Source organism: Lissotriton vulgaris, chromosome 11 (assembly GCF_964263255.1).
Source record: "Lissotriton vulgaris chromosome 11, aLisVul1.2, whole genome shotgun sequence".
NCBI classification, from domain to species: Eukaryota; Metazoa; Chordata; class Amphibia; order Caudata; family Salamandridae; genus Lissotriton; species Lissotriton vulgaris.
In genome coordinates, this window is record NC_141699.1 from 482142416 (window position 1) to 482282891 (window position 140476).

Genomic DNA, 140476 nt, shown 5'->3' on the forward strand with positions numbered 1-140476 from the left:
ATCAATCACTGCACATTTCTACCCTCTTTTCCCTATATTACGGCGGTGGCAACGGGCCCTTGAGTGTACTCAGAAAGAGTCCAAAAGCCTAAACAAGACACGCTTCATAGAAAAAAATTACTCTTTTCGTGACTTGTCTAGATCATGCAGGACAGGTCCAGACTACAAACCCTTCCGAGCCACCTGCTCTCTAAAACACTTCCTGGGTGTGGAAATTGTCTCAATGTTTACATCTAGTTTGAGTTTTTGCCGTTTAACTCTGTGACTTGTTGAGTATTGAGTAACGAGAAGTGAACATTTACTTAACTAAATCAAATGGTGTTCATGCAAAATCTCAAGATGCTGCAAGCAGGATTCGAACCTACGTGGGGAAACCCCATTAGATTTCAAGGCCAACGCCTTAACCACTCGGCCATCACAGCTGAGTGAGTATGATGTCACTGTTTTCGTACACGAGCCATGCGCTGCTCACGTCAGGCCGAGACCTAAAAAATAAAGTAACGGAAGGACGGGGCACGTACCAGCAGTGCCCTGTTGTCCTCACTTATTTCGCATGCTTTCATACACTTAATAAAAATAGCAACACGCTTCGCACAAAGTGAGTGACAGGGCACAGATGAGCGGTAATCAATCACTGCACATTTCTACCCTCTTTTCCCTATATTACGGCGGTGGCAACGGGCCCTTAAGTGTACTCAGAAAGAGTCCAAAAGCCTAAACAAGACACGCTTCATAGAAAAAAATTACTCTTTTCGTGACTTGTCTAGATCATGCAGGACAGGTCCAGACTACAAACCCTTCCGAGCCACCTGCTCTCTAAAACACTTCCTGGGTGTGGAAATTGTCTCAATGTTTACATCTAGTTTGAGTTTTTGCCGTTTAACTCTGTGACTTGTTGAGGATTGTGTAACGAGAAGTGAACATTTACTTAACTAAATCAAATGGTGTTCATGCAAAATCTCAAGATGCTGCAAACAGGATTCGAACCTACATGGGGAAACCCCATTAGATTTCAAGGCCAACGCCTTAACCACTCGGCCATCACAGCTGAGTGAGTATGATGTCACTGTTTTCGTACACGAGCCATGCGCTGCTCACGTCAGGCCGAGACCTAAAAAATAAAGTAACGGAAGGACGGGGCACGTACCAGCAGTGCCCTGTTGTCCTCACTTATTTCGCATGCTTTCATACACTTAATAAAAATAGCAACACGCTTCGCACAAAGTGAGTGACAGGGCACAGATGAGCGGTAATCAATCACTGCACATTTCTACCCTCTTTTCCCTATATTACGGCGGTGGCAACGGGCCCTTAAGTGTACTCAGAAAGAGTCCAAATGCCTAAACAAGACACGCTTCATAGAAAAAAATTACTCTTTTCGTGACTTGTCTAGATCATGAAGGACAGGTCCAGACTACAAACCCTTCCGAGCCACCTGCTCTCTAAAACACTTCCTGGGTGTGGAAATTGTCTCAATGTTTACATCTAGTTTGAGTTTTTGCCGTTTAACTCTGTGACTTGTTGAGGATTGCGTAACGAGAAGTGAACATTTACTTAACTAAATCAAATGGTGTTCATGCAAAATCTCAAGATGCTGCAAGCAGGATTCGAACCTACATGGGGAAACCCCATTAGATTTCAAGGCCAACGTCTTAACCACTCGGCCATCACAGCTGAGTGAGTATGATGTCACTGTTTTCGTACACGAGCCATGCGCTGCTCACGTCAGGCCGAGACCTAAAAAATAAAGTAACGGAAGGACGGGGCACGTACCAGCAGTGCCCTGTTGTCCTCACTTATTTCGCATGCTTTCATACACTTAATAAAAATAGCAACACGCTTCGCACAAAGTGAGTGACAGGCCACAGATGAGCGGTAATCAATCACTGCATATTTCTACCCACTTTTCCCTATATTACGGCGGTGTACTCAGAAAGAGTCCAAAAGCCTAAACAAGACAAGCTTCATAAATAAAATTCCTCTTTTCGTGACTTGTCTAGATCGGGCAGGAAAGGTCCAGACTACCAACCCTTCCGAGCCACCTGTTGTCTAAAACACTTCCTGGGTGTGGAAATTGTCTCAATGTTTGCATCAAGTTTGAGCTTTTGCCGTTTAACTGTGTGACTTGATGAGGATACACAGAGGCATACACTTCTGACAAATAGGGACTCACCTCCTCTTGTCAGGGCAAGGGGATCACACACTTAGACAACCCCTGCTCACCCCCTCGGTAGCTTGGCAAAGCAGATAGGCTTATCTTAGAGGCAGTGCGTGAAGCATTTATGACCACATACAGTAATAAAGTGAAGACACTACAAATGGACACAACACTGTAGTATTATAAAAATACGAATGTTTATATAAGGCTTAGCACAAGACCAAATAACGAATAATAGTTTAAGCGTAGTTTCTTCTTAGCACAAAGACTTTAGTAACAAAGCAAATCTTCTTCTTTAAATCACAGTTCTTGGCAACAATGTAACCCACACGGGAGTCACACGACGTTGAGGCAAAGTTAATCCAAAGGTTCGGCGTCGACCGCGAGGAGCGCTACGTCGAGCCAGGAGTCACACGGACCTCCCACAACACAGTACCTTGGAAAAGCGAGGCACACGATGATCAGCGGCGTCGAGATGTCCGGCATCGCATCTTGGGCGTCGAACAGGCCTCGGAGTCGGGGCGATCTGCAGCGGGGTCGACAGATGTCAGGCAGGAGCAGCGCTCATGAGGCGAAGCAGGATATGGCGTCGTCGTCGATGTCGATGATGGTGTTGCAAGAGTGAGCAGCGCTCACGGCATCGAGAGGGCTCGGGTCGAGGCATCGGCAGCGGCTTCGCTACTAGTGTCGATTGGGCCCAGCGGCCGGCGTCGAAGATGCGGGACACGGGAGCTGCACTCACGATGTCGAACTGGTTTCGGCGACGTCCGTCGGCGTCGAGATTGCTGGATGTCTTCAGAGGTGCTGGACTTTCAGGTTCCAGCAACAAGCACATTTAGCAAATGGTGAAGTCCTTTAGCCCTGTGACTTCAACAGGAGGCTGGCACTCTTCCAGCCCTTGGAGATTTCCTCAGCAAAGTTCGAGAGTACGCACTCAGTTCCTCTCTCCTGGTTCCTATTGCAAAAATAAAGAAGTGACTGCAGGATTCCCCCCAGCAAACAGCACTCTGGCAGAAGGGGTAGGCAAGTCCTTAGATCAGCAGGCTTCTTGTCCTTGGTTAGGGTTCCTTGTCAGAATTGATCTAAAGTCTTGGTTCAGGGGTCCTTCTCTTATACCCCTTTTTGGCTTTGATCCCTTTGTCCATGCAGGGGAACTCCCCTCATTCCGGGTTTGTTGTGGGTGTAGCCAGGCAGAGGCACCTGTTTGGCAGAAGTGTATGCCTCTGCCAACTAGAGACCGTCAAGTCTAACATTGGTGGCAGCGGTGGGATTTGAACTTTGCATTTATGACCCATGTGCATTGATTAGTGTGCGCTACATAGTGAAAGCAGACCATAGCGCAGCCACAATCTATTTTTTGGATAGGAATTTCTATTTTTTGTTCACCGCTTTTCTGAAGCTTGTTTGACCACTGCCAGTTTTGATCATGAGTGATGCCGGAACCACTACCCCTGTTATTGTGGAGGAGTTTAATAGAGCAAAGATAAACGACTACAGAAAAAGCAGCTGCAGCGCTTTTGCAGGCAGTTGAAAGTTCCGACAACAGGCCTCACATTGAAGGAAGAATTTCTCAAAGCATTGAAGGCCTGGTTAGCGGCCAGAGATCCCGCTGATGCGGTGGTGGTACCGCCAGTGGAAGGGGAGGAGGAGGTGCCGAATAACTGTTTTCCAGAGCTGCGCCAGCACCTTATTGATAGCAAGATATCTAACCCTAGAAAACTTGCTGAGGAGGCGGACCGCTGGCTCTGTACCAGGGTCCACAAGGGTCCAGTGGGAGACTCAGCCAAAGGTGGGCAGGGTCCCCAGCAGAAGAGTGGGGGGACATGGGTAAACAGAAGGAGTCCCAGAAAGGCCCCCAAAGTAATCCCCAAGGGAACCATGGGAAGGGTTCCCAGCCTCCCCTGCGAAGAAGTCAGAGGCCCCGACAGGTAAACCTGTTCGTATGGGCCCAATGACCTGCTATGTTTGTAAGCAGGTGGGACATCGTTTTTACGATCCCCAGTGTCCCATGAGGGACTCTAGTGCACCACCACGTGCACCCCCCGTCAGTTGGCGAGTGTGGCCCTGGGAGGGGAGGAGATGGTTGCCCCTGGTGGGAGGGGTACCGCAGAGATGTGCCTGGTCTCACTCGGAGACATGGAAATGGTCCCTCCACCGCCTCTGCCTAGTAACACTAATAAATATAGGCAGTGGGTGACCATTAATGGCCATAGAGTGGAAGCTCTCAGAGACACCGGAGCGAGTGTGACAGCTGTCAAGTGTCACTTGGTGTCCATAGAGCAGGTGGTTCCCCACACATTCTACCCTGTGATAGCTGCCGACAACTCCCAGAAACAGTGTGAGGTAGCTCAGGTTTCCTTTGAATGGGGGGGAGTTTCAGGTACTCTTCAAGTTGCTGTAAGGCCCGCCATGCCTGTTGATTGTCTCCTGGGCAATGATTTGGAAGACTCCCCTTGGGCTAAGGTGAAGCGAGCGACACATTCGAAAATGTTGGGTATGCCAGAGTGGGTGTGTGCGACCACTCGATCGATGACAGTGAGTAAGGGTGTTGATGGGGTCCCGGAGCCTGAAAGTATGGCCCAGGACCCAGCTGTAAAGAGAAATGACAGGAGGTGCGGGAAACCAGCCCCCCACCGTTCCCGTGGTCCACAAGGAGACAGACCCTGAGGGGGATGCCCTGGAGTCCACAGGGGAACAAGTTGCTGAGCTGGGAGACCTGCCCGAGCTGACCCACTGGCAGCAGGATGGTGGTCCCTCCAGGGAATAATTTTGTGCAGAACAGAAAGTGTGCCCTTCTCTTGTGGGTATGAGGCAGCAGGCCTCAGCCCAAACCACAGGTGATCAGTCAGGATCACATTTTGTCTACTGGGAGAGCGACCTCCTGTATAGCGAGCCTAAGGCTGCTGAGCCTGGGTCAGCCCATGTGCTGGTGGTACCCCAGCGCTTCAGAGCCTTCCTACTGGGTTTGGCTCATGACGTTCCGTTAGCTGGACATCTGGGGCAGGACAAGACCTATGACAGGCTTGTCACCCATTTTATTGGCCTCAGTGCTATTTTCAAACCCAGAGTCCAAAAACCATACACCCAAACGGATGCGTTATCAAACCCCGAGTTCAGGGATACCAAACTCGACATTGCACCATGCTCCCCTAGCCAGCTAGGATCATACCATTAATAATCCCGGCAGCCCATTCTAACTAATGGAGAGCATGCGACCTTACGATAGTGAAGTACGAATATGGCAGTAGTTCACTATTAGGACTTGCCAACTTCGTCAGGCTTGTCCTACCTTATACTTACAATGCACCCTGCCCTCGGGCCTACCATAGGGGTAACTAACATGAAGTTAAGGGAAGGTTTGGGGGACAGGCAAGTAGACGTACTTGCGCAGTCCGCATGACAGTACCAGACTGCACGTAGGTCTAGCAATGGCAGACCTTTAGACATACTTTTATTAGGCCGCTCGTGTGGGTGGCACAACACGTGCTGCAAGCCCACTAGCAGCATTTGTATTTACAAGCCCCGGCACTCCTCGTGCACTAGACTAGGGACTGATAGTAAACCAAATAAGCCAAACATGGAATTCAATCAATACAGTAATTTAACATAGGGAGCACTTGCACTGCGGCACTGATTAGCAGTGGCACAGTGCCCAAAGCGATATACCAGCAAAAACTTCGTAAACAGAGGAGGCAAACAGAAAGAAAATGGAGGAGAGACTCAGGCCAATAATGTCAGGTCTAACACTTAACTAAACCAAATGGTGTTCATCTCATGACGCTGCAAGCAGAATTCGAACCTACGCAGGGAAACACCATTGGATTTCAAGTCCAACGCCTTAACAATTCGGCCATCGCAGCTGCTTAGGCATGATGACACTGTTGTCGTATACGAGCCATGCCCTGCTCACGTCAGGCCGACACCTAAAAAATCAAGTAACTGAAGGATGGGGCACGTACCAGCAGTGCCCTGTTGTCCTCACTTATTTTGCATGCTTTCATACAATTAATAAAAATAGCAACACGCATCACTCAAAGTGAGTGACAGGGCACAGATGAGCGGTAATCAATCACAGCGCATTTCTACCCTCTTTTCCCTATATTACGGTGCTGGGACCAGGCCCTTAAGTGTACTCAGAAAGAGTCCAAAAGCCTAAAAAAGACACGCTACATAAAAAATTACTCTTGGAGCTTCGCATGCAACCGTGATGGCTGCGTGAGCACAGGGCTCCCGGTACTTCGCCACCTCTGGCACTTATCCTGACTATTATCCTAATTTATGACGGCGGGTCATTGAAGATGCAATGCAGCTGATATAACCACTGTTTCCAGAAATTGATTTGGACCCCGGGAACCGATTTTGCGTAACTCTGAACTTCTGCGGGCTGCTCCACGGAACTGCCCCAGGCTCGAGTCAACGGCCTGCCCGGGCAATAATTGAACAACATCGGCCAGCCTGAATCTACTCTCTGCCCGGGTCTTAGCTTTCAGTTTCGCTTTTGGCCTCGTACCCTCCCCAACATCGGTTTCGCTTCTGCCACTCAGGGTCTGCTCCACTTCGCAACGTTGCTCTCGTGCCGTGAGTGACAGTCACTGTTCATTGTACGGCGAGTGGTAACCTGCTCCTCTAGCGAACCCCCTTGGGTGAGTTCAACGCAGCTATTTTAACCAGGTCTCAAGGTCCCCTCAGGGGCGCAGCTTCCAAGATGGCCGGCAAATCTGAGATCGAGAGGCGAAAGACCAAGACTGGCCAACATGGGGGTACCATACAATCGAACGTTATGGACAGGTACACCCAGCCTAATGGATCCCCCGGTGGGGCGAGTAAGCCACTGGGAGATACGGGAGACAATTCAACGGCGGGAGAGGATTTGTCTCTACGTGATGTCATGGGCGTCATTACTGGCATGAAGACCTCTATTGGCCAACAATACGAGACTCTGGCCCAAAAACTTGACACCGTCGCGATCGACGTCAATCTGATCAGGGCTGATCTAGCTAAGACTAATGAAAAAGTAAAGTCCTTGGATGTGAAGACCTCCAGCCTCACGACGGATGTCTCTGATCTACAAACGGAGGTCCGTAATCTGCGGTCCTCAGCCGATTTCTTTTCTCGCCGACTGGAGGATTTCGAAAGTCGCGCAAGACGAAATAACGTTCGTATTGTGGGTGTCCCAGAAAAAACAGATAGCCCAACCGTTGATCTCCTTGTGGAGGACCTCATAGTAAACCACTGTGCACCTAAAGGCCTGAGCAACTTCTTTGCAGTGGAGCGGGCACACAGGGTGCCGGGAGGTAAACCTAAGCCGGGTGCTGCCCCGCGGCCCATAACCGCCAGGATTTTCAACTTCCGCGACAGAGACGCTTTCCTGCCGGCGTCGCGCTCCGGTGGCCCCACGAAATTCGAAAACACCACGGTGAACTTTTATCCGGACTTCACCCAGCTTGTGCAGACACAAAGGATGGGGTTCCAGGGGGTGAAGAGACGATTGAGAGACAGGGCCATGGAATACGCAATGCTTGTTCCAGCGCGGCTACGTGTGGAGTATGGAGAACGGACGTTCTTTTTTGATCATCCCGAGGCTTTAAGTGACTGGCTGGACACGCTGCCCAGGCAGCAGGAACACTCTGAACATTCTGGAGGAGCTGAAGGTGGTCCGATGGAGCGGGAATGAGAAACGGACTTGGTTCACAGGACTGCATATAGACTTTCCAGCTGTGGTTTGATGATTCTTAAACTTGCTTTGCTAGAGGTGGTTACCCAGGGGTGGCGGGGGGGGGGTGAGTCTTTTCCTCCTCTGGGGTTTCTTTTCGTAGACTAGTTATATGTTAGGGCGACAGGCACACTGCAAGTTGTGGTGGCTTTTGAGTGTAACGCAGGGGTGCAGGGTGGTGGGTCTGGATTTGGGAGTTTGTTGGGGGGTGGAGGAGGCGAAGTTGTTTATGTTTGGTTCATTTTAAGGCAATGTATTGATGGACTTCTGGACTTGGTTGTCGCGTTTGTTGTGGGGAGGGTGCAGCAACTATCTCAGGGATGGGGATAGGGGATTGAAACTATTGTGCTGGAATGTTAATGGGTTGGGGGACAGGATAAAACATAGTGTGGTGTTACAACTGTTAAGACGTCTCTCCCCTGATATTGTGCTGCTGCGGGAGACACACTTGATAGGTAACACATGCCATGCTATAAATCGGTGGGGCTACTGCCTACTGGCGCATTCAGGATTCACTATGGGCTCTAGGGGTGTGGGTATCCTGGTTAGGGGTTCCCTCCCTCTGGAGGTTGATAACGTCCTCCTGGATGATAGGGGGCGATACGCCGCGATTATTGGAAGATGGGAGGTGAAGGCTATCACCCTGCTTTCTGTTTATGTCCCGCCTGGCCTCCAGACCACGACCTTTGCTGACTTTGGGAGAGTGATTCTGGGGTTCCCGGCAGGCATCCTGGTGGTGGGTGGTGATTCTAATTCGGTAGTGTCCGGAAACAGAGACCGCTACCCCCCCAGGGAACTTGTGAGGTCCCGGTTCTGGCTGGGTGGCTTCCTGGATACTCTGGGATTAATAGGCTGTTGGAGATTACTGCACCCGGGGCAGTTGCAATACATGTTTCACTCTGGTGCTCATGGTAGGCTCTCGAGACTTGATTACATACTGATGCCTACCGCACAGGCCTCCTCTATCAGGGAGATCAGACACCAAGCGCAGGGTGTTTCAGATCACTCTCCTTTATGATGGCTTGTCCTGGGAACAAGGCTCGGAACTGAGGGCCGGGTAGCCCCGATTAAACCTTGGTATCTCCGCGACCCTAAGATCCGTGCCGAGTTGGTCAAATTATTGGATCAATACTTCCTGGAAAATTAGGGGTCTGTGTCATCTCCTGTCTCACTATGGGAAGCCTTCAAGACTGTTATCCATGGCCAGGCACTGTCACTAATCAGTAGCGCTAAGAAGCGTAAGCATGAGGCAGTGGTCCGACTTCAGACTGAAATAACTGACTTAGAAAGGGAATTGGAAGGTGGTGTCGCCCAGGACAAGCTCCACCTCCTTAGTCTTAAACAATATGATTATAGAGCATGGGTGACGGATGCCGCTAAGGTGATGAGCAGAGAGCAGCAAGGACGTCTGTATGATGTTGGTGATAAGGCGGGAAAGTTGATAGCTTGGCTAGACAAGAAGGAGAGGGCTAGTCGCGTGGTTCCCTTAATTGAGAGAGTGGATGGGGTGAAAGTAACTGACCCTACTGAGATCGTTGAGTGTTTTTCGGAATATTTCCAAACTGTATACTCCCCTGTATCAGACAGGCCTGAGCAGGACTCACATTTGCTTCTACGAGATATTGCACTGCCCAGCTTATCGGAATTAGATAGGGAATTGATGGACGCTACGCTTTCCGTTGAGGAGGTGGCGATTGCTGTGCGCTCCGTGCGGTCGGGGAAAGCCATGGGCCCTAACGGACTCCCCATTGAGCTCTACAAGTTGTGCCCGGATAAAATAGCACCATATCATCGATCGATGTTTTTGGAGTCGTTAGAAGCAGGCTTCCTCCCTTCTGATCAACGACTTGCATCGATTGTCATTATCCATAAGGAGGGGAGGGCGGCGACGTGACGTGCGCTGGCCATCTTGGCCTCTTTGGACACCACGCTGGCGTTCGATACGCTAGAATTGGCGTACCTTTGGGCAGCCCTTGCTACGTTTGGTTTTGGCCCTGTATTTATTGGTTGGGTGAAATTATTGTATGAGAAACCATTGGCCCAGGTGGTCGTGAATGGTCGAGTCTCTGGCCCGTTTACCCTCGGAAGAGGCATGCGCCAGGGATGCCTGTTGTCTACTCTTCTTTTTGCCCTTGCTTTGGAACCCTTGGCAGCCTGGCTGAGGTGGGAGCCATCGATGAAGGGTATACGATGGACCCCGGACTTCGAGGATCGAGTGTCACTCTATGCCGATGACATCCTGCTATATCTTACGTCGCCCCGGAAGTCGCTGATAGTATTATTTGATGTGTTGAATTCCTTTGGGAAAAATTCCGGCCTTGTAATTAACTGGTCCAAGTCCTGTGTGTATGTCCTTTTGGGTGATTCTCCTCTCTTTCCACGTGGGTGCCCTATACAGGTGGTGCAGGCGGGGTTTAAAAACTTGGGGGTCTTCATCGCCTTGGATCCATTGGTCCGCTATCAACGTAACTTGCTACCCCCGCTTCAACGCTTAAGGTTCGATGTTGAGGCATGGCGCAAACTTCCGTTGTCCCCTCTTGGATGAGCGGCATTGTTCAAGATGATGTCATTTCCCCGGTTCCTATATGCATTACAGAATACATTAGATACTATCCCAGAAAGCTACTTTCGAGAGGTGGAAAGTCTGCAGAGACAATTGATATGGGACAGGCGATCTCGTATTGCCCTTGCCAAATTGACACTCCCGTGGTACGACGGTGGAATCGCACTCCCGGATATTAGGCCCTATTATTGGGCCTCCCAGCTGGAACGATTAATCATGGCATGTACGGTCCCGCATCGAACCCATCATTTGAAATGGACAAGTGGCAGTTGCCTGGTGGGTACTACAACAGGGTGCTCTATACAAAATCGGCCGGGAAGGGGCTCACGGGTCCAACCAAGATAGCGGTGCAAGTATGGTATCGTGCAAATGCTGCCATGGGATGGAAGGATAGACTGACACGTGCGACTCCACTTTACGCATCCGAGTAACTGGGCTCCCTGTGGAAGACGAAAGGCTTCGACAGGTGGGATGTGATTGGCATATGCAGGGTGAATTATGTATGGATCAAGGACAGGGTCAAGACTTTTGAGGAGTTGAAGGTGGAATATGAATTGTGTGACAAAGAGTTTTTCTGGTATGCGCAGATTCGGCACGCACTGCTGTCGGTATTTCCGTCGGGTACACCTATCCTGGAGGCATCCCCCCTTGAAGATGGGATACTGGATGGGTATGTCCCCGACAGTACGATCTCTCTAATTTACAAAAAACTAATAAATAATAGGGTTGACCTCCTACAGTGTCTCAGAGATGCCTGGACCAGCGATGGTCTGGAGTTTGATGACGTGGACTGGCAGTCGGCTGTATCCTCACCTAAGGAGGTTGCAATTCCGGCTGGCCTTCGAATCGTGCAGCTCAAAATACTTCACTGGATTTATGTGACTGGTCCTCGCCTGGTCAGCATGGGATACTCCTTGGACGGGACGTGGAGGATTAGATGCAGCTCTTTGGGCACTTTTCTCCACATACTCTGGGAGTGCCCGGTGGTAGTGCATTTCTGGATTGGAGTGCATGAAGTTATGAAAGAGGTCACGGGTGTTGCGTTGTTGCCTGAAGCTAGGAGATGCCTGTTTGAATGTTTGGGAGCCGACTGACTACAATGTGACACAGAAGCAGTGGGCGACCCTCTGGAATATGATTGCCAAGTGAGATATAGCGCAATTGTGGGGATCCCAGCAGAGACCCACTGTTCTGGCATGAAAGGAAAACATGGATTGGTGTATGTTTAGAGAGAAGACGGTATACATGGCTCGTGGCAAGCCTCGTAAATGGGGGAAAGTCTGGGGCCAGTGGAACTCCTACCGAGGTGAAATATGGACACCTCCCTTCACACAAGCAGAGTCCCCCTCGCCTTCCCCATGACCCGACATTCCTACTGCTAATTCAGCTAATTGTACCCTCTGACACCCAATCCCTCTTGCTTCCCCCATCCCGTACTGTTGTTGATTGTTTTAAAAATGTATGCTTTCCTCCCTCGCAGGACGCGCCACCATTTCAATGATTGTGTTGCCTTGTTTTTTCTTATTGTTCATGTTTTAAATTCAATAAAAAGAAATATAAAAAACAAAAAGACACGCTTTGTAGGAGGGTGGATACCTGACTATGGTTGCCCCCAACTTTTTGCCTGGTGTTTTGCTGGTTTTCCGACTTAGTTGACCTGGGGCCCTGCCAATCAGGACCCCAGGCCTACTGCTCTCTCTCTAAAATGGATTCCATGTACCTTAGGTACATTTCCAATTGGTACTGGGCCGCCTTATCAGACCCTGTAACTCAGGGCATAGGTGTACCCAGGGCCTACCAGGGGTTGAAGCATGTATTATGCCACCCCTGGATGGCCATCTAAATCTGACACAACTGGCTGCACGACAGCTGGGGCAAGGTGGTGTAATCACCCTTTGCTTTAGATATAATATACCTATATCTAACCCTAAAATGGACACACAGATTCCTATCAGTCACTCCTATGGCAGGCCTTGACAATCCTGAAGGCAGAGTGCTTGGAATCGTGTGAGATGGTGCTCTGGCATGAGCTGAGCCTGTTTGCAGCTTGCGGAACCAAGTCCTAATAGCTGTTCCATGATAACGCATACCATATACGCTTAAGTGCATTATAATCCTCGCGGTTAAATGCTATCTTTGGTATCGCTTTATCAAAACATGTCGAGTAAGGTGTCATACGAATTGGAATACTAACCCCTCGCCAATTCTGGCGACGGGGTTAGCATTCCACCCTTCTAGAGGGACACGACATGTATGTAACTGTGAACCCCCGGTTAAAGTTAAATCAAGCCTCAGTCTCACAAAATGGATGCTGCCACCACAGACACGAGTCTGACCCCCTGCAGCTGGGAGTCCTTCCAGCGAGGGGAGCTTGGACAAAGGGTTTCCTGACAGGGGCGGTGCTAGCACCATCCCAGACAGGGTTTTGTGTATCCTGGATAGGCAGGGCTTTACAGGAAGGTGACTGCAAGTGGCACCCCGGTGCTCACTACGCATCTGCTGGCTAGAACCAGTTCCAGGGGCACACCAACCCCTGGCCTGGGGAAAATCCAGCATGGGAGAGGGGTGTAACCACCCCCCTTCCTGGTCCCACCCCTAGGGCAGGACCTAGTTGCGTACCCACCCCTTTCTTTAGGATAAAGGCAGGAGTGGGGACCCTTCCAAATTAGATCATCTTTGAATCAAGAAACTACTTTCCACGAAAGGAACTCTCAATTCTTCTCAAGATTTCTCCCTTGTGACTAAGGAGTAGTCACCCTGCATCCGCAGGCACCATCTAAGAACTCTGCGGTTTGCTGCACGTCCTTCCTCAGGAATCCGACCGACCAGCACAACGAGACCCGGCTTCCCTGGCCCCTCTGACCTCTACCTACCTCTACAGCTAAGCTGAGAACCGTAGGTGAGACGAGACCTCGAGGGACCGGCCATCATCAGAACTGCATGACTTCTATCCAGCCCGACCGCCGAGGGATCCTCTGGTGAGTGCTTTGGGGTCCGAGAAGCCCCGACCCTGAGCAGCTCCAGCACCGAAGTCCAGCCCCCCAGCATCTCCATGATCTGCGTGGGGCCCTTCTGCTTTTTGGCTGCTCACCGCGTTGTCTGGCTACTAGCCCGCTGGCTTGTGGCCTTCCCGATGACGCCCGACGACATCACCACTGCTGGTCTGGTTGCTCCCGACTGGCCCTTGCTCCCTTCCAAAAGAGGAGCACCCCGGACCCTCCTGTTCCACTCCAGACGCCATTTTAGGTCCACCGCGTGGGCTTGAATTTGCCAAGACTTGTTGCCCCAATCCTGGGTCCAGCGACGTCGACAGCATCAACCATCGTGGGACAGCTCGCACCTCCATCCTGGTCGCCGACAACGCCTCCTGGTCCGTGAGACTGCAGAGCCCAGCGTCGCCCACTCACCTGGTCGAGGTGACTACCATCCGGTGCCCTCCTGGTGCCATCTGATCAATGGCTAGTGGTTAAGAACTTGGTCCCCTCTGCTTTCAGGTGTCATCCATCTTCGATCCAGGCTTGGATCACTTCGAACTATCTTCACTGGTCGCCTGCCAGCAACTCTTTCTTCATGCTCCAGGTTCGTCAACGAGCATTCCCGACGTCTTTTCAGACCTATGCAGCTGCAGCCCCTGGGCTAGGTAACTTCGGCATTTTGGTGCCCCAGCATAGCCTCACTATCCAAGGGTCCAGCGTCATTGTCGTTTTCGACCTACCTTATCGGGTTCGCCCGAGAACACTAACTTTGCTTTTACTAGCTCCCATAGACTTTGTCCCGCATCCCGCGTGAGAGTGCACACTCTGCACCCGAGTCCCCTAGGCCTCCTTAGTAATCTGAAGGTTCAGTAACGTAGTCCTAGCGATTTCAAAGCCTATTAGTCCAGTACTTACCTGCTAGTAATTTCGCATTCCACTTTTGAAGTATATGGTTTTTCGTGCCCCTCGGGCATCTGTGTAAATTGTGCAACTTAAAGTATTTGCGTAAGAGTTTTGTTGTGTGCTTAGTACCCTGTCCTCATAAAGAGTACAGGGCTGTTGTGATCTAAATAAATACACTGTTTATTTTCATAACACTTGTGTGGTGTCCTTTCACTTGGTGTTCAAGGGGTATATGTGATGGTATAACAGCTGGCTTAACACGCCCTCTAGAGTTTAGCCCGAAGACTGCTCGTATCCACGCTACTAGGATAGCTGTTCTATAAGGTGGACTTACAACCAATCACCATAAGGGTTGTTTGGACTGATACATAGTGATCACTAGAATAGTGAGCACTGCATATCAGGCCAACTTCTCACACGCTTCATAAAAACAAAATTACTCTTTTCGTGACTTGTCTAGATCAGGCAGGACAGGCCCAGACTACGAACCCTTCCGAGCCACCAGCTCTCTAAAACACTTCCTGGTTGTGGAAATTGTCTCAATGTTTGCATCTAGTTTGAGTTTTTGCCGTTGAACTCTGTGACTTGATGAGGATTGCGTAACAAGGAGCAGACATTTAGTTGTCCAAACCAAATGGTGTAGATGCAAAATCTCATGACGCTGCAAGCAGGATTCAAACTTACGCAGGGAAACCATATCGGATTTCAAGTCCAACGCCTTAACCACTCGGCCATCACAGCTCCATGAGTATGATGTCACTGTTGTCGTATACGAGCCATGCACTGCTCACGTTAGACCGAGACCTAAAAAATTAAAGTAACTGCAGGACGGGGCACGTACGAGCAGTGCCCTCTTTCCCCCACTTATTTTTCATGCTTTCATACAATTAATAAAAAAAGCAAAACGCATTACTCAAAGTGAGTGACAGGGCACAGATGAGCGGTAATCAATCACTGCACATTTCTACCCTCTTTTCCCTATATTACGGTGGTGGCAACGGGCGCTTAAGTGTACTCAGAAAGAGTCCAAAAGCCTAAACAAGACACGCTTCATAAAAAAATTACTCTTTTCGTAACTTGTGTAGATCAGGCAAGACAGGTCCAGACTACAAACCCTTCCAAGCCACCGCTCTCTAAAACACTTCTTGGGTGTGGAAATTGTTTCAATGCTTACATCTAGTTTGAGTTTTTGCCATTTAACTCTGTGACTTGATGAGGATTGCACAACGAGAAGTGAATATTTACTTAACTAAACCAAATGGTATTCATGCAAAAACTCATGACACTGAAAGCAGGATTCGAACCTACTGGGGGAAACCCCTTCGGATTTCAAGTCTAACGCCTTAACCACTCTGCAATCGCAGCTCCGTGTGTATGATATCATTGTTGTCGTATATGAGCCATGCGCTGCACACGTCAGGCCGAGACCTAAAAATTAAAGTACCGGCAGGACGGGGCACGTACCATCAGTGCCCTGTTTCCACCACTTATTTTGCATGCTTTCATACAATTAATAAAAATAGCAACACGCATCACTCAAAGTGAGTGACAGGGCACAGATGAGTGGTAATCAATCACTGCGCATTTCTACCCTCTTTTACCTATAGTACAGCACTGGGACCGGGCCCTTAAGTGTACTCAGAAAGAGTCCAAAAGCCTAGACACGCTACATAAAAAAAATTCTCTTTTCGTGACTCGTCAAGATCAGGCAGGACAGGTCCGGACTACAAACCCTTCCCTGCCACCTGCTCTCTAAAACACTTACTGGGTGTGGAAGTTGTCTCAATGTTTACATCTAGTTTGAGTTTTTGCCGTTTAACTCTGTGACTTGATGAGGATTGCGTAACGAGAAGTGAACATTTACTCAACTAAACCAAATGGTGTTCATGCAAAATCTTATGACGCTGCAAGCAGGATTTGAACCTACGTGGGGAAACCCCATTGGCTTTTAAAATACAACGCCTTAACCAGTCGGCCATCGCAGCTCCATGAGCATGATGTCACTGTTGTCGTATACGAGCCAAGCGCTGCTCACGTAAGGCCGAGACCTAAAAATGAAGGTTACGGCAGGACGGGGCACGTACCAGCAGTGCCCTGTTTCCCCCAGTTATTTTGCATGCTTTCATACAATTAATAAAAATAGCAACACGCATCACTCAAAGTGAGTGACAGGGCACAGATGAGCGGTAATCAATAACTGCGCATTTCTACCCTCTTTTCCCTATATTACGGAGCTGGGACCGGGCCCTTAAGTGTACTCAGAAAGAGTCCAAAAGCCTAAACAAGACACGCTACATAAAAATATTACTCTTTTCGTGACTCTTCAAGATCAGGCAGGACAGGTCCAGAATACAAGCCCTTCCCAGCCAACTGCTCTCCAAAACACTTCCAGAGTGTGGGAATTGTCTTAATGTATACATTTAGTTTGAGTTTTTGCCGTTTAACTCTGTGACTTGATAAGGATTGCGTAGTGAGAAGTGAACATTTCCTTAACTAAACCAAATGGTGTTCATGTAAAATCACACAACGCTGCAAGCAGAATTCGAACCTGCGCAGGGAAACCCTATTGGATTTCGAGTCCAAAGCCTTAACCACTCGGCCATCGCAGCTCCGTGAGCTTGATGTCACTGTTGTCGTATACGAGCCATGCGCTGCTCACGTCAGGCCGAGACCTAAAAAATAAAGTAACGGAAGGACGGGGCACGTACCAGCAGTGCCCTGTTGTCCTCACTTATTTCGCATGCTTTCATACAATTAATAAATATAGCAACACGCATCACTCAAAGTGAGTGACAGGGCACAGATGAGTGGTAATCAATCACTGCACATTTCTACCCTCTTTTCCCTATATTACGCCAGTGGCAACGGGCCCTTAAGCGTACTCAGAAAGAGTCCAAAAGCCTAAACAATACACACTTCATAAAAAAAAATTACTCTTTTCGTGACTTGTCTAGATCAGGCAGGACAGGTCCAGACAATGAACCCTTCCGAGCCACCTGCTCTCTAAAACACTTCCTGGGTGTGGAAATTGTCTCAATGTTTACATCTAGTTTGAGTTTTTGCCGTTTAACTCTGTGACTTGATGAGGATTGCGTAGCGAGAAGTGAACATTTACTTAACTAAACCAAAGGGTGTTCATGCAAAATCTCATGACGCTGCAAGCAGGATTTGAACCTACGTGGGGAAACCCCATTGGATTTTAAAATCCAACGCCTTAACCAGTCGGCCATCGCAGCACCGTGAGCATGATGTCACGTTGTCGTATACGAGCCAAGCGCTGCTCACATCAGGCCGAGACCTAAAAATTAAGGTAACGGCAGGACAGGGCACGTACCAGCAGTGCCCTGTTTCCCCCAGTTATTTTGCATGCTTTCATACAATTAATAAAAATAGCAACACGTATCACTCAAAGTGAGTGACAGGGCACAGATGAGCGGTAATCAATAACTGCGCATTTCTACCCTCTTTTCCCTATATTACGGAGATGGGACCGGGCCCTTAAGTGTACTCAGAAAGAGTCCAAAAGCCTAAACAAGACAGGCTACAGAAAAAAATTACTCTTTTCGTTACTCTTAAAGATCAGGCAGGACAGGTCCGGAATACGAACCCTTCCCAGCCAACTGCTCTCCAAAACACTTCCAGAGTGTGGGAATTGTCTAAATGTATGCATTTAGTTTGAGTTTTTGCCGTTTAACTCTGTGACTTGATAAGGATTGCATAACGAGAAGTGAACATTTCCTTAACAAAACCAAATGGTGTTCATGTAAAATCACACAACGCTGCAAGCAGAATTCGAACCTACGCAGGGAAACACTATTGGATTTCAAGACCAACGCCTTACCCACTCGGCCATCGCAGCTCCGTGAGCATGGTGTCACTGTTGTTGTATAGGAGCCAAGTGCTGCTCACGTCAGGCCGAGACCTAAAAATTAAAGTAACTGCAGGACGGGGCACGTACCAGCAGTGCCCTGTTGTCCTCACTTATTTCACATGCTTTCATACAATTAATAAATATAGCAACACGCATCACTCAAAGTGAGTGACAGGGCACAGATGAGCGGTAATCAATCACTGCACATTTCTACCCTCTTTTCCCTATATTACGCTGGTGGCAACGGGCCCTTAAGCGTACTCAGAAAGAGTCCAACAGCCTAAACAATACACGCTTCATAAAAAAAATTACTCTTTTCATGACTTGACTAGATCAGGCAGGACAGGTCCAGACAACAAACCCTTCCGAGCCACCTGCTCTCTAAAACACTTCAGGGGTGTGAAAATTGTTTCAATGTTTACATTTAGTTTGAGTTTTTGCTGTTTAACTCTGTGAATTGATGAGGATTGCGTAACGAGAAGTGAACATTTACTTAACTAATCCAAATGGTGTTCATGCAAAAACTCTTGACGCTGCAAGCAGGATTCAAACCTACGTGGGAAAACACCATTAGATTTCAAGTCCAACGCCTTAACCACTCGGCCATCGCAGCTCCTTGTGTATAATGTCACTGTTGTCGTATACGAGCCATGCGCTGCTCACGTCAGGCCGAGACCTAAAAATTAAAGTAATGGCAGGTTGGGGCACGTACCAGCAGTGCCCTGTTTCCCCCACATATTTTGCATACTTTCATACAATTAACAAAAATAGCAACACGCCTCACTGAAAGTGAGTGACAGGGCACAGATGAGCGGTAATCAATCACTGCGCATTTCTACCCTCTTTTCCTTATATTACGGCGCTGGGAACGGGCCCTTAAGTGTACTCGCAAAGAGTCCAAAAGCCTAAACAAGACATGCTACATAAAAAAATTCTGTTTTCGTGACTCGTCAAGATCAGGCAGGACAGGTCCGGACTACGACCCCTTCCCTGCCACCTGCTCTCTAAAACACTTCCTGAGTGTGGGAATTGTCTTAATGTTTACATTTAGTTTGAGTTTTTGCTACTTAACTCTGTGACTTGATGAGGATTGTGTAACGAGAAGTGAACATTTCCTTAACTAAACCAAATGGTGTTCATGCAAAATCACACAACGCTGCAAGCAGGATTCGAACCTAAGCAGGGGAACCACATTGGATTTCCAGTCCAACAACTTAACCATTCGGCCATCGCAGCTCCATGAGTATGATGTCACTGTTGTCGTATACGAGCCATGCGCTGCTCAAGTCAGGCGGAGACTTAAAAAATAAAGTAACGGAAGGACGGGGCAGGTACCAGCAGTGCCTCGTTCCCTCACTTATTTTGCATGCTTTCATACACTTAATAAAAATAGCAACACGCATCACACAAAAATAGTGACGGGGCACAGATGAGCGTTAATCAATAACTGCATATTTCTACCCACTTTTCCCTACATTACGGCAGTGGGAACGGGCCCTTAAGTGTACTCAGAAAGAGTCCAAGAGCCTAAACAAGACAAGCTTAATAAAAAAATTCCACTTTTCATGACTTGTCTGGATCAGGCAGGACAGGTCCAGACTACGAACCCTTCCGAGACTCCTGCTCTCTAAAACACTTCCAGGGTGTGGAAATTGTCTCAATGTTTACATCTAGTTTGAGTTTCTGCCGTTGAATTCTGTGACTTGATGAGGATTGCGTAACAAGAAGTGAACATTTACTTAACGAAGCCAAATGGTGTTCATGCAAAATCTCATGACACTGCAAGCAGGATTTGAACATACGCAGGGAAACCCCATCGGATTTCAAGTCCAATGCCTTAACCACTCGGCCATCCCAGCTCTGTGAGTATGATGTCACTGTTGTCGTATACGAGCCATACGCTGCTCACGTCAGGCCGAGACCTAAAAATTGAAGTAACGGCAAGACGGGGCACATACCAGCAGTGCCCTGTATCCCCCACTTATTTTGAATGCTTTCATTCAATTAATAAAAATAGCAACACGCATCACTCAAAGTGAGTGACAGGGCACAGATGAGCGGTAATCAATCACTGCGCATTTCTACCCTCTTTTCCCTGTATTACGGCGGTAGCAACGGGCCCTAAAGTGTACTCAGAAAAAGTCCAAAAGCCTAAACAAGACACGCTTCCTAAAATTTTTTACTCTTTTCATGACTTGTCTAGATCAGGCAGGAAAGGTCCAGACTACGAACCCTTCCGAGCCACCTGCTCTCTAAAACACTTCCTGGGTGTGGAAATTATCTCAATGTTTACATCTAGTTTGAGATTTTGCCGTTTAACTCTGTGACTTGATGAGGATTGGGTAACGAGAAGTGAACTTTTCCTTAACTAAACCAAATGGTGTTCATGGAAAATCTCATGGCGCTGCAAGAAAGTTTAGAACCTACCCGGGGAAACCCCAATGGATTTCAAGTCCAACGCCTTAACCACTCGGCCATCGCAGCTGCGTGAGTATGATATGACTAATGTCGTATACGAGTCATGCGCTGCTCACGTTAGGCCGAGAATCAAAAAATAAAGTAACGGAAGAACGGGGCACGTACCAGCAGTGCCCTGTTGTCCTCACTTATTTCGCATGCTTTCATACAATTAATAAAAATAGCAACACGCATCACTCAAAGTGAGTGACAGGGCACAGTTGAGCGGTAATCAATCACTGCACATTTCTACACTCTTTTCCCTATATTACAGCGGTGGCAACGGGCCCATAAGTGTACTCAGAAAGAGTCCAAAAGCCTAAACAAGACACGCTTCATTCAAAAAAAGTTACTCTTTTGATGACTTGTCTAGATCATGCAGGACAGGTCCAGACAACAAACCCTTCCGAGCCACCTGCTCTCTAAAACACTTCCTGGGTGTGGAAATATTTTCAATGTTTACATCTAGTTTGAGTTTTTGCCGTTTAAATCTGTGACTTGATGAGGATTGCGTAACGAGAAGTGAACATTTCCTTAACTAAACCAAATGGTGTTCATGCAAAATCTCATGACGCTGCAAGAAAGTTTCAAACCTATGCGGGGAAACCCCATTGGATTTCAAGTCCAACGCCTTAACCACTCGGCCATCGCAGCTGCGTAAGTATGATATCACTATTGTCGTATACTAGCCATGCGCTGCTCAAGTTAGGCCGAGACCTAAAAAATAAAGTAACGGAAGGACGGGGCACGTACCAGCAGTGCCCTGATGTCCTCCCTTATTTTGCATGCTTTCATACAAATAATAAAAATAGCAACACGCATCACTCAAAGTGAGTGACAGGGCACAGTTGAGCGGTAATCAATCACTGCACATTTCTTCCCTCTTTTCCCTATATTACAGCGGTGGCAACGGGCCCTTAAGTGTACTCAGAAAGAGTCCAAAAGCCTTAACAAGACACGCTTCATTCAAAAAAAATTACTCTTTTCATGACTTGTCTAGATCAGGCAGGACAGATCCAGACAACAAACCCTTCGGAGCCATCTGCTCTCTAAAACACTTCCGGGTGTGGAAATTGTTTCAATGTTTACATCTAGTTTGAGTTTTTGCTGTTTAACTCTGTGACTTGATAAGGATTGCGTAACGAGAAGTGAACATTTACTTAACTAAACCAAATGGTGTTCATGCAAAAACTCATGACGCTGCAAGCAGGATTCGAGGCTACGTGGGGAAACACCATTGGATTTCAAGTCCTACGCCTTAACCACTCGGCCATCGCAGCTCCGTGTGTATAATATCACTGTTGTCGTACACGAGCCATGCGCTGCTCACGTCAGGCCGAGACCTAAAAATTAAAGTAATGGCAGGATGGGGCACGTACCAGCAGTGCCCTGTTTCCCCCACATATTTTGCATACTTTCATACAATTAACAAAAATAGCGACACGCCTCACTCAAAGTGAGTGACAGGGCACAGATGAGCGGTAATCAATCACTGTGGATTTCTACCCTCTTTTCCTTATATTACGGCGCTGGGACCGGGCCCTTAAGTGTACTCGGAAAGAGTCCAAATGCCTAAACAAGACATGCTACATAAAAAAAATCTGTTTTCGTGACTCGTCAAGATCAGGCAGGACAGGTCCGGACTACGAACCCTTCCCTGCCACCTGCTCTCTAAAACACTTCCTGAGTGTGGAAATTATCTCAATGTTTACATCTAGTTTGAGTTTTTGCCGTTTAACTCTGTGACTTGATGAGGATTGCGTAACGAGAAGTGAACATTTCCTTAACTAAACCAAATGGGGTTCATGCAAAATGTCATGATGCTGCAAGAAGGATTCGAACCTACGTGGGGAAACCCAATTGGATTTCAAGTCCAACGCTTTAACCACTCAGCCATCGCAGCTGGGGGAGTTTGATGTCACTTTTGTCGTATACGAGTAATGGGCTGCTCACGTCAGGCTGAGACCTAAAAAATAAAGTAACGGAAGGACGGGCATGTACCAGCAGTGCCCTGTTGTCCTCACTTATTTCGCATGCTTTTATACAAATATTAAAAATGGCAACACACATCACTCAAAGTGAGTGACAGGGCACAGTTGAGCGGTAATCAATCACTGCACATTTCTACCCTCTTTTCCCTATATTACGGCGGTGGCAACGGGCCCTTAAGTGTACTCAGAGAGAGTCCAAAAGCCTAAACAAGACACGCTTCATAAAAAAAAATTACTCTTTTCGTAACTTGTCTAGATCAGGCAGGATAAGTCCGGACAACAAACTCTTCCGAACCACCTGCTCTCTAAAACTCTTCCTAAGTGTGGAAATTGTCTCAATGTTTACATCTAGTTTGAGTTTTTGCCGTTTAACTCTGTGACTTGATGAGGTTTGAGTAACGAGAAGTGAACATTTACTTAACTAAATCAAATGGTGTTCATCCAAAATCTCATGACGCTGGAAACAGGATTCGAACCTAAGCAGGGAAACCCCATTGGATTTCAAGTCCAACGCCTTAACCACTCGGCCATCGCAGCAGCGTGAGTATGAAATCACTGTTGTCATATACGAGCCATGCGCTGCTCACGTCAGGCCGAGACCTAAAAAATAAAGTAACGGCAGGACGGGGCACGTACCAGCAGTGCCCTGTTGTCCTCACTTATTTTGCATGCTTTCATACAATTAATAAAAATAGCAACATGCATCACTCAAAGTGAGTGACAGGGCACAGATGAGCGGTAATCAATCACTGCACATTTCTACCCTCTTTTCCCTATATTACGGCGGTGGCAATGGGCCCTTAAGTGTACGCAGAAAGAGTCCAAAAGCATAAATAAGACACGCTTCATAAAAAAAATAATTCCTCTTTTCGTGACTTGTCTAGATCAGGCAGGACAGGTCCAGACTACGAACCCTTCCGAGCCACCTGCTCCCTAAAACACTTCCTGGGTGTGGAAATTGTCTCAATGTTTACATCTAGTTTGAGTTTTTGCCGTTTAACTCTGTGACTTGATGAGGATTGCGTAAAGAGAAGTGAACATTTCCTTAACTAAACCAAATGGTGTTCATGCAAAAGCACACTATGCTGCAAGCAGGATTTGAACCTGCGCAGGGGAACCCCATTGGATTTCAAGTACAACACCTTAACCACTCGGCCATCGCAGCACTATCAGTATGATGTCACTGTTGTCGTATACGAGCCATGTGCTGCTCACGTCAGACCGAGATCTAAAAAATAAAGTAACGGAAGGACGGGGGAGGTACCATCAGTGCCCTGTTGCCCTCACTTATTTTGCATGCTTTCATACAATTAATAAAATAGCAACATGCATCACACAAATAGAGTGACAGGGCACAGATGAGCGGTAATCAATCACTGCATATTTCTACCCACTTTTCCCTATATTACGGCGGTGGCAACGGGCCCTTAAGTGTACTCAGAAAGAGTCCAAAAGCCTAAACTAGACATGCTTCATAAAAAAAATAATTACTCTTTTCCTGACTTGTCTAGATCATGCAGGACAGGTCTAGACTATGAACCCTTCCGAGCCACCTGCTCTCTAAAACACTTCCTGGGTGTGGAAATTGTTTCAATGTTTACATCTAGTTTGAGTTTTTGTCATTTAACTCTGTGACTTGATGAGGATTGCGTAACGAGAAGTGAACATTTACTTAACTAAACCAAATGGTATTCATGACGCTGCAAGCAGGATTTGAAACTACTCGGGGAAACCCCATTGTGTGAGAAGTTGGCCTGATATGTGGTGTTTCCAATTCTGGAACCACCTTGTATCAGTCCAAACAATCCCTTATGGTGTCTGGTTGTAAGTCAACCTTATTAGACAAGCTATCCTAGGGGTAGCATGGACTAAGCAGCCTTAAAGTCTTAACTTAAGAGGTCGTGTTAAGAGAGCTGTTTTACCACATACAATAATGTAATATCAAATGAAAGGACACCACACAAGTATATATTATAAAAATATATGTGTTTATTTCTAAATTAATCCCCAGTACTCTTTATGAGCAAAGGGGCACAAGCGTTAAATCAAAAACACAGTATAACATACAAAGTAGCACAATTATGGATGAGGGCGGGTGGCCACTCAAACCATATATTAAAAAAAGTGGTATAAGAGATACCAATCGAACAGTGGTTAGGCCTAGGGCCTAGGGAATAGCTGGGAGCAGTCAGGACTAGCAATGCTGAAGTCGGGAAAAGCCCGCGGGATTCGGAGGCAGCACGTAAAGTGCGGCTTGCACCAATGCAATGTCAATGGTGCGTAAAAGTTACACAAAGTTAGTTTAAAGGTACTTCCGCTGAACCTAGAGGAACAAAACTTAAGATACAGATCCTAGAGGTGTGTACCAACGTGGGCACACCAGGGTTGCAATGTTACCTCACCCACAGGAAGTGGGTGCACAGGGTCGAAGTGGCGTCGGGTTTTGACACGCAGGCTCTTGGTGCTTGGAGCGGACGATACTGCAGGCGATGGGAAGCAGAAGTGTCCGGTGTGATCCAAGGGTGGATCGAAGTCGAGATGAATCTGAAAGCAGAGGGGACAGAGTCTGGGTCACTCAGCAGTGACCAGGGTGGAACCAGGACGGGACCAGGCAATGTCGGGCGCAATCAGATGGTTGTCGAGGAGCTTCTCTCCACTGTCACGTGGACTCTGGGGCATCTGCGACGTCCAGGAGCAGGTCACGATCTGTCCCACACAGTCTCTTGCCGTCAGCGCCTTCGGCTTCAAGATTGCAGCAAACAGCACTTGGCAAAAGCAATCCACGCGGAACCGGGAGATTGCTTCTCACTCAGACCAGGAGGGTCAGAGTGGGGGCTCCTTTTCACAGGAGCTGGTGCAAATCTGGAGCAACCAGAAAAGCAAGTCGGTTTAAGGTGTTTTTTTGGCACAGGGGCCACAAGCCAGCTGGCAAGTGACCGGGCCAACGCGTTGAGCCAACACGAGCAGAAGGGCCCCACGCAGCACTCGTCGAGTGTGGAGGGGGTAGCTTTGGTGCAAGTGTAGCTCAGGGTGGGGGCTTCTCAAACCTTGGTGTACAGCTTCGAGGGTCATTCGTGGGCTGCACGGTCAGAATCTCGTGGCCTTTTCAAGATGGCGTGCCCCACGCTTCGGTCGCCTCCACGGGTCTCAGCTCTGCAGGTACTGTGGATCGGGTTGGAGGAAGGCAGGCAAGCTTGATCTCGTCGATCTCCGTCACTCGAGTTCTGGCGGGAACTGCAACAAAGCAAGGGTCGAGGTGCTGGATGGTACCTGTTAGCACAGGGTGGTCACTCCTTGACCACAAGGGAGATTCTTCAGTCTTCTACGTTGAGTAGGATGTCGAAGGGTCCAGAGTTTCGTTTCTTATGTTTCTTCAGGATAATCTGAGTTGCATTGGCACTGCTCCCACTCTTATTCGAATCTGATGGGCTGGACATCCTGCTAGGTCCCCTCCTATGGGTGGGACCCAGGAAAGGGGTGGATACACCCCTTTCCTTTGATCCAGGCCGTGCTGGGACTGGGGCTGGTGTGCCCCAGAACCGGCTTGGCCGGATTATGCAAGGGGCAGCCTTGTGCTCCCCAGGCAGTGTCTGGTTTCTTTGAAACCTCCCTGCTACAATCCACTATCTCCTGTCTGGGGTGGTGTAACACCGCCCTGCGACAGGAAACCCTTTGTCCAGGCCACCATTTGCTGAGTTTCGGTCAGCAGCAGGAGGCCAGACCCGTGTCTGTGGCAGAGGCATCCATTTTGTGGATCTGAGGCTCTTTTAAAATCAACCGCGTTTCAGCAAAGCAACATGTCTTCTCTAGAAGGGTGGAATGCTACCGCCGTCGCCAGAACTGGCGAGGGGGTAGTATTCCAATTCGTATGACACCTTACACGACATGTTTTGATAAAGCCAAACCAAAGTTGCTATATAACCACGAGGATTATAAGGCACTTAATAGTATATGGTATGGCATTATCCCGGATCAGCTTAGAGAGTTGTTCCCGACAGCTGCAGACAGGCTCAGCTCATGCCAGAGCTCCATCTCACATTAAACCATGCACTCTGCCTCCAGGATTGATAAGGCCTTTCATAGGAGTGACTCACAGGTTTATATGTGTCTAGATATAGGTTTAGATATAGGTATACTATATCTAAGCAAGGGGTGATTACACCCATTTGCCCCAGCTGAGTGATCAGCCAGTTGTGTCAATTTTGGATAGCCAGCCAAGGGTGGCAAAAGATATGCTGCAGCCACTGGTAGGCCTTGGGTGGCACCCTTGCCCTGGGCACCTATAGTGCATTATACAAGGGCTGATAAGGTGACCCAAGCCAAATTAGTTATGCACCTAGGGTACATGGAATCCATTTTACAGAAAGAGCAGATAGCCGGGGGACCTGATTAGCAGGGAACCAGGCCAACTAAGTCGAAAACCAGCAAAACACAAGCAAAAAATCTGGGGTAACCATAGTCAGGTAGCCACCTTCCTACACAACCCCCCGCCCCCCAAACGAAAGGAGATAAGGCTATCCTTGGCCAGGTAAGCCTATATTGCCTGAGTGGCAATATAAGGAAGTACCTGCACTAGCATGGGTACCCCCTGTCTCATGGTCCACTAAGCAGTCCCTCACCCTAGGGGTATTAGAGGGTCTCCACCATAGGGAATCACTACCTTGGGTGTGTTTATGCAAAGTTAAAGGCTGGTTTGGATATGGAGTATTGAAGTAAGGCTCCACTAATTTTGGGCTCAACTTCCTCCAATTATCTTCCATGTGTGCCCTGCTTTCTTCAACTGAGTTATACCGAGCTCTCAGGGTCAACCTCTGGCTACCTAAGGCTGGAGGCTGGGTCCCTCTGTTTGGCTTGCTGGAGGGACAGTTCAGGTTTGGGCCCTTTGGGTCCCAGGTTTGGCTGTGCCCAACAGAATCCATCTGTGGGAGGTCCCTAACTACTTTTAAGGGGGCTCCCTGAGGAGTTTTTAAAGTTCTCACCTTACTAGGGCTACTAGTTTTGGTGCCTCTAATCTGTTGATGGGGGTGCTTTATTTGACAGGGGGCCCTCTGGGTCTCACTGTCCTTCTTGTCCTCTGCAGCCCTGGGCTGACTAAGGCAAGGTAGAGAGGGGCAGGTTACCTGCTCCAGACTGGATCCCACCTGAGAAGGGTCCACTGCCATCAGAGGCTCTGTCAGGCCAGGCCTAACAACCTCTGGGGAAGTTCCTTCATCAGGGGTAAGATCAGTTCCCTGAGGACGCTGATCCTGTCCTACTGTCTGGTGAGGGGGAGATTTCTCCTCCTCCTCCATGCTCTCAGTTTGGGTGGAGTGATCCATCATTTCAGGCTTCACAACACACATATCTGTTTGAGTTTGGGCTGTGGCCATCACAGCCCCACCAACCTTTTCAGGAGGAGACTCAGTTTGGGTTTCTGCTGTTATCATAACAGCTGTGCTGTTCTGTTTTGGAAGAGCTTCTGCTAAAGATGGGGCAGAGAGTTGCTCAGCCCTACCAACCTTTTCAGGAAGGACATCTTGGGTTGGGGCTATAGCCAGTACAGCCCCCCTAACCTTTCCATTTGAGTTTACCATTCTAGAATGGATTTCCTGTTCAACCTCAGCCCAGGCTGAGATTTCTAAATCATTACCCAGTAGGCAGTCTACAGGCAAGTCTGGTGACACTGCCACTCTCTTTGGGCCAGTGACACCTCCCCAGCTGAGACTTACTTATGCCATGGGATGATTTGTTTGGATACCATCAATGTTTGTTACCTGGTATGTGGCACCTGGTAAAAGTTGCTTAGAGGGGACTATACAGTCAGCCACCATGGTGATGCTAGCCCCTGTGTCTCTAAAGGCTTCAAATTTCAAACCATTGATGATGGGTTCTTGTCTATATTTGCACAAGGTATTTGGGCAAACAGAGAAGTTGGCAAACCCCATGCCAGTCTCATGAACAAGATCATTGGGTGATGGGGACCTGGATAGGCCAGGGTCCACCTGGGCTCCAAAAGTAAACCCACCCAGATTCCTGGGTGTTCTCCCACTTCCTGGGGGATTACTGCTGACAGTAACAGGAGGTGTTGAAGCTGGCTTTGGAGGTATATTCTCTTTATTGCCATTCTTGGGACAACAGCTGTCTCTTTTGTAATGCCCAACCTGTTTACAGGCATGACAATAAGGCTTTTTCTCAGTTGAAGAAGTGTCTTGGGACCCATCCCCATTCTTGGAGTTTTAGGGCCCTGGGGAAGTCTTTTCTTTACTTTTATCCCCACCCTTATCTTGAGGCTTGGTAGACTCCTTCTTCTGGTTACTGTCCTGATTCTTAGGCCTAATCCTGGTTCTGACCCATTTATCTGCCCTCTTTCCCAATTCTTGGGGAGAGGTCAAATCTGAGTCCACCAGGTGCCAGTGTAAGAGCTGGTTCTGACAATTACTTAGGATCTGCTCCCTCATAATCAAATTATACAATCCTGTGAAGTCATGTACTTTGCTGCCATTTAGCCAACCCTCCAGAGCCTTAGTTGCACAATCAACACAATCAGTCCAGTCCTGTGTCTGTGTCTTCTGGGTGTCTCTGAACTTCAACCTGTATTGCTCAGTGGTTAAGCCAAACCCATCTATTAGAACACTCTTCGGGACTTTGTAATTGTTGGCATCCTCATGTCTGACAGTGAGGAGCCTATCTCTCCCTTTCTCTGAAAAGGAGTACCATAAGATTGCTGCCCACTGTTCCTCAGGAACCTGCTGTACCATGCAGGCTCTCTCCAGAGCAGTCATCCATTTGTGGATGTCATCCCCTTCCTTGTAGGGGGGCACAATCTTTGTCAGGTTTCTACTATCATAGGACCTGGGTTACTTTTTAGGAATATTGCTGCCACCAGTGGAATCTAATTAAGCATGAGCGAATTTTGCGGATCTCGCGTTCGCGAATTTTGCGGATTTGCGGATTCGCAATCCGCAAAATCCGCGAATTCCCGCGAATTTGCGGATTTTTATTTTTTTTGTGTTCGCCCGTGTTTCTGCCAGTTCGCGAGGGTTTTGTACACTTTCGCAAATTGCGAACTTACCTGTCGGGTCGCAAGTTTCGCGAACTTGTTGTTTCTACGTGTCCAGCCTGTTTGGGACACTCTTCTTCATCACTGCCACTCTCTGTCACCACTGCCACTCTCTGACTACTCATGCCACCCTCTGGCCCACCCATGCCACCCTTTGTCTCATCACCACACCCTCTGGTTGTCCAGTGTACATTATTTTCGGCAAAGCAAAGCACACCTTCCCTGCCTCAAGTGACCTGAATTAATTTGGGGCTGATTAATGTGTCACAGAATATTTTTTTAGCTGGCACCTGCTTCCTTAGTGCGCCCTGATTAGTGATCTTTTGCACTTGCTAAGTGCTTTCATTGTTGCAAAATTAGTTACAACACCTGCCCTGCCCCAACTGACAATAATGAATTAGGGGCTGATTAATGGATTTTAACTTCCAGCCTGGCTCCTGCTTGTCTCCCTTAGCTGTAATTCAGGACCTTTGTGGCATATGTGTAACTATTCTGAGGTTCAGAGCAGGGTCACATAATAGTTTCAACTGGCAACTGAACTCTGGAGGGGCCCCTCAGGAAGCACTACAGGAAATGGCTACTAATGATGAGCCTGAACTTTTGAACCTGGTAAGTAGTTACTTTCAGTTTTGCTAAGATCGTATTTCTGCAAATTTGCACTTATTCGCGGGGCGCGAACTCACGCGAACTCACGCGAACTCACGCGAACAGTGCGAGCAGTGCGAGCAAAATCCGCTGCTCGCGGATTTGCGGATTTTGCGGGAGATTCGCAAATCTCGCGGATTGCGGATTTCCCGAAAATCCGCAAAATCCGCGAGCGGAACGGATTTTCCGCCCATGCCTAAATCTAATCCACACATTTTTCTTTCTCTTGCTAAAGCAAGTTTAGCTTGAGCCAAGGCTATCTCTTCCCTCTCTATCTGGAGTTGGACAGCCCTCATCCTGGCCCTATGCTCTTTCCTCTGGGGGAAGTCATTCCCCTTTGAGATTCTCTTGAGACACTAGAAACATGAGAGTCCCCTGATGGAGATCTCACCCTTCTGTTGCCTGGGAGAATTAGGTTATGGGATCTGGGGAGGTGCTGGCCCTCTCCATTCCCTAGTAGGTCCAAGTTGGTTTGGCTAAGCCTCCCCACTGGGACCTGGTTACCCCTCTGACTCTGAGCAGGCTCATCTACCTCTGAGCCTTCTTCCTCCTCTTCCTCCTCTCCTTCTTCCTCTTCTGGAGTTATCTCATGCTCAAGGGGGTTCACTCCATTTCCAAAATCTAAGGGAGCCTGACTCGCCTTATCTAAGTCATCCTTTTCCAGGATGGCTATCAGGGAAGGAATGATAGGTCCTCTGCCCTTCTTTAGCCCTCTTGCAGTGCACAAGGCACACAAGTCTTTGTGGCTAAGGTTGTCATATCTGGAAGTTGCCTTGGTAAGGTCAACTGCTACAGGAGCAGAGCCTGAGGCTCCACCTGCATCAGACATGACTACTAGTAAGGTGTAAGTGGTGCACTTACCTACACTAAGTGTTTTCCTACTGTACCTTGCTAGTGAGTTGTAGTCAGGGTGTGCTAATCCCTTTAATCTACAATTACTAAGTTCAGTAGAACTTAATACGCTAAGCTTTTGATTTATATGTACCTAAGGTACTTGATGTGATCTTTCAATTTGATAAAAGATTGCAATGGTAAAACAACAGCAAGCTCAAATCCGCACCGCTGCGCACCAATGTGAGAAGTTGGCCTGATATGTGGTGTTTCCAATTCTGGAACCACCTTGTATCAGTCCAAACAATCCCTTATGGTGTCTGGTTGTAAGTCAACCTTATTAGACAAGCTATCCTAGGGCTAGCATGGACTAAGCAGCCTTAAAGGCTTAACTTAAGAGGTCGTGTTCAGCGAGCTGTTTTACAACATACAATCCTGTAATATCAAATGAAAGGACACCACACAAGTATATATTATAAAAATATATGTGTTTATTTCTAAATTAATCCCCAGTACTCTTTATGAGCAAAGGGGCACAAGCGTTAAATCAAAAGCACAGTATAACATACAAAGTAGCACAATTATGGATGAGGGCGGGTGGCCACTCAAACCATATATTAAAAAAGTGGTATAAGAGATACCAATCGTACAGTGGTTAGGCCTAGGGCCTAGGGAATCACTGGGAGCAGTCAGGACTAGCAATGCTGAAGTCGGGAAAAGCCCGCGGGATTCGGGTGCAGCACGTAAAGTGCGGCTTGCACCAATGCAATGTCAATGGTGCGTAAAAGTTACACAAAGTTAGTTTAAAGATAGTTCCGCTGAACCTAGAGGAACAAAACGTAGGATACAGACCCTAGAGGTGTGTACCAACGTGGGCACACCGGCGTTGCAATGTTACCTCACCCACAGGAAGTGGGTGCACAGGGTCGAAGTGGCGTCGGGTTTTGACACGCAGGCTCTTGGTGCTTGGAGCTGAAGATGCTGCAGGCGATGGGAAGCAGAAGTGTCCGGTGTGATCCAAGGGTGGATCGAAGTCGAGATGAATCTGAAAGCAGAGGGGAGAGAGTCTGGGTCACTCAGCAGTGACCAGGGTGGAACCAGGACGGAACCAGGCAATGTCCGGTGCAATCAGATGGTGTTCGAGGAGCTTCTCTCCACTGTCACATGGGCTCTGGGGCATATGTGACGTCCAGGAGCAGGTCACGATATGTCCCACGCAGGCTCTCGCCGTCAGCGCCGTCGGCTTCAAGATTGCAGCAAACAGCACTTGGCAAAAGCAATCCACGCGGAACCGGGAGATTGCTTCTCACTCAGACCAGGAGGGTCAGAGCGGGGGCTCCTTTTCACAGGAGCTGGTGCAAATCTGGAGCAACCAGAAAAGCAAGTCGGTTTAAGGTTTTCGTCAGCACAGGGGCCACAAGCCAGCTGGCAAGTGACCGGGCCAGCGCATTGAGCCAACACGAGCAGAAGGGCCCCACGCAGCACTCGTCGAGTGTGGAGGGGGTAGCTTTGGTGCAAGTGTAGCTCAGGGTGGGGGCTTCTCAAACCCTGGTGTACAGCTTCGAGGGTCACTCGTGGGCTACACGGTCAGCATCTCGTGGCCTTTTCAAGATGGCGTGCCCCACGCTTCCGGTCGCCTCCACGGGTCTCAGCACTGTAGGGACTGTGGATCGGGCTGGAGGAAGGCAGGCAAGCTTGATCTCGTCGATCTCTGTCACTCGAGTTCCGGCGGGAACTGCAACAAAGCAAGGGTCGAGGTGCTGGATGGTACCTGTTTGCACAGGGTGGTCACTCCTTGACCACAAGGGAGATTCTTCAGTCTTCTACGTTGAGTAGGATGTCGAAGGGTCCAGAGTTTCATTTCTTATTTTTCTTCAGGATAATCTGAGTTGCATTGGCACTGCTCCCTCTCTTATTCGAATCTGGTGGGCTGGACATCCTGCTAGGTCCCCTCCTATGGGTGGGACCCAGGAAGGGGGTGGATACACCCCTTTCCTTTGATCCAGGCCGCGCTGGGACTGGGGCTGGTGTGCCCCAGAACCGGTTTGGCCGGATTATGCAAGGGGCAGCCTTGTGCTCCCCAGGCAGTGTCTGGTTTCTTTGAAACCTCCCTGCTACAATCCACTATCTCATGTCTGGGGTAGTGTATCACCGCCCTGCGACAGGAAACCCTTTGTCCAGGCCACCATTTACTGAGTTTCGGTCAGCAGCAGGAGCCGTGTCTGTGGCAGAGGCATCCATTTTGTGGATCTGAGGCTCTTTTAAAATCAACCGCGTTTCAGCAAAGCAACATGTCTTATCCCTCTAGAAGGGTGGAATGCTACCCCCGTCGCCAGAACTGGCGAGGGGGTAGTATTCCAATTCGTATGACACCTTACACGACATGTTTTGATAAAGCCAAACCAAAGTTGCTAAATAACCGCGAGGATTATAAGGCACTTAATAGTATATGGTATGGCATTATCCCGGATCAGCTTAGGGAGTTGTTTCCGACAGCTGCAGACAGGCTCAGCTCATGCCAGAGCTCCATCTCACATTAAACCACGCACTCTGCCTCCAGGATTGATAAGTCCTTCCATAGGAGTGACTCACAGGTTTATATGTTTCCAGATATAGGTTTAGATATAGGTATACTATATCTAAGCAAGGGGTGATTACACCCACTTGCCCCAGCTGAGTGATCAGCCAGTTGTGTCAATTTTGGATAGCCAGCCAGGGGTGGCAAAAGATATGCTGCAGCCCCTGGTAGGCCTTGGGTGGCACCTATGCCCTGGGCACCTATAGTGCATTATACAGGGGCTGATAAGGTGACCCAAGCCAATTTAGTTATGCCCCTAGGGTACATGGAGTCCATTTTACAGAAAGAGCAGATAGCCTGGGGCCCTGTTTAGCAGGGAACCAGGCCAACTAAGTCAAAAACCAGCTAAACACAGGCAAAACATCTGGGGTAACCATAGTCAGGTAGCCACCTTCCTACACATTGGATTTCAAGTCTAACGCCTTAACCACTCGGTCATCGCAGCTCTGTGTCTATGATATCACTGTTGTCGTATATGATCCATGCGCTGCTCACATCAGGCCGAGACCTAAAAATTAAAGTAACGTCAGGACGGGGCACGTACCAGCAGTGCCCTGTTTCCCCCATTTATTTTGCATGCTTTCATCCAATTAATAAAAATAGCAACACGCATCACTCAAAGTGAGTGACAGGACACAGATGAGCGGTAATTAATCACTGCGCATGTCTACCCTCTTTTACCCATATTACAGCACTGGGACCGGGTCCTTAAGTGTACTCAGAAAGAATCCAAAACCCTAAACAAGACACGCTACATAAAAACAATTCTCTTTTCGTGACTCGTCAAGATCAGGCAGGACAGGTCCCGACTACGAACCCTTCCCTGTCACCTGCTCTCTAAAACATTTCCTAAGTTTGGGAACTGTCTTAATGTTTACATTTAGTTTGAGTTTTTGCTATTTAACTCTGGGACTTGATGAGAATTGCGTAACGAGAAGTGTGAACATTTCCTTAACTAAACCAAATGGTGTCGCGACTGGATCTGGGTGCTCTATGGGGCGCCCCGAGCCAGGGTGCGCCTGGGATCGGCCCGCTCCGACGAATGGTCATTGTGGAGAGGCACCCCCCCCCTCTTATTTGCTCTTGCAATTGAGCCCCTGGCCGTTTCTGCCCGCAAGGAGTTACACGACTGGGGCATAGTAGTGGGGGACACTACCAATGTCATCTCCCTATACGCTGATGATGCGCTCTTCTATCTGACTTTCCCGGTGGAGGCTCTACCCGCTTTGCTGCGGCTCTTAGACCGCTTTGATGCAGCCTCTGGACTGCGTATGAATGTCAACAAGTCTCTGGTGTTCCCACTGACTGATGCTGTCCCTGACCCGGATGCGGATTCCCACTATTTGGGCCTCCGATGTAAACGGCTGGCATTCCGGTACTTGGGTATTCAGGTGGCTGCCTCTGACGAGACTCTCCTGACCTACAATATCGACAAAATTCTCGGGGCCCTCAGTAAATCTATTGCCTTTTGGAACACACGCCCTCTCTCTCTCATGGGGCGACTGGCAGTTGCCAAAATGGTGATGCTCCCTAGAGTCCTCTATGTGCTGCAAAACACTTTATGCCCGCTGCCACCCCGAGTGCTCCGCACGCTGAACTCACTCCTCACCTCCCTACTTTGGGCGGGTGGGCGCAGTAGGGTCGCGTTACATACTGTAACGAGGTGTTGGGATGAAGGCGGCCTTGAGGCCCCGAAGTTTGACCTGTATTACTATGCGGCACAGCTTCTCCCGGCCGCCAGGTGGTTTGCTGAAGACGAGAACTGGGAGCTGGCATTATTGGCTGGCGTGGCTAAGGATAAGGGCCTACAGGAGGCCTTCATGCAGGGTCGAGGCGCTGATGACACTCTGCCCTATGTGGTGAGGCATACGGCTAACATTTGGCAGCGGTTCGTCGAGAAGGTTCTGCGGCGCGCGCCGCTCCACAGGGAGCTCCCAATTTTGATAATGGCCCGATACTCAAACTGGAGGCAAATATGTCCTTTTCGTGAGTGGCGCCTGGGCGGTTGCGAGACCCTCGCGGATCTCTACCCGGACGACTCCTTTGTGTCCTTTGAGAGAGCTGTGGACTCCTTTGACCTCGGTGAGGGCCAATACCTACACTACGGAAGTCTTAGAGATGTGGCCAGGAAAACATGGCCCCAATTCCCAGAGGCACCCCAGCTCACTAATACCCTTGACATCATTTTATCCTGTGGGAGAGGTAAGCGCCTGATCTCCCTCCTTTACTCTGCCATGCACAGGGACTCGATTCCCCCGTTGGCGCCGGCCTGGGTGGCTTGGGAGGCAGACCTGGGGATAGAGTTGGATCCTGCCCAGAGAAAGCGGATTGGACTGTTGACGCGCAAAGTATCTTGCAATGCGCGTTTCAAACGTATACACTTTATTTTGTCCACCGCACTTACATGACACCCGTTTCCCTCCATCGTATATCATCAGATAGACATCATAATTGCCCTAGATGTGGGATGAAGAGGGCGGGGTTCGTACACTTAGCGTGGGAATGTCCCTTGGTCCACGATTTTTGGCGCAGGGTGGTGGTATACATTGCCCGTGCCACGCATCTTAGGTTGCAGCTGGACCCACTTCAATGTCTGCTGGCGAAAAAGAAAGGTCTATCTTATAAATTGCTGCAACTTCTACTGGTTCTGGCAAGGAGACGGGTGGCCATTACCTCGATGGGCCAGAGGGCGCCTGAAATTTCACATTGGTTATGGGATGCCAAGGAATGGACCTTAGCAGCGGAGACACACATGCAGCGTACTCGCAGGGACGGGAAGCTCCAGGATGACTTACTCGCCTGGAGAACTATGTGTATGGAGGGGATTGAGGAGGATAATTCGGACACCACCAGCGCTGAGTTGTTTTCCTCTGCGTCCTCGGAGTCTGGCGATGGGGGGGGGGGAGTCTGAGGCGGGGTGTGGGGAAGCGGTGTAGAGGTCCGCTGTGGTCACGCTGATATTCCTTGATAGATATGTCTGTATTTAGCTGTGATTCCCATTAGGCCACCCTACATTGTGATGACCGCAACCTGGCTGGCCCTTGCATGCGTCTCCTCCTATATTCGGATTAGCACTAGAAATGCCATTTATGGGGTACTTAGTTACTGTTAAACCGTTATATAGTGTAGAACTGCAACATAAGAAAACTGGCGTAGACATTGATAATGTTTTATTGATACTTGGAGCACAAATGCAATTTTCCCTACTCATATATATGTTTACTTCTGCGCCGCCATGCCTCCGGGATGTGGGCCGTATTTGGCTGTGTATTGACTTTGGGACTATCTGTTCCTGCTGCTTACGTATCAACTGGGTTGATGACTGTATACTTTGTGCCTTTTTACTATCTTCGCCGCAATAAAAATATAAAAAAAAAAAAAACTAAACCAAATGGTGTTCATGCAAAATCACACTACGCTGCAAGCAGGATTCAAACCTGCGCAGGGAAACTCTAATTGATTTTGAGTACAATGCCTTAACCACTCAGCCATCGCAGCTCCATCAGTATGCTGTCACTGTTGTCGTATACGAGCCATGCACTACTCACGTCAGGCCGAGACCTAAAAAATAAAATAACGGAAGGACGGGGCAGGTACCAGCAGTGCCCTGTTGCCCTCACTTATTTTGCATGCTTTCATACAATTAATAAAATAGCAACTGTTCGTTAACATCCTCCAGAGAGCTTTTTAAAATTGTAGACTCCCTTTGCTCTCTTCAGGTTCCTGATCCAGTAGTTGCTTCCCAGGAGCTATGTGATGACATATCGAACTTTTTTTATAAAAAGATAGACGATATTTACATAGCCCTAAAGACGCAGAGGAATTTACTCAGTTCGGAGGATTCTGTGCTAATCACACGACTGGAGGCCTGGAATGTAGACTCCCCTCAGTCCCTTGAATACTTCCCGGCTCTTACGCTAGAAGATCTCAATAGCCTGTTGGATAAAACTAAATCTTCATCTCCCCTTGACCCTCTGCCCCTCAAGGTACTTAAAAACTGCAGAGAGATCATTCTTCCCCCGATGCTTGAGGTAATGAATGGAGCATTGGAACAGGGCATTTTTCCATCACTTTGGAAGAGAGCCATCGTAAAGCCGCTTCTGAAAAAGACCACCTTAGACCCTGGAGTGCTGAAAAATTTTAGACCCATCTCTCTGCTCCCAGCCCCTGCTAAGATGTTGGAGACCCACTTGAACTTCCATCTTTCGAACTTCCTCGACGCCTCTGGCTTCTTGGATGGGTCCCAACATGGCTTTACAAAGCTACATAGCACGGAGTCTGCCTTGACAAAAGTCATGGATAACATCCGCAGAAAAGTAGATTTGGGTCTCACCACCGTACTGGTGCTGCTTGATCTTTCAGCAGCTTTCGACACCCTGTCTCCCCTGACTTTAACATCTAGGTTAAGGGAGGCAGGGGTAGTCGGACCAGCGCTCAGTCTCCTGAGCTCCTTCTTACAACATCGAGAGCAACGTGTCATGCTAGGTGAATACCTCTCCCCTGCCAAGTCCTTGCAATGTGGGGTGCCACAGGGGTCGGCATTGAGTCCGACCCTGTTCAACATCTACGTGGCCCCCCTTGCAAGACTTGTAAGATCTCAGGGGATGGAGGTAGTGTCGTATGCGGACGACACGCAGATTATGGTATCCCTGACCCACTCTGTCAGTGAAACTGCTTCTAACTTTAGGGCCTGCATGCAACTTGTTGCAGAGTGGATGGTCTCCAACTCCCTAAAGTTGAACGGGGACAAGACAGAGGTCCTGGTCTTTGGCAAGGACCAGGACATATGGTCAGATGACTGGTGGCCCCCTTCTTTAGGCAGCTGCCCCATACCTACCAAATCTGCTAGAAACCTAGGTGTCATCTTTGACACCCAGCTCTCCATGGACCTACAGGTGAATAGAACGGTGGCGACCTGTTGGGGTGTCATCAAGACCCTAAAAAGGATTGTGCACTATCTGTCCCCACAGGCGCGGAAACAGGTGGTGATTGCCCTTGTTGGTTCAAGGCTCGACTACTGTAATTCAGTGTACGCCGGGGCCAACAAGGGCTTGCTCCAGCGTCTACAGGTTATACAGAACGCTGCAGCGCGGTTTGCCCTCGCTTTGCCCTGGTTGTCATCTATGACCTTAGCGAGGAAGAACCTCCACTGGCTCCCCATTCCGTCAAGGATCACTTTCAAACTTCTTTGCCTTACATATAAGGCTCTAACTGCAGGCTCGGCTGATGCTCTTGGTTCATTACTTACCAGATATGTTCCGAGCAGATGTTTATGATCCAGCGAGCAACACCAACTGGTAATCCCCAGAGCCAAGAAGGCTAGATGGGGGTCCAAAGCTTTCTCCATATTGGCACCCCTGATGTGGAATTCACTCCCCCTGGAAATCAAACGACTTCCTTCCCTTGACCTCTTTAGGAAGTCTTTGAAAACTTGGCTCTTTATTAAGGCATACCAGTAGGCTCTGTTTCTGTCTGCTAACAGCTTTATATTTTGGTGTAGGCGCCTTGACGCCCACTGGGCATAGCTGCGCGTTATAAATAATATTTCATTCATTCATTCATTCACATGCATCACACAAATAGATTGACAGGGCACAGATGAGCGGTAATCAATCACTGCATATTTCTACCCACTTTTCCCTGTATTACGGCGGTGGCAACGGGCCCTTAAGTGTACTCAGAAAGAATCAAAAGCCTAAACAAGACACGCTACATAAAAAAAGTCTCTTTTCGTGACTCGTCAAGATCAGGCAGGACAGGTCCAGACTACAATCCCTTCCGAGCCACCTGCTCTATAAAATACTTCCTGAGTGTGGGAATTGTCTTAATGATTACATTTAGTTTGAGTTTTTGCTATTTAACTCTGTGACTTGATGAGGATTGCGTAACGAGAAGTGAACATTTCCTTAACTAAACCAAATGGTGTTCATGCAAGATCACACTACTCTGCAAGCAGGATTCGAACCTGCGCAGGGAAACCCCATTGGATTTCGAGTCAATGCCTTATCCAATTAGCTATCGCAGCTGCATGAGCATGATGTCACTGTTGTCGTATACGAGCCATGCTCTGCTCACATCAGGCCGTGACCAAAAAAATGAAGTAACGGAAGGACGGGGCACGGACCAGCAGTGCCCTGTTGTCCTCACTTATTTTGCATGCTTTTATACAATTAATAAAAATAGCAACACTCATCACTCAAAGTGAGTGAAAGGGCACAGATGAGCAGTAATCAATCACTGCATATTTCTACCCACTTTTCCCTATATTACGGCGGTGGCAACGGGCCCTTAAGTGTACTCAGAAAGAGTCAGAAAGCCTAAACTAGACACGCTTCATAAAAAAACATTCCTCTTTTAGTGACTTGTCTAGATCAGGCAGGACAGGTCCAGACTACGGTCCCTTCCGAGCCACCAGCTCTCTAAAACACTTCCTGGGTGTGGAAATTGTCTCAATGTTTACATCTAGTTTGAGTTTTTGCAATTTACTCTGTGACTTGATGAGGATTGCGTAACGAGAAGTGAACATTTACTTAACTAAATCAAATGGTGTTCATGCAAAATATCACGACACTGTAAGCAGGATTCAAACTTACGCAGTGAAACCCCATTGCATTTCAAGTCCAACGCCTTAACCACTCACCCATCACAGTTGCGTGAGTATGATATCACTGTTGACATATACGAGCCATGCGCTGCTCACATCAGGCCGAGACCTAAAAAATAAAGTAACGGAAGGACAGGGCACGTACCAGCAGTGCCCTTTTGTCCTCACTTATTTTGCATGCTTTCATACAATTAATAAAAATAGCAACACGCATCACTCAAAGTGAGTGACAGGGCACAGATGAGCGGTAATCGATCACTGCGCATTTCTACCCTCTTTTCTCTATATTACAGCGCTGGGACCGGGCCCTTGAGTGTACTCAGAAAGAATCCAAAAGCCTTAACAAGACACGCTACACAAAAAAAATTCTCTTTTCGTGACTCGTCAAGATCAGGCAGGACAGGTCCGGACTACGAACCCTTCCCTGCCACCTACTCTCTAAAACACTTCCTGAGTTTGGGAATTGTCTTAATGTTTACATTCAGTTTGAGTTTTTGCTATTTAACTCTGTGACTTGATGAGGATTGCGTAACGAGAAGGGAACATTTCCTTAACTAAACCAAATGGTGTTCATGCAAAATCACACTACGCTGCAAGCAGGATTCGAACCTGCGCAGGGAAACCCCATTGGATTTCGAGTCCAACGCCTTAACCACTCGGCCATGGCAGCTCCGTCAGTATGATGTCACTGTTGTCATATACGAGCCATGCGCTGCTCACGTCAGGCCGAGACCTAAAAAATAAAGTAACGGAAGGACGGGGCAGCTACCAGCAGTGCCCTGTTGCCCTCACTTATTTTTCATGCTTTCATACAATTAATAAAATAGCAACATGCATCACAAAAATAGAGTGACAGGGGACAGATGAGCAGTAATCAATCACTGCATATTTCTCCCCACTTTTCCCTACATTAAGGCGGTGGCAACGGGCCCTTAAGTGTACTCAGAAAGAGTCCAAAAGCCTAAACTAGACACGCTTCATAAAAAAACGTCCTCTTTTCGTGACTTGTCTAGATCAGGCAGGACAGGTCCAGACTACGGTCCCTTCCGAGCCACCAGCTCTCTAAAACACTTCCTGGGTGTGGAAATTGTCTCAATGTTTACATCTAGTTTGAGTTTTTGCAATTTAACTCTGTGACTTGATGAGGATTGCATTACGAGAAGTGAACATTTACTTAACTAAATCAAATGGTGTTCATGCAAAATCTCATGACACTGCAAGCAGGATTCAAACCTACACAGGGAAACCCCATTGGATTTGTAGTCCAACGCCTTAACCACTCGGCCATCACAGTTGCGTGAGTATGTAAATGTAAATGTACAGGAATTTCTATAGCGCAAATCACCAACTGGTCTCTAAGCGCTTGCTTAGGGAACCCGTCCTGGTATTCGCCTGTGACATAACCCCAGCAGGGTATCCGCAAGGTGAAAGCCAGGCATCCTGCCGCGAGGGGCCGTTGTGGAGATTAAGCAAGCTATTGCCCAGGAGTGTGAACCCGTGAATGGAGTAGGCACTGGAGCGAGAATTGTTGAGTCCATGGACATTTTAGGACTCAAGACCCACCAAGCCTGGAATTGAACCCTGGTCCCGGGCTGACCTCTGCTTCCAGATCTGGCTCCTCTAACCAGTGAGCCACACTTCTCAACCGTAGGATAGGGAAAAGATGGTAGAAATGCGCAGTGATTGATTACCGCTCATCTGTGCCCTGTCACTCACTTTGAGTGATGCGTGTTGCTATTTTTATTAATTGTATGAAAGCATGCGAAATAAGTGAGGACAACACAGCACTGCTGGTACATGCCCCGTCCTTCCGTTACTTTATTTTTGAGTATGATATCACTGTTGTCGTATATGAGCCATGCGCTGCTAAAGTCAGGCGAAGACCTAAAAAATAAAATAACGGAAGGACGAGGCACGCAAAAGCAGTGCCCTGTTGCCCTCACTTATTTTGCATGCTTTCATACAATAATAAATATAGCAACACGCATCACTCAAAGTGAGTGGTAGGGCACAGATGAGCGGTAATCAATCACTGCACATTCCTACCCTCTTTTCCCTATATTACGGCGGTGGCAACGGGCCATTAAGTGTACTCAGAAAGAGTCCAAAAGCCTAAAGAAGACACGCTTCATGAAAAAACAATTCTCTTTTCGTGACTTGTCTAGATCATGCAGGACAGGTCCAGACTACGAACTCTTCCGAGCCACCTGCTCTCTTAAACAATTCCTGGGTGTGGAAATTGTCTCAATGTTTGCATCTAGTTTGAATTTTTGCCATTTAACGCTGTAACTTGATGAGGATTCCGTAACGAGAAGTGAACATTTACTTAACTAAATCAAACGGTGTTCATGCAAAATATCATGACGCTGCAAGCAGGATTCGAACCTACGCTGGGAAACCCCATTGGATTTCAAGTCCAACGCCTTAACCACTCAGCCATCGCAGCACCATGAGTATGATGTCTCTGTTGTCGTATAGGAGCCATACGCTGCTCACGTCAGGCCGAGACCTAAAAATTAAAGTAACGGCAGGACAGGGCACGTACCAGCAGTGCCCTGTTTCCCCCACTTATTTTGCATGCTTTCATACAATTAATAAAAATAGCAACACGCATCACTCAAAGTGAGTGACAGGACACAGATGAGCGGTAATCAATCACTGCGCATGTCTACCCTCTTTTCCCCATATTACAGCACTGGGACCGGGCCCTAAAGTGTACTCAGAAAGAATCCAAAAGCCTAAACAAGACACGCTACATAAAAAAATTCTCTTTTCGTGACTCGTCAAGATCAGGCAGGACAGGTCCGGACTACGAACCCTTCCCTGCCACCTGCTCTCTAAAACACTTCCTGAGTTTGGGAATTGTCTTAATGTTTACATTCAGTTTGAGTTTTTGGTATTTAACTCTGTGACTTGATGAGGATTGCGTAACGAGAAGGGAACATTTCCTTAACTAAACCAAATGGTGTTCATGCCAAATCACACTACACTGCAAGCAGGATTCGAACCTGCGCATGGAAACCCCATAGGATTTCAAGTCCACCGCCTTAACCACTCGGCCATCACAGCTCCGTCAGTATGATGTCACTGTTGTCATATACCAGCCAAGCGCTGCTCACGTCAGGCCGAGACCTAAAAAATAAAGTAACGGAAGGACTGGGCAGGTACCAGCAGTGCCCTGTTGCCCTCAATTATTTTGCATGCTTTCATACAAATAATAAAATAGCAACATGCATCACACAAATAGAGTGAGAGGGGAAAGATGAGCAGTAATCAAGCACTGCATATTTCTACCCACTTTTCCCTGTATTACGGCGGTGGCAACGGTCCCTTAAGTGTACTCAGAAAGAGTCCAAAAGCCTAAACTAGACACGCTTCATAAAACAAATTCCTCTTTTCGTGACTTGTCTAGATCAGGCAGGACAGGTCCGGATTACGAACCCTTCCCTGCCACCTGCTCTCTAAAACACTTCCTGAGTTTGGGAATTGACTTAATGTTTACATTTAGTTTGAGTTTTTGCTATTTAACTCTGTGACTTGATGAGGATTGCGTAACGAGAAGGGAACATTTCCTTAACTAAACCAAATGGTGTTCATGCAAAATCACACTACGCTGCAAGCAGGATTCGAACCTGTGCAGGGAAACCCCATTGGATTTCAAGTACAACGCCTTAACCACTCGGCCATCACAGCTTCGTCAGTATGATGTCACTGTTTTCATATACCAGCCAAGCACTGCTCACGTCAGGCCGAGACCTAAAAAATAAAGTAACGGAAGTACGGGGCAGGTACCAGCAGTGCCCTGTTGCCCTCACTTATTTTGCATGCTTTCATACAATTAATAAAATAGCAACATGCATCACAGAAATAGAGTGACAGGGGAAAGATGAGCAGTAATCAATCACTGCATATTTCTACCCACTTTTCCCTGTATTACGGCGGTGGCAACGGTCCCTTAAGTGTACTCAGAAAGAGTCCAAAAGCCTAAACTAGACACGCTTCATAAAAAAAATTCCTCTTTTCGTGACTTGTCTAGATCAGGCAGGACAGGTCCGGACTACGAACCCTTCCATGCCACCTGCTCTCTAAAACACTTCCTGAGTTTGGGAATTGTCTTAATGTTTACATTTAGTTTGAGTTTTTGCTATTTAAGTCTGTGACTTGATGAGGATTGCGTAACGAGAAGGGAACATTTCCTTAACTAAACCAAATGGTGTTCATGTAAAATCACACTACGCTGCAAGCAGGATTCGAACCGGCGCGGGGAAACCCCATTGGATTTCAAGTCTAACGCCTTAACCACTCGGCCATCACAGCTCCGTCAGTATAATGTCACTGTTGTCTTATACGAGCCATGCGCTACTCACGTCAGGCCGAGACCTAAAAAATAAAGCAACGGAAGGACGGGGCACGTACCAGCAGTGCCCTGTTGTCCTCACTTATTTCGCATGCTTTCATACAATTAATAAAAAAGCAACACGCATCACTCAAACTGAGTGACAGGGCACAGATGAGCCATGGGCCCTGAAGTGTACTCACAAAGAGTCCAAAAACCTAAACCAGGCACGCTTCATAAAAAAAAATTACTCTTTTTGTGACTTGTCTAGATCAGGCAGGACGGGAAACGTACCAGCAGTGCCCTGTTTCCCCCACTTATTTTGCATGCTTTCATACAATTAATAAAAATAGCAACACGCATCACTCAAAGTGAGTGACAGGGCACAGATGAGCGGTAATCAATCACTGCGCATTTATACCCTCTTTTCTCACGACGCTCCAAGCAGGATTTGAACCTACGCGGAGAAACCCATTGGATTTCAAGTCCAATGCCTTAACCACTCAGCCATCACAGTTGCGTGAGTATGATATTACTGTTGTCATATACGAGCCATGCGCTGCTCACGTCAGTCCGAGACTTAAAAAATAAAGTAACGGAAGGACGGGGCACGTACCAGCTGTGCCCTGTTGTCCTCACTTATTTCGCATGCTTTCATACAATTAATAAAAATAGCAACACGCATCACTCAAAGTGAGTGACAGGGCACAGAGGAGCGGTAATGAATCACTAAGCATTTCTACCCTCTTTTCCCTATATTACGGCGATGGCAACGAGCCCTTAAGTGTACTCAGAAAGAGACCAAAAGCCTAAACTAGACACGCTTCAAAAAATAAATTCCTCTTTTCGTGACTTGTCTAGATCAAGCAGGACCGGTCCAGACTACGAACCCTTCTGAGCCACCAGCTCTCTAAAACACTTCCTGGGTGTGGAAATTGTCTCAATGTTTACATCTAGTTTGAGTTTTTGCCATTTAACTCTGTGACTTGATGAGGATTGTGTAACGAGAAGTGAACATTTACTTAACTAGATCAAATGGTGTTCATGCAAAATCTCATGACGCTGCAAGCAGAATTCGAACCTACGCAGGGAAAACCCATTGGATTTCAAGTCCAACGCCTTAACCACTCGGCCATCACAGTTGCGTGAGTATGATAACACTGTTGTCGTATACGAGCAATGCGCTGCTCACGTCAGGCCGAGACCTCAAAAATAAAGTAACGGAAGAACGGGGCACGTACCAGCAGTGCCGTGTTGTCCTCACTTATTTGGCATGCTTTCATACAATTAATAAAAATAGCAACACGCATCACTCAAAGTGAGTGACAGGGCACAGATGAGCGGTAATCAATCACTGCGCATTTCTACCCTCTTTTCCCTATATTACGGCGGTGGCAACGGGCCCTTAAGTGTACGCAGAAAGAGTCCAAAAGCCTAAACAAGACACGCTTCATAAAAAAATTCCTCTTTTCGTGACTTGTCTGGATCAGCCAGGACAGGTCCAGACTACGGTCCCATCCGAGCCACCAGCTCCCTAAAACACTTCCTGGGTGTGGAAATTGGCTCAATGTTTACATCTAGTTTGAGTTTTTGCAATTTAACTCTGTGACTTGATGAGGATTGCATAACGAGAAGTGAACATTTACTTAACTAAATCAAATGGTGTTCATGCAAAATATCATGATGCTGCAAGCAGGATTCGAACCTACGCAGGGAAACCCCATTGGATTTAAAATCCAACGCCTTAACCACTAGGCCATCACAGTTGCATGAATATGATATCACTGTTGTCATATACAAGCCATGCGCTGCTCACGTCAGGCCGAGACCTAAAAAATAAAGTAACGGAAGGACGGGGCAAGTACCAGCTGTGCCCTGTTGTCCTCACTTATTTCACATGCTTTCATACAATTAATAAAAATAGCAACACGCATCACTCAAAGTGAGTGACAGGGCACAGATGAGCGGTAATCAATCACTGCACATTTCTACCCTCTTTTCCCTATAATACGGCGGTGGCAACGGGCCCTTAAGTGTACGCAGAAAGAGTCCAAAAGCCTAAACAAGACACGCTTCATAAAAAAAATATTTACTCTTTTCGTGACTTGTCTAGATCATGCAGGACAGGTACAGACTACGAACCCTTCCGAGCCACCTGCTCTCTAAAACACTTCCTGGGTGTGGAAATTGTCTCAATGTTTACATCTAGTTTGAGTTTCTGCCGTTTAACTCTGTGACTTGTTGAGGATTGCGTACGAGAAGTGAACATTTACTTAACTAAATCAAATGGTGTTCATGCAAAATCTCATGACGCTGCAAGCAGGATTCGAACCTACACGGGGAAAACCTATTGGATTTTAAGTCAATCACCCTAACCACTCGGCCATCGCGGCTTCCTGAGTATGATGTCACTGTTGTCATATACGAGCCATACGCAGCTCACATCAGGCCGAGACCTAAAAATAAAGTAACAGCAGGATGGGGCACATACCAGCAGTGCCCTGTATCCCCCACTTATTTTGAATGCTTTCATACAATTAATAAAAATAGCAACACGCATCACTCAAAGTGAGTGACAGGGCACAGATGAGCCATGGGCCCTTAAGTGTACTCACAAAGAGTCCAAAAACCTAAACCAGGCACGCTTCATAAAAAAAAATTACTCTTTTTGTGACTTGTCTAGATCAGGCAGGACGGGAAACGTACCAGCAGTGCCCTGTTTCCCCCACTTATTTTGCATGCTTTCATACAATTAATAAAAATAGCAACACGCATCACTCAAAGTGAGTGACAGGGCATAGATGAGCGGTAATCAATCACTGCGCATTTATACCCTCTTTTCTCACGACGCTCCAAGCAGGATTTGAACCTACGCGGAGAAACCCATTGGATTTCAAGTCCAATGCCTTAACCACTCAGCCATCACAGTTGTGTGAGTATGATATTACTGTTGTCATATACGAGCCATGCGCTGCTCACGTCAGTCCGAGACTTAAAAAATAAAGTAACGGAAGGACGGGGCACGTACCAGCTGTGCCCTGTTGTCCTCACTTATTTCGCATGCTTTCATACAATTAATAAAAATAGCAACACGCATCACTCAAAGTGAGTGACAGGGCACAGAGGAGCGGTAATGAATCACTAAGCATTTCTACCCTCTTTTCCCTATATTACGGCGATGGCAACGAGCCCTTAAGTGTACTCAGAAAGAGACCAAAAGCCTAAACTAGACACGCTTCAAAAAATAAATTCCTCTTTTCGTGACTTGTCTAGATCAAGCAGGACCGGTCCAGACTACGAACCCTTCTGAGCCACCAGCTCTCTAAAACACTTCCTGGGTGTGGAAATTGTCTCAATGTTTACATCTAGTTTGAGTTTTTGCCATTTAACTCTGTGACTTGATGAGGATTGTGTAACGAGAAGTGAACATTTACTTAACTAGATCAAATGGTGTTCATGCAAAATCTCATGACGCTGCAAGCAGAATTCGAACCTACGCAGGGAAAACCCATTGGATTTCAAGTCCAACGCCTTAACCACTCGGCCATCACAGTTGCGTGAGTATGATAACACTGTTGTCGTATACGAGCAATGCGCTGCTCACGTCAGGCCGAGACCTCAAAAATAAAGTAACGGAAGAACGGGGCACGTACCAGCAGTGCCGTGTTGTCCTCACTTATTTGGCATGCTTTCATACAATTAATAAAAATAGCAACACGCATCACTCAAAGTGAGTGACAGGGCACAGATGAGCGGTAATCAATCACTGCGCATTTCTACCCTCTTTTCCCTATATTACGGCGGTGGCAACGGGCCCTTAAGTGTACGCAGAAAGAGTCCAAAAGCCTAAACAAGACACGCTTCATAAAAAAATTCCTCTTTTCGTGACTTGTCTGGATCAGCCAGGACAGGTCCAGACTACGGTCCCATCCGAGCCACCAGCTCCCTAAAACACTTCCTGGGTGTGGAAATTGGCTCAATGTTTACATCTAGTTTGAGTTTTTGCAATTTAACTCTGTGACTTGATGAGGATTGCATAACGAGAAGTGAACATTTACTTAACTAAATCAAATGGTGTTCATGCAAAATATCATCATGCTGCAAGCAGGATTCGAACCTACGCAGGGAAACCCCATTGGATTTAAAATCCAACGCCTTAACCACTAGGCCATTACAGTTGCATGAATATGATATCACTGTTGTCATATACAAGCCATGCGCTGCTCACGTCAGGCCGAGACCTAAAAAATAAAGTAACGGAAGGACGGGGCAAGTACCAGCTGTGCCCTGTTGTCCTCACTTATTTCACATGCTTTCATACAATTAATAAAAATAGCAACACGCATCACTCAAAGTGAGTGACAGGGCACAGATGAGCGGTAATCAATCACTGCACATTTCTACCCTCTTTTCCCTATAATACGGCGGTGGCAACGGGCCCTTAAGTGTACGCAGAAAGAGTCCAAAACCCTAAACAAGACACGCTTCATAAAAAAAATATTTACTCTTTTCGTGACTTGTCTAGATCATGCAGGACAGGTACAGACTACGAACCCTTCCGAGCCACCTGCTCTCTAAAACACTTCCTGGGTGTGGAAATTGTCTCAATGTTTACATCTAGTTTGAGTTTCTGCCGTTTAACTCTGTGACTTGTTGAGGATTGCATACGAGAAGTGAACATTTACTTAACTAAATCAAATGGTGTTCATGCAAAATCTCATGACGCTGCAAGCAGGATTCGAACCTACACGGGGAAAACCTATTGGATTTTAAGTCAATCACCCTAACCACTCGGCCATCGCGGCTTCCTGAGTATGATGTCACTGTTGTCATATACGAGCCATACGCTGCTCACATCAGGCCGAGACCTAAAAATAAAGTAACAGCAGGATGGGGCACATACCAGCAGTGCCCTGTATCCCCCACTTATTTTGAATGCTTTCATACAATTAATAAAAATAGCAACACGCATCACTCAAAGTGAGTGACAGGGCACAGATGAGCGGTAATCAATCACTGCGCATTTGTACCCTCTTTTCCCTATATTACGGCGGTGGCAACGGGCCCTTAAGTGTACTCAGAAAGAGTCCATAATCCTAAACAAGACACGCTTCATAAAAAAATTTACTCTTTTTAAGACTTGTCTACATCAGGCAGGACAGGTCCAGACTACGAACCATTTCGAGCCACCTGCTCTCTAAAACACTTCCTGGGTGGCGAAATTGTCTCAATGTTTACATTTAGTTTGAATTTTTGCTATTTAACTCTGTGACTTGATGAGCATTGCGTAACGAGAAGGGAACATTTCCTTTACTAAACCAAACAGTGTTCATGCAAAATCACACTACGCTGCAAGCAGGATTCGAACCTGCGCAGGGAAACCCCATTGGATTTCGAGTCCAACGCCTTAACCACTCGGCCATCGGAACTCCGTCAGTATGATGTCACTGTTGTCGTATACGAGCCATGTGCTGCTCACGTCAGGCTGAGACCTAAAGAACAAGTTACTTACCTTCGGTAACGATATATCTGTAAGAAACAGTAGTAAGTATTAGATTCCTTACCTTAGAATATCCCCAGGCGTCAGACTGGATCCGGAAATTTTTGTGTAGCAATACCCCTGCGCGTCATTAGGCGTCATCTCCGGCTCCGCGTCCGTCATCGGCGTCGCCTGCGCCGGAATGACGTCGTCGGAGTACTTAGACGCCGCCCATGCGCGCTGACGTCAGTTCTTAGCCCCAGCTTTTCCGCGCCAGATACGCAGAGCAATGCTAGAACCAACACTGGTGCCAGAAACTAGGGCCTTGAAAGGGGAATAATCTTAACCCTAGGTATCAGTTCGCAGAACGGGGAGGATGGGTTGGGCGGTAAGGAATCTAATACTAACTACTGTTTCTTACAGATATATCGTTACCGAAGGTAAGTAACTTGTTCATCTGAAAGAAACACGTTAGTATTAGATTCCTTACCTTAGAATAGATACCCCAGCAATACCAGCCCCGGTGGTGGGTCTGCAAACCAATACTCACACCAGAAAGTCCTGGAGGACGGAACGGCCAAAGAAGCCATCCCTCCGGACCTGACTGTCCAGGCAGTAGTGCCTCGCAAAGGTGTGCAGCGAGGCCCACGTAGCCACCTGGCAAATGTCCTGCAGGGGGACTCCCCGGCCCAGGGCAGTAGTAGCCGCCGTGGCCCGAGTGGAAAGGGCCCTCAGCCCAACTGGAGGCTCCTTCCTAGCCTAGGAGTAGCACGCCTTGATGCATAAGACGACCCACAGAGAGATGGCCCGTTTATGCACCGCCCGTCCCTTCTTCGCACCCACGTAACCAACAAAGAGTTGGTCGTCCACCCGGAACTGGCGTGTGCGATCCACATAGAATGAAAGCGCACCTTTTGGGTCCAAACGATGGAGCCGCTCTTCATCCTTTGAGGGATGCGGAGGCGGAAAGAAGGAGGGCAGGGTGATGGACTGCCCGATGAGGAAAGCAGAGACTACCTTGGGCAGGAAAGATGGTTTGGTACGCAACACCACTTTGTCCTGATGTACAGACAGGAAGGGAGGTTTGCAAGATAGAGCCTGGAGCTCACTCACCCTTCTGGCAGAGGTGATGGCCACCAGGAAAGCTGTCTTCAAGGTGAGAAGACGGAGAGGACAAGAGTGAAGTGGCTCAAAGGGAGCGCACATCAGGAAAGTAAGAACTAGGTTCAAGTCCCACTGAGGCATCACAAAAGGGACAGGTGGAAACATGTGCGTGATGCCCTTCAGAAAATGAGTTACTACAGGGGACTTGAACAAAGAAGGTTGATCAGGCAGCCTTAGGAATGCCGAAAGGGCAGAAAGGTAGCCCTTGAGAGTACCCAGAGCAGAGCCCTGCTGGGCAAGAGAAAGAAGGAAGAGAAGAACTTCAGAAAGAGGGGCAGAAAGGGGATCCACAGCCTTTGCTGTGCACCATGCCACAAATTTGTTCCACCGGCAGGCGTATACCGACTTAGTGGAGGGACGCCTGGCTGCCAGAATAACATTACAAACTTCAGGAGGCAAGTCAAATGGCCTCAACTGCTGCCGCTCAATCTCCAAGCATGGAGGTGGAGACTGGACAGGTTCGGGTGGAGGACCGTCCCCTGCTGCTGCGACAGAAGGTCCTCCTGAAGAGGCAGACGGATCGGGGGACCGACTGACATGTTGAGTAGCTCGGGATACCAGAACCTTCGAGCCCAGTCCGTAGCCACAAGGATGACCTGGGCCCGGTCGCGCCAGATCTTCTTCAGCACTTTGGGCAGAAGTGGTATAGGCGGTAAGGCGTATAACAGACCGCAACTCCACTCGCGACGAAATGCGTCGCCGAGCGAGTGCCGCCTTGGAAATTCCAACGCGCAGAACTGATGACATTGCGCATTCTCTTCGGTGGCGAATAGATCTAACCAGGGCTCTCCCCACCGCAGAAAGATGCCATGCGCCACGTCCGAGTTCAGTGCCATTCGTGATCCATCGAGCACCGTCGGCTGAGCTTGTCCGCCCTGGCGTTCAGAGAACCCTCCAGGTGGTGAACCACCAAGGTCACGCCCTGATGTTCCAGCCACTGCCAGAGCCTCTTGACAGAGGGTCCAGGACCCCACACCGCCCTGTTTGTTGCCGTACCACATGGCGGTGGTGTTGTCTGTGAACACCTGCACCTCACTCCCCCGGACAGAGGGGAGGAATGCCTTCAGTGCTAGACGAATCGCCCTCAGCGCCAGAAGATTGATATGGAGCTGGGACTCCGCCGGAGACCAGAGGCCTCTGATCTCCACCTCTCCCATGTGGCCTCCCCAGTCCTGGAGGGACGGGTCCGTCACAACTATGTGCTCTGGTTGGGGAGGGGAGAGGGATCTGCCGTTGACCCAATCGCGGTCCGTGAGCCACCACTGCAACTGTCTCACAGCGCCCTCCGAGATCAGGACATGGTCGGACAGGTTGCCTTGATGATGGGCCCACTGAAACTTCAGGTCCCACTGCAGAGCCCGCATCCGCCACCGGGCGTGATGCACAAGAAGGATGCAGGAAGCCATCAGCCCCAGGAGCCGCAGCGTCAACCTGACCGAAACCCGGGATAACGGCTGGAAGATGGGAATCAAAGCCTGAATATCCCGGACTCGCTGCTCGGGAGGATAAACCCGAAACTGCGCCGAGTCCAGAACTGCTCCGATGAAGAGGAGCTTTTAGGAGGGGCACAGGTTTGATTTCGGCACGTTGATGGAAAACCCCAGCAGGTGCAGGAGATCTGCCGTAATCCGGAGGTGGTTGACGACTGTTTGGGGCGAGCCAGCCTTCAACAACCAGTCGTCGAGGTAGGGGGAAGACTGAAACCCCCAACCTGCGCAGATGAGCTGCGACCACCGCCATCACTTTCGTGAACACCCGTGGGGCGCTGGTAACACCAAAGGGGAGCACAGTGAACTGAAAATGCTCGTGGCCTACCGTGAACCGCAGGTAACGTCGGTGGGCCGGCAGGACGGGGAAGTGAAAGTAGGCGTCCTGCAAGTCCAACGCCACCATCCAGTCTTGCGGGTCTAGGGCAGCCAAGACTTGAACTAAAGTCAACATTTTGAACTTCTCCTTCGGGAGGAAGCCATTGACGCTCCGTAGGTCCAAGATAGGGCGTAGGCCCCCTTTGCCCTTCTTGGGTACCAGAAAATAGTGGGAGTAGCAACCACACCCTACTTCTGGCCCAGGAACGCGCTTGATGGCCCCCTTGGCCAAGAGGTCCATAACTTCCTCCTGCAGAAGGTGCAAGTGGTCCCCCGACACGCGGTGGTACTGCAGTGGCATGGCTGGAGGTGTCGACTCGAAGGGGAGGGAGTAGCCCCTTCGGACGATTTGCCGCACCCACCTGTCCGATGTGACTGTGCGCCAGTGGAAGAGGTGATGGCGGACCCTACCCCCCACTGGCATCACATGGGCCTGAAAACTCGGACTAGGACGGTTTTGAAGCGGGTGCTGAAGGAGCGGGTCCGGACTGGCCTCGCCCTGGACCCCGACCGCCTCCCCGGCGGTTCCCACATCCGCCAATCACGCTGGACATTCTGCTGCGGCGCGTGGCTGACGGTCCGTGTGGGGGCGCCCCTTCCTTTGCCACGAAAGGAGCGAAAGGCACCCATTTGCTGGCGCAGGCCGAGAGGCCCTAGGACTTGGCCGTAGCCCTGGAGTCCTTAAAGTGCTCAAGCGCGTGGTCTGCCTGGTCGCCAAACAGGCGACGGCCATCAAACGGCATGTCCAGAAGTGTGGCCTGGACATCGGCCGAAAAATTGGTGCACCGTAGCCAGGCGTGGCGTCTGACCGCCACTGTCGTGGCCATCGCTCTGCCTAGCGTATCGGTGGTATCCAGTCTGCACCGGATAGAGTACTGTGCCGCATCTCGACCCTCCGCTAGGGCTTGGGCGAGTTTAGTCCTGACCTCCTCAGGGCATTGTGGCAGCACGTCCGCAACCGTGTCCCACAGGGTGTGGGTGTAGCAGCCCAAGAGGCATGCGGTGTTGACTGACCGCAGTCCCAGACTAAGGGACGAGAACACTTTCTTGCCAAATTGTTCAAACCTCTTGGATTCCCTGTCGGGAGGGGCCGACGGGAACGTGGTCTGGGAGTTAGAGGCCTGGATAACCAGGTTCTCGGGGGTTGGATGGGTCGACAGGAAGCTTGGGTCACCCGAAGCCGGGCGGTAGAGTCTGGCCACGTTCCTGTCCACAGGCTGTCCTGAGGCGGGCTTGGACCAGGTGCCCAGCAGAACGTCACATAAGGCCTCATTGAACGGCAGCAGAGGCTCAACCGAGCTTGACTGTGGTTTGAGGACCTCGGTGAGGAGATTAGAACTCACGGCCGCTGAGGGGAGCGTAAGGTTTAAGGCCTTAGCCGCCCGCATCAGAACTATGCTATAGGCTGCCCCCTCCTCTATAGCCACGGTTGGAGGGGAGACAAAACCAGTGTCCGGAGAGAGTTCCAGGCCGCTAGCTTCCCCAAGCTCCTCTGTCCAGTCCGCTTGGTCCTGACACTCCCGTGCCAGAGGGTCCTCAGACCCCTCCCAGTCCTCTTCGTCACCCAATGCCTGGTAGCCAGGATCAACAATTGGGTCCCGTTCATTAAAGTAGAATGTACCCAAAGCCGTCTCGTACGGCGCCCAACGGGGCCGTGTCGATGGCTGAACGGGATTGACAGAAGAACTGGGGCCGGCGTCAGCCGAAGTCGGCGCCGGTCGTGACACCTTTAGGGGCGGCGCCGGTGAGGTCGTAAGGTCGACCGGCGTCGACCCGGATCCGGAGCCGGATCCAGCCGGGGCCTGAGGCGCCGGGATCAAAGCCGCCGGCGGCGCCGAGGCCGAAGCCGTCTGCGGCGTCGGTGCCGAAGCACGCGACCGGCCAGGCCCCGGAGGCGGACCCACTGGGCACGAAGGCGCCGTGGGGTCCGGTGGAGAAGAGAGCGACCTCATGGCCATGAGGTACCGCTCGATCTCCTCTAGCGTCGCACCCTGTTCAGGGACCCGAAGGTGTGGGGCAGGATGCGGCGCAAGCGACTGCTGCGGAGCCGCGTGGGTGGTGCCACTCAAAACCCAAGGCACGTCGGGTGAGCGTCGGGGGCGGTCGGAGGAGCGATGACGCCGCTCTGACCTCTCATGCTTCTTACCTGAGGAGGAACCAGAAGACCGATGCCGACTTCCGGAGCTGCGGGGGCTCCGTCCCCACGACCGATCCCCCGACCTCCCATGGGACCAGGACCTCGAATGGCGCGGGGCCGACTGCCGGAGCTCGAGCCGCTTGCAGGACCGCTCCCACCTAGCATTCGACATCAGAGCTCGACAGTCGGAACAGGAACGGTCGTCGTGGTCGAGGCCTAGGCACTGCAGACACCGGCGATGGGGGTCGGTACTCGACATCAGTCGACTACTCTTCGAGCAGGGTTTGAACCCGGGCATCCCTACTGGCACCTGAAGAGTCGCAAACGACTCGAAGAGATCAAAAATGATCAAAAAAGTTTTAGTCAAAAAGTGACTGAGGGGTAGAGCTTCTCCGTATCTGCGCTAGCTGGAGCGGAAAAGAAGAAGAACTGACGTCAGCACGCATGGGCGGCGTCTAAGTACTCCGACGGCGTCATTCCGGCGCAGACGACGCCGACGGACGACGCCTAACGACGCGCAGGGGTATTGCTACGCAAAAATTTCCGGATCCAGTCTGACGCCTGGGGATATTCTGAGGTAAGGAATCTAATACTAACGTGTTTCTTTCAGATAAATAAAGTAACGGAATGACGGGACAGGTACCAGCAGTGCCCTGTTGCCCTCACTTATTTTGCATGCTTTCATACAATTAATAAAATAGCAACATGCATCACATAAATAGAGTGACAGGGCACAGATGAGCGGTAATCAATCACTGCATATTTCTACCCACTTTTCCCTATATTACGGCGGTGGCAACGGGCCCTTAAGTGTACTCAGAAAGAGTCCACAAGCCTTAACTAGACACGCTTCATAAAAAAAATTCCTCTTTTCGTGACTTGTTCAGATCAGGCAGGACAGGTCCAGACTACGAACCCTTCCGAGCCACCAGCTCTCTAAAACACTTCCTGGGTGTGGAAATTTTTTCAATGTTTACATCTAGTTTGAGTGTTTGCCATTTAACTCTGTGACTTGATGAGGATTGCGTAACGAGAAGTGAACATTTACTTAACTAAACCAAATGGTATTCATGCAAAAACGCATGACGCTGCAAGCAGGATTCAAAACTACTCTGGGAAATCCCATTTGATTTCAAGTCCAACACCTTAACCACTCGGCCATCGAAGCTCCGTGTATATGATATCACTGTTGTCGTATATGAGTCATGCGCTGCTTACGTCAGGCCGAGACCTAAAAATTAAAGTAACGGCAGGACAGGGCACGTACCAGCAGCGCCCTGTTTCCCCCACTTATTTTGCATGCTTTCATACAATTAATAAAAATAGCAACATGCATCACTCAAAGTGAGTGGCAGGACACAGATGAGCGGTAATCAATCACTGCGCATGTCTACCCTCTTTTCCCCATATTACAGCACTGGGACCGGGTCCTTAAGTGTACTCAGAAAGAATCCAAAAGCCTAAACAAGACAAGCTACATAAAAAAAATTCTCTTTTCGTGACTCGTCAATATCAGGCAGGACAGGTCCGGACTACGAACCCTTCCCTGCCACCTGCTCTCTAAAACACTTCCTGAGTTTGGGAATTGTCTTAATGTTTACATTTAGTTTGAGTTTTTGCTATTTAACTCTGTGACTTGATGAGGATTGCGTAACGAGAAGTGAACATTTTCTTAACTAAACCAAATGGTGTTCATGCAAAATCACACTACGCTGCAAGCAGGATTCGAATCTGCGCAGGGAAACCCAATTGGATTTTGAGTCCAATGCCTTAACCACTCAGCCATCACAGCTCCCTTAGTATACTGCCACTGTTGTCATATACGAGCCATGCACTGCTCACGTCAGGCTGTGACCTAAAAAATAAAGTAACGGAAGGATGGGGCAGGTACCAGCAGTGCCCTGTTGCCCTCACTTATTTTGCATGCTTTCATACAATTAATAAAATAGCAACATGCATCACACAAATAGAGTGACAGGGCACAGATGAGCGGTAATCAATCACTGCATATTTCTACCCTCTTTTCCCTATATTACGGCGGTGGCAACGGGCCCTTAAGTGTACTCAGTAAGAATCCAAAAGCCTAAACAAGGCACGCTTCATAAAAAAAATTACTCTTTTTGTGACTTGTCAAGATCAGGCAGGACAGGTCCGGACTACGAACCTTTCCCTGCCACCTGCTCTCTAAAGCACTTCCTGAGTGTGGGAATTGTATTAATGTTGACATTTAGTTTGAGTTTTTGCTATTTAACTCTGTGACTTGATGAGGATTGCGTTACGAGAAGTGAACATTTCCTTACCTAAACCAAATGGTGTTCATGCAAAATCACACTACGCTGCAAGCAGGATTCAAACCTGTGCAGGGAAACCCCATTGGATTTCGAGTCCAACGCCTTAACCACTTGGCCATCGCAGCTCCATCAGTATGATGTCACTGTTGTCGTATACGAGCCATGCGCTGCTCACGTCAGGCCGAGACCTAAACAATAAAGTAACGGAAGGACGGGGCAGGTACCAGCAGTGCCCTGTTGTCCTCACTTACTTTGCATGGTTTCATACAATTAATAAAAATAGCAACACGCATCATTCAAAGTGAGTGAAAGGGCACAGATGAGCGGTAATCAATCACTGCATATTTCTACCCACTTTTCCCTATATTACGGCGGTTGTAACGGGCCCTTAAGTGTACTAAGAAAGAGTCCAAAAGCCTAAACAAGACATGCTTCATGAAAAAAAAGTACTCTTTTCATGACTTGTCTAGATCAGGCAAGGACAGGTCCAGAATACGAACCCTTCCGAGCCACATGCTCTCTAAAACACTTCGAGGGTGTGATAATTGTCTCAATGTTTACATCTAGTTTGAGTTTTTGCCATTTAACTCAGTGACTTGATGAGGATTGCGTAACGAGAAGTGAACATTTACTTAAGTAAATCAAATGGTGTTCATGCAAAATCTCATGACGCTGCAAGCAGGATTCGAATCTACACAGGGAAACCACATTGGATTTCAAGTCCAACGCTTTAACCACTCGGCCATCACAGTTGCGTGAGTATGATGTCACTGTTGTCGTATACGAGCCATATGCTGCTCACGTCAGGCCGAGACCTAAAAATTAAAGTAACGGCAGGACGGGGCACGTACCAGCAGTGCCCTGTATCCCCCACTTATTTTGAATGCTTTCATACAATTAATAAAAATAGCAACCCGCCTCACTCAAAGTGAGTGACAGGGCACAGATGAGCGGTAATCAAACACTGCGCATTTCTAGCATCTTTTCTCTATATTACGGCGGTGGCAACGGGCCCTTAAGTGTACTCAGAAAGAGTCCAAAAGCTTAAACAAGACACGCTTCATAAAAAAGTACTCTTTTCATGACTTGTCTAGATCAGGCAGTACAGGGACAGACTACGAACCCTTCTAGCCACCTGCTCTCTAAAACACTTCCTGGGCGTGGAAATTGTCTCAATGTTTACATATAGTTTGAGTTTTTGCCATTTAACTCTGTCACTTGATGAGGATTGCGTAACGAGAAGTGAACATTTACTTAACTAAACCAAATGGTGTTCATGCAAAATCTCATGACGCTGCAAGCAGGATTCGAACCTACGTGGGGAAACCCCATTGGATTTCATGTCCAATGCCTTCACCACTCGGCCATCGCAGCTGCGTGAGTATGATGTCACTGTTGTCATATACAAGCCATGCGCTACTCACGTCAGGCCGAGAGCTAAAAAATAAAGTAACGGAAGGACGGGGCACATACCAGCAGTGCCCTGTTGTCCTCACTTATTTCTCATGCTTTCATACAATTAATAAAAATAGCAACACGCATCACTCAAAGTGAGTGACAGGGCACAGATGAGCGGTAATCAATCACTGCGCATTTCTACCCTCTTTTCCCTATATTACGGTGGTGGCAACGGGCCCTTAAGAGTACTCAGAAAGAGTCCATAGGCCTATTTATTTATTTATTTATTTATTTATGGCATTTATAGAGCGCTCTGTAACCCTGCGGGCATCCTGGCGCTTAGTTATATGGCTACAGCTTTATGGGGGGGCAGGAGCATGGACAGGAGAAGGGGCTGGGAGAATTTATTTATGGTGATGAGTTTTGGGAGAGTTTTTTGGAAAAAGCCAGGTTTTTACTTTTTTCCGAAAGGTCAGAAGGTCATTGATTTTTCTGATGTCGATGGGGAGGTTGTTCCAAAGATGGGCTGCAGCAATGCTGAAAGCTCATCCCCCGCAGGTTGCTTTCTTGATCCTAGGGACACTAATGAAGTGTAGGGATGAGGATCGGAGGGACCGGGTGGGCTCGTACCACTTGAATTTGTTCTGGAGTGGTCGTGGACCTAGTCCATGAACTGCCCTGAAGACGATACATAGGGATTTAAAGCAGATCCTTTGGTGTATGGGCAGCCAATGTAGGTCAGCCAGGGCAAGGGTGGTAGAGGATCTTCGCTCACAGGAAAGTGCCAGTTTGACTGCAGCTGCCTGGACACTCTGGAGTCTGGTTATGAGATAGGCAGGGGATTCCAGCAGGTGAGCATTGCAGTAATCCAGGCGGCTGAGGATAGTGCTCCTGACTATGTCGGCTCTGGTCTGTGGGGGCAGAAGAGGTAGCAGCCTGCGGAGTCCTCTCAGTAGGGCGAAACAGCAGCTGACCTGCTTGTTGACGTTTGTCTCAAGGCTTAGTTTGTTGTTGATAGTGACTCCGAGATTTTTGACTGAGCTCACAGGGGTGGGAGAATCCCCTATCGACTGAGGCCAAAAGTCTGGTGGAAGATTTTGGGGGATTTTTCCTACCGTACAGTGCAATATTTCAGTTTTCTCACTGTTTAATTTTAGTGAGTTCTGATTGAGCCAAAGAGACATTTCCAGCATACAAGTGTGGAAGGTTTCCAGGGAGCTTGCTCGGGTACCGTCAAGCGAGATTATCAGCTGGGTATCATCTGCGTAGTTTGTCACGCTGATGCCATGGCTTTTAATGATCCGCATCAGGGGTTGCATGTATATATTAAAAAGTATGGGACTGATAGCAGACCCCTGCGGGACCCGTGCGGGACTTTGATGAATTCTGATTGGTAGGGGGGGATTGCCACTGCCTGCCACCTGTCTGTCAGGTAGGAGCGGAACCAGTCAAGCGCGACCCCTCTGACTCCGATGTTCATCAGTCTTTCTATCAGAATGCCGTGGTTCACCGTATCGAATGCGGCGGACAGGTCAAGCAGAATCAGAGTTGCTGATTCTCCCCTGTCCGCCCTCATTCGCAGGTCATCCATGATTGTCAGCAGGGCTGACTCCGTTCCATGTACTGGTCTGAAGCCAAACTGCTCCTCTTCCAGGATGTTGTTGGTTTCTAGGAAGAGGGCTAGGGATCTGCTGACCCATCTCTCTATGATCTTTATTGGGTATGGTAAGAGGGATATGGGTCGGTAGTTTTTCTGGCAGTTGGGGTCCAGATTTGGTTTTTTTAAGAGCGGGGTGACAATCGCCAGTTTCCAGTCTTTGGGCACGGAGCCTGTACGCAGAGATTGATTGCATAGTTGGTGCAGAGCTGGTAGAACATCGTCCTCAAATTTCTTTGCTATTCTATGGGGAAGAGGGTCTAAAGGAGAGCCTGAAAAGGTATTGAGGGCTGTTGTTAGAAATTCTTGTTCCGAGGGGATCAAAAAGTTTTCCATGATAGCATTTGAGAGGGGGTGGGTGTCGTTCGTTAGAGAAATGTTGTCTGGCAGTGAGGAGGTGGGATAGCTCTTCATGCCATCTACGATTTTGCTGATTTTGTCCTGAAAGAACACTGCAAGTCCATCGCAGAGTTCTTGTGAGGGCTTGATTTGGCTGTTAGCACAGGCGGGGTGAGAGAGTTCTTTAATAATCCTGAAGGTATCCCGGGTTTTATTAGAGCTTTTGAGGATGATCTCGGTAAAGTAGTTGGATTTGGCTGTGGTTATTTCTTTCTTGTATTGTAAGATGGTGATCCTCCAACGTGCTTTCTCCTGGTCTGAGTAGCTTTTCCTCCAGAGCTTCTCCGCCTTTTTACAGATGTTTTTTAGTTCTTTCAGTTTATCTGTATACCAGGGGGCGGAAGGGTTTCCCCTTTTTGTGATTGTTTTCAGTGGGATGATGGCATCGAGTTTTTTGTGGTCTCGTGGCAAAAGGAGAGATAATTTGTGGTGACATCATTCTCTATTTTGAACGAGGCCCCGATCTGGTGTAAATCGAGCTTTCCCTCCTCTTTCCTCTTTAACAGGTTCTTCCAGTCGCAACCTAAGAAGGTTTTGACATGCGGTCTCTTGGATCCTGTGTGGGACGGGGTATGGGATTTGAACCTGAGGAGATAGTGGTCTGACCAGCCTACTGGGAGAGTAGAGTCTAGGGTCAGTGAGTCTTCTGCCGCAAAAATTAGATCAAGCGTGTTTCCTAGTATATGTGTAGGAGTGTTTATCCACTGTTTCAGCCCTAGATTGTGGCAGGATTGAGTGATGTTGTGCAGGGCCGTACGTAGTTGGTCATTGTCCCATATGTTAAAATCGCCCAGTATCAGCAGCCTGTTGTGGGAGATAGACATATTATTTATGACCGCAATAAATTCCTGCTGTTGGGAGGCATTGAAGTGCCCCGGAGGTCTGTAACATACCAGGGCCGTGAGGCAATGTTTGGAATCATGTTTTATAGAAATCCCGAGGATTTCAACAGAGGGAACGGTGTCAACTTCCAGGGTAGTGATGTTTAGTTGTTCCCTGAAAATGACCCCCAGGCCTCCTCCTCGACCTGAGTTTCTGGGTTTCTGAATGATCTTGAACCCGTCTGGGCATGCTAGGCCTAGCTCTGACTCTATCCATTCAGCCATCCATGTCTCTGTTAGGAACAGGATGTCGAGGTTGTTAGTCTATATCAGAAGCTGTATTTCAGTGGTGTGTTTTGGAAGGGATCAGACATTTAGCAGTCCGTTGATTAATTCCCCTTTAATGCTGGGCTCGGTTCCACCTTGGGTAGATGGGGAAAGGGTCTTGATGTTGTCAGGGCTAGGATAAGGCATCAGGATTGATTTAGGGGGGAGGGGGTTGATGTATGGAAGCCGGACTAGACAGTGAGGGCAAGTCTTATCGTCCTGTTGTACTGCGTGAGGAGCTAAGCATGGGCACTCAGTTTTTCCTGCCTGTGCGTTCAGTAGCATGAGTGTGCTCCTGCTGTATCTGAGCGCATCCTGGGCTGGTGTGCAACGGGTGGGGGGGGGGGACCCTAAGCTCGGTCTCAGCGCGGACGAGCGCAGACGAGCTTGCCTTATGCGCGCCTTTGGCGCGCATTCGTTGCGCCCGCTGAGCTCGTCCGCTGCGCTTCCGATGGAGGCACATGCTTTGTAGCAGAGGGGGGGGGGGTCAAAGGGGGCGTGGCTTCGGTAGTGGGCGTGTCCTGGCAACAGGCCAATCCAGTCACTACAGCTGGGAATCCTTTGCCTACGTCAGCATGCAGTCTGCTGCGTGGGGAAAGGGTGGTGCAGGTACGGTGCTTTAAAATTACAAGTAAATCTGTGCAGTTTTTAAAAAGATTTGTCTGTCCCTGCACCCGGCTGTGCCTCAAGAGCTGTGAGCTAACAAACGCAGCGCTCGTGATCAGCGCGCGTTTTGTGTCAAAGGGGGCGTGGCTTCGGTAGTGGGCGTGTCCTGGGTACAGGCCAATCCAGTCGCTACAGCTGGGAATCCTTTCCCCACGTCAGCATGCAGTCTGCTGCGTGGGGAAAGGGTGGTGCAGGTACGGCGCTTTAAAATTACAAGTAAATATGTGCAGTTTTTAAAAAGATTTGTCTGTCCCTGCTCCCGGCTGTGCCTCAAGAGCTGTGAGCTAACAAACGCAACGCTCGTGATCAGCGCGCGTTTTGTGTCAAAGGGGGCGTGGCTTCGGTAGTGGGCGTGTCCTGGCGACAGGCCAATCCAGTCGCTACAGCTGGGAATCCTTTGCCTATGTCAGCATGCAGTCTGCTGCGTGGGGAAAGGGTGGTGCAGGTACGGCGTTTTAAAATTACAAGTAAATCTGTGCAGTTTTTAAAAAGATTTGTCTTTCCCTGCTCCCGGCTGTGCCTCAAGAGCTGTGAGCCTAAACAAGACACGCTTCATAAAAAAAAGTACTCTTTTCATGACTTGTCTAGATCAGGCAGGACAGGTCCAGACTACGAACCCTTCCGAGCCACCTGCTCTCTAAAACACTACCTGGGTGTGGAAATTGTCTCAATGTTTACATCTAGTTTGAGTTTTTGCCGTTTAACTCTGTGACTTGATGAGGATTGCGTAACGAGAAGTGAACATTTACTTAACTAAACCAAATAGTATTCATGCAAAAACGCATGACATTGCAAGCAGGATTCGAACCTACTCAGGGAAACCCCATTGGATTTCAAATCCAACGCCTTAACCACTCGGCCATCGCAGCTCCGTAAGCATGATGTCACTGTTGTCGTATAAGAGCCAAGCGCTACTCACGTCAGGCCGAAACCTAAAAATTAAAGTAACGGCAGGACGGGGCACGTACCAGCAGTGCCCTGTATCCCCCACTTATTTTGAATGCTTTCATACAATTAATAAAAATAGCAACACGCATCACTCAAAGTGAGTGACAGGGCACAAATTAGCGGTAATCAATCACTGCACATTTTTACCCTCTTTTCCCTATAATAAGGCGGTGGCAACGGGCCCTTAAGTGTACTCAGAAAGAGTCCAAAAGCCTAAACAAGACACGCTTCATAAAAAAAATTACTCTTTTCGTGACTTGTCTAGATCAGGCAGGACAGGTCCAGACTACGAACCCTTCCTAGCCACCTGCTCTCTAAAACACTTCCTGGGTGTGGAGATGTGAACATTTACTTAACTAAATCAAATGGTGTTCATGCAAAATCTCACGACGCTGCAAGCAGGATTCGAACCTACGCAGGGATACCCCATTGGATTGCAAGTCCAACTCCTTAACCACTCGACCAAAGTAGCTCCCTGAGGATGAAGTTACTGTTGTCGTATTAGAGCCATACGCTGCTCACGTCAGGCCGAGACCTAAAAATTAAAGTAACGGCAGGTCGGGCAGGTACCAGCAGTGCCCTGTTGCCCTCACTTATATTGCATGCTTTCATACAATTAATAAAATAGCAACATGCATCACACAAATAGAGTGACAGGGCACAGATGAGAGGTAATCAATCACTGCATATTTCTATCCACTTTTCCCTAAATTACGGCGGTGGCAATGGGCCCTTAAGTGTACTCAGAAAGAGTCCAAAAGCCAAAACTAGACACGCTTCATAAAAAAATTCCTCTTTTCGTGACTTGTCTAGATCAGGCAGGACAGGTCCAGACTATGGTCCCTTCCGAGCCACCAGCTCTCTAGAACACTTCCTGGGTGTGGAAATTGTCTCAATGTTTACATCTAGTTTGAGTTTTTGCAATTTAACTCTGTGACTTGATGAGGATTGCGTAACGAGAAGTGAACATTTCCTTAACTAAACCAAATGGTGTTCATGCAAAATCACACTACGCTGCAAGCAGGATTTGAACCTGCGCAGGGAAACCCCATTGGATTTTGAGTCCTACTCCTTAACCACTCGTCCATCGCAGCTCCCTGAGAATGATGTCACTGTTGTCGAATACGAGCCTTACGCTGCTCACGTCAGGCCAGGACTTAAAAATTAAAGTAACGGCAGGATGGGGCACGTACCAGCAGTGCCCTATATACCCCACTTATTTTGAATGCTTTCATACAATTAATAAAAATAGCAACACGCATCACTCAAAGTGAGTGACAGGGCACAGATGAGCGGTAATCAATCACTGCGCACTTCTACGCTCTTTTCCCTATATAACGGCGGTGGCAACAAGCCCTTAAGTGTACTCAGAAAGAGTCCATAAGCCTAAACAAGACACGCTTCATAAACATTTTTTACTCTTTTTATGACTTGTCTAGATCAGGCAGGACAGGTCCAGACTACGAACCCTTCCAAGCCACCTGTTCTCTAAAACACTTCCTGGGTGTGGAAATTGTCTCAATGTTTACATCTAGTTTGAGTTTTTGCAGTTTAACTCTGTGACTTGATGAGGATTGCGTAATGAGAAGTGAACGTTTACTTAACTAAACCAAATGGTGTTCACGCAAAATCTCATGACGCTGCAAGCAGGATTCAAACCTACGCGGGGGAAACCCCATTGGAGTTCAATTCCAACACCTTAACCACTCGGCCATCGCAGCTGCGTGAGTATGATGTCACAGTTGTCGTATACAAGCCATGCGCTACTCATGTCAGGTCGAGACCTAAAAAATAAAGTAACGGAAGGACGGGGCACATACCAGCAGTGCCCTTTTGTCCTCACTTATTTCGCATACTTTCATACAATCAATAAAAATAGCAATATGCATCACTCAAAATGAGTGACAGGGCACAGATGAGCGGTAATCAATCACTGCACATTTCTACCCTCGTTTCCATATATTACGGCGGTGGCAACGGGCCCTTAAGTGTACTCAGAAAGAGTCCAAAAGCCTAAACAAGACACGCTTCATAAAAAAATTACTCATTTCGTAACTTGTATAGATCAGGCAGGATAGGTCCAGACTACAAACCCTTCCGAGCCACCTGCTCTCTAAAACACTTCCTAGGTGTGGAAATTGTTTCAATGTTTACATCTAGTTTGAGTTTTTGCCATTTAACTCTGTGACTTGATGAGGATTGCGTAACGAGAAGTGAACATTTCCTTAACTAAACCAAATGGTGTTCATGCAAAATCACACTACGCTGCAAGCAGAATTTGAACCTGCGCAGGGAAACCAGATTGGATTTCGAGTCCAACGCCTTAACCACTCAGCCATTGCAGCTGCATGAGTATGATGTCACTGTTGTCGTATACGAGCCATACGCTGCTCACGTCAGGCCGAGACCTAAAAATTAAAGTAACGGCAGGACGGGGCACGTACCAGCAGTGCCCTGTATCCCCCACTTATTTTGAATGCTTTCATACAATTAATAAAAATAGCAACAAGCATCACTCAAAGTGAGTGACAGGGCACAGATGAGCGGTAATCAATCACTGCGCATTTCTACCCTCTTTTCCCTATTATTAAGGCAGTGGTAACGGGCCCTTAAGTGTACTAAGAAAGAGTCCAAAAGCTTAAACAAGACACGCTTCATAAAAAAAATAATTACTCTTTTCATGACTTGTCTAGATCAGGCAGGACAGGTCCAGACTACGAACCCTTCCGAGCCACCTGCTCTCTAAAACACTTCCTGGGTGTGGAAATTGTCTCAATGTTTACATCTAGTTTGAGTTTTTGCCGTTTAACTCTGTGACTTGATGAGGATTGCGTAACGAGGAGTGAACATTTGCTTAACTAAACCAAATGGTGTTCATGCAAAATCTCATGACGCTGCAAGCAGGATTCGAACCTACGCGGGGAAACCCCATTAGATTTCAAGTCCAACACCTTAACCACTCAGCCATCGCAGCTGCATGAGTATGATGTCACTGTTGTCGTATACGAGCCATGCGCTACTCATGTCAGGCCGAGACCTAAAAAATAGAGTAACGGAAGGACGGGGCACGTACCAGCAGTGCCCTGTTGTCCTCACTTATTTTTCATGCTTTCATACAATTAATAAAAATAGCAATACGCATCACTCAAAGTGAGTGACAGGGCACAGATGAGCGGTAATCAATCACTGCACATTTCTATCCTCGTTTCCCTATATTACGGCGGTGGCAACGGGCCCTTAAGTGTACTCAGAAAGAGTCCAAAAGCCTAAACAAGACACGCTTCATAAAAAAAAGTACTCTTTTCATGACTTGTCTAGATCAGGCAGGACAGGTCCAGACTACGAACCCTTCCGAGCCACCTGCTCTCTAAAACACTTCCTGGGTGTGGAAATTGTCTCAATGTTTACATCTAGTTTGAGTTTTTGCCGTTTAACTCTGTGACTTGATGAGGATTGCGTAACGAGAAGTGAACATTTACTTAACTAAACCAAATGGTGTTCATGCAAAATCTCATGACGCTGCAAGCAGGATTCAAACCTACACGGGGAAACCCCATTGGATTTCAAGTCCAACACCTTAACCACTCGGCCATCGCAGCTGCATGAGTATGATGTCACTGTTGTCGTATACGAGCCATGCGCTACTCATGTCAGGCCGAGACCTAAAAAATAAAGTAACGGAAGGACGGGGCACGTACCAGCAGTGCCCTGTTGTCTTCCCTTATTTCGCATACTTTCATACAATTAATAAAAATAGCAATACGCATTTCTCAAAGTGAGTGACAGGGCACAGATGAGCTGTAATCAATCACTGAACATTTCTACCCTCGTTTCCCTATATTACGGCGGTGGCAACGGGCCCTTAATTGTACTCAGAAAGAGTCCAAAAGCCTAAACAAGACACGCTTCATAAAAAAAAATTACTCTTTTCGTAATTTGTCTAGATCAGGCAGGATAGGTCCAGACTACAAACCCTTCCGAGCCACCTGCTCTATAAAACACTTCCTAGGTGTGGAAATAGTTTCAATGTTTACATCTACTTTGAGTTTTTGCCATTTAACTCTGTGACTTGATGAGGATTGCGTAACGAGAAGTGAACATTTCCTTAACTAAACCAAATGGTGTTCATGCAAAATCACACTACGCTGCAAGCAGGATTCGAACCTGCGCAGGGAAACCCCATTGGATTTCGAGTCCAACGCCTTAAACACTCGGCCATCGCAGCTGCATGAGTATGATGTCACTGTGGTCGTATACGAGCCATGCTCTGCTCATGTCTGGCCGAGACCAAAAAAATAAAGTAACGGAAGGACGGGGCACGTACCAGCAGTGCCCTGTTGTGCTCACTTATTTTCATGCTTTCATACAATTAATAAAAATAGCAACATGCATCACTCAAAGTGAGTAAAAGGGCACAGATGAGTGGTAATCAATCACTGCATGTTTCTACCCACTTTTCCCTATATTACGGCGGTGGTAACGGGACCTTAAGTGTACTAAGAAAGAGTCCAAAAGCCTAAACAAGACATGCTTCATAAAAAAAAGTACTCTTTTCATGACTTGTCTAGATCAGGCAGGACAGGTCCAGACTATAAACCCTTCCGAGCCACCAGCTCTCTAAAACACTTCCTGGGTGTGGAAATTGTCTCAATGTGTACATCTAGTTTGAGTTTTTTCCATTTAACTCTGTGACTTGATGAGGATTGCGTAACGAGAAGTGAACATTTACTTAACTAAACTAAATGGTGTTCATGCAAAATCACACTACGCTGCAAGCAGGATTCGTACCTGCGCAGGGAAGCCAGATTGGATTTCGAGCCCAACGCCTTAACCACTCAGCCATCGCAGCTGCATGAGTATGACGTCACTGTTGTCGTATACGAGCCATACTCTGCTCACGTCAGGCCGAGACCTAAAAATTAAAGTAACAGAAGGACGGGGCACGTACCAGCAGTGCACTGTTGTCCTCACTTATTTTGCATGCTTTCATACAATTAATAAAAATAGCAACAAGCATCACTCAAAGTGAGGGACAGGGCACAGATGAGCGGTAATCAATCACTGCGCATTTCTACCCTCTTTTCCCTATATTACGGCGGTGGTAACGGGCCCTTAAGTGCACTAAGAAAGAGTCCAAAAGCTTAAACAAGACACGCTTCATAAAAAAAATAATTACTCTTTTCATGACTTGTCTAGATCAGGCAGGACAGGTCCACACTACGAACCCTTCCGAGGCACCTGCTCTCTAAAACACTTCCTGGGTGGGGAAATTGTCTCAATGTTTACATCTAGTTTGAGTTTTTGCCGTTTAACTCTGTGACTTGATGAGGATTGTGTAATGAGAAGTGAACATTTACTTAACTAAACCGAATGGTGTTCATGCAAAATCTCATGACGCTGCAAGCAGGATTCGAACCTACGCAGGGAAACCCCATTGGATTTCGAGTCCAACGCCTTATCCACTCGGCCATCGCAGCTGCATGAGTATGAAGTCACTGTTGTAGTATACGAGCCATACTCTGCTCATGTCAGGCCGAGACCAAAAAAATAAAGTAACAGAAGGACGGGGCACGTACCAGCAGTGCCCTGTTGTCCTCACTTATTTTGCATGCTTTCATACAATTAATAAAAATAGCAATACGCATCACTCAAAGTGAGTGACAGGGCACCGATGAGCGGTAATCAATCACTGCACATTTCTATCCTCGTTTCCCTATATTACGGCGGTGGCAACGGGCCCTTAAGTGTACTCAGAAAGAGTCCAAAAGCTTAAACAAGACACGCTTCATAAAAAAAAGTACTCTTTTCATGACTTGTCTATTTCAGGCAGAACAGGTCCAGACTACGAACCCTTCCGAGCCACCTGCTCTCTAAAACACTTCCTGGGTGTGGAAATTGTCTCAATGTTTACATCTAGTTTGAGTTTTTGCAGTTTAACTCTGTGACTTGATGAGGATTGCGTAATGAGAAGTGAACATTTACTTAACTTAACCAAATGGTGTTCATGCAAAATCTCATGCCGCTGCAAGCAGGATTCGAACCTACGCGGGGAAACCCCATTGGATTTCAAATCCAACACCTTAACCACTCGGCCATCGCAGCTGCGTGAGCATGATGTCACTGTTGTCGTATACGAGCCATGCGCTACTTATGTCAGGTCGAGACCTAAAAAATAAAGTAACGGAAGGACGGGGCACATACCAGCAGACCCTGTTGTCCTCACTTATTTTGCATGCTTTCATACAATTAATAAAAATTGCAATACGCATCACTAAAAGTGAGTGACAGGGCACAGATGAGCGGTAATCAATCACTGCACATTTCTATCCTCGTTTCCCTATATTACGGCGGAGGCAACGGGCCCTTAATTGTACTCAGAAAGAGTCCAAAAGCCTAAACAAGACACGCTTCATAAAAAAAGTACTCTTTTCATGACTTGTCTAGATCAGGCAGGACAGGTCCAAACTACGAACCCTTCCGAGCCACCTACTCTCTAAAACACTTCCTGGGTGTGGAAATTGTCTCAATGTTTACATCTAGTTTGAGTTTTTGCCTTTTAACTCTGTGACTTGATGAGGATTGCGTAACGAGAAGTGAACATTTACTTAACTAAACCAAATGGTGTTCATGCAAAATCTCATGACGCTGCAAGCAGGATTCGAACCTACACGGGGAAACCCCATTGGATTTCAAGTCCAACACCTTAACCACTCAGCCATCGCAGCTGCATGAGTAGGATGTCACTGTTGTCGTATACGAGCCATGCGCTACTCATGTCAGGCCGAGACCTAAAAAATAAAGTAACGGAAGGATGGGGCACGTACCAGAGGTGCCCTGTTGTCCTCACTTATTTTGCATGCTTTCATACAATTAATAAAAAGAGCAATACGCATCACTCAAAGTGAGTGACAGGGCACAGATGAGCGATAATCAATCACTGCACATTTCTATCCTCGTTTCCCTATATTACGGCGGTGGCAACGGGCCCTTAAGTGTACTCAGAAAGAGTCCAAAAGCTTAAACAAGACACGCTTCATAAAAAAAGTACTCTTTTCATGACTTGTCTAGATCAGGCAGGACAGGTCCAGACTACGAACCCTTCCGAGCCACCTGCTCTCTAAAACACTTCCTGGATGTGGGAAATTGTCTCAATGTTTACATCTAGTTTGAGTTTTTGCCGTTTAACTCTGTGACTTGATGAGGATTGCGTAACGAGAAGTGAACATTTACTTAACTAAACCAAATGGTGTTCATGCAAAATCTCATGAAGCTGCAAGCAGGATTCGAACCTACACGGGAAAACCCCTTTGGATTTCAAGTACAACACCTTAACCACTCAGCCATCGCAGCTGCATGAATAAAATGTCACTGTTGTCGTATACGAGCCATGCGCTACTCATGTCAGGCCGAGACCTAAAAAATAAAGTAACGGAAGGACGGGGCACGTACCAGCAGTGCCCTGTTGTCCTCACTTATTTCGCATACTTTCATACAATTAATAAAAATAGCAATACGCATTTCTCAAAGTGAGTGACAGGGCACAGATGAGCGGTAATCAATCACTGAATATTTCTACCCTCGTTTCCCTATATTACGGCGGTGGCAACGGGCCCTTAATTGTACTCAGAAAGAGTCCAAAAGCCTAAACAAGACACGCTTCATAAAAAAAATTACTCTTTTCGTAACTTGTCTAGATCAGGCAGGATAGGTCCAGACTACAAACCCTTCCGAGCCACCTGGTCTCTAAAACACTTCCTAGGTGTGGAAATAGTTTCAATGTTTACATCTAGTTTGAGTTTTTGCCATTTAACTCTGTGACTTGATGAGGATTGCGTAACGAGAAATGAACATTTACTTAACTAAACAAAATGGTGTTCATGCAAGATCACACTACGCTGCAAGCAGGATTCAAACCTGGCAGTGAAACCAGATTGGATTTCGAGTCCAACGCCTTAACCACTCAGCCATCGCAGATGCATGAGTATGATGTCACTGTTGTCGTATACGAGCCATACGCTGCTCACGTCAGGCCGAGACCTAAAAATTAAAGTAACGGCAGGACGGGGCACGTACCAGCAGTGCCCTGTATCCCCCACTTATTTTGAATGCTTCCATACAATTAATAAAAATAGCAACAAGCATCACTCAAAGTGAGTGACAGGGCACAGATGAGCGGTAATCAATCACTGCGCATTTCTACCCTCTTTTCCCAATATTACGGCGGTGGTAACGGGCCCTTAAGTGTACTAAGAAAGAGTCCAAAAGCCTAAACAAGACACGCTTCATAAAAAAATAATTACTCTTTTCATGACTTGTCTAGATCATGCAGGACAGGTCCAGACTACGAACCCTTCCGAGCTACCTTCTCTCTAAAACACTTCCAGGGTGTGGAAATTGTCTCAATGTTTACATCTAGTTTGAGTTTTTGCCGTTTAACTATGTGACTTGATGAGGATTGCGTAACGAGAAGTGAACATTTACTTAACTAAACCAAATGGTGTTCATGCAAAATCTCATGACGCTGCAAGCAGGATTCGAACCTTCACGGGGAAACCCCATTGGATTTCAAGTCCAATGTCTTAACCACTCGGCCATCGCAGCTGCGTGAGTATGATGTCACAGTTGTCGTATACTAGCCATGCACTACTCACGTCAGGCCGAGACATAAAAAATAAAGTAACATAAGGACGGGGCACGTACCAGCAGTGCCCTGTTGTCCTCACTTATTTTGCATGCTTTCATACAATTAATAAAAATAGCAATACGCATCACTCAAAATGAGTGACAGGGCACAGATGAGCAGTAATCAATCACTGCACATTTCTATCCTTGTTTCCCTATATTACGGCGGTGGCAACGGGCCCTTAAGTGTACTCAGAAAGAGTCCAAAAGCTTAAACAAGAAACGCTTCATAAAAAAAAGTACTCTTTTCATGACTTGTCTAGATCAGGCAGGACAGGTCCAGACTACGAACCCTTCCGAGCCACCTGCTCTCTAAAACACTTCCTGGGTGTGGAAATTGTCTCAATGTTTACAGCTAGTTTGAGTTTTTGCCGTTTAACTCTGTGACTTGATGAGAATTGCGTAACGAGAATTGTACATTTACTTAACTAAACCAAATGGTGTTCATGCAAAATCTCATGACGCTGCAAGCAGGATTCGAACGTACGCGGAAAAACCCCATTGGATTTCAAGTCCAACACCTTAACCACTCGGCCATCGCAGCTGCATGAGTATGATGTCACTGTTGTCGTATACGAGCCATGCTCTGCTCATGTCAGGCCGAGACCAAAAAAATAAAGTAACGGAAGGACGGGCCACGTACCAGCAGTGCCCTGTTGTCCTCACTTATTTTGCATGCTTTCATACAATTAATAAAAATAGCAACATGCATCACTCAAAGTGAGTAAAAGGGCACAGATGAGTGGTAATCAATCACTGCATGTTTCTACCCACTTTTCCCTATATTACGGCGGTGGTAACGGGCCCTTAAGTGTACTAAGAAAGAGTCCAAAAGCCTAAACAAGACATGCTTCATAAAAAAAAGTACTCCTTTCATGACTTGTCTAGATCAGGCAGGACAGGTCCAGACTATAAACCCTTCCGAGCCACCAGCTCTCTAAAACACTTCCTGGGTGTGGAAATTGTCTCAAAGTGTACATCTAGTTTGAGTTTTTTCCATTTAACTCTGTGACTTGATGAGGATTGCGTAACGAGAAGTGAACATTTACTTAACTAAACCAAATGGTGTTCATGCAAAATCACACTACGCTGCAAGCAGGATTCGAACCTGCGCAGGGAAACCAGATTGAATTTCGAGTCCAACGCCTTAACCACTCAGCCATCGCAGCTGCATGAGTATGATGTCACTGTTGTCGTATACGAGCCATACTCTGCTCACGTCAGGCCGAGACCTAAAAATTAAAGTAACAGAAGGACGGGGCACGTACCAGCAGTGCCCTGTTTTCCTCACTTATTTTGCATGCTTTCATACAATTAATAAAAATAGCAACAAGCATCACTCAAAGTGAGTGACAGGGCACAGATGAGCGGTAATCAATCACTGCGCATTTCTTCCCTCTTTTCACTATATTACGGCGGTGGTAACGGGCCCTTAAGTGTACTAAGAAAGAGTCCAAAAGCTTAAACAAGACATGCTTCATAAAAAAAATAATTACTCTTTTCATGACTTGTCTAGATCAGGCAGGACAGGTCCAGACTACGAACCCTTCCGAGCCACCTGCTCTCTAAAACACTTCCTGGGTGTGGAAATTGTCTCAATGTTTACATCTAGTTTGAGTTTTTGCCGTTTAACTCTGTGACTTGATGAGGATTGCGTAATGAGAAGTGAACATTTACTTAACTAAACCAAATGGTGTTCATGCAAAATCTCATGATGCTGCAAGCAGGATTCGAACCTACGTGGGGAAACTATATTGGATTTAAAGTCCAACGCCTTAACCACTCGGCCATCACAGCTGCATAAGTATGATGTAACTGTTGTCGTATACGAGCCATGCTCTGCTCATGTCAGGCCGAGACCAAAAAAATAAAGTAACGGAAGGACGGGGCACATACCAGCAGTGCCCTGTTGTCCTCACTTATTTTGCATGCTTTCATACAATTAATAAAAATAGCAACATGCATCACTCAAAGTGTAGTGAAAGGGCACAGATGAGTGGTAATCAATCACTGCATGTTTCTACCCACTTTTCCCTATATTACGGCGGTGGTAACGGGCCCTTAAGTGTACTAAGAAAGAGTCCAAAAGCCTAAACAAGACATGCTTCATAAAAAAAGTACTCTTTTCATGACTTGTCTAGATCAGGCAGGACAGGTCCAGACTACAAACCCTTCCGAGCCACCAGCTCTCTAAAACACCTCCTGGGTGTGGAAATTGTCTCAATGTTTACATCTAGTTTGAGTTTTTTCCATTTAACTCTGTGACTTGATGAGGATTGCGTAACGAGAAGTGAACATTTACTTATCTAAACTAAATGGTGTTCATGCAAAATCACACTACCCAGCAAGCAGGATTCGAACCTGCGCAGGGAAACCAGATTGGATTTCGAGTCCAACTCCTTAACTACTCAGCCATCGCGGCTACATGAGTATGATGTCACTGTTGTCGTATACGAGCCATACGCTGCTCACGTCAGGCCGAGACCTAAAAATTAAAGTAACGGCAGGACGGGGCACGTACCAGCAGTGCCCTGTATCCCCCACTTATTTTGAATGCTTCCATACAATTAATAAAAATAGCAACAAGCATCACTCAAAGTGAGTGACAGGGCACAGATGAGCGGTAATCAATCACTGCGCATTTCTACCCTCTTTTCCCTATATTACGGCGGTGGTAACGGGCCCTTAAGTGTACTAAGAAAGAGTCCAAAAGCCTAAACAAGACACGCTTCATAAAAAAATAATTACTCTTTTCGTGACTTGTCTAGATCATGCAGGACAGGTCCAGACTACGAACCCTTCCGAGCCACCTGCTCTCTAAAACACTTCCTGGGTGTGGAAATTGTCTCAATGTTTAAATCTAGTTTGAGTTTTTGCCGTTTAACTCTGTGACTTGATGAGGATTGCGTAACGAGAAGTGAACATTTACTTAACTAAACCAAATGGTGTTCATGCAAAATCTCATGATGCTGCAAACAGGATTCGAACCTATGCGGGGAAACCCCATTGGATTTCAAGTCCAATGTCTTAACCACTCAGCCATCGCAGCTGCGTGAGTATGATGTCACAGTTGTCGTATACTAGCCATGCACTACTCACGTCAGGCCGAGACATAAAAAATAAAGTAACAGAAGGACGGGGCACGTACCAGCAGTGCCCTGTTGTCCTCACTTATTTTGCATGCTTTCATACAATTAATAAAAATAGCAATACGCATCACTCAAAGTGAGTGACAGGGCACAGATGAGCGGTAATCAATCACTGCACATTTCTACCCTCGTTTCCCTATATTACGGCGGTGGCAACGAGCCCTAAATTGTACTCAGAAAGAGTCCAAAAGCCTAAACAAGACACGATTCATTAAAAAAATTACTCTTTTCGCAACTTGTCTAGATCAGGCAGGACAGTTCCAGACTACGAACCCTTCCGAGCCACCTGCTCTCTAAAACACTTCCTGGGTGTGGAAATTGTCTCAATGTTTAAATCTAGTTTGAGTTTTTGCCGTTTAACTCTGTGACTTGATGAGGATTGCGTAACGAGAAGTGAACATTTCCTTAACTAAACCAAATGGTGTTCATGCAAAATCACACTACGCTGCAAGCAGGATTCGAACCTGCGCAGTGAAACCCCATTGGATTTCGAGTCCAACGCCTTAACCACTCAGCCATCGCAGCTGCATGAGTATGATGTCACTGTTGTCGTATACGAGCCATACTCTGCTCATGTCAGGCCGAGACCAAAAAAATAAAGTAACAGAAGGACGGGGCACGTACCAGCAGTGCCCTGTTGTCCTCACTTATTTTGCATGCTTTCATACAATTAATAAAAATAGCAATACGCATCACTCAAAGTGAGTGACAGGGCACCGATGAGCGGTAATCAATCACTGCGCATTTCTACCCTCTTTTCCCTATATTACGGCGGTGGTAACGGGCCCTTAAGTGTACTATGAAAGAGTCCAAAAGCTTAAACAAGACACACTTCATAAAAAAAATAATTACTCTTTTCATGACTTGTCTAGATCAGGCAGGACAGGTCCAGACTACGAACCCTTCCGAGCCACCTGCTCTCTAAAACACTTCCTGGGTGTGGAAATTGTCTCAATGTTTACATCTAGTTTGAGTTTTTGCCGTTTAACTCTGTGACTTGATGAGGATTGCGTAATGAGAAGTGAACATTTACTCAACTAAACCAAATGGTGTTCATGCAAAATCTCATGACGCTGCAAGCAGGATTTGAACCTACATGGGGAAACTCCATTGGATTTCAAGTCCAACGCCTTAACCACTCGGCCATCGCAGCTGCGTGAGTATGATGTCACAGTTGTCGTATACGAGCCATGCACTACTCACGTCAGGCCGAGACATAAAAAATAAAGCAACAGAAGGACAGGGCACGTACCAGCAGTGCCCTGTTGTCCTCACCTATTTTGCATGCTTTCATACAATTAATAAAAATAGCAATACGCATCACTCAAAGTGAGTGACAGGGCACAGATGAGCGGTAATCAATCACTGCACATGTCTATCCTCGTTTCCCTATATTACGTCGGTGGCAACGGGCCCTTAAGTGTACTCAGAAAGAGTCCAAAAGCTTAAACAAGACACACTTCATAAAAAAAGTACTCTTTTCATGACTTGTCTAGATCAGGCAGGACAGGTCCAGACTACGAACCCTTCCGAGCCACTTGCTCTCTAAAACACTTCCTGGGTGTGGAAATTGTCTCAATGTTTACATCTAGTTTGAGTTTTTGCCGTTTAACTCTGTGACTTGATGAGGATTGCGTAACGAGAAGTGAACATTTACTTAACTAAACCAAATGGTGTTCATGTAAAATCTCATGACGGTGCAAGCAGGATTCCACCCTAGCGGGGAAACCCCATTGGATTTCAAGTCCAACACATTAACCACTCGGCCATCGCAGCTGCATGAGTATGACGTCACTGTTGTCGTATACGAGCCATGCGCTGCTCATGTCAGGCCGAGACCTAAAAAATAAAGTAACGGAAGGACGGGGCACGTACCAGCAGTGCCCTGTTGTCCTCACTTATTTCGCATACTTTCATACAATTATTAAAAATAGCAATACGCATCACTCAAAGTGAGTGACAGGGCACAGATGAGCGGTAATCAATCACTGCACATTTCTACCCTCGTTTCCCTATATTACGGCAGTGGCAACAGGCCCTTAATTGTACCCAGAAAGAGTCCAAAAGCCTACACAAGACACGCTTCATAAAAAAAATTACTCTTTTCGTAACTTGTCTAGATCAGGCAGGATAGGTCCAGACTACAAACCCTTGCGAGCCACCTGCTCTCTAAAACACTTCCTAGGTGTGGAAATAGTTTCAATGTTTACATCTAGTTTGAGTTTTTGCCATTTAACTCTGTGACTTGATGAGAATTGCGTAACGAGAAGTGAACATTTCCTTAACTAAACCAAATGGTGTTCATGCAAAATCACACTACGCTGCAAGCAGGATTCGAACCTGCGCAGGGAAACCCCATTGGATTTCGAGTCCAACGCCTTAACCACTCGGCCATCGCAGCTGCATGAGTAGGATGTCACTGTTGTCGTATACGAGCCATACTCTGCTCATGTCAGGCCGAGACCAAAAAAAAAAATGAACAGAGGACGGGGCACGTACCAGCAGTGCCCTGTTGTCCTCACTTATTTTGCATGCTTTCATACAATTAATAAAAATAGCGACATGCATCACTCAAAGTGAGTGAAAGGGCACAGATGAGTGGTAATCAATCACTGCACATTTCTATCCTCGTTTCCCTATATTACGGCGGTGGCAACGGGCCCTTAAGTGTACTCAGAAAGAGTCCAAAAGCTTAAACAAGACACGCTTCATAAAAAAAATAATTACTCTTTTCATGACTTGTCTAGATCAGGCAGGACAGGTCCAGACTACGAACCCTTCCGAGCCACCTGCTCTCTAAAACACTTCCTGGGTGTGGAAATTGTCTCAATGTTTACATCTAGTTTGAGTTTTTGCAGTTTAACTCTGTGACTTGATGAGGATTGCGTAATGAGAAGTGAACGTTTACTTAACTAAACCAAATGGTGTTCACGCAAAATCTCATGACGCTGCAAGCAGGATTCGAACCTACGCGGGGAAACCCCATTAGATTTCAAGTCCAACACCTTAACCACTCAGCCATCGCAGCTGCTTGAGTATGATGTCACTGTTGTCGTATACGAGCCATGCGCTACTCATGTCAGGCCGAGACCTAAAAAATAAAGTAACGGAAGGACGGTGCACGTACCAGCAGTGCCCTGTTGTCCTCACTTATTTCGCATACTTTCATACAATTAATAAAAATAGCAATACGCATCACTCAAAGTGAGTGACAGGGCACAGATGAGCGGTAATCAATCACTGCACATTTCTACCCTCGTTTCCCTATATTACGGCGGTGGCAACGAGCCCTTAATTGTACTCAGAAAGAGTCCAAAAGCCTAAACAAGACACGATTCATTAAAAAAATTACTCTTTTTGCAACTTGTCTAGATCAGGCAGGATAGGTCCAGACTACAAACCCTTCCGAGCCACCTGCTCTCTAAAACACTTCCTAGGTGTGGAAATAGTTTCAATGTTTACATCTAGTTTGAGTTTTCGCCATTTAACTCTGTGACTTGATGAGGATTGCGTAACGAGAAGTGAACATTTCCTTAACTAAACCAAATGGTGTTCATGCAAAATCACACTACGCTGCAAGCAGGATTCGAACCTGTGCAGTGAAACCCCATTGGATTTCGAGTCCAACGCCTTAACCACACAGCCATCGCAGCTGCATGAGTATGATGTCACTGTTGTCGTATACGAGCCATACTCTGCTCATGTCAGGCCGAGACCAAAAAAATAAAGTAACAGAAGGACGGGGCACGTACCAGCAGTGCCCTGTTGTCCTCACTTATTTTGCATGCTTTCATACAATTAATAAAAATAGCAATACGCATCACTCAAAGTGAGTGACAGGGCACCGATGAGCGGTAATCAATCACTGCACATTTCTATCCTCGTTTCCCTATATTACGGTGGTGGCAACGGGCCCTTAAGTGTACTCAGAAAGAGTTCAAAAGCTTAAACAAGACACGCTTCATAAAAAAAAGTACTCTTTTCATGACTTGTCTAGATCAGGCAGGACAGGTCCAGACTACGAACCCTTCCGAGCCACCTGCTCTCTAAAACACTGCTTGGGTGTGGAAATTGTCTCAATGTTTACATCTAGTTTGAGTTTTTGCCGTTTAACTCTGTGACTTGATGAGGATTGCGTAACGAGAAGTGAACATTTACTTAACTAAACCAAATGGTGTTCATGCAAAATCACACTACCCTGCAAGCAGGATTCGAACCTGCGTAGGGAATCCCCTTTGGATTTCGAGTCCAACGCCTTAACCACTCAGCCATCGCAGCTGCATGAGTATGATGTCACTGTTGTCGTATACGAGCCATGCGCTACTTATGTCAGGCCGAGACCTAAAAAATAAAGTAACGGAAGGACGGGGCACGTACCAGCAGTGCCCTGTTGTCCTCACTTATTTCGCATACTTTCATACAATTAATAAAAATAGCAATACGCATCACTCAAAGTGAGTGACAGGGCACAGATGAGCGGTAATCAATCACTGCACATTTCTACCCTCGTTTCCCTATATTACGGCGGTGGCAACAGGCCCTTAATTGTACTCAGAAAGAGTCCAAAAGCCTAAACAAGACACGCTTCATAAAAAAAATTACTCTTTTCGTAACTTGTCTAGATCAGGCAGGATAGGTCCAGACTACAAACGCTTCCGAGCCACCTGCTCTCTAAAACACTTCCTAGGTGTGGAAATAGTTTCAATGTTTACATCTAGTTTGAGTTTTTGCCATTTAACTCTGTGACTTGATGAGGATTGCGTAACGAGAAGTGAACATTTCCTTAACTAAACCAAATGGTGTTCATGCAAAATCACACTACGCTGCATGCAGGATTCGAACCTGCGCAGGGAAACCCCATTGAATTTCGAGTCCAACGCCTTAACCACTCGGCCATCGCAGCTGCATGAGTATGATGTCACTGTTGTCGTATACGAGCCATGCGCTACTCATGTCAGGCCGAGACCAAAAAACATAAAGTAACGGAAGGACAGGGCACGTACCAGCAGTGCCCTGTATCCCCCACTTATTTTGAATGCTTTCATACAATTAATAAAAATAGCAACAAGCATCACTCAAAGTGAGTGACAGGGCACAGATGAGCGGTAATCAATCACTGCGCATTTCTACCCTCTTTTCCCTATATTACGGCGGTGGTAACGGGCCCTTAAGTGTACTAAGAAAGAGTCCAAAAGCCTAAACAAGACACGCTTCATAAAAAAAATAATTACTCTTTTCGTGACTTGTCTAGATCATGCAGGACAGGTCCAGACTATGAACCCTTCCGAGCCACCTGCTCTCTAAAACACTTCCTGGGTGTGGAAATTGTCTCAATGTTTACATCTAGTTTGAATTTTTGCCGTTTAACTCTGTGACTTGATTAGGATTGCGTAATGAGAAGTGAACATTTACTTAACTAAACCAAATGGTGTTCATGCAAAATCTCATGACGCTGCAAGCAGGATTCGAACCTTCGCGGGGAAACTCCATTGGATTTCAAGTCCAACGCCTTTACCACTCGGCCATCGCAGCTGCGTGAATATGATGTCACAGTTGTCGTATACGAGCCATGTACTACTCACGTCAGGCCGAGACATAAAAAATAAAGTAACAGAAGGACGGGGCACGTACCAGCAGTGCCCTGTTGTCCTCACTTATTTTGCATGCTTTCATACAATTAATAAAAATAGCAATACCCATCACTCAAAGTGAGTGACAGGGCACAGATGAGCGGTAATCAATCACTGCACATTTCTATCCTCGTTTCCCTATATTAAGGCGGTGGCAACGGACCCTTAAGTGTACTCAGAAAGAGTCCAAAAGCTTAAACAAGACACGCTTCATAAAAAAAAGTACTCTTTTCATGACTTGTCTAGATCAGGCAGGACAGGTCCAGACTACGAACCCTTCCGAGCCACCTGCTCTCTAAAACACTTCCTGGGTGTGGAAATTGTCTCAATGTTTACATCTAGTTTGAGTTTTTGCCGTTTAACTCTGTGACTTGATGAGGATTGCGTAACGAGAAGTGAACATTTACTTAACTAAACCAAATGGTGTTCATGCAAAATCTCACGACGCTGCAAGCAGGATTCGAACCTACGCAGGGAAACCCCATTGGATTTCAAGTCCATCACCTTAACCACTCAGCCATCGCAGCTGCATGAGTATAATGTCACTGTTGTCGTATACAAGCCATGCGCTACTCATGTCAGGCCGAGACATAAAAAATAAAGTAACGGAAGGACGAGCACGTACCAGCAGTGCCCTGTTGTCCTCACTTATTTCGCATACTTTCATACAATTAATAAAAATAGCAATACGCATCACTCAAAGTGAGTGACAGGGCACAGATGAGCGGTAATCAATCACTGCACATTTCTACCCTCGGTTCCCTATATTACGGCGGTGGCAATGGGCCCTTAATTGTACTCAGAAAGAGTCCAAAAGCCTAAACAGGACACGCTTCATAAAAAAAATTACTCTTTTCGTAACTTGTCTAGATCAGGCAGGATAGGTCCAGACTACAAACCCTTCCGAGCCACCTGCTCTCTAAAACACTTCCTAGGTGTGGAAATAGTTTCAATGTTTACATTTAGTTTGAGTTTTTGCCATTTAACTCTGTGACTTGATGAGGATTGCGTAACGAGAAGTGAACATTTCCTTAACTAAACCAAATGGTGTTCATGCAAAATCACACTACACTGCAAGCAGGATTCGAACCTGCGCAGGGAAACCCCATTGGATTTCGAGTCCAACGCCTTAACCACTCGGCCATCGCAGCTGCATGAGTATGATGTCACTGTTGTCGTATACGAGCCATGCTCTGCTCATGTCAGGCCGAGACCAAAAAAATAAAGTAACGGAAGGACGGGGCACGTACCAGCAGTGCCCTGTATCCCCCACTTATTTTGAATGCTTTCATACAATTAATAAAAATAGCAACAAGCATCACTCAAAGTGAGTGACAGGGCACAGATGAGCGGTAATCAATCACTGCGCATTTCTACCCTCTTTTCCCTATATTACGGCGGTGGTAACGGGCCCTTAAGTGTACTAAGAAAGAGTCCAAAAGCCTAAACAAGACACGCTTCATAAAAAAAATAATTACTCTTTTCGTGACTTGTCTAGGTCATGCACGACAGGTCCAGACTATGAACTCTTCCGAGGCACCTGCTCTCTAAAACACTTCCTGGGTGTGGAAATTGTCTCAATGTTTACATCTAGTTTGAGTTTTTTCTGTTTAACTCTGTGACTTGATGAGGATTGCGTAACAAGAAGTGAACATTTACTTAACTAAACCAAATGGTGTTAATGCAAAATCTCATGACGCTGCAAGCAGGATTCGAACCTACGCGGGGAAACCCCATTGGATTTTAAGTCCAACGCCTTAACCACTCGGCCATATCAGCTGCGTGAGCATGATGTCACAGTTGTCGTATACGAGCCATGCACTACTCACGTCAGGCCGCGACATAAAAAATAAAGTAACAGAAGGACGGGGCACGTACCAGCAGTGCCCTGTTGTCCTCACTTATTTTGCATGCTTTCATACAATTTATAAAAATAGCAATACGCATCACTCAAAGTGAGTGACAGTGGAGTTCTGGACTTTTTGGTTCCGTCCAGAGGTGTCAGGGATAACACCCGAAGACCCCGGAGTTCTACCTGTCTCGGTGCACAAATAAACAGAAACACGGGCTTCTCGATGGTGGCGTCAAAGACCAAAGGTTTATTACTGCAGGGACACAGAAGTCACAGAAACTACACACGGGCAGTATCTAGGAGCCTGTTCGATTTGTACAAGAAGGGTTGCTCCTTATATACTAAATATTGGCCTTCAGGCAAATTCTTCACAATGTTAGTACATTCCCAAACCTTTGTGTCCTAAACAATAAATATTTGGCGTTGCACAGGAATCGTCGATAATATCTGATGTCAAACATTACGGAGAGGGGTTCCACTATTCCATCACAATCCCACGTCAACATTTCATTCAAGAGCCGGACCGCCTCATCGTAAATTTCGTTACCTCTCCCTAATAAAGGCCCAGAAGGAAAGGAGCATAGCCAGGTGCAGAAGATAGAAAAGCAGGATAAGAGATGTTTGTGGGTCGTAAATGGGCAAGGATACCAGCTTCGGCCGCCTAATCATGATCAGGCCAACGAACACGAGAACCAGTATAGCAGGAACGGCCTCAGGCAGAGGAGGCAGCCTTTGTCGAGTCATGCAGCCACGGCATGTTCTTTTCTAAGGTGCACGTGTCACTAGAGAGGTGAATCGCCGGCTAAGCCTACGTGTCCTTAATCGAAATGAAGTTATCAGAGGTCATTGCGTGTTCATTGTCTATGTGAGGGCAAGAAACACAAAATGGCTGCCATGATCTAAGATGGATGCCATGGGTAGATCAGAAATGTGTTTGTAACAGGAGTACTTTTGCTCGTAGCATAGCGAAAACACCAGGATATGCTAAATGGACCATTTGCGGTTCGCTGATACCAAAATTATGTATTTACGACAATGTTGACAACACAGGTTCAAATCGTCACGGAACCTCAGACCCTCCTTTTGCCCTTACATAGGCAATTACTCAGTCTATGTCAGAGTCTAGTTCTATGCTCATCAGGTCAGTGACATGTTGCTGTATCATCATCCTTTCTCGCGCCTTTTCTCCAAACGCAGGTGGTTTTCTGAAACAGGTTGGAGCACAGAGACTACACAGAGCGGGACCACACTGGATAATCAGGCAGCATGAGAATAGGAATACTAAGATGACACCAATGACCATCAGAACCTTCCATCCCCACGCTGATATCAGAGTCCAAAACCACTCCATGAAGGACCAGTTTCCCTTGTCTACGTGTATAGAGTCGGAAATCTTGTGTAGCTTAGAGATCGCCTCATAGACTGTTGGAGCATTATTGGGAATAAAAACACAGCAGCTCGATTGGATCATTCTGCATACCCCACCTCGATCTGCAAGTATCACGTCTAGAACCATACGGTTCTGCAACGTCATGAGTCGATCCGCCTGAAGCTCAGCTGTAAAGTTGCTAAGGGCACCAGCAGTTTCGGTAATAGTAGATTCAACTACCCGTGTTAGCTGACGTATGTTTCTACTATTGGCCATAGGCCCCCAGAACGGAAGGAAACCTTTGAAGAAGTCTCCAGCTTCCTGACCAGCGGTATCTTCCTTGCTGAAGACACCTCTTGCTACTCTGGTCTTGTGATAGTCTGAAGAAGCAGTGTACGTTGGAGGCAACAGTCGAGCAATATAACATGAACCTGAAAAGTCAGCAGGCAACCATGTATACGCTCTGTCTTGACAAATGAAGTAGGTACCCCTAGCAGTAAGGAAGGCAGGGGAGGAGTTAGACGGAAACACATAAGTCTCAACGCACTCACTCCTCCCTAGCTGAGCTCTCGGATTTCTCCCATTTCCTTGCAAACAGACCTGACCTTGGTGAGGTACGACCCAGATTGGAGTGGAGCTTTTACGCTTGCTTTCTCCCAAACTAAGGCGATACTCTGTAGAGTTCCAACTCAAATATACTCGTAATTCATCTCTAGGGTAAGATGGAGTATTATTGACGTCCTTGATCATGTCAATAATTCCCTGGACTAAAGCTTTGTTGGCAGAGTTATATTTAGTGGAACGTGGTGGACGCGGAGGATAGGTTTCAAGGGCATAGGCAAAAATGGTCTGAAAGGCCTGAAATGATACATTATAGCTAAAAGGCAAAACCAGGTAGGGAATGCCTTTATCCATAGTGTGGGGTATCAAGCCACACACCCAGCAGTCTGTAGTGTTAACTACCAGTTGGTGTTGGTGCAAGAGCTGTACAAATGTGTTATTGATAAATTCTGAGCGTCGAGCTTGCTCATGTTCAGGAAACGAGTGAAAAGAATGCATAGAAGAAACAGTAGAAGTAGTAGGATCGAGGGGAGGTACTGTAGTTACTGGCATAAAAATCAAATTCACACCAAAGACGATTCCACCCACCAACGTTATCAAAACAATTAAAAATGTAATGGCACATTGCATCAGAAAACATTTGCTATGAAGAATTCTGTAAAGTCTGTTTCTGCGAACATAAATTACATTTTCTCGTTGCAGCTCAGGAAGCTCCATCTTCTACAATCCGCTCGCGACCACTGATGATGTGTACGTAGATGAAAATGCCTCCATCAGCCCTGGGAGTTCCCAGAACTAACAGAAAGATCGACCTTGTGTCTGACCCCCGCAGATTCAACTAGGCACACAGCCACGACCCTACGGCTACCCAGACGGCAAGGCAATTTTAAAACAATAAAACAATAGCAAACTTCCTGGCTGGAGGCAAAGTGTCAAAATTTAAATGTGTAAAAATAGGCAGTTTCCTGCTTTATTTGTCCATATTGCGAGACCGTAAATTGTATCTCAGTTTTGCAGGAACTGTTTGATCTGGAAACAGTGTATTTTCAGCAGAGGTTGTAATGTTCAAGTTCGCAGATGGCAAAGTTTCTTCTGATGCAGAGGGCAAGTGTTCAGGAGTCAAAGAAGTAGTTTCAGGAGGAGAGCCAGAGTTCGATGTGTCAGTTATTAGTTCGGCATCGCTGAAAGGGATAAACCTGGGTGTTCATTCAAACTCAGAGGCACCAATTCCCTTCTTCACCCAGTTATCATAAGGAAGTGGCAGGGGCACACGTTTGACGTGCGTCGTGTGAATCCAGTTCTTGCGGCCGGCCACACGAATAGCAGTTCTCGTCGCCAGCAGCACTTGATAGGGGCCGACAAATCTGGGTTGAAGATTTTTCGTCCTCGCAAAGTTGCGCACAACAACGTGGTCCCCTGGTTTCAGCTGATGACCTGGACTCTCCGGTGGCTTTGGCAATGCATCGAAAACCTGTTGGTGAATAAGACTCAATTTAGCAGTCAAGTCGTAAAGGTAATCAATTAACATTGGATATTCTAGAGAACAGAATTCTTTTGGCCTTGGCACTCCCCAAACGTTAGCGGGACGACCAAAAACTATCTCATAAGGACTAAGCCCTACTCTAGAATGTACAGTCGCTCTCGTGGATAACAAAGCCAAGGGTAGTGCGTCTGGCCAGGACAAACCCGTGGATGCCTGTATTTTAGCAAGTTTTAGCTTAAGGGTGCCATTGTAACCCTCAACTAAACCAGCAGACTGGGGATGGTTTGCACTGTGAAATTTCTGCTTGATCCCTAAACCGGCACACACACTCTGCATAACTTTCCCTACAAACTCACTTCCGTTATCTGACCATACAATCCGTGGCATTCCATACCTAGGGAAGTATTCCTTGAGAAGGATTTTGGCAGTTGATAGGGCAGTGTTGTCCTTCAGTGGATATGCTTCGATCCACCTGGAGAAAGCACAAACTACCACTAGGACGTATTTTAGGTTGTTGCAACGATCCATGTGAATGAAGTCTAACTGAATCACTTCAAAGGGACAAGAGGGAGGAGCGAAGGGACCAGCAGGCGTGGGGACTCCCTTGCCAGGATTATGCATCAGGCATACCATACAATTTTTCACCACTCTCTCTGCACATTTACTAATCCCATCATTCTTCCAGACTGGAGCCAACATCTTACAAATCCCTTTAGAACTAATGTGTGCTGCTCCATGTGCCATCGTCACTACTGCAAGCACATACGCATCAGGCAACATCCAACGCTGTTGTTCTGACAAATCAATCCAACACCCACTCGAGTCCAATTTACCCGTACTCTCTTTCCATGCAAGCTTTTCCTCCTCAGTCACCTCTTTCTGAATTTCTTTCACACTTTCCACTGTGTCCTCACACATTCCAGACTCGGAAATCCATCTTGCAGACGTTGCAACATACATTCTACTCATCATATTTCTAGCTGTCTGTTTAGCGGTTTCATCAGCAAAAGCATTCCCACGACCAACATCATCCGTGATTGCTTTATGAGCACTGCATTTCACAATCGCAACTTCAGTCGGCAAGGTTAGAGATTCCAACAAGTCGTTAACTAGCTGACCATGTTGAATCTTAGTCCCATGGGACGTAATGAAACCTCTTTCTTTCCACAAACGGCCAAAACTATGGGCCACGCCGAATGCGTACTGACTATCTGTGAACACATTCACTCTCTTTCCCTTTGCTAAAACACACGCTCTCGTTAGAGCGATTAATTCTGCAGCTTGGGCAGAATTCTGACTCACTCTTGCGGTCTCCACAATCGTACTCAAAGTCGTTACTGCGTAAGCAGCAGTCACATCACCATTCTCCAATTTAAAGCATGACCCATCAACATACAACGTGCCATCTGGATCTGACAACGGAGTGTCTTTTAAATCAATTCGTCCTTTTGTCTCCTCCTCGGTTCTGAAACAGCAATCGTGGGGTTCAGAATCACTCGACTCTTGATTAGCCGGCAACAATGTTGCTGGATTCAATACATTGCATCTTTTGATCTGTATATGACTTGCTAGCAGTGTCAGCTCGTAGCCAGATAATCTAGCACTGGTAAGGTGTTGCGTCTTGGTTCGGTTCATGAGTGTATCCACAGCATGAGGAACCATGACCACTAGCATGTTGTTCATCACCAAACCAGCAGATTGTCGAATAGAAGCCGCAGCTGCCGCTGTAGCTCTCAAACAACTAGGCAACGCTCTAGCTACCGGATCTAATGTTGATGAAAAATACGCACAAGGGCGTTGTTTATCACCAAATCTCTGTGTCAGAACACTCAACGCGCAACCTTCTCTCTCGTGAACATAGAGCGTGAATAGCTTACTGTAATCGGGTGTACCCAATACAGGAGCTGAACATAGTGCATTACGTAACTCAGAAAAACTCTCCTGACATTCAGCAGACCATGGCACCGGACTCGGAACACCTTTCCCAGTCAAAGCTACCAATGGTTTTGCCAAAAGAGAAAAATTTGGGATCCACTGCCTACAGTACGAGGTAATACCTAAAAAGGCACGTACTTCTCTCTGTGTGCGGGGAACACTCATCTGCGTAATTGCTTTTATTCTCTCTGGGGTCAACTTCCTTCCCTCCTTTGACAAGAGATGACCTAGGTAGGTCACTTCTTGGCAGCAGTATTGCATTTTCGAAGGTGACACCTTATGATTCAAATTAGACAAATGATGCAATAACGAAATTGTAGCTGCTTTGCAAGTTTCCTTGTCATCGGCAGCCACTAGAAGGTCATCTACATACTGCACTAGGGCAGAACCAGGAGGAAGTACAAAGGAATCTAACTGGCTTTTTAATGCCTGACTGTAAATGGATGGACTTTCACAATAGCCTTGTGGAGCACGTTTAAACCTGAAGCTTCGACCTCCTAGAGAGAAGCCGAAAATATCTCTGCTTTCCTCGGCTATTGGAATGCTGAAAAAGGCATTCTTCAAGTCGATAACTGAAAACCATGTAGCTGTGGCAGGAATCAACGTTAACAATGCAGTAATGTCTGGAACCACAGGCAACTGCGGAACCACGATTTTATTAACCTCTCTGAGATCGATAACAAACCTATACACTGGAGGCTTTGAAGGATCAGTATGTTTCAAAATTGGTAATACAGGACTGTACAGACATTTCCTCTAGTTTCCTCAACCACACCTTTCTTAATCAAATCTTGCACAATCAATAAAAGTGCACGTTCACCTTCACTAGAAATTTTGTATTGAGGAATTCGTGGAAATTTGACATTTGCTTTCAAAGTGACTACATATGGTGGTATTTCCAAAAGGCCTACATCATTAGGACCAGTCGCCCAAAGAGTATCAGGGAGTGAACGCAGCTCTGGCGGGAGTGCATCCATTGACAAGTACATCGGAGAGGTGATTCTTTTACCCAACGTAAGCTGTACTCCTTCCGGAGAACAGTACAATGTCGCATATAGTCGTTTTAACAAGTCTAAACCAAGCAGATTTTCATTACAACCTGTCGTCAAAATCAAAGGTGCTTTCAATTGACGGGGTCCAACAGAAATAGACAAAGGACCAGATACAGGGTTGTAAACAGGGGCGCCTGAAAAACCTACAGAAACATTTGTTAAGCCGGACAAAGGTGCGCCAGGGAGTTTCACATGAATGATAGAACTTTTTGCGGCACCAGTATCCAACAGAAACGGTTCGACTACACCTGATGTTGCTACTGCGACATAAGGCCCACTCTGATCCACTGGAACTGATACTACTCTCTCTCTCTGTCCATGGCTGTCCTAGTATTCAGTTTGCTGAAATCCCTCATCATTTTCACAATAGTCTTCAACGTGATACTGTTGAGATCTATTCTGTTGAGCAGACTGTCCATTTCGCTGATCAAAGTGATTAGAAGGGCGATCGTTTGTTTGTGGAGGCATAGCACCTCGTCCTCAACCCCTAGAATTTTGCATGGAACCACCACGACCTCTTTGAGCTGCTGCAGCGTTATTCTGCGCAAAGATTGGACAGTCATTCTTATAATGACCCTCTTTCTTACAGTAGGCACACTGGTTCCACTGATATTGCGGCCTCGGTGAACTATAATCTGTCCTTTGATATGACCCTTGCTGTGCATTATTCTGATTCATGCGAGGCGGATATGCCTGTTGCAAAAGAACTTTAGTCTTTAAATCTTTCGTTTTCTTATCTGATTTCTCTTTCTCCTCTTTATCCCTATTTTCATAATACTGTGCAGTTGCAAGTATTTGCGCAGTTGTAGAGACAGCCCACGCACTCTCGGAATCTTTCAATTTATTACAGAGCTCTGGTAGCAGATTGTGTACAAATTTATCGACAAACAATCTCTGTCCTCCTTCTGTGCTCATATCCTGACCACTGTGATCTACAAAAGTCTCTTCGAACCTCGTGAAAAAGTCGGAGACACTTTCGTCTTTCTTCTGCCTGCATGCGGACAACTTGTCCCAATTAACGCGCAATGCTGGCATCAGAGTCTTTATTAATTCAATTATTCTACCTGGGAGATTAGCAATTAGAGGTTCGGGTTTGGAACCACCTATTTGCTGACCATCTGCTGCTATGATAGCTGCCCAATCACCACCTAGGGCAACTGGATGATTCTCTTTACGAATTTTAGCCCAAATTGGTTGCGGAACTACATTCCCAAATAACATGTCAATGTCCGCTAGATTCATTACACAAGCCTCAACTGTCTGCGCTAATTCCTTATAGTATCCGGCAGGATTCTTACGCGGATCTGGCAAGGCCTGTTTCACTGCTAACACTTCGGCTCGCTTCCACGGAATGTGTATCCACACTCTCTGGAATTGGGCCGGAGCGGCAACAACACCATTTAGTGCGTCAGCTTGCACAGCTTCACGCCAAATTGGTGGAACCTCCCTCATTGGATATTGGCGATTCTGCTTCGTACTACTCTTCTCTAACTCCCTTGGTGAACGGAGTGATGGATCATTCCTATAACTTAAAATTAGTTCCATCGCTTCCTTTATATTCTGACCAACTATCATACCAGCAGCAAACTCTTTTTGAACACTAATTAATTCTTCTAAATTTGAGTCAGAGTCATCTTCTTCTAATTCCTCACGTAAAAGAGAGCACATCTCGTCAAACACATATCGTTGTGTTGGTTCATTCCACTGCATAAATGTATCTAATACATCTCTAGTACTATATCTCCTACTCTTCGAAATCCATCTGAGAGCCGTGGAATCTAAGATTTCCCGTTCCTCAGTACTTGGGAGCTGACTACGTCTCTGTACAGTGTCAGAAGTAGGAGTCTTAATCAGATTTTTATAGAAGGTAGACAGAATGTTAGAGACAGAATCAGTGATTCTTCGACGAACAGAAAGCGGAGTCATAATACTAGCAGATGTAGAAAACACAGTAGCAGTTGGAACAGATAGAACAGGAACAGTTGGAGTATCAGGCAAGGTAGCTTGTGAAACAGTAGGTGTAAGTGATACAGGTATAGGCAAAGAAGCCGGCAACCCAGGAAGAGGGGGTGCCGAAGGATCATTCACATTGACCACAGGAGGTACAGGAACTTGATTCAGGGGAGCAGGAGCAGGAATACCAGGTTGTCCAGCAACCGGCAATTGAACATTCGGTACAGGCGGAGCCGTAGCACCCTGTGCATACGGTGGGGGTGACCGTAACAAGTAAGACAACAGAGGATCATTTTCGGGGTCCTCTACTATCTTAGTTGTACTCGATAGCAAGGCTGGGTAGCACTTGTCTATTGCTAAATTACGCTCTCTAGTAGCCACCTCTATTGCCTTCTCAGACTCGTTGACTTGCAGCTGCTTAGCAGCTTGTTCTAAAGTCAACTCTTGCTCTTTCTGTTCTTTCTTCAACCTTTTAATTTCTCTCTGTTTAGATTCTTTTCGCCAGTAACGGAAAGAATCAAACATTGCCGGCCGGGCTTTCTTCTTAAACAATTTCACTTCTAAATTGTCCAGGACTTCGGGTTCAAAACTACCATGCAGTGGCCAACTAAGGACACCGTCTTTTTCCGTATATCGGACCCACACCTCATTATAAGATATAGGACCTACACCGTGTTTACAATAAAGATCATATAGAGGAGTTCCAATCGGAGGAACCAGACATGAGTCCTCCAACCGGGAATCACTGTTGCAACCAAAACACGACAACATACAATTTTTCCGACTTACCATTTTGTAATCCGGAACACAGAACGAACAAACACAAACAAAAATGTGCACTCGAACCAAGAACTTAGGCCTACCAAAAGCGAACAAATGTATCGATACCCAAACTAAACCAATAGATTATCGTAATCAGAACAACCAGCGATAATCTTACGAAACCAAACCAAACCAAGAACTAAAAGGATTTTAACAACCCTCACGAAGTAACCAACTAGCAACCACTTAATACTTAACTGAGGCACTGAAGACGTCACCAAGGAGAAACCCGTCACGTCTCGCCGTACTAAGGACTGCACCTCGGGTCCAAGACAGGGCGACGGTCAAGGCAACGGACCACTGCAGCCGTCCTGAACGGGAACCCTCGTGGAAGAGAACGTCGGGCCACTTTTGCGATATGCCGGGATCGATGAAGTGGGGCGCCTCCCTCAGGAATCTTCACACGAAGCTTCTCGAACTCTTCAGGCTTTTGGACCGGTACCGAATGACGTCGCCCCACGTTGGGCGCCAATTGGAGTTCTGGACTTTTTGGTTCTGTCCAGAGGTGTCAGGGATAACACCCGAAGACCCCGGAGTTCTACCTGTCTCGGTGCACAAATAAACAGAAACACGGGCTTCTCGATGGTGGCGTCAAAGACCAAAGGTTTATTACTGCAGGGACACAGAAGTCACAGAAACTACACACGGGCAGTATCTAGGAGCCTGTTCGATTTGTACAAGAAGGGTTGCTCCTTATATACTAAATATTGGCCTTCAGGCAAATTCTTCACAATGTTAGTACATTCCCAAACCTTTGTGTCCTAAACAATAAATATTTGGCGTTGCACAGGAATCGTCGATAATATCTGATGTCAAACATTACGAAGAGGGGTTCCCACTATTCCATCACAATCCCATGTCAACATTTCATTCAAGAGCCGGACCGCCTCATCGTAAATTTCGTTACCTCCCCCTAATAAAGGCCCAGAAGGAAAGGAGCATAGCCAGGTGCAGAAGATAGAAAAGCAGGATAAGAGATGTTTGTGGGTCGTAAATGGGCAAGGCTACCAGCTTCGGCCGCCTAATCATGATCAGGCCAACGAACACGAGAACCAGTATAGCAGGACTGGCCTCAGGCAGAGGAGGCAGCCTTTGTCGAGTCATGCAGCCACGGCATGTTCTTTTCTAAGGTGCACGTGTCACTAGAGAGGTGAATCGCCGGCTAAGCCTACGTGTCCTTAATCGAAATGAAGTTATCAGAGGTCATTGCGTGTTCATTGTCTATGTGAGGGCAAGAAACACAAAATGGCTGCCATGATCTAAGATGGATGCCATGGGTAGATCAGAAATGTGTTTGTAACAGGAGTACTCTTGCTCGTAGCATAGCGAAAACACCAGGATATGCTAAATGGACCATTTGCGGTTCGCTGATACCAAAATTATGTATTTACGACAATGTTGAAAACACGGGTTCAAATCGTCACGGAACCTCAACAGGGCACAGATGAGCGGTAATCAATCACTGCACATTTCTATCCTCGTATCCCTATATTACGGTGGTGGCAACGGGCCCTTAAGTGTACTCAGAAAGAGTCCAAAAGCTTAAACAAGACACGCTTCATAAAAAAAAGTACTCTTTTCATGACTTCTCTAGGTCAGGCAGGACAGGTCCAGACTACGAACCCTTCCGAGCCACCTACTCTCTAAAACACTTCCTGGGTGTAGAAATTGTCTCAAAGTTTACATCTAGTTTGAGTTTTTGCAGTTTAACTCTGTGACTTGATGAGGATTGCGTAATGAGAAGTGAACATTTACTTAACTAAACCAAATGGTGTTCATGCAAAATCTCATGCCGCTGCAAGCAGGACTCGAACCTACGCAGGGAAACCCCTTTGGATTTCAAGGCCAACGCCTCAACCACTTGGCCATCGCAGCTGCGTGAGTATGATGTCACTGTTGTCGTATACGAGCCATGCGCTACTCATGTCAGGTGGAGACCTAAAAAATAAAGTAACGTAAGGACGGGGCACATACCAGCAGTGCCCTGTTGTCCTCACTTATTTCGCATACTTTCATACAATTAATAAAAATAGCAATATGCATCACTGAAAATGAGTGACAGGGCACAGATGAGCGGTAATCAATCACTGCACATTTCTATCCTCGTTTCCCTATATTACGGCGGTGGCAACGGGCCCTTAAGTGTACTCAGAAAGAGTCCAAAAGCTTAAACAAGACACGCTTCATAAAAAAGTACTCTTTTCATGACTTGTCTAGATCAGGCAGGACAGGTCCAGACTACGAACCCTTCCGAGCCACCTGCTCTCTAAAACACTTCCTGGGTGTGGAAATTGTCTCAATGTTTACATCTAGTTTGAGTTTTTGCCGTTTAACTCTGTGACTTGATGAGGATTGCGTAACGAGAAGTGAACATTTACTTAACTAAACCAAATGGTGTTCATGCAAAATCTCATAAAGCTGCAAGCAGGATTCGAACCTACGCGGGGAAACCCCATTGGATTTCAAGTCCAACACCTTAACCACTCAGCCATCGCAGCTGCATGAGTATGATGTCACTGTTGTCGTATACGAGCCATGCGCTACTCATGTCAGGCCGAGACCTAAAAAATAAAGTAACGGAAGGACGGCGCACGTACCAGCAGTGCCCTGTTGTCCTCACTTATTTTGCATGCTTTCATACAATTAATAAAAATAGCAATACGCATCACTCAAAGTGAGTGACAGGGCACAGATGAGCGGTAATCAATCACTGCACATTTCTATCCTCGTTTCCCTATATTAAGGCGGTGGCAACGGGCCCTTAAGTGTACTCAGAAAGAGTCCAAAAGCTTAAACAAGACACGCTTCATAAAAAAAAGTACTCTTTTCATGACTTGTCTAAATCAGGTAGGACAGGTCCAGAATACGAACCCTTCCGAGCCACCTGCTCTCTAAAACACTTCCTGGGTGTGGAAATTGTCTCAATGTTTATATCTAGTTTGAGTTTTTGCCATTTAACTCTGTGACTTGATGAGGATTGCGTAACGAGAAATGAACATTTACTTAACTAAACCAAATGCTGTTCATGCAAAATCTCATGACGCTGCAAGCAGGATTCGAACCTACGCGGGGAAACCCCATTGGGTTTCAAGTCCAACACCTTAACCACTCAGCCATCGCAGCTGCCTGAGTATGATGTCACTGTTGTCGTATACGAGCCATGCGCTACTCATGTCAGGCCGAGACCTAAAAAGTAAAGTAACAGAAGGACGGGGCACGTACCAGCAGTGCCCTGTTGTCCTCACTTATTTCGCATACTTTCCTACAATTAATAAAAATAGCAATACGCATCACACAAAGTGAGTGACAGGGCACAGATGAGCGGTAATCAATCTCTGCACATTTCTACCCTCGTTTCCCTATATTACGGCGGTGGCAACGGGCCCTTAATTGTACTCAGAAAGAGTCGAAAAGCCTAAACAAGACACGCTTCATAAAAAAAATTACTCTTTTCGTAACTTGTCTATATCAGGCAGGATAGGTCCAGACTACAAACCCTTCCGAGCCACCTGCTCTCTAAAACACTTCCTAGGTGTGGAAATAGTTTCAATGTTTACATCTAGTTTGAGTTTTTGCCATTTAACTCTGTGACTTGATGAGGATTGCGTAACAAGAAGTGAACATTTACTTAACTAAACCAAATGGTGTTCATGCAAAATCTCATGATGCTGCAAGCAGGATTCGAACCTACGCGGAGAAACCCCATTGGATTTCAAGTCCAACGCCTTAACCACTCGGCCATCGCAGCTGCATGAGTATGATGTCACTGTTGTCGTATACGAGCCATGCGCTACTTATGTCAGGCCGAGACCTAAAAAATAAAGTAACAGAAGGACGGGGCACGTACCAGCAGTGTCCTGTTGTCCTCACTTATTTCGCATACTTTCATACAATTAATAAAAATAGCAATACGCATCACTCAAAGTGAGTGACAGGGCACAGATGAGCGGTAATCAATCACTGCACATTTCTACCCTCGTTTCCCTATATTACGGCGGTGGCAACGGGCCCTTAATTGTACTCAGAAAGAGTCCAAAAGCCTAAACAAGACACGCTTCATAAAAAAAATTACTCTTTTCGTAACTTGTCTAGATCAGGCAGGATAGGTCCAGACTACAAACCCTTCCGAACCACCTGCTCTCTAAAACACTTCCTAGGTGTGGAAATAGTTTCAATGTTTACATCTAGTTTGAGTTTTTGCCATTTAACTCTGTGACTTGATGAGGATTGCGTAACGAGAAGTGAACATTTCCTTAACTAAACCAAATGGTGTTCATGCAAAATCACACTACGCTGTAAGCAGGATTCGAAACTGCGCAGGGAAACCCCATTGGATTTCAAGTCCAACGACTTAACCACTCGGCCATCGCAGCTGCATGAGTATGATGTCACTGTTGTCGTATACGAGCCATACGCTGCTCACGTCAGGCCGAGACCTAAAAATTAAAGTAACGGCAGGACGGGGCACGTACCAGCAGTGCCCTGTATCCCCCACTTATTTTGAATGCTTTCATACAATTAATAAAAATAGCAACAAGCATCACTCAAAGTGAGGGTCAGGGCACAGATGAGCGGTAATCAATCACTGCGCATTTCTACCCTCTTTTCCCTATATTACGGCGGTGGTAACGGGCCCTTAAGTGTACTAAGAAAGAGTCCAAAAGCCTAAACAAGACACGCTTCAAAAAAAAAATAATTACTCTTTTCGTGACTTGTCTAGATCATGCAGGACAGGTCCAGACTACGAACCCTTCCGAGGCACCTGCTCTCTAAAACACTTCCTGGGTGTGGAAATTGTCTCAATGTTTACATCTAGTTTGAGTTTTTGCCGTTTAACTCTGTGACTTGATGAGGATTGCGTAACAAGAAGTGAACATTTACTTAACTAAACCAAATGGTGTTCATGCAAAATCTCACGACGCTGCAAGCAGGATTCGAACTTACGCGGGGATACCCCATTGGATTTCAAGTCCAACGACTAAACCACTCGGCCATCGCAGCTGCGTGAGTATGATGTCACAGTTGTCGTATACGAGCCATGCACTACTCACGTCAGGCCGCGACATAAAAAATAAAGTAACAGAAGGACGGGGAACGTACCAGCAGTGCCCTGTTGTCCTCACTTATTTTGCATACTTTCATACAATTAATAAAAATAGCAATACGCATCATTCAAAGTGAGTGACAAAGCACAGATGAGCGGTAATCAATCACTGCACATTTCTATCCTCGTATCCCTATATTACGGTGGTGGCAACGGGCCCTTAAGTGTACTCAGAAAGAGTCCAAAAGCTTAAACAAGACACGCTTCATAAAAAAAAGTACTCTTTTCATGACTTGTCTAGATCAGGCAGGACAGGTCCAGACTACGAACCCTTCCGAGCCACCTACTCTCTAAAACACTTCCTGGGTGTAGAAATTGTCTCAATGTTTACATCTAGTTTGAGTTTTTGCAGTTTAACTCTTTGACTTGATGAGGATTGCGTAATGAGAAGTGAACATTTAATTAACTAAACCAAATGGTGTTCATGCAAAATCTCATGCCGCTGCAAGCAGGATTCGAACCTACGCGGGGAAACCCCATTGGATTTCAAGTCCAACGCCTTAACCACTCGGCCATCGCAGCTGCGTGAGTATGATGTCACTGTTGTCGTATACGAGCCATGCGCTACTCATGTCAGGTGGAGACCTAATAAATAAAGTAACGGAAGGACGGGGCACATACCAGCAGTGCCCTGTTGTCCTCACTTATTTCGCATACTTTCATACAATTAATAAAAATAGCAATATGCATCACTCAAAATGAGTGACAGGGCACAGATGAGCGGTAATCAATCACTGCACATTTCTATCCTCGTTTCCCTATATTACGGCGGTGGCAACGGGCCCTTAAGTGTACTCAGAAGGAGTCCAAAAGCTTAAACAAGACATGCTTCATAAAAAAAGTACTCTTTTCATGACTTGTCTAGATCAGGCACGACAGGTCCAGACTACGAACCCTTCCGAACCACCTGCTCTCTAAAACACTTCCTGGGTGTAGAAATTGTCTCAATGTTTACATCTAGTTTGAGTTTTTGCAGTTTAACTCTGTGACTTGATGAGGATTGCGTAATGAGAAGTGAACATTTACTTAACTAAACCAAATGGTGTTCATGCAAAATCTCATCCTGCTGCAAGCAGGATTCGAACCTACGCGGGGAAACCCCATTGGATTTCAAGTCCAACGCCTTAACCACTCGGCAATCGCAGCTGTGTGAGTATGATGTCACTGTTGTCGTATACGAGCCATGCGCTACTCATGTCAGGTGGAGACCTAATAAATAAAGTAACGGAAGGACAGGGCACATACCAGCAGTGCCCTGTTGTCCTCACTTATTTCGCATACTTTCATACAATTAATAAAAATAGCAATATGCATCACTCAAAATGAGTGACAGGGTACATATGGCTGAGATACCCGCCACCCCCTCTCAACACAAATCCCCAAGAATGGGAATACGGAAACGTTTTCTGAACTTTTGGAAGGCGGGAGGGAGTTACCCTCCCGGCCGTATTTATTAAAATATGAAACAAAAGTTAAAACATTAAAATAACAGTTTCATATCATGTACAATTTCATTTCCACATTACGATGTTTTGGCTGACCTTAACATATTTCTAATACAAAGGTTCTCCTAGCCAATACTAACATCCTACAAATACATTCTTAAATTGAAATTGTACATCCTAACGTTAAGGGCCAACGGCAAGGTCGTAACCGGTGTCAGATCCCTAAACCAGAACTACCCCCTCAGTTGTGAGGGGCGGCCGCACAGAGGACTGTACCTCCTGTGCACATACCAATTTCCCTTGTCTTAACGGGGGCCCCAATTAACTCGACGCCATTTTATGGTCGTCCGAGGACTCGTGTGAGGTGTCTAGAAGGTAGCGTAGACCCCCCTCCCCACCCCACACAACTTACCACATCTGCCGTCGCAGATGTCCTGGCCCCGGGAAATTCCCAGGAGGGGCCCGTAGCCCCTCCTATCCAGGGAGGGGCCTTGACCGCCTTCCCTTTCCTTTCGGCGTCCCATCCTTAGAAGGGACCGCCTCCCCGTTGAGGGGCCAATGGCCACCTCCCCCCGGGCGCTCCCATCCGTAATGGGTGACGCCCCCCTATAGGGATCTTCCAATTACTGCTCACCGATCAGGACCTTACCGCCCGACCGAAAAAATAAATACGACATTAAACTAAAAGACTAATTACTAAAAGACATAGATGCTCAAAGTATGAACTGTCGAAACATCACTGATCAACACTGGTGCAAAACTTTATTCGATAAAACATACTGTAAGGAATTATCCACTTTATTGCATAATGAATCACGACTTTAATCAACAACCTGTAAGAAAATTGTGTTTACCATCAAAACTTTATTTCAAACCACTTGCTGTCTTCAGGGGCTGGTGGGTGGGTCAAAATTGGCTCTTCGTTCCGTCTCGAGCTCACGTGCAGCGGGGAGGTGCAGCTTCAGAGCACAGGAACAAGAGGATGCTACCTTGGCTTGTCGCTCCTTATATCCTTCTTCAGGGCGGGCGTAAACCCGCCTCCGCCCGCCTCCGGGGGCGTGGCTGGCGGCTTCGGTGTCTAGGACAACCCACTCTAGGGCGGGAAAAAGCGCGCCCCGGCTACGCCGCTTCGGGCATACCAGCCGAGACTCGCCTCCCGCCCAAGATGGCTTCCCGGGGGGATCGGGGTACTCCACCATACGTTCGGGGGGACCGATTGGTCGCCCCTTTCCATATGGCTGAGATACCCGCCACCCCCTCTCAACACAAATCCCCAAGAATGGGAATACGGAAACGTTTTCTGAACTTTTGGAAGGCGGGAGGGAGTTACCCTCCCGGCCGTATTTATTAAAATATGAAACAAAAGTTAAAACATTAAAATAACAGTTTCATATCATGTACAATTTCATTTCCACATTACGATGTTTTGGCTGACCTTAACATATTTCTAATACAAAGGTTCTCCTAGCCAATACTAACATCCTACAAATACATTCTTAAATTGAAATTGTACATCCTAACGTTAAGGGCCAACGGCAAGGTCGTAACCGGTGTCAGATCCCTAAACCAGAACTACCCCCTCAGTTGTGAGGGGCGGCCGCACAGAGGACTGTACCTCCTGTGCACATACCAATTTCCCTTGTCTTGACGGGGGCCCCAATTAACTCGACGCCATTTTATGGTCGTCCGAGGACTCGTGTGAGGTGTCTAGAAGGTAGCGTAGACCCCCCTCCCCACCCCACACAACTTCGTCGCAGATGTCCTGGCCCCGGGAAATTCCCAGGAGGGGCCCGTAGCCCCTCCTATCCAGGGAGGGGCCTTGACCGCCTTCCCTTTCCTTTCGGCGTCCCATCCTTAGAAGGGACCGCCTCCCCGTTGAGGGGCCAATGGCCACCTCCCCCCGGGCGCTCCCATCCGTAATGGGTGACGCCCCCCCATAGGAATCTTCCAATTACTGCTCACCGATCATGACCTTACCGCCACAGGCCGGATAGTTGACCGGCTATCCGGACCCCCCCACAAAACTCCTACCTAAAGGTCATGCCGTAAACTCGTTAGCCACGCTACGAGGTCTCCTATGAGTAAAGAATTCCCCACCCGAGACAAATGTACCCCATCCTCTAGATACATACTGTCCCCCCTAATACAACCATGAGGAATCGAATGCAATGAACTTGAACGAAACAGTCTACCCAATTTGTTATTTACCTTCTTCACTGAATGATTTATAGCAGACACAGAATTCGCCCCCGCCACACCTTTCGTGGAATCATATGGGACCATGCAATCGTGCACCCTGGAACCCTTCTCGCCAACCAACTTACTGTGGATAGTATTGCCTCGAGAAGTAGTCGTCTACCAGTGGTCACCAAATCATTGCCCCCAAGATGCACTATGATTATAGATGGCGGTGACCTTGTCCGCGCTAACAAACCCTCGAGAAAAGGTTGAAACTGGTCAATACAGAGCCCGCCCCTTCCGTAGAAGGTCACCCTGTACCCGTATTCCCCAGCCATGTGAATCATGTCACCTGCTTTGAATACGTCCGCGGCACGCCTCACGTATGAGTGGCCAATGACCCACACCACTTTTTCCTCAGCCGGTGATCTTTGACCGCTAGTTCCCAGGTGTCGGGTCGACTGCACAGTCCGCCCCGCCTCGTAAGCTTGCGAAACTGTAAACCAAACAAAAACAAGAAGCGTGAGTACATGATTACAGCTTCACATCATGTGCAACCGCACATACCTTTTGTAACAATTCGAGGACCAACGCCCGGGTTGTTTCACTCTGTCCACACTTAGACCCCTGGCTGTAGCCTCTGTAGCAGCCCCTATCCGGAAGGAATGGGTCCCAAAATCGCCCGGGTTCAAGCCCGCGGCCGAAATTGCCATTGCAAGCACCCGCTGGAACTGAAACCTCTACAGTGGGGTGGCATCAGTGTGTCTCAACAAAGTCCCCCCCCATGATGCCGCCCTCTGCGCCAAATATTCCTCAACGCATACGACGGGGCACATGGGAGATCCGGGCATCCGAAGGACTACTACACTGTCCCCGATCGCACCCTGATCGGTCTTGGACCTGGGAAACGAAACAATCATCGTATCCCCCTTAACTAGAACGTGCTCTCGGCACAGTCCCCCCCCGTATCCTGCTTGTTCCTCGCCACCAGTTCGCTTACCCGCATAGCCCCATGGAATGCTAATGCAAAAGCGGCCCGGAATAACACTGTTTCAGACTGGGATGAACAAGTCGCAGGGAGAACGGAAAATAACAGAGCCAACCTCTCCAGACCTATCGGGTGCCTTTCATCTACTTTGCGACCCTCAAGGCGTTGCCACCCACGCAGCGCTTTCTGTACTACGAAAGATGCAGTGGGGTCCTGGATCCCATGAGCCCGCGCCATGAAGGAAATGGCGGCCCGATGCCTCTGGGCCGTGGCTACCAATTTGCCTGCCTGATGTAAAGACAGCAAAAAATTTTACGACAGACTCTTCCTGGCCCCAAAGCTCCCCCCTAGCCGAACCCAAAAAGGACAAATAGGAACGGAACGCCCCTTCATATGCCTTCCTTGTCCTGGGTGCTAAACTCTCTCCCACGAGGTTTTGTAATTCGGGGCACCGAGAGACCAGAGAGCTTCGGGAAATGGTGCCGCCACCGGGTCCGCTGTGGGCAGAAAACCCCAGAAGGCCTGCATACGGAAACGAGAAAGTGCATCAGCGGCCTGATTAAGTACTCCGGGCACATGCCTTGCCCTAAAGAGCACGTTCAATTGCATACATAGTAACACAATTTCCTTGAGCAATCTCAGAATCCATTTGCATCGTGCTGCCTGACTATTGATACACTCGACCACGGTCATGTTATCAGACCAGAAAACCACAGAGTGATCCCGGAACCCCTCAGGCCATGTTTTTAGGGCCACCAGAATGGGGAACAGTTCAAGAAAACCAATGTTACTCGTCAGCCCACACTCGTGCCACCATGACGGCCACTTTTGAGCCGACCAGTGGTTACCGAATATGGCGCCAAAGCCTATACTCCCCGCCGAATCCGTCCACAGCCCCAACTCCTCGGAGGACACCGCCAGCTTGTTCCAGACAATCCGACCATTGAAATCCGCCAGGAATGCCAACCAAATGCACATGTCCTGGCGAATCTCTGCCGAGAGCCTCGTGCGGTGGTGTCCCTCTTTAAGACCGACCATGGCTTGTGCAATCGAGCGGGAAAAAGGGCGGGCCATTGGCATAAGTCTAAGGGCAAAATTCAACTGACCCACAGTTTGCTGCAATTGATGCAAGTTCACCTTGGTCTCCCGAATACATGTTTCCAGCGAGGCCCTGAATTTCATTACCTTTTCTTTGGGCAACCGGAAGCAACCCTCTTCGGAATCGAGCTCTATTCCAAGAAACTCGAGCGAAGTAGATGGCCCCACAGTCTTACCTGGCGCCAATGGCACACCGAAATGATTCATCAGACTACAAAATTCTTTTAATGCTTGTGCACATTCCGGATCCCCGGCCGCCCCCAGAAACAGAAAATCGTCAAGATAATGCATAACATGCTGAAACCCCGTCATTCTTGTGAAAACCCATTGCAGAAAACAACTGAATTTCTCAAAATAAGCACAAGATATGGAGCATCCCATCGGCATACATTTATCCATGTAATAGCGACCCTGAAACATAAAACCCAGGAGACGCTGATCGTCTGGGTGTACCGGGAGCAACCGGAACGCTGACTCGATGTCTGATTTGGCCATCAGCGCTCCGGGCCCCAGGCGATTCAACATGGCGACGGCCTCATCAAAAGATGCGTACCGCACCGAACACACCTCCGGGTCTATCGCATCATTCACTGAAAGACCTCTCGGGGCTGACAAGTTATGTATTAATCTAAACTCACCCGGGTCCTTCTTGGGGACCACTCCCAAGGGGGAACAAAGCAGAGCAGTGTGTTGCCGGTGGCAGAGGCAGCCCCCTTCACTCGGCGCTATTAATTTCAGTTTATGAGGGACACTGTGCACGCTGTTATCACGGCGAATGTTTTTAAATAGCAATCAGGCTTTATTTTTAAAACGCTCAGTGTGGTGAATTCTTTGTGTACTTACTTCCTGCACACTAACTCTCCCTCTCCCGCCCCGGTCCGCCGCGTCCAATCATGGACGATTGATGCGGAGGGCGAGGAGGAGCCTTGTACATCCGGGCTCTGGGAGCTGAACTCAGCGCTCTAGCGACCCCTCCCCCTTTTAGGATAAATGTGCTTAGGACAGCGTCCGCGCAGCGGACGCGTGCAGCGGGCGCGCCGGAAGCGCGCCGAAGTCGAGCCAAAGTCCAGCCCGTCTGCGCCCGTCCGCGGCCGGACGGGGCGCGGGGCCACGGACCCTGGCAGGCTGACACTAACCTCTATAAGGTATGATAGACATGCTTTACTAGCACTTCAACCCGACACGTATGCTACCTGTAAGCATACCATGATGGCCCAGTTACTCACAAAATGCGGGAGGTGTAGATTCGATCCCCGCCCCCAAGTCCCAGATACCAACTCCGGGCCTATCATCAAGGCAGCTCTACTGAATTGTAGATCGCTGCGAAAGCATGCGCTGGAAATCTACCACTTGGTTGACGACCGGAAACTTGACATACTTTTCTTAACGGAAACCTGGCTGGATGAATATTCGGATCCGGACATCATTCAGGCGTTACCTAACGGATATTCTATATCCAGGTTAGATAGAAAGGACGGTAGAGGTGGTGGCATCGCCATTATCACTAAAGCACCTCTCGTCTGCTCCCTTGCACACACTCAGGTTGATCATAGTGAAGCTGGCATCTTCAGTATCAACACTGGTCCTAATCACTCGATATCAGGCATTCTGATATATCGCCCACCGGGTAGATTATATGATTTTACTTCCACCCTCATGGAGGTGGTCACCCATCTTGCTCTAAGGAAATCTAAACTGTTAGTTCTGGGTGACCTTAATGTTCACTTTGATGATCCTTTAGATAAAGATGCAGCTGACATATGTATGGAACTGCAATCGGTTCAAGTTGACCTCAAAAATAAAGAACCCTCACACCAACTAGGGCATCTATTAGACCCCGTCTTTGGTAACTGGCTGGGAGTGCAGACTACTGATCCCATTCCCATTCCCTGGTCGGATCATTATATCATTCCCATATCAGTCCAACTGGAAAAAACTGAGCTCTTTCGGCAGCAGTCTCTGCGGTATAAACGCAGGAAATGGAAAAGTTTTTCCTTAGACTCCTTCACTCAAATTGTCAAGGATGAAGGTCCTCCGAAAGGAGCTGACTGTGAGGCTGCCAATGAAAGCCTAAACAATATTGTCACAAAGGCTCTGGACATTACAGCCCCTAGCCGTACCATGCCCATTGCCAGAAGGTCTCAGAAAAGTGCTCCTTGGTTTGGACAAGATCTACAGACCATGAAAACGGCCTGCAAGAAACTTGAGAGAGCCTGGCGTTATAAATTCTGTGCAGACACAAAAATACAGTATAAAATTGCACAGAAAGAATATTATAAAGCCGTCCGTCTTGCAAAAGCTGAGCACTATCACACTCGTATTACGGAAGCTGGCAACTCCTCTAGGGAATTATTTCAAATATATAAGGAGATATCCATAGTGGAGATGTCCTCCTCTATCCAAAATGATTCAGTGGAATCATGTAATAACATAGCTCAGTACTTTGCTGGCAAAATAAGTAAAATCTATACCAGCTTCTCTAAACAGGGAGCCCCGGCCGCAGATTTCGTTGGAAATGAGAATTGTGTAAACACACCGGTCTGTCTCAAATCTTTTGAAGTCCCTTCCTATGAAATGCTGTCTAAGATGTGCAACAAGATCAAGTCGGGATCGCCCAGAGATCCGGCTCCTCCTAAAATACTAGCTGAAGCTTTCTCAGTTCTGGAACCTCATTTGAGGCACTTGTTACTAACATCTTTTTCAACCGCATGTCTCCCAGAGGTATGGAAACAGGCTATAGTGCTACCTATTAAAAAAAAGCCCAACATTAGTGTGGATGTAATGGATAATCTACGACCCATATCCCTTCTACCGTATGTTGCCAAGTTGGCAGAAAAAATCGCTAACACCCAACTGATGGAACATTTGGAGACATATAATGTTTTCCATAACTCCCAGTCGGGTTTTAGATCAGGGTTCTCAACGGAGACAGCCCTACTGAGGGCCACCGAAACCCTACGTGAGGGAGCAGATGAGGGAAAGACAATGGCCCTCATCATGCTTGATCTCAGTGCCGCTTTTGACACTGTAGCACACTCCATCCTGCTACAGTGTCTAAATAAAGCTGGAGTCACCAATAAGGCACTGGGATGGCTGAAGGCTTTTTTGCTTGACAGAAGCTTTCAAGTCCAAAGGGGGAGCTTTCTCTCCGACAGGGTGAGGCTGGAGCAGGGGGTGCCTCAGGGCTCTGCCCTGAGCCCCACCCTGTTTAATCTATATATGGCCCCTCTGGCAGAGGTAGTGCAATCGTTCGGCGTGGAGCTTGTCTCCTACGCCGACGACACGCAGCTCCTTATTTCTCTGACCCAAGCCCCTTCCAAGGAAGCTGATAATTTCAATGTCTGCATGACTAAACTTGCCACTTGGATGAACGACCACTGTTTGAAACTGAACGGGACTAAGACGGAGGTCCTCATCATGGGAGGCAATGAGGCTAAATGGACGAATGAGTGGTGGCCCAGCTGCCTTGGTCCTTTGCCCTCCCCATCCCGAGAGGCGAAGAACTTGGGTGTTTGGGTGGACAATAAATTGTCCTTTGACAGCCACATAAGAAAAACTGTGGGCAAATGCTTTGGGGTAATGAAAACTCTGAACCGCACCCTTGACCTGTTACCTATTGATTCCAGGCGTACCATGACGCAAGCACTTATAACGTCCCGTATTGATTACGGAAACGTGCTGCTCATGGGTACATCTGAGAAAAATATTAAAAAGCTTCAGGTGCTACAAAATTCGGCAGCTCGCCTGGTCTTAAGGCTCCCTCGGCGAGCTCCATCTCGCCCCTCTCTTGAAGCCCTTCATTGGCTGCCCATCAGGAAGAGGATTGATTTTAAAGCTATGCTGTGGTGCCATAAAATAATTCATCACAGAGCACCGGCCTATATGTCGAATTTGGCTACTGTCTATGAACCGAGCAGGTCGCTTAGGTCTAAAGGTATGGGTCTGCTCAGAACCACATGCCCCAAAAAGGCCAGAATGGGAGGCAAATCCTTCCGGACTTTGGCGGCCAGGAAATGGAACCTTCTTCCTGCAGATATCAGGATGGAGAACAATGAAATCCTGTTTAGAAAGAAACTAAAAACCTGCCTTTTTACTTGGTGATGGGTTTTTCCTCTACTCTCTCTTACACTCTCTCCACAGCGCGGGGACACGCCGGGAGGCGTCACCAGGCGCTCTACAAGCTCCTTTAAATTAAAAAAGTTAGCAACTGGTGGCATGTCGAAAGGTCCGGCAACCCGACCCCGGGCCACCTCTTTCCCAATTTTTGCCTGTACCACCGCCGTATTCTGCAGGACCGACAGTTGGTTCCTACAATGTGCCTTACCCTGAAAATTCCCCACTGGGATGCGGAAACCATACGAAAACCTGTCTCGCAATACCCCAGCGGAGACGTGATCCAGGTATTCATTGAGCCAAGGGATCATTGCCATGGTTTCAACCGGGGTAGGTAAAGGCGCCCCTTGGACTATTTCAGACCTGTTTGGCGCTTCCCCTACCACCGTTATCACCCGTTTTGGCTCTGCACATGGACTCAGGATGAGAGGACTGCCCACACCCCCCACAGTCGTGTCTAAACTTGCATGACCCCTGGGGCCTTGTACATTTCCCCCTGTTAAAATTCCAGCAGATTCCTTTTTTGCCTGTGTTGCCACTCGACCTTGAGTGATGCTTGTTACTTGCACCCGCCCGAAAGGGCACCCCAGATGAATGGCGGGAAAACTCACCCCCGTTCCCCCCCGACAATGGTGCCTTTAACATGCCTGATTTCTCCATCTTTTGCCAGGAAATGGAGTCGTAACAATCCCACGTCAGAGATGTGTCGTACTCCTTGGCCTTCCGAAAGACATTATCATAACAAAACCACTGATTGCCCTCATATGACTGAGAGTACTCCATAATACGTGTCTGGTACACGGGCAACTCGGCCAACAGTTCAGGCCTTCGTTCCCCCATAATTGAAGTGAATATGCCAAACGCTCTGCCCCAGTTACCTATGTTCTCATCGACCTTAAAGGCGGCCATCTTGGCGCGCCAAACACTCGGATGCAGAAACTCTTTTTGACCCTTCACATGCTCGATCTCGTAATGATCAGTTAGCAAAGAAAACATGTTTACATACTTATCAGCCCAAATCTTTTCCTTGACCTCAATCGGAATATGCTGGGCCACTTTCTCCCTTCGTGAGGGTACAGACCCCTCCCCCGCAATCGGCAGTGGCCGCTTACCTAAATTAGAAGCTGTAGCCGTAGTCGCTGCCGAACTCGTGCCCGCTGCGGTTTCACCCACTGGAGCCTGTGGGGGAACAGAAGAACATGGTGCCTTTGCAGCCTCTCTTGATTGCCGCAACTGCCTCATTACTGCCCTGGCGTCATCTGCCGTGGTGCCCTCACTATCTTTCCCCAACCACGCTGCCAGCTGTGCAGCCAACTCGGGAGGCATATCCTCCCCGTTCACAGGGGTGACTACGACAGGAATTGGTTGCCCCTCCTTTGGAACCGGGATCGGCTCCTCAATCGGTGTATTGGGAAGCGCCGGCGGCGCCTCGGGAACCGGGGCCTCTCCCCCAGTTGCCCCCCTCTTGGACCTTTTGCCTCTCCCATTGGGGACTACTCCCGGCAACGCTGGTCCGACGACTCGCTTAGGGCCCCCTACACCGTTCATTGCCGCCATCTGCTTCTTCATCACGGCCATGTCTTTTACGAGCATGCGGAGCATCTGATCGGTACCGAGCCGCTTTCCGGCCTTCTTGCCCGGCATTCTCCAACGATGATGTCTGAAAGAACAAAGACAAAATTACAACGCTCAAAATTGGCTCTTCGTTCCGTCTCGAGCTCACGTGCAGCGGGGAGGTGCAGCTTCAGAGCACAGGAACAAGAGGATGCTACCTTGGCTTGTCGCTCCTTATATCCTTCTTCAGGGCGGGCGTAAACCCGCCTCCGCCCGAATCTGGGGGCGTGGCTGGCGGCTTCGGTGTCTAGGACAACCCACTCTAGGGCGGGGAAAAGCACGCCCCGGCTACGCCGCTTCGGGTATACCAGCCGAGACTCGCCTCCCGCCCAAGATGGCTTCCCGGGGGGATCGGGGTACTCCACCATACGTTCGGGGGGACCGATTGGTCGCCCCTTTCCAGATGAGCGGTAATCAGTCACTGGACATTTCTACCCTCGTTTCCCTATATTACGGCGGTGGCAACGGGCCCTTAATTGTACTCAGAAAGAGTCCAAAAGCCTAAACAAGACACGCTTCCGCGTGGAATCCCCATTGGATTGCAAGTCCAACGCCTTAACCACTCGGCCATCGCAGCTGCATGAGTATGATGTCACTGTTGTCGTATACGAGCCATGCGCTACTTATGTCAGGTCGAGACCTGAAAAATAAAGTAACGGAAGGACGGGGCACGTACCAGCAGTGCCCTGTTGTCCTCACTTATTTCGCATACTTTCATACAATTAATAAAAATAGCGATACGCATCACTCAAAGTGAGTGACAGGGCACAGATGAGCGGTAATTAATCACTGCACATTTCTACCCTCGTTTCCCTATATTACGGCGGTGGCAACGGGCCCTTAATTGTACTCAGAAAGAGTCCAAAAGCCTAAACAAGACACGCTTCATAAAAAAAATTACTCTTTTCGTAACTTGTCTAGATCAGGCAGGATAGGTCCAGACTACAAACCCTTCCGAGCCACCTGCTCTCTAAAACACTTCCTAGGTGTGGAAATAGTTTCAATGTTTACATCTAGTTTGAGTTTTTGCCATTTAACTCTGTGACTTGATGAGGATGGGGCACGTACCAGCAGTGCCCTGTTGTCCTCACTTATTTTGCATACTTTCATACAATTAATAAAAATAGCAATACGCATCACTCAAAGTGAGTGACAGGGCACAGATGAGCGGTAATCAATCACTGCACATTTCTATCCTCGTATCCCTATATTACGGCGGTGGCAACGGGCCCTTAAGTGTACTCAGAAAGAGTCCAAAAGCTTAAACAAGACACGCTTCATAAAAAAAAGTACTCTTTTCATGACTTGTCTAGATCAGGCAGGACAGGTCCAGACTACGAACCCTTCCGAGCCACCTACTCTCTAAAACACTTCCTGGGTGTAGAAATTGTCTCAATGTTTACATCTAGTTTGAGTTTTTGCAGTTTAACTCTGTGACTTGATGAGGATTGCGTAATGAGAAGTGAACATTTACTTAACTAAACCAAATGGTGTTCATGCAAAATATCATGCCGCTGCAAGCAGGATTCGAACATACGTGGGGAAACCATATTGGATTTCAAGTCCAACGCCTTAACCACTCGGCCATCACAGCTGCGTGAGTATGATGTCACTGTTGTCGTATACGAGCCATGCGCTACTCATGTCAGGTGGAGACCTAATAAATATAGTAACGGAAGGACGGGGCACATACCAGCAGTGCCCTGTTGTCCTCACGTATTTCGCAAACTTTCATACAATTAATAAAAATAGCAATATGCATCACTCAAAATGAGTGACAGGGCACAGATGAGCGGTAATCAATCTCTGCACATTTCTACCCTCGTTTCCCTATATTACGGCGGTGGCAACGGGCCCTTAATTGTACTCAGAAAGAGTCCAAAAGCCTAAACAAGACACGCTTCATAAAAAAAAATTACTCTTTTCGTAACTTGTCTAGATCAGGCAGGACAGGTCCAGACTACAAACCCTTCCGAGCCACCTGCTCTCTAAAACACTTCCTAGGTGTGGAAATAGTTTCAATGTTTACATCTAGTTTGAGTTTTTGCCATTTAACTCTGTGACTTGATGAGGATTGCGTAACAAGAAGTGAACATTTACTTAACTAAACCAAATGGTGTTCATGCAAAATCTCATGACGCTGCAAGCAGGATTCGAACCTACGCGGGGAAACCCCATTGGATTTCGAGTCCAACGCCTTAACCACTCGGCCATCGCAGCTGCGTGAGTATGATGTCACAGTTGTCGAATAAGAGACATGCACTACTCACGTCAGGCCGAGACATAAAAAATAAAGTAACAGAAGGACGGGGCACGTACCAGCAGTGCCCTGTTGTCCTCACTTATTTTGCATGCTTTCATACAATTAATAAAAATAGCAATACGCATCACTCAAAGTGATTGACAGGGCACAGATGAGCGGTAATCAATCACTGCACATTTCTATCCTCGTATCCCTATATTACGGCAGTGGCAACGGGCCCTTAAGTGTACTCAGAAAGAGTCCAAAAGCTTAAACAAGACACGCTTCATAAAAAAAAGTACTCTTTTCATGACTTGTCTAGATCAGGCAGGACAGGTCCAGACTACGAACCCTTCCGAGCCACCTGCTCTCTAAAACACTTCCTGGGTGTGGAAATTGTCTCAATGTTTACATCTGGTTTGAGTTTTTGCAGTTTAACTCTGTGACTTGATGAGGATTGCGTAATGAGAAGTGAACATTTACTTAACTAAACCAAATGGTGTTCATGCAAAATCTCATGCCGCTGCAAGCAGGATTCGAACCTATGCGGGGAAACTCCATTGGATTTCAAGTTCAACGCCTTAACCACTCGGCCATCGCAGCTGCGTGAGTATGATGTCACTGTTGTCGTATACGAGCCATGCGCTACTCATGTCAGGCCGAGACCTAAAAAATAAAGTAACGGAAGGACGGGGCACATACCAGTAGTGCCCTGTTGTCCTCACTTATTTCGCATACTTTCATACAATTAATAAAAATAGCAATATGCATCACTCAAAATGAGTGACAGGGCACAGATGAGCGGTAATCAATCACTGCACATTTCTATCCTCGTTTCCCTATATTACGGCGGTGGCAACGGGCCCTTAAGTGTACTCAGAAAGAGTCCAAAAGCTTAAACAAGACACGCTTCATAAAAAAAAGTACTCTTTTCATGACTTGTCTAGATCAGGCAGGACAGGTCCAGACTACGAACCCTTCCGAGCCACCTGCTCTCTAAAACACTTCCTGGGTGTGGAAATTGTCTCAATGTTTACATCTAGTTTGAGTTTTTGCCATTTAACTCTGTGACTTGATGAGGATTGCGTAACGAGAAGTGAACATTTACTTAACTAAACCAAATGGTGTTCATGCAAAATCTCATGACGCTGCAAGCAGGATTCGAACCTACGCGGGGAAACCCCATTGGATTTCAAGTCCAACACCTTAACCACTCAGCCATCGCAGCTGCCTGAGTATGATGTCACTGTTGTCGTATACGAGCCATGCGCTACTCATGTCAGGCCGAGACCTAAAAAGTAAAGTAACAGAAGGACGGGGCACGTACCAGCAGTGCCCTGTTGTCCTCACTTATTTTGCATACTTTCATACAATTAATAAAAATAGCAATACGCATCAAACAAAGTGAGTGACAGGGCACAGATGAGCGGTAATCAATCTCTGCACATTTCTACCCTCGTTTCCCTATATTACGGCGGTGGCAACGGGCCCTTAATTGTACTCAGAAAGAGTCAAAAAGCCTAAACAAGACACGCTTCATAAAAAAAATTACTCTTTTCGTAACTTGTCTAGATCAGGCAGGATAGGTCCAGACTACAAACCCTTCCGAGCCACCTGCTCTCTAAAACACTTCCTAGGTGTGGAAATAGTTTCAATGTTTACATCTAGTTTGAGTTTTTGCCATTTAACTCTGTGATTTGATGAGGATTGCGTAACAAGAAGTGAACATTTACTTAACTAAACCAAATGGTGTTCATGCAAAATCTCATGATGCTGCAAGCAGGATTCGAACCTACGCGGGAAACCCCATTGGATTTCAAGTCCAAAGCCTTAACCACTTGGCCATCGCAGCTGCGTGAGTATGATGTCACAGTTGTCAAATACAAGCCATGCACTACTCAAGTCAGGCTGAGACATAAAAAATAAAGTAACAGAAGGACGGGGCACGTACCAGCAGTGCCCTGTTGTCCTCACTTATTTTGCATGCTTTCATACAATTAATAAAAATAGCAATACGCATCACTCAAAGTGAGTGACAGGGCACAGATGAGCGGTAATCAATCACTGCACATTTCTATCCTCGTATCCCTATATTACGGCAGTGGCAAAGGGCCCTTAAGTGTGCTCAGAAAGAGTCCAAAAGCTTAAACAAGACACGCTTCATAAAAAAAAGTACTCTTTTCATGACTTGTCTAGATCAGGCAGGACAGGTCCAGACTACGAACCCTTCCGAGCCACCTGCTCTCTAAAACACTTCCTGGGTGTGGAAATTGTCTCAATGTTTACATCTAGTTTGAGTTTTTGCAGTTTAACTCTGTGACTTGATGAGGATTGCGTAATGAGAAGTGAACATTTACTTAACTAAACCAAATGGTGTTCATGCAAAATCTCATGCCGCTGCAAGCAGGATTTGAACCTATGCGGGGAAACCCCATTGGATTTCAAGTCCAACGCCTTAACCACTCGGCCATCGCAGATACGTGAGTATGATATCACTGTTGTCGTATACGAGCCATGCGCTACTCATGTCAGGTGGAGACCTAAAAAATAAAGTAACGGAAGGACGGGGCACATACCAGTAGTGCCCTGTTGTCCTCACTTAGTTCGCATACTTTCATACAATTAATAAAAATAGCAATATGCATCACTCAAAATGAGTGACAGGGCACAGATGAGCGGTAATCAATCACTGCACATTTCTATCCTCGTTTCCCTATATTACGGCGGTTGCAACGGGCCCTTAAGTGTACTCAGAAAGAGTCCAAAAGCTTAAACAAGACACGCTTCATAAAAAAAAGTACTCTTTTCATGACTTGTCTAGATCAGGCAGGACAGGTCCAGACTACGAACCCTTCCGAGCCACCTGCTCTCTAAAACACTTCCTGGGTGTGGAAATTGTCTCAATATTTACATCTAGTTTGAGATTTTGCCATTTAACTCTGTGACTTGATGAGGATTGCGTAACGAGAAGTGAACATTTACTTAACTAAACCAAATGGTGTTCATGCAAAATCTCATGACGCTGCAAGCAGGATTCGAACCTACGCGGGGAAACCCCATTGGATTTCATGTCGAACACCTTAACCACTCAGCATTCGCAGCCGCCTGAGTATGATGTCACTGTTGTCGTATACGAGCCATGCGCTACTCATGTCAGGCCGAGACCTAAAAAGTAAAGTAACAGAAGGACGGGGCACGTACCAGCAGTGCCCTGTTGTCCTCACTTATTTCGCATACTTTCATACAATTAATAAAAATAGCAATACGCATCACACAAAGTGAGTGACAGGGCACAGATGAGCGGTAATCAATCTCTGCACATTTCTATTCTCGTTTCCCTATATTACGGCGGTGGCAACGGGCCCTTAATTGTACTCAGAAAGAGTAAAAAAGCCTAAACAAGACACGCTTCATAAAAAAAATTACTCTTTTCGTAACTTGTCTAGATCAGGCAGAATAGGTCCAGACTACAAACCCTTCCGAACCACCTGCTCTCTAAAACACTTCCTAGGTGTGGAAATAGTGTCAATGTTTACATCTAGTTTGAATTTTTGCCATTTAACTCTGTAACTTGATGAGGATTGCGTAACAAGAAGTGAACATTTACTTAACTAAACCAAATGGTGTTCATGCAAAATCTCATGACGCTGCAAGCAGGATTCAAACCTACGCAGGGAAACCCCATTGGATTTCAAGTCCAACGCCTTAACCACTCGGCCATCGCAGCTGCATGAGTATGATGTCACTGTTGTCGTATACGAGCCATGCGCTACTTATGTCAGGCCGAGACCTAAAAAATAAAGTAACGGAAAGACGGGGCACGTACCAGCAGTGCCCTGTTGTCCTCACTTATTTTGCATACTTTCATACAATTAATAAAAATAGCAATACGCATCACTCAAAGTGAGTGACAGGGCACAGATGAGCGGTAATCAATCACTGCACATTTCTACCCTCGTTTCCCTATATTACGGCGGTGGCAACGGGCCCTTAATTGTACTCAGAAAGAGTCCAAAAGCCTAAACAAGACACGCTTCATAAAAAAAATTTCTCTTTTCGTAACTTGTCTAGATCAGGCAGGATAGGTCCAGACTACAAACCCTTCCGAGCCACCTGCTCTCTAAAACACTTCCTGGGTGTGGAAATAGTTTCAATGTTTACATCTAGTTTGAGTTATTGCCATTTAACTCTGTGACTTGATGAGGATTGCGTAACGAGAAGTAAACATTTCCTTAACTAAACCAAATGGTGTTAATGCAAAATCACACTACGCTGCAAGCAGGATTCGAACCTACGCGGGGAAACCCCATTGGATTTCAAGTCCAACGCCTTAACCACTCGGCCATCGCAGCTGCGTGAGTATGATGTCACAGTTGTCGTATACGAGCCATGCATTACTCACGTCAGGCCGCGACATAAAAAATAAAGTAACAGAAGGACGGGGCACGTACCAGCAGTGCCCTGTTGTCCTCACCTATTTTGCATACTTTCATACAATTAATAAAAATAGCAATACGCATCACTCAAAGTGAGTGACAGGGCACAGATGAGCGGTTATCAATCACTGCACATTTCTATCCTCGTATCCCTATATTACGGTGGTGGCAACGGGCCCTTAAGTGTACTCAGAAAGAGTCCAAAAGCTTAAACAAGACACGCTTCATAAAAAAAGTACTCTTTTCATGACTTGTCTAGATCAGGCAGGACAGGTCCAGACTACGAACCCTTCCGAGCCACCTACTCTCTAAAACACTTCCTGGGTGTAGAAATTGTCTCAATGTTTACATCTAGTTTGAGTTTTTGCAGTTTAACTCTGTGACTTGATGAGGATTGCGTAATGAGAAGTGAACATTTACTTAAGTAAACCAAATGGTGTTCATGCAAAATCTCATGCCGCTGCAAACAGGATTCGAACCTACGCAGGGAAACCCCATTGGATTTCAAGTCCAACGCCTTAACCAATCGGCCATCGCAGCTGCGTGAGTATGATGTCACTGTTGTCGTATACGTACCATGCGCTACTCATGTCAGGTGGAGACCTAATAAATAAAGTAACGGTAGGACGGGGCACATACCAGCAGTGCCCTGTTGTTCCTACTTATTTCGCATACTTTCATACAATTAATAAAAATAGCAATATGCATCACTCAAAATGAGTGACAGGGCACAGATGAGCGGTAATCAATCACTGCACATTTCTAACCTTGTTTCCCTATATTACGGCGGTGGCAACGGGCCCTTAATTGTACTCAGAAAGAGTCCAAAAGCCTAAACAAGACACGCTTCATAAAAAAATTACTCTTTTCGTAACTTGTCTAGATCAGGCAGGATAGGTCCAGACTACAAACCCTTCCGAGCCACCTGCTCTCTAAAACACTTCCTAGGTGTGGAAATAGTTTCAATGTTTACATCTAGTTTGAGTTTTTGCCATTTAACTCTGTGACTTGATGAGGATTGCGTAACGAGAAGTGAACATTTCCTTAACTAAACCAAATGGTGTTCATGCAAAATCATACTACGCTGCAAGCAGGATTCGAACCTGCGCAGGGAAACCCCATTGGATTTCAAGTCCAACGCCTTAACCACTCGGCCATCGCAGCTGCATGAGTATGATGTCACTGTTGTCGTATACGAGCCATACGCTGCTCACGTCAGGCCGAGACCTAAAAATTAAAGTAACGGCAGGACGGGGCACGCACCAGCAGTGCCCTGTATCCCCCAAATATTTTGAATGCTTTCATACAATTAATAAAAATAGCAACAAGCATCACTCAAAGTGAGGGTCAGGGCACAGATGAGCGGTAATCAATCACTGTGCATTTCTACCCTCTTTTCCCTATATTACGGCGGTGGTAACGGGCCCTTAAGTGTACTAAGAAAGAGTCCAAAAGCCTAAACAAGACACGCTTCATAAAAAAAATAATTACTATTTTCGTGACTTGTCTAGATCATGCAGGACAGGTCCAGACTACGAACCCTTCCGAGGCACCTGCTCTCTAAAACACTTCCTGGGTGTGGAAATTGTCTCAATGTTTACATCTAGTTTGAGTTTTTGCAGTTTAACTCTGTGACTTGATGAGGATTGCGTAACAAGAAGTGAACATTTACTTAACTAAACCAAATGGTGTTCATGCAAAATCTCACGACGCTGCAAGCAGGATTCGAACCTACGCGGGGAAACCCCATTGGATTTCAAGTCCAACGCCTTAACCACTCGGCCATCGCAGCTGCGTGAGTATGATGTCACAGTTGTCGTATACGAGCCATGCACTACTCACGTCAGGCCGCGACATAAAAAATAAAGTAACTGAAGGACGGGGCATGTACCAGCAGTGCCCTGTTGTCCTCACTTATTTTGCATACTTTCATACAACTAATAAAAATAGCAATACGCATCACTCAAAGTGAGTGACAGGGCACAGATGAGCGGTAATCAATCACTGCACATTTCTATCCTCGTATCCCTATATTACGGTGGTGGCAACGGGCCCTTAAGTGTACTCAGAAAGAGTCCAAAAGTTTAAACAAGACACGCTTCATAAAAAAAGTACTCTTTTTCATGACTTGTCTAGATCAGGCAGGACAGGTCCAGACTACGAACCCTTCCAAGCCACCTACTCTCTAAAACACTTCCTGGGTGTAGAAATTGTCTCAATGTTTACATCTAGTTTGAGTTTTTGCAGTTTAACTCTGTGACTTGATGAGGATTGCGTAATGAGAAGTGAACATTTTCTTAACTAAACCAAATGGTGTTCATGCAAAATCTCATGCCGCTGCAAGCAGGATTCGAACCTACGCGGGGACACCCCATTGGATTTCAAGTCCAACGCCTTAACCACTCAGCCATCGCAACTGCGTGAGTATGATGTCACAGTTGTCGTATAGGAGCCATGCGCTACTCATGTCAGGTGGAGACCTAATAAATAAAGTAACGGAAGGACGGGGCACATACCAGCAGTGCCCTGTTGTCCTCACTTATTTTGCATACTTTCATACAATTAATAAAAATAGCAATATGCATCACTCAAAATGAGTGACAGGGCACAGATGAGCGGTAATCAATCACTGCACATTTCTATCCTCGTTTCCCTATATTACGGCGGTGGCAACGGGCCCTTAAGTGTACTCAGAAGGAGTCCAAAAGCTTAAACAAGACACGCTTCATAAAAAAAGTACTCTTTTCATGACTTGTCTAGATCAGGCACGACAGGTCCAGACTACGAACCCTTCCGAGCCACCTGCTCTCTAAAACACTTCCTGGGTGTAGAAATTGTCTCAATGTTTACATCTAGTTTGAGTTTTTGCAGTTTAACTCTGTGACTTGATGAGGATTGCGTAATGAGAAGTGGACATTTACTTAACTAAACCGAATGGTGTTCATGCAAAATCTCATCCCGCTGCAAGCAGGATTCAAAACTACGCGGGGAAACCCCATTGGATTTCAAGTCCAAAGCCTTAACCACTCGGCCATTGCAGCTGCGTGAGTATGATTTCACTGTTGCCGTATACGAGCCATGCGCTACTCATGTCAGGTGGAGACCTAATAAATAAAGTAACGGAAGGACGGGGCACATACCAGCAGTGCCCTGTTGTCCTCACTTATTTCGCATACTTTCATACAATTAATAAAAATAGCAATATGCATCACTCAAAATGAGTGACAGGGCACAGATGAGCGGTAATCAGTCACTGCCCATTTCTACTCTCGTTTCCCTATATTACGGCGGTGGCAACGGGCCCTTAATTGTACTCAGAAAGAGTCCAAAAGCCTAAACAGGACACGCTTCATAAAAAAATTACTCTTTTCGTAACTTGTCTAGATCAGGCAGGATAGGTCCAGACTACAAACCCTTCCGAGCCACCTGCTCTCTAAAACACTTCCTAGGTGTGGAAATAATTTCAAAGTTTACATCTAGTTTGAGTTTTTGCCATTTAAATCTGTGACTTGATGAGGATTGCGTAACAAGAAGTGAACATTTACTTAACTAAACCAAATGGTGTTCATGCAAAATCTCATGACGCTGCAAGCAGGATTCGAACCTACGCGGGGAAACCCCATTGGATTTCAAATCCAACGCCTTAACCACTCGGCAATCGCAGCTGCATGAGTATGATGTCACTGTTGTCGTATACGAGCCATGCGCTACTTATGTCAGGCCGAGACCTAAAAAATAAAGTAACGGAAGGACGGGGCACGTACCAGCAGTGCCCTGTTGTCCTCACTTATTTCGCATACTTTCATACAATTAATAAAAATAGCAATACGCATCACTCAAAGTGAGCGACAGGGCACAGATGAGCGGTAATCAATCACTGCACATTTCTACCCACGTTTCCCTATATTACGGCGGTGGCAACGGGCCCTTAATTGTACTCAGAAAGAGTCCAAAAGCCTAAACAAGACACGCTTCATAAAAAAAATTACTCTTTTCGTAACTTGTCTAGATCAGGCAGGATAGGTCCAGACTACAAACCCTTCCGAGCCACCTGCTCTCTAAAACACTTCCTAGGTGTGGCAATAGTATCAATGTTTACATCTAGTTTGAGTTTTTGCCATTTAACTCTGTGACTTGATGAGGATTGCGTAACGAGAAGTGAACATTTCCTTAACTAAACCAAACGGTGTTTATGCAAAATCACACTACGCTGCAAGCAGGATTCGAACCTGCGCAGGGAAACCCCATTGGATTTCAAGTCCAACGCCTTAACCACTCGGCCATCGCAGCTGCATGAGTATGATGTCACTGTTGTCGTATAGAGCCATACGCTGCTCACGTCAGGCCTAGACCTAAAAATTAAAGTAACGACAGGACGGGGCAGGTACCAGCAGTGCCCTGTATCCCCCACTTATTTTGAATGCTTTCATACAATTAATAAAAATAGCAACAAGCATCACTCAAAGTGAGGGTCAGGGCACAGATGAGCGGTAATCAATCACTGCGCATTTCTACCCTCTTTTCCCTATATTACGGCGGTGGTAACGGGCCCTCAAGTGTACTAAGAAAGAGTCCAAAAGCCTAAACAAGACACGCTTCATAAAAAAATAATTACTCTTTTCGTGACTTGTCTAGATCATGCAGGACAGGTCCAGACTACGAACCCTTCCGAGGCACCTGCTCTCTTAAACACTTCCTGGGTGTGGAAATTGTCTCAATGTTTACATCTAGTTTGAGTTTTTGCTGTTTAACTCTGTGACTTGATGAGGATTGCGTAACAAGAAGTGAACGTTTACTTAACTAAACCAAATGGTGTTCATGCAAAATCTCACGACGCTGCAAGCAGGATTTGAACCTACGCGGGGAAACCCCATTAGATTTCAAGTCCAACGCCTTAACCACTCGGCCATCGCAGCTGCGTGAGTATGATGTCATAGTTGTCGTATACGAGCCATGCACTACTCATGTCAGGCCGCGACATAAAAAATAAAGTAACAGAAGGACGGGGCACGTACCAGCAGTGCCCTGTTGTCCTAACTTATTTTGCATACTTTCATACAATTAATAAAAATAGCAATACGCATCACTCAAAGTGAGTGACAGGGCACAGATGAGCGGTAATCAATCACTGCACATTTCTATCCTCGTATCCCTATATTACGGCGGTGGCAACGGGCCCTTAAGTGTACTCAGAAAGAGTCCAAAAGCTTAAACAAGACACGCTTCATAAAAAAAGTACTCTTTTCATGACTTGTCTAGATCAGGCAGGACAGGTCCAGCCTACGAACCCTTCTGAGCCACCTGCTCTCTAAAACACTTCCTGGGTGTGGAAATTGTCTCAATGTTTACATCTAGTTTGAGTTTTTGCAGTTTAACTCTGTGACTTGATGAGGATTGCGTAACGAGAAGTGAACATTTACTTAACTAAACCAAATGGTGTTCATGCAAAATTTCATGACGCTGCAAACAGGATTCGAACCTACACGGGGAAACCCCATTGGATTTCAAGTCCAACACCTTAACCACTCAGCCATCGCAGCTGCATGAGTATGATGTCACTGTTGTCGTATACGAGCCATGCGCTACTCATGTCAGGCCGAGACCTAAAAAGTAAAGTAACAGAAGGACGGGGCACGTACCAGCAGTGCCCTGTTGTCCTCACTTATTTCGCATACTTTCATACAATTAATAAAAATAGCAATACGCATCACACAAAGTGAGTGACAGGGCACAGATGAGCGGTAATCAATCTCTGCACATTTCTACTCTCGTTTCCCTATATTACGGCGGTAGCAACGGGCCCTTAATTGTACTCAGAAAGAGTCCAAAAGCCTAAACAAGACACGCTTCATAAAAAAAATTACTCTTTTCGTAACTTGTCTAGATCAGGCAGGATAGGTCCAGACTACAAACCCTTCCGAGCCACTTGCTCTCTAAAACACTTCCTAGGTGTGGAAATAGTTTCAATGTTTACATCTAGTTTGAGTTTTTGCCATTTAACTCTGTGACTTGATGAGGATTGCGTAACAAGAAGAGAACAATTACTTAACTAAACCAAATGGTGTTCATGCAAAATCTCATGACGCTGCAAGCAGGATTCGAACCAACACGGGGAAACCCCATTGGATTTCAAGTCCAACGCCTTAACCACTCGGCCATCGCAGCTGCGTGAGTATGATGTCACAGTTGTCGAATACGAGCCATGCACTACTCACGTCAGGCCGAGACATAAAAAATAAAGTAACAGAAGGACGGGGCACGTACCAGCAGTGCCCTGTTGTCCTCACTTATTTCGCATACTTTCATACAATTAATAAAAATAGCAATACGCATCACACAAAGTGAGTGACAGGGCACAGATGAGCGGTAATCAATCTCTGCACATTTCTACCCATGTTTCCCTATATTACGGCGGTGGCAACGGGCCCTTAATTGTACTCAGAAAGAGTCGAAAAGCCTAAACAAGACACGCTTCATAAAAGAAAATTACTCTTTTCGTAACTTGTCTAGATCAGGCAGGATAGGTCCAGACTATATGGCCGAGATACCCGCCACCCCCTCTCAACACAATCCCCAAGGATGGGAAACCGGAAACAGTTCTGAACTTTTGGAAAACGGGAGGGAGTGACCCTCCCGGCCGTATTTATTAAAATATGAAACAAAATTAAAACATTAAAATAACAGTTTCATATTATGTACAATTTCATTACCACATTGCGATGTTTGGCTAACCTTAACATATTCTCTAATACAAAGGTTCTCCTAGCCGAACTAACATCCTGCAAAACATCTAACTTGAAATTTTGAAATTGTACATCCTAACGTTTAAGGGCCAACGGCAAGGTCGTAACCGGTGTCAAGATCCCTAACCAGAAATATCCCCCTCACTTGTGAGGGGCGACCGCACAGAGGTGTACCTCGAGTGCAACTACCAATTTCCCTTGACTTGACGGGGGCCCCAATAAACTCGACGCCACTTAAAGGTCGTCCGAGGACTCGTGTGAGGAATCTAGAAGGTAGCGTAGACCCCCCCCCAAACCCCACACAACTTACCACATCTGACGTCGCAGATGTCCCGGCCCCGGGAAATTCTCCGGGAGGGGGCTGTAGCCCCCCCTACCCAGGAAGGGGCCTTGACCGCCTTTCCTTTCCTTTCGGCGTCCCATCCTTAGAAGGGACCGCCTTCCCCGTTGAGGGGCCAATGGCCACCTCCTTCGAGCGCTCCCATCCGTAATGGGTGACGCCCACTCATAGGGATCTTTCAATTAGTGCTCACCGATCATGACCTTACCGCCCGACCAAAATAAATACGACAGTTCTAAACTAAATGAGTTCGAACTAAATGACTAAATTACTTAAAAGACATTCAAAAACCACAATTTTATTAAGACATGCTACTGATCAACACTAGAGCAAGATTACTTTATGTGAAAACATACCACAAATAGACCATTTCTTTATTGCATATTCAAGGTTATCACGATATAATCCAACCTGTAAATAAAAGCATTAACACATCAAACTTTATTCAAAACTACTTGCTGTCTTCAGGGGCTGGTGGGTGGGTCAAAATTGGCTCTTCGTTCCGCCTCGAGCTCACGTGCAGCGAGGTGGTGCAGCTTTCAGAGCACAGGAACAAGAGGATGCTTCCTTGGCTTGTTGCTCCTTATATCCGTCTTCAGGGCGGGCGTAAACCCGCCCCGGCCTGCCCCGAGGGCGTGGCCCGGCCGCGTCCGTGTCTAGGCCAGCCCACTCCAGGGCGGGAAAAAGGCGCGCCCCGGCTACGCCGCTTCGGGCATACCAGCCGAGGCTCGCCTCCCGCCCAAGATGGCTTCCCGGGGGGATCGTGGTACTCTGCCATACGTGCGGGGGGACCGAATGGTCGCCCCTTTCCATATGGCCGAGATACCCGCCACCCCCTCTCAACACAATCCCCAAGGATGGGAAACCGGAAACAGTTCTGAACTTTTGGAAAACGGGAGGGAGTGACCCTCCCGGCCGTATTTATTAAAATATGAAACAAAATTAAAACATTAAAATAACAGTTTCATATTATGTACAATTTCATTACCACATTGCGATGTTTGGCTAACCTTAACATATTCTCTAATACAAAGGTTCTCCTAGCCGAACTAACATCCTGCAAAACATCTAACTTCAAATTTTGAAATTGTACATCCTAACGTTTAAGGGCCAACGGCAAGGTCGTAACCGGTGTCAAGATCCCTAACCAGAAATATCCCCCTCACTTGTGAGGGGCGACCGCACAGAGGTGTACCTCGAGTGCAACTACCAATTTCCCTTGACTTGACGGGGGCCCCAATAAACTCGACGCCACTTAAAGGTCGTCCGAGGACTCGTGTGAGGAATCTAGAAGGTAGCGTAGACCCCCCCCCAAACCCCACACAACTTACAACATCTGCCGTCGCAGATGTCCTGGCCCCGGGAAATTCTCCGGGAGGGGGCTGTAGCCCCCCCTACCCAGGAAGGGGCCTTGACCGCCTTTCCTTTCCTTTCAGCGTCCCATCCTTAGAAGGGACCGCCTTCCCCGTTGAGGGGCCAATGGCCACCTCCTTCGAGCGCTCCCATCCGTAATGGGTGACGCCCACTCATAGGGATCTTTCAATTAGTGCTCACCGATCATGACCTTACCGCCACAGGCCGGATAGTTGACCGGCTATCCGGACCCCCCACAACACTCCTACCTAAAGGTCATGTCTTAAAGTCTTTAGCCAAGCTATCAAGTCACCTATGAGTAACTCGTTCCCCACCCGGGACAAATGAACACCATCCCCCATATACATACTGTCACCAGTAATACAACCATGCGAAATAGAATGCAGTGTATTGGAACGGAGCAATCTACTCACTTTGTTATTAATTTTCCTTACTGAATGATTCAGAGCAGAAACAGAATTAGCCCTCCGCCATACTTTTCGTGGGATCATATGGGACCATGCGATTGTGCACCCTGGAACTCTCCTCGCTAACCAACTTACAGTGGAAAGCATCGCCTCAAGAAGAAGTCGTCTACCAGTGGTGACCAAATCATTGCCCCCAAGATGAACTATGACTATAGACGGCGGTGACCTCGTCCGCCCTAGCAAACCCTCAAAAAATGATTGAAATTGGTCAATACAGAGTCCGCCCTTTCCGTAGAAGGACACACTGTACCCGTATTCCCCAGCCACGTGATTCATGTCACCTGCTTTGAATACGTCCGCGGCTCGCCTCACGTATGAGTGGCCCACGACCCACACCTCCTTTTTCACAGCCGGTGAAGTATGACCGCTGGCCCGGTGTTGGGTCGACTGCATAGTCCGCCCCGCCTCGTAAGCTTGCGCAACTGAAACCAAACAAAAACAAGAAGCGTGAGTACATCGTTACAGCTTCACAACATGTGCAACCGCACATACCTCTTATAACAATTAGAGGACCAACGCCCCACACGTTTAATCTGTTCAACATTCAGACCCCTGGCCGTAGCCTCTGTAGCAGCCCCTATCCGAAAGGAATGGGTCCCAAACTCACTCGGGTTCAAGCCCGCAGCCGTAATTGACATCGCAAGCACCCGCTGAAACTGAAACCTCGTCAGTGGGGTGGCGTCAGCGTGTCTCAACAAGGTCCTCCCCCATGATGCCACCCTCTGTGCTAAATACTCCTCTACACAACTCACCGGGCACATGGGGGACCCGGGGATCCTGCGTATCATTATGCAGGCCCCCATTGAACCCTGATCAGTCTTGGACTTGACAAATGAGACAGTCATCGTCTCCCCCCTGACTTGGACGTGTTCTCGGCACAGTCCCCCCCTGGTATCCTGCTTGTTCCTTGCCACTAATTCGCTCACCCGCATAGCCCCATGGAATGCTAGCACAAAAGCAGCTCGGAATAATACTGCTTCATACTGGGATGAACATGTTGCAGGAAGTACAGACAACAACAAAGCCAACCTATCCAGACCTATCGGGCGCCTATCATCTACTCTGCGACCCTCAAGGCGTTGCCACCCACGTAGCGCTTTCTGCACAACGAAAGACGCTGTCGGGTCCTGGATCCCATGAGCCCTAGCCACAAAGGAAATGGCGGCCCGATGCCTCTGGGCCGTAGCCACTGATTTGCCTGCATGACGTAAAGACAGCAGGAATTTCACTACCAACTCCTCCTGGCCCCAAAGCTCCCCTTTAGCTGCCCCCAAAAAGGCCCAATAGGAACGGAACGCCCCTTCATATGCCTTCCTCGTCCTGGGTGCTAAACTCTCTCCCACAAGGTTCTGTAGTTCGGGGCACCGAGAGACCAGAGAGCTTCGGGAAAGGGTGCTGCCACCGGGTCCGCTGTGGGCAGAAAACCCCAGAAGGCCTGCATATACGAAAACGAGAAAGCGCATCAGCCGCCTGGTTCATCACCCCCGGGACATGTCTTGCCCTAAATACTACATTCAATTGCATACATAATAACACAATTTCCTTGAGCAATCTCAGAATCCATTTGCATCGTGCTGCCTGGCTATTGATACACTCAACAACGGTCATGTTATCAGACCAGAATACCACAGAGTGATCTCTGAACCCCTCGGGCCAAGTTCTCAGGGCCACCAGAATGGGAAAAAGTTCAAGGAAAGCAATGTTACTTGTCAGACCACTCTCATGCCACCATGACGGCCATTTTTGTGCCGACCACTGAGTGCCGAATATGGCGCCAAAACCAATGCTCCCTGCCGAATCCGTCCACAGCCCCAACTCCTCGGAGGACACGGCCGGTTTGTTCCAGACAATTCGGCCATTGAAACCCGCCAGAAATGCCAACCAAATGCGCATGTCCTGGCGAACCTCTGCCGATAGCCTCGTGCGATGGTGACCCTCCTTCAGGCCGACCATGGCTTGAGCGATCGAGCGAGAAAAGGGGCGGGCCATCGGCATAACTCTTAGGGCAAAATTCAACTGTCCCACCACTTGCTGTAATTGATGTAGCCTAACCTTAGACTCACTTAAACACATTTGCAGGGATGTCCTGAATCTTAACACTTTGTCCCTTGGTAGACGAAAACAACCCTCCTCGGAATCAAGCTCGATCCCCAGAAACTCGAGGCAAGTCGCGGGACCCACAGTCTTACCTGGTGCCAATGGCACGCCAAACTGATTCATCAACACACAAAATGCAGTCAAAGCCTGTCCACATTCGGGATCCCCGGCTGCCCCCAGAAACAAGAAATCATCGAGATAATGCATCACACGTTGAAACCCCGTTTTCCTCGTGAAGACCCATTGCAGGAAGCAACTGAACTTTTCAAAATAGGCACAAGATATAGAGCACCCCATCGGCATACACCTATCCATGTAATAATGACCCTGAAACATGAAACCAAGGAGACGCTGATCGTCTGGATGTACCGGGAGCAACCGGAACGCTGACTCGATATCAGATTTTGCCATCAGCGCACCGGGCCCCAGGCGATTCAAAATGGCTACGGCCTCATCGAAGGATGCGTACCGCACCGAACACACTTCCGGGTCTATAGCGTCGTTTACTGAAAGACCACGTGGGGCTGATAAATTATGTATCAGCCGAAACTCCCCCGGGTCCTTCTTGGGGACCACCCCTAAAGGGGAACAAACAAAGTTAGCAACTGGCGGCACATTAAATGGACCGGCGACTCGACCTCGAGCCACCTCCTTCCCGATCTTTTCTTGTACTACGGTCGTATGCTGTAAGACCGATATCTGGTTTTTACATTGTGGTATACCCTGAAACTCTCCCACAGGGATGCGGAAACCATATGAAAATCTGTTGCGCAACACCCCAGCGGAAGCGTGATCCGGGTATTCGCTGAGCCAAGGAATCATTGCCATGGTATCAATCGGGGTAGGTAAAGGCGCCCCTCGGACTATGTCAGACCTGTTTGGCGCCTCCTCTACCCCCGTTATCACCCGTTTTGGCTCTGCACATGGACTCAGGATGGGATGATTGCCCACACACCCCACATTCGTGCCTAAATTTGCATGACCCCTGGTGCCTAGTACATTTCCCCCTGTTAAAGTTCCAACAAACCCCCCTTTTATTAGCGTTGCCGGCTGGCCTCGAGTGATTGTCGTTACTCGTACCTGATCGAAAGGGCGTCCCCGCATATTGGCGGGAGGATTCACCCACGTTACTTCCCACCAATGGCACCTTCAACATACCAGAGTCCTCCATTTTGGACCAGGACACAGAATCATAACAATCCCAAGTTAAGTTTTTATCATGCTCTTTCGCTTTTCTGAAAATATTGTCGTAACAAAACCAATGATTGCCCTCGTGAGATACCGAGTACCCCATGATCCGTGACTGATAAATCGGCAATTCGGGCAGCAATTCGGGCCTACGTTCACCCAAAATGGATGTAAAAACCCCCCACGCCTAGCCCCAATTACCAATGTTTTCATTTACCTTAAAGGCGGCCATCTTTGCGCGCCAAACACTTGGATGCATGAGCTCTTTCTGGCTCTTAACATGCTCCATTTCATAATGGTCGGTAAGCAACGAGAAGATGTTTATATATTCCCCTGCCCATATCTTCTCTTTAATAGCCAGAGGGACATGCTGACCCAATTTTTCCCTCCGAGAGGGTGCCGACTCATCCCTCGCAATTGGCAATGGCCGCTTACCTGAACCGGAAGCTGTATCTGGGACTGAAACTGATGGCGATGGTGCCGTCGTCGCTTCCCTTGTTTCCCGCAGCTGCCTCATCAACACCTGCGCGTCGTCAGCCGTGGCGCCCTTGCTACCTTTACCCAACCACGCTGCTAATTGAGCTGCCAGCTCGGGCGGCATATCCTCCCCGGACACGGGGGTGACCACTACGGGAATCGGATTCCCTTCCTCAGGCAAAGGAGTGGGTGTTTCGAGTGGGGTACAGGGAACTGGGGTGTCTCCCCCCGCTGCTCCCCTTCTGGGCCTCTTGCCTTTTCCTCCTGGAGCTGTTCCTGCCAGAGGACGTTTCGGCCCCCCTTCCTCGTCTTTCTCCGCCATTCGCTTCTTTAAGTCGGTCACCTCCTTCATGAGAACACGCAGCATCTGGTCGGTAGTCATTCGCTTTCCCACCTTCTTAGGCATTCTCACGACAGAGTATCTGAAAAACAAACAAGAAAGATTACAACGCTCAAAATTGGCTCTTCGTTCCGTCTCGAGCTCACGTGCAGCGAGGTGGTGCAGCTTTCAGAGCACAGGAACAAGAGGATGCTTCCTTGGCTTGTTGCTCCTTATATCCGTCTTCAGGGCGGGCGTAAACCCGCCCCGGCCTGCCCCGAGGGCGTGGCCCGGCCGCGTCCGTGTCTAGGCCAGCCCACTCCAGGGCGGGAAAAAGGCGCGCCCCGGCTACGCCGCTTCGGGCATACCAGCCGAGGCTCGCCTCCCGCCCAAGATGGCTTCCCGGGGGGATCGTGGTACTCTGCCATACGTGCGGGGGGACCGAATGGTCGCCCCTTTCCACAAACCCTTCCGAGCCACCTGCTCTCTAAAACACTTCCTAGGTGTGGAAATAGTTTCAATGTTTACATCTAGTTTGAGTTTTTGCCATTTAACTCTGTGACTTGATGAGGATTGCGTAACAAGAAGTGAACATTTACTTAACTAAAGCAAATGGTGTTCATGCAAAATCTCATGACGCTGCAAGCAGGATTCGAACCTACGCGTGGAAACCCCATTGGATTTCAAGTCCATCGCCTTAACCACTCGGCCATCGCAGCTGCATGAGTATGATGTCTCTGTTGTCGTATACGAGCCATGCGTTACTTATGTCAGGCCGAGACCTAAAAAATAAAGTAACGGAAGGACGGGGCACGTACCAGCAGTGCCCTGTTGTCCTCACTTATTTCGCATACTTTCATACAATTAATAAAAATAGCAATACGCATCACTCAAAGTGAGTGACAGGGCACAGATGAGCGGTAATCAATCACTGCACATTTCTACCCTCGTTTCCCTATATTACGGCGGTGGCAACGGGCCCTTAATTGTACTCAGAAAGAGTCCAAAAGCCTAAACAAGACACGCTTCATAAAAAAAAATTTCTCTTTTCGTAACTTGTCTAGATCAGGCAGGATAGGTCCAGACTACAAACCCTTCCGAGCCACCTACTCTGTAAAACACTTCCTGGTTGTAGAAATTGTCTCAATGTTTACATCTAGTTTGAGTTTTTGCAGTTTAACACTGTGACTTGATGAGGATTGCGTAATGAGAAGTGAACATTTACTTAACTAAACCAAATGGTGTTCATGCAAAATCTCATGCCACTGCAAGCAGGATTCGAACCTACGCGGGGAAACCCCATTGGATTTCAAGTCCAACGCCTTAACCACTCAGCCTTTACAGCTGCGTGAGTATGATGTCACTGTTGTCGTATACGAGCCATGCGCTACTCATGTCAGGTGGAGACCTAATAAATAAAGTAACGGAAGGACGGGGCACATACCAGCAGTGCCCTGTTGTCCTCACTTATTTCGCAAACTTTCATACAATTAATAAAAATAGCAATATGCATCACTCAAAATGAGTGACAGGGCACAGATGAGCGGTAATCAATTACTGCACATTTCTATCCTCGTTTCCCTATATTACGGCGGTGGCAACGGGCCCTTAAGTGTACTCAGAAAGAGTCCAAAAGCTTAAACAAGACACGCTTCATAAAAAAAGTACTCTTTTCATGACTTGTCTAGATCAGGCAGGACAGGTCCAGACTACGAACCCTTCCGAGCCACCTGCTCTCTAAAACACTTCCTGGATGTGGAAATTGTCTCAATGTTTACATCTAGTTTGAGTTTTTGCCGTTTAACTCTGTGACTTGATGAGGATTGCGTAACGAGAAGTGAACATTTACTTAACTAAACCAAATGGTGTTCATGCAAAATTTCATGACCCTGCGAGCAGGATTCGAACCTACACAGGGAAACCCCATTGGATTTCATGTCCAACACCTTAACCACTCAGCCATCGCAGCTGCATGAGTATGATGTCACTGTTGTCGTATACGAGCCATGCGCTACTCATGTCAGGCCGAGACCTAAAAAGTAAAGTAACAGAAGGACGGGGCACGTACCAGCAGTGCCCTGTTGTCCTCACTTATTTCGCATACTTTCATACAATTAATAAAAATAGCAATACGCATCACACAAAGTGAGTGACAGGGCACAGATGAGCGGTAATCAATCTCTGCACATTTCTACTCTCGTTTCCCTATATTACGGCGGTAGCAACGGGCCCTTAATTGTACTCAGAAAGAGTCCAAAAGCCTAAACAAGACACGCTTCATAAAAAAAATTACTCTTTTCGTAACTTGTCTAGATCAGGCAGGATAGGTCCAGACTACAAACCCTTCCGAGCCACCTGCTCTCTAAAACACTTCCTAGGTGTGGAAATAGTTTCAATGTTTACATCTAGTTTGAGTTTTTGGCATTTAACTCTGTGACTTGATGAGGATTGCGTAACAAGAAGTGAACATTTACTTAACTAAACCAAATGGTGTTCATGCAAAATCTCATGACGCTGCAAGCAGGATTCGAACCTACGCGGGGAAACACCATTGGATTTCAAGTCCAACGCCTTAACCACTCGGCCATCGCAGCTGCATGAGTATGATGTCACTGTTGTCGTATACGAGCCATGCGCTACTTATGTCAGGCCGAGACCTAAAAAATAAAGTAACGGAAGGGCGGGGCACGTACCAGCAGTGCCCTGTTGTCCTCACTTATTTCGCATAATTTCATACAATTAATAAAAATAGCAATATGCATCACTCAAAGTGAGCGACAGGGCACAGATGAGCGGTAATCAATCACTGCACATTTCTACCCTCGTTTCCCTATATTACGGTGGTGGCAACGGGCCCTTAAGTGTACTCAGAAAGAGTCCAAAAGCTTAAACAAGACACGCTTCATAAAAAAAAGTACTCTTTTCATGACTTGTCTAGATCAGGCAGGACAGGTCCAGACTACTAACCCTTCCGAGCCACCTGCTCTCTAAAACACTTCCTGGGTGTGGAAATTGTCTCAATGTTTACATCTAGTTTGAGTTTTTGCAGTTTAGCTCTGTGACTTGATGAGGATTGCGTAACGAGAAGTGAACATTTACTTAACTAAACCAAATGGTGTTCATGCAAAATCTCACGACGCTGCAAGCAGGATTTGAACCTACACGGGGAAACCCAATTGGATTTCAAGTCCAACGCCTTAACCACTCGGCCATCGCAGCTGCGTGAGTATGATGTCACAGTGGACGTATACGAGCCATGCACTACTCACGTCAGGCCGCGACATAAAAAATAAAGTAACAGAAGGATGGGGCACGTACCAGCAGTGCCCTGTTGTCCTCACTTATTTTGCATACTTTCATACAATTAATAAAAATAGCAATACGCATCACTCAAAGTGAGTGACAGGGCACAGATAAGCGGTAATCAATCACTGCACATTTCTATCCTCGTATCCCTATATTACGGTGGTGGCAACGGGCCCTTAAGTGTACTCAGAAAGAGTCCAAAAGCTTAAACAAGACACGCTTCATAAAAAAAGTACTCTTTTCATGACTTGTCTACATCAGGCAGGACAGGTCCTCTAAAATACTTCCTGGGTGTAGAAATTGTCTCAATGTTTACATCTAGCATTTGAGTTTTTGCAGTTTAACTCTGTGACTTGATGAGGATTGCGTAATGAGAAGTGAACATTTACTTAACTAAACCAAATGGTGTTCATGCAAAATCTCATGCCGCTGCAAGCAGAATTCGAACCTACGCGGGGAAACCCCATTGGATTTCAAGTCCAACGCCTTAACCACTCGGCCATCGCAGCTGCGTGAGTATGATGTCACTGTTGTCGTATACGAGCCATGCGCTACTCATGTCAGGCCGAGACATAAAAAATAAAGTAACAGAAGGACGGGGCACGTACCAGCAGTGCCCTGTTGTCCTCACTTATTTTGCATGCTTTCATACAATTAATAAAAATAGCAATACGCATCACTCAAAGTGAGTGACAGGGCACCGATGAGCGGTAATCAATGACTGCACATTTCTATCCTCGTTTCCCTATATTACGGCGGCGGCAACGGGCCCTTAAGTGTACTCAGAAAGAGTCCAAAAGCTTAAACAAGACACGCTTCATAAAAAAAAGTACTCTTTTCATGACTTGTCTAGATCAGGCAGGACAGGTCCAGACTACAAACCCTTCCGAGCCACCTGCTCTCTAAAACACTTCCTGGGTGTAGAAATTGTCTCAATGTTTACATCTAGTTTGAGTTTTTGCAGTTTAACTCTGTGACTTGATGAGGATTGCGTAATGAGAAGTGAACATTTACTTAACTAAATCAAATGGGGTTCATGCAAATTCTCATCCCGCTGCAAGCAGGATTCGAATTTACGCGGGGAAACCCCATTGGATTTCAAGTCCAACGCCTTAACCACTCGGCCATCGCAGCTGCGTGAGTATGATGTCACTGTTGTCGTATACGAGCCATGCGCTACTCATGTCAGGTGGAGACCTAATAAATAAAGTAACGGAAGGACGGGGCGCATACCAGCAGTGCCCTGTTGTCCTCACTTATTTCGTAATACTTTCATACAATTAATAAAAATAGCAATATGCATCACTCAAAATGAGTGACAGGGCACAGATGAGCGGTAATCAGTCACTGCACATTTCTACCCTCTTTTCCCTATATTACGGCGGTGGCAACGGGCCCTTAATTGTACTCAGAAAGAGTCCAAAAGCCTAAACAAGACACGCTTCATAAAAAAAATTACTCTTTTCGTAACTTGTCTAGATCAGGCAGGATAGGTCCAGACTACAAACCCTTCCGAGCCACCTGCTCTCTAAAACACTTCCTAGGTGTGAAAATAGTTTCAATGTTTACATCTAGTTTGAGTTTTTGCCATTTAACTCTGTGACTTGATGAGGATTGCGTAACAAGAAGTGAACATTTACTTAACTAAACCAAATGGTGTTCATGCAAAATCTCATGACGCTGCAAGCAGGATTCGAACCTACGCGGGGAAACCCCATTGGATTTCAAGTCCAACGCCTTAACCACTCGGCCATCGCAGCTGCATGAGTATGATGTCACTGTTGTCGTATAAGAGCCATGTGCTACTTATGTCAGGCCGAGACCTAAAAAATAAAGTAACGGAAGGACGGGGCACGTACCAGCAGTGCACTGTTGTCCTCACTTATTTCGCATACTTTCATACAATTAATAAAAATAGCAATACGCATCACTCAAAGTGAGTGACAGGGCACAGATGAGCGGTAATCAATCACTGCACATTTCTACCCTCGTTTCCCTATATTACTGCGGTGGCAATGGGCCCTTAATTGTACTCAGAAAGAGTCCAAAAGCCTAAACAAGACACGCTTCATAAAAAAAATTACTCTTTTCGTAACTCGTCTAGATCAGGCAGGATAGGTCTAGACTACAAACCCTTCCGAGCCACCTGCTCTCTAAAACACTTCCTAGGTGTGGAAATAGTTTCAATGTTTACATCTAGTTTGAGTTTTTGCCATTTAACTCTGTGACTTGATGAGGATTGCGTAACAAGAAGTGAACATTTCCTTAACTTAACCAAATGGTGTTCATGCAAAATCACACTACGCTGCAAGCAGGATTCGAACATGCGCAGGAAAACCCCATTGGATTTCAAGACCAACGCCTTAACCACTCGGCCATCGCAGCTGCATGAGTATGATGTCACTGTTGTCGTATACGAGCCATACGCTGCTCACGTCAGGCCGAGACCTAAAAATTAAAGTAACGGCAGGACGGGCAACGTACCAGCAGTGCCCTGTATCCCCCACTTATTTTGAATGCTTTCATACAATTATTAAAAATAGCAACAAGCATCACTCAAAGTGAGGGTCAGGGCACAGATGAACGGTAATCAAACACTGCGCATTTTTACCCTCTTTTCCATATATTACGGCGGTGTTAACGGGCTCTTAAGTGTACTAAGAAAGAGTCCAAAAGCCTAAACAAGACACGCTTCATAAAAAAAATAATTACTCTTTTCGTGACTTGTCTAGATCATGCAGGACAGGTCCAGACTACGAACCCTTCCGAGGCACCTGCTCTCTAAAACACTTCCTGGGTGTGGAAATTGTCTCAATGTTTACATCTAGTTTGAGTTTTTGCCATTTAACTCTGTGACTTGATGAGGATTGCGTAACAAGAAGTGAACATTTACTTAACTAAACCAAATGGTGTTCATGCAAAATCTCACGACGCTGCAAGCAGGATTTGAACCTACACGGGGAAACCCCATTGGATTTCAAGTCCAACGCCTTAACCACTCGGCCATCGCAGCTGCGTGAGTATGATGTCACAGTGGTCGTATACGAGCCATGCACTACTCACGTCAGGCCGCGACATAAAAAATAAAGTAACAGAAGGATGGGGCACGTACCAGCAGTGCCCTGTTGTCCTCACTTATTTTGCATACTTTCATACAATTAATAAAAATAGCAATACGCATCACTCAAAGTGAGTGACAGGGTAGAGATAAGCGGTAATCAATCACTGCACATTTCTATCCTCGTATCCCTATATTACGGTGGTGGCAACGGGCCCTTAAGTGTACTCAGAAAGAGTCCAAAAGCTTAAACAAGACACGCTTCATAAAAAAAGTACTCTTTTCATGACTTGTCTACATCAGGCAGGACAGGTCCTCTAAAATACTTCCTGGGTGTAGAAATTGTCTCAATGTTTACATCTAGCATTTGAGTTTTTGCAGTTTAACTCTGTGACTTGATGAGGATTGCGTAATGAGAAGTGAACATTTACTTAACTAAACCAAATGGTGTTCATGCAAAATCTCATGCCGCTGCAAGCAGAATTCGAACCTACGCGGGGAAACCCCATTGGATTTCAAGTCCAACGCCTTAACCACTCGGCCATCGCAGCTGCGTGAGTATGATGTCACTGTTGTCGTATACGAGCCATGCGCTACTCATGTCAGGCCGAGACATAAAAAATAAAGTAACAGAAGGACGGGGCACGTACCAGCAGTGCCCTGTTGTCCTCACTTATTTAGCATGCTTTCATACAATTAATAAAAATAGCAATACGCATCACTCAAAGTGAGTGACAGGGCACCGATGAGCGGTAATCAATGACTGCACATTTCTATCCTCGTTTCCCTATATTACGGCGGTGGCAACGGGCCCTTAAGTGTACTCAGAAAGAGTCCAAAAGCTTAAACAAGACACGCTTCATAAAAAAAAGTACTCTTTTCATGACTTGTCTAGATCAGGCAGGACAGGTCCAGACTACAAACCCTTCCGAGCCACCTGCTCTCTAAAACACTTCCTGGGTGTAGAAATTGTCTCAATGTTTACATCTAGTTTGAGTTTTTGCAGTTTAACTCTGTGACTTGATGAGGATAGCGTAATGAGAAGTGAACATTTACTTAACTAAACCAAATGGTGTTCATGCAAAATCTCATGCCGCTGCAAGCAGGATTCGAACCTATGCGGGGAAACCCCATTGGATTTCAAGTCCAACGCCTTAACCACTCAGCCATCGCAGCTGCGTGAGTAGGATGTCACTGTTGTCGTATACGAGCCATGCGCTACTCATGTCAGGTGGAGACCTAAAAAATAAAGTAACGGAAGGACGGGGCACATACCAGCAGTGCCCTGTTGTCCTCACTTATTTCGCAAACTTTCATACAATTAATAAAAATAGCAATATGCATCACTCAAAATGAGTGACAGGGCACAGATGAGCGGTAATCAATCACTGCACATTTCTATCCTCGTTTCCCTATATTACGGCGGTGGCAACGGGCCCTTAAGTGTACTCAGAAAGAGTCCAAAAGCTTAAACGAGACACGCTTCATAAAAAAAGTACTCTTTTCATGACTTGTCTAGATCAGCCAGGACAGGTCCAGACTACGAACCCTTCCGAGCCACCTGCTCTCTAAAACACTTCCTGGGTGTGGAAATTGTCTCAATGTTTACATCTAGTTTGAGTTTTTGCCGTTTAACTCTGTGACTTGATGAGGATTGCGTAACGAGAAGTGAACATTTACTTAACTAAACCAAATGGTGTTCATGCAAAATCTCATGACGCTGCAAGCAGGATTCGAACCTGCACGGGGAAACCCCATTGGGTTTCAAGTCCAACACCTTAACCACTCAGCCATCGCAGCTGCATGAGTATGATGTCACTGTTGTCGTATACGAGCCATGCGCTACTCATGTCAGGCCGAGACCTAAAAAGTAAAGTAACAGAAGGACGGGGCACGTACCAGCAGTGCCCTGTTGTCCTCACTTATTTCGCATACTTTCATACAATTAATAAAAATAGCAAAACGCATCACACAAAGTGAGTGACAGGGCACAGATGAGCGGTAATCAATCTCTGCACATTTCTACTCTCCTTTCCCTATATTACGGCGGTGGCAACGGGCCCTTAATTGTACTCAGAAAGAGTCCAAAAGCCAAAACAAGACACGCTTCATAAAAAAAAAATTACTCTTTTCGTAACTTGTCTAGATCAGGCAGGATAGGTCCAGACTACAAACCCTTCCGAGCCACCTGCTCTCTAAAACACTTCCTAGGTGAGGAAATAGTTTCAATGTTTACATCTAGTTTGAGTTTTTGCCATTTAACTCTGTGACTTGATGAGGATTGCGTAACAAGAAGTGAACAATTACTTAACTAAACCAAATGGTGTTCATGCAAAATCTCATGACGCTGCAAGCAGGATTCAAACCTACGCGGGGAAACCCCATTGGATTTCAAGTCCAACGCCTTAACCACTCGGCCATCGCAGCTGCGTGAGTATGATGTCACAGTTGTCGAATACGAGCCATGCACTACTCACGTCAGGCCGAGACATAAAAAATAAAGTAACAGAAGGACGGGGCACGTACCAGCAGTGCCCTGTTGTCCTCACTTATTTTGCATGCTTTCATACAATTAATACAAATAGCAATACGCATCACTCAAAGTGAGTGACAGGGCACAGATGAGCAGTAATCAATCACTGCCCATTTCTATCCTCGTATCCCTATATTACGGCGGTGGCAACGGGCCCATAAGTGTACTCAGAAAGAGTCCAAAAGCTTAAACAAGACACGCTTCATAAAAAAAGTACTCTTTTCATGACTTGTCTACATCAGGCAGGACAGGTCCTCTAAAATACTTCCTGGGTGTAGAAATTGTCTCAATGTTTACATCTAGCATTTGAGTTTTTGCAGTTTAACTCTGTGACTTGATGAGGATTGCGTAATGAGAAGTGAACATTTACTTAACTAAACCAAATGGTGTTCATGCAAAATCTCATGCCGCTGCAAGCAGAATTCGAACCTACGCGGGGAAACCCCATTGGATTTCAAGTCCAACGCCTTAACCACTCGGCCATCGCAGCTGCGTGAGTATGATGTCACTGTTGTCGTATACGAGCCATGCGCTACTCATGTCAGGTGGAGACCTAATAAATAAAGTAACGGAAGGACGGGGCGCATACCAGCAGTGCCCTGTTGTCCTCACTTATTTCGTAATACTTTCATACAATTAATAAAAATAGCAATATGCATCACTCAAAATGAGTGACAGGGCACAGATGAGCGGTAATCAGTCACTGCACATTTCTACCCTCTTTTCCCTATATTACGGCGGTGGCAACGGGCCCTTAATTGTACTCAGAAAGAGTCCAAAAGCCTAAACAAGACACGCTTCATAAAAAAAATTACTCTTTTCGTAACTTGTCTAGATCAGGCAGGATAGGTCCAGACTACAAACCCTTCCGAGCCACCTGCTCTCTAAAACACTTCCTAGGTGTGAAAATAGTTTCAATGTTTACATCTAGTTTGAGTTTTTGCCATTTAACTCTGTGACTTGATGAGGATTGCGTAACAAGAAGTGAACATTTACTTAACTAAACCAAATGGTGTTCATGCAAAATCTCATGACGCTGCAAGCAGGATTCGAACCTACGCGGGGAAACCCCATTGGATTTCAAGTCCAACGCCTTAACCACTCGGCCATCGCAGCTGCATGAGTATGATGTCACTGTTGTCGTATAAGAGCCATGCGCTACTTATGTCAGGCCGAGACCTAAAAAATAAAGTAACGGAAGGACGGGGCACGTACCAGCAGTGCACTGTTGTCCTCACTTATTTCGCATACTTTCATACAATTAATAAAAATAGCAATACGCATCACTCAAAGTGAGTGACAGGGCACAGATGAGCGGTAATCAATCACTGCACATTTCTACCCTCGTTTCCCTATATTACTGCGGTGGCAACGGGCCCTTAATTGTACTCAGAAAGAGTCCAAAAGCCTAAACAAGACACGCTTCATAAAAAAAATTACTCTTTTCGTAACTCGTCTAGATCAGGCAGGATAGGTCTAGACTACAAACCCTTCCGAGCCACCTGCTCTCTAAAACACTTCCTAGGTGTGGAAATAGTTTCAATGTTTACATCTAGTTTGAGTTTTTGCCATTTAACTCTGTGACTTGATGAGGATTGCGTAACGAGAAGTGAACATTTCCTTAACTTAACCAAATGGTGTTCATGCAAAATCACACTACGCTGCAAGCAGGATTCGAACCTGCGCAGGGAAACCCCATTGGATTTCAAGACCAACGCCTTAACCACTCGGCCATCGCAGCTGCATGAGTATGATGTCACTGTTGTCGTATACGAGCCATACGCTGCTCACGTCAGGCCGAGACCTAAAAATTAAAGTAACGGCAGGACGGGCAACGTACCAGCAGTGCCCTGTATCCCCCACTTATTTTGAATGCTTTCATACAATTATTAAAAATAGCAACAAGCATCACTCAAAGTGAGGGTCAGGGCACAGATGAACGGTAATCAAACACTGCGCATTTTTACCCTCTTTTCCATATATTACGGCGGTGTTAACGGGCCCTTAAGTGTACTAAGAAAGAGTCCAAAAGCATAAACAAGACACGCTTCATAAAAAAAATAATAATTTTTTTCGTGACTTGTCTAGATCATGCAGGACAGGTCCAGACTACGAACCCTTCCGAGGCACCTGCTCTCTAAAACACTTCCTGGGTGTGGAAATTGTCTCAATGTTTACATCTAGTTTGAGTTTTTGCCGTTTAACTCTGTGACTTGATGAGGATTGCGTAACAAGAAGTGAACACTTACTTAACTAAACCAAATGGTGTTCATGCAAAATCTCACAACGCTGCAAGCAGGATTCGAACCTACACGGGGAAACCCCATTGGATTTCAAGTCCAACGCCTTAACCACGCGGCCATCGCAGGTGCGTGAGTATGATGTCACAGTTGTCGTATACGAGCCATGCACTACTCACGTCAGGCCGCGACATAAAAAATAAAGTAACAGAAGGCAGGGGCACGTACCAGCAGTGACCTGTTGTCCTCACTTATTTTGCATACTTTCATACAATTAATAAAAATAGCAATACGCATCACTCAAAGTGAATGACAGGGCACAGATGAGCGGTAATCAATCACTGCACATTTCTATCCTCGTATCCCTATATTACGGCGGTGGCAACGGGCCCTTAAGTGTTCTCAGAAAGAGTCCAAAAGCTTAAACAAGACACGCTTCATAAAAAAAAGTTCTCTTTTCATAACTTGTCTAGATCAGGCAGGACAGGTCCAGACTACGAACCCTTCCGAGCCACCTACTCTCTAAAACACTTCCTGGGTGTAGAAATTGTCTCAATGTTTACATCTAGTTTGAGTTTTTGCAGTTTAACTCTGTGACTTGATGAGGATTGCGTAATGAGAAGTGAACATTTACTTAACTAAACCAAATGGTGTTCATGCAAAATCTCATGCCGCTGCAAGCAGGATTCAAACCTACGTGGGGAAACCCCATTGGATTTCAAGTCCAACGCCTTAACCACTCGGCCATCGCAGCTGCGTGAGTATGATTTCACTGTTGTCGTATACGAGCCATGCGCTACTCATGTCAGGTG

General features: G+C 47.0%; 51 non-coding genes across 51 annotated transcripts; all 51 read right to left on the minus strand.

Moving 5' to 3' along the window:
* Positions 1-16839: 16839 nt before the first annotated feature.
* TRNAS-CGA (transfer RNA serine (anticodon CGA)) lies at positions 16840-16921 on the minus strand. The gene has a single exon. It is a non-coding gene; the product is annotated as a tRNA-Ser (tRNA).
* Positions 16922-37140: 20219 nt separating this feature from the next.
* On the minus strand, positions 37141-37222 carry TRNAL-CAA (transfer RNA leucine (anticodon CAA)). The gene has a single exon. It is a non-coding gene; the product is annotated as a tRNA-Leu (tRNA).
* A 3694-nt stretch (positions 37223-40916) lies between these two features.
* TRNAS-CGA (transfer RNA serine (anticodon CGA)) lies at positions 40917-40998 on the minus strand. Its single transcript has one exon. It is a non-coding gene; the product is annotated as a tRNA-Ser (tRNA).
* A 542-nt stretch (positions 40999-41540) lies between these two features.
* Positions 41541-41622, minus strand: TRNAC-ACA (transfer RNA cysteine (anticodon ACA)). The gene has a single exon. It is a non-coding gene; the product is annotated as a tRNA-Cys (tRNA).
* Positions 41623-42692: 1070 nt separating this feature from the next.
* On the minus strand, positions 42693-42774 carry TRNAS-UGA (transfer RNA serine (anticodon UGA)). Its single transcript has one exon. It is a non-coding gene; the product is annotated as a tRNA-Ser (tRNA).
* Positions 42775-50011: 7237 nt separating this feature from the next.
* Positions 50012-50093, minus strand: TRNAS-CGA (transfer RNA serine (anticodon CGA)). The gene has a single exon. It is a non-coding gene; the product is annotated as a tRNA-Ser (tRNA).
* A 6926-nt stretch (positions 50094-57019) lies between these two features.
* On the minus strand, positions 57020-57101 carry TRNAL-CAA (transfer RNA leucine (anticodon CAA)). Its single transcript has one exon. It is a non-coding gene; the product is annotated as a tRNA-Leu (tRNA).
* Positions 57102-57643: 542 nt separating this feature from the next.
* Positions 57644-57725, minus strand: TRNAS-CGA (transfer RNA serine (anticodon CGA)). Its single transcript has one exon. It is a non-coding gene; the product is annotated as a tRNA-Ser (tRNA).
* A 6481-nt stretch (positions 57726-64206) lies between these two features.
* On the minus strand, positions 64207-64288 carry TRNAA-UGC (transfer RNA alanine (anticodon UGC)). The gene has a single exon. It is a non-coding gene; the product is annotated as a tRNA-Ala (tRNA).
* A 540-nt stretch (positions 64289-64828) lies between these two features.
* TRNAL-CAA (transfer RNA leucine (anticodon CAA)) lies at positions 64829-64910 on the minus strand. The gene has a single exon. It is a non-coding gene; the product is annotated as a tRNA-Leu (tRNA).
* Positions 64911-66079: 1169 nt separating this feature from the next.
* Positions 66080-66161, minus strand: TRNAS-CGA (transfer RNA serine (anticodon CGA)). Its single transcript has one exon. It is a non-coding gene; the product is annotated as a tRNA-Ser (tRNA).
* A 1172-nt stretch (positions 66162-67333) lies between these two features.
* Positions 67334-67415, minus strand: TRNAS-UGA (transfer RNA serine (anticodon UGA)). Its single transcript has one exon. It is a non-coding gene; the product is annotated as a tRNA-Ser (tRNA).
* Positions 67416-67959: 544 nt separating this feature from the next.
* Positions 67960-68041, minus strand: TRNAS-CGA (transfer RNA serine (anticodon CGA)). Its single transcript has one exon. It is a non-coding gene; the product is annotated as a tRNA-Ser (tRNA).
* A 1170-nt stretch (positions 68042-69211) lies between these two features.
* Positions 69212-69293, minus strand: TRNAS-CGA (transfer RNA serine (anticodon CGA)). The gene has a single exon. It is a non-coding gene; the product is annotated as a tRNA-Ser (tRNA).
* Positions 69294-69836: 543 nt separating this feature from the next.
* TRNAS-UGA (transfer RNA serine (anticodon UGA)) lies at positions 69837-69918 on the minus strand. The gene has a single exon. It is a non-coding gene; the product is annotated as a tRNA-Ser (tRNA).
* A 541-nt stretch (positions 69919-70459) lies between these two features.
* Positions 70460-70541, minus strand: TRNAS-UGA (transfer RNA serine (anticodon UGA)). Its single transcript has one exon. It is a non-coding gene; the product is annotated as a tRNA-Ser (tRNA).
* Positions 70542-73585: 3044 nt separating this feature from the next.
* Positions 73586-73667, minus strand: TRNAS-CGA (transfer RNA serine (anticodon CGA)). Its single transcript has one exon. It is a non-coding gene; the product is annotated as a tRNA-Ser (tRNA).
* A 2423-nt stretch (positions 73668-76090) lies between these two features.
* TRNAS-CGA (transfer RNA serine (anticodon CGA)) lies at positions 76091-76172 on the minus strand. The gene has a single exon. It is a non-coding gene; the product is annotated as a tRNA-Ser (tRNA).
* Positions 76173-77966: 1794 nt separating this feature from the next.
* On the minus strand, positions 77967-78048 carry TRNAS-CGA (transfer RNA serine (anticodon CGA)). The gene has a single exon. It is a non-coding gene; the product is annotated as a tRNA-Ser (tRNA).
* A 1170-nt stretch (positions 78049-79218) lies between these two features.
* On the minus strand, positions 79219-79300 carry TRNAS-CGA (transfer RNA serine (anticodon CGA)). Its single transcript has one exon. It is a non-coding gene; the product is annotated as a tRNA-Ser (tRNA).
* A 543-nt stretch (positions 79301-79843) lies between these two features.
* Positions 79844-79925, minus strand: TRNAS-CGA (transfer RNA serine (anticodon CGA)). The gene has a single exon. It is a non-coding gene; the product is annotated as a tRNA-Ser (tRNA).
* A 543-nt stretch (positions 79926-80468) lies between these two features.
* TRNAS-CGA (transfer RNA serine (anticodon CGA)) lies at positions 80469-80550 on the minus strand. Its single transcript has one exon. It is a non-coding gene; the product is annotated as a tRNA-Ser (tRNA).
* A 547-nt stretch (positions 80551-81097) lies between these two features.
* Positions 81098-81179, minus strand: TRNAS-UGA (transfer RNA serine (anticodon UGA)). Its single transcript has one exon. It is a non-coding gene; the product is annotated as a tRNA-Ser (tRNA).
* A 1167-nt stretch (positions 81180-82346) lies between these two features.
* TRNAS-CGA (transfer RNA serine (anticodon CGA)) lies at positions 82347-82428 on the minus strand. Its single transcript has one exon. It is a non-coding gene; the product is annotated as a tRNA-Ser (tRNA).
* A 546-nt stretch (positions 82429-82974) lies between these two features.
* Positions 82975-83056, minus strand: TRNAL-UAA (transfer RNA leucine (anticodon UAA)). The gene has a single exon. It is a non-coding gene; the product is annotated as a tRNA-Leu (tRNA).
* Positions 83057-94720: 11664 nt separating this feature from the next.
* On the minus strand, positions 94721-94802 carry TRNAS-UGA (transfer RNA serine (anticodon UGA)). The gene has a single exon. It is a non-coding gene; the product is annotated as a tRNA-Ser (tRNA).
* A 1168-nt stretch (positions 94803-95970) lies between these two features.
* Positions 95971-96052, minus strand: TRNAS-UGA (transfer RNA serine (anticodon UGA)). Its single transcript has one exon. It is a non-coding gene; the product is annotated as a tRNA-Ser (tRNA).
* A 1796-nt stretch (positions 96053-97848) lies between these two features.
* TRNAS-UGA (transfer RNA serine (anticodon UGA)) lies at positions 97849-97930 on the minus strand. The gene has a single exon. It is a non-coding gene; the product is annotated as a tRNA-Ser (tRNA).
* A 542-nt stretch (positions 97931-98472) lies between these two features.
* TRNAS-UGA (transfer RNA serine (anticodon UGA)) lies at positions 98473-98554 on the minus strand. The gene has a single exon. It is a non-coding gene; the product is annotated as a tRNA-Ser (tRNA).
* Positions 98555-110982: 12428 nt separating this feature from the next.
* TRNAS-CGA (transfer RNA serine (anticodon CGA)) lies at positions 110983-111064 on the minus strand. The gene has a single exon. It is a non-coding gene; the product is annotated as a tRNA-Ser (tRNA).
* A 1168-nt stretch (positions 111065-112232) lies between these two features.
* Positions 112233-112314, minus strand: TRNAS-UGA (transfer RNA serine (anticodon UGA)). Its single transcript has one exon. It is a non-coding gene; the product is annotated as a tRNA-Ser (tRNA).
* A 543-nt stretch (positions 112315-112857) lies between these two features.
* Positions 112858-112938, minus strand: TRNAS-UGA (transfer RNA serine (anticodon UGA)). The gene has a single exon. It is a non-coding gene; the product is annotated as a tRNA-Ser (tRNA).
* Positions 112939-114731: 1793 nt separating this feature from the next.
* On the minus strand, positions 114732-114813 carry TRNAS-UGA (transfer RNA serine (anticodon UGA)). Its single transcript has one exon. It is a non-coding gene; the product is annotated as a tRNA-Ser (tRNA).
* A 543-nt stretch (positions 114814-115356) lies between these two features.
* TRNAS-UGA (transfer RNA serine (anticodon UGA)) lies at positions 115357-115438 on the minus strand. The gene has a single exon. It is a non-coding gene; the product is annotated as a tRNA-Ser (tRNA).
* A 1166-nt stretch (positions 115439-116604) lies between these two features.
* TRNAS-UGA (transfer RNA serine (anticodon UGA)) lies at positions 116605-116686 on the minus strand. The gene has a single exon. It is a non-coding gene; the product is annotated as a tRNA-Ser (tRNA).
* A 546-nt stretch (positions 116687-117232) lies between these two features.
* On the minus strand, positions 117233-117314 carry TRNAS-UGA (transfer RNA serine (anticodon UGA)). The gene has a single exon. It is a non-coding gene; the product is annotated as a tRNA-Ser (tRNA).
* Positions 117315-119105: 1791 nt separating this feature from the next.
* TRNAS-UGA (transfer RNA serine (anticodon UGA)) lies at positions 119106-119187 on the minus strand. Its single transcript has one exon. It is a non-coding gene; the product is annotated as a tRNA-Ser (tRNA).
* A 543-nt stretch (positions 119188-119730) lies between these two features.
* Positions 119731-119812, minus strand: TRNAS-UGA (transfer RNA serine (anticodon UGA)). Its single transcript has one exon. It is a non-coding gene; the product is annotated as a tRNA-Ser (tRNA).
* A 544-nt stretch (positions 119813-120356) lies between these two features.
* Positions 120357-120438, minus strand: TRNAS-UGA (transfer RNA serine (anticodon UGA)). The gene has a single exon. It is a non-coding gene; the product is annotated as a tRNA-Ser (tRNA).
* A 1167-nt stretch (positions 120439-121605) lies between these two features.
* On the minus strand, positions 121606-121687 carry TRNAS-UGA (transfer RNA serine (anticodon UGA)). Its single transcript has one exon. It is a non-coding gene; the product is annotated as a tRNA-Ser (tRNA).
* Positions 121688-131039: 9352 nt separating this feature from the next.
* TRNAS-UGA (transfer RNA serine (anticodon UGA)) lies at positions 131040-131121 on the minus strand. Its single transcript has one exon. It is a non-coding gene; the product is annotated as a tRNA-Ser (tRNA).
* A 1139-nt stretch (positions 131122-132260) lies between these two features.
* Positions 132261-132342, minus strand: TRNAS-UGA (transfer RNA serine (anticodon UGA)). The gene has a single exon. It is a non-coding gene; the product is annotated as a tRNA-Ser (tRNA).
* A 1169-nt stretch (positions 132343-133511) lies between these two features.
* On the minus strand, positions 133512-133593 carry TRNAS-UGA (transfer RNA serine (anticodon UGA)). The gene has a single exon. It is a non-coding gene; the product is annotated as a tRNA-Ser (tRNA).
* A 1171-nt stretch (positions 133594-134764) lies between these two features.
* Positions 134765-134846, minus strand: TRNAS-UGA (transfer RNA serine (anticodon UGA)). The gene has a single exon. It is a non-coding gene; the product is annotated as a tRNA-Ser (tRNA).
* Positions 134847-135360: 514 nt separating this feature from the next.
* Positions 135361-135442, minus strand: TRNAS-UGA (transfer RNA serine (anticodon UGA)). The gene has a single exon. It is a non-coding gene; the product is annotated as a tRNA-Ser (tRNA).
* A 543-nt stretch (positions 135443-135985) lies between these two features.
* On the minus strand, positions 135986-136067 carry TRNAS-UGA (transfer RNA serine (anticodon UGA)). Its single transcript has one exon. It is a non-coding gene; the product is annotated as a tRNA-Ser (tRNA).
* A 1169-nt stretch (positions 136068-137236) lies between these two features.
* On the minus strand, positions 137237-137318 carry TRNAS-UGA (transfer RNA serine (anticodon UGA)). Its single transcript has one exon. It is a non-coding gene; the product is annotated as a tRNA-Ser (tRNA).
* Positions 137319-137832: 514 nt separating this feature from the next.
* Positions 137833-137914, minus strand: TRNAS-UGA (transfer RNA serine (anticodon UGA)). Its single transcript has one exon. It is a non-coding gene; the product is annotated as a tRNA-Ser (tRNA).
* Positions 137915-138458: 544 nt separating this feature from the next.
* Positions 138459-138540, minus strand: TRNAS-UGA (transfer RNA serine (anticodon UGA)). Its single transcript has one exon. It is a non-coding gene; the product is annotated as a tRNA-Ser (tRNA).
* Positions 138541-139083: 543 nt separating this feature from the next.
* TRNAS-UGA (transfer RNA serine (anticodon UGA)) lies at positions 139084-139165 on the minus strand. The gene has a single exon. It is a non-coding gene; the product is annotated as a tRNA-Ser (tRNA).
* A 1171-nt stretch (positions 139166-140336) lies between these two features.
* TRNAS-UGA (transfer RNA serine (anticodon UGA)) lies at positions 140337-140418 on the minus strand. The gene has a single exon. It is a non-coding gene; the product is annotated as a tRNA-Ser (tRNA).
* Positions 140419-140476: the final 58 nt, after the last annotated feature.